This window comes from Pongo pygmaeus, chromosome 1 (assembly GCF_028885625.2).
Source record: "Pongo pygmaeus isolate AG05252 chromosome 1, NHGRI_mPonPyg2-v2.0_pri, whole genome shotgun sequence".
Classification (NCBI taxonomy): domain Eukaryota; kingdom Metazoa; phylum Chordata; class Mammalia; order Primates; family Hominidae; genus Pongo; species Pongo pygmaeus.
The window spans coordinates 89,300,761-89,444,939 of record NC_072373.2 but is presented as its reverse complement, the minus strand read 5'-3'; the positions used below and the strand labels follow the sequence as shown (position 1 = coordinate 89,444,939).

The window sequence follows — 144,179 nt, the reverse complement described above, 5'->3', positions numbered from 1 at the left end:
AAAAAAACAAATAAATGACTCCAATGTATAGAGTTGAAGCCTAATGGAAGCAAGTCCCATGGCCTCCTATCCTACGCTCACCCCTTAAACCTCCTCCTGAGCTCCCAAGAAATACACTGAGGCACTGCCACAGCCTCCAAAGGTGGCGCAGCGGGGGCACAGTCTGTGAAATCCTGACTTAGGAGCCTTGGCTCCTAATCCTGGCCTTTCATTGGTTTGGGAAACATCACCATAACCTTCTGAATATCAGCCTTCTCATCTGTGAAATGGGATTGGACTAAGTAATCCCTAAGACTCCTCCCAGCTCTGAGATGCTCTGGTCCATGGTTTTCATGAGGAGAGTGCCACAACACACTGGTACATTTGGATAGAGGCACCAAGTGTTCAGAGAAGTGCTTGGGGATGGGATTGGCAAGCAGGAGGCGGGCTTCTCCACTCTCCCCTCCCCCAAAGTCTTCCTGCTTTATCACCATCCCTTGGGTCTGGCTGCACTGATAATGTACCTTCCTGATAATCAGGCTCCTTCCCTCCACTCAACTTTTGAGACTCTAGGGGACAGGACAGGGGAGGAGGTAACAACCAAGAGGAAAGGAAGGTGGCAAAGGGCGGGACCTGTTATCCCTTCCTGTTACAGAGGGAATCTCACAGCTGACTCCCCCTGATGCAAAGACAGCTGAGTCTTGGCTGGGGCAAAAGACAAAGGGTCTCCTGCCCCAGCTCCCTCCACCTTCAAAGGCAGGCGGGGGATGTGGTGGGAATGCTCATGGCCGTCTTAACTTTCTGGCTTACTTTGCTGAGAAGCCATCCAAAGGTGTTTTGGGATATCTCTGTTTCTCATTTTTAGCTATCTGTGCAGAAATAAAACGAAAAGATAGGAAGCCTCCTCAAGTCCTGACTCTCATGCTCTCATTTCTCGAACCTTGTCACCCACCTCCCATCTTCTTGTTAGGCTACTCTGTACTTCTCAAAATGCTTTCAAATCTGTATTCACACTTCATCTTCCCCAAATGCCTGGAAACTAAATGTTGTTATTTATTTCCCGTATGAGGGTTCAGAAACCAAAACTCGAAGTGGTAAGTGGTGAAGCAGTAGTGGAAACAACACAGACCACTGAGGCAGAGGAACTAACTCCTCTTCCCTCTTCCAACATTTCTTCACTGGGGCTTTAGGAAAGTCATCCCACTTCTCAAAACTCCAGTATCCTAATTTATAAAGCGGGGCTGAAGCTCTATCTCATGGGGCTGTTCTAAGGATCAGGAGAGAGGATGCCCACTGATCTGGCTTACAAACCATGGAGTGACACCAGGTGTTTGCTGCTGGAGTTATGACTACGGAGGCACCAGAATGGACCCAGGGTCCTGACTCCCAGTTAGGCCAGAGCCCTTTCTCCCTCTGCCGCATGCTGGAGGAGGAGAAGCCACCTCTACCCCTCTCTGGGCAGGACTTTGGTGACCCCATCATTGGGAGATTTGGCCTCTAATCCTGTGGACCAATCATTGGCTAATCCACAGCAAAATGATATATCCAGCGACCACCCAGGGAGGATATTTCTTTCTGGAGAATGTAAACTGTCAATGAAGTGAAATTGGTGGTAAATTTTCAGGGGATGTATGTGAGGAAGAGTTGGAGGCTTCCTCAGGGAAGAGCTTTGAACTAGAATTTACAGGGTCTGAATAAGATTTGCATGAACAGAGAGGAGGATAAAGCACAAACAAGAGTGTGAGGTAGAAAGTGAGCTGAGGATCAGGGAAGGGAGGAGGCCAGGATGCTTGTGTGGTGGCCACATGTGGGTGGCAGTCCCAGCTGCATATCTTTCCACAGAAATACATTGTCATCCTGGCCTTATACAATCAACCGATGTCATGTGACACCCCGAACTAATTACTGTACATGAGAAGGGCTACCACCTGAACTGGGTAGCCCAAACCATTTGGCTTGTATGGAATGAGGAAGGGGTAAAACGGATGTAAAAGAGGCAGGTTACAACCTTCACTGCACTGACTCAGGTAGAAGGTTGGCACCTGAGGAGAGTGGATGAATATCACGGGACCCAATCCTCTCGAGTCTTGTGGGTAGAGGTTGGTAGCCACTCTGTCTCCAGGGTCTTGCTCTGTCATCCAGGGTGGAGTGCAGTGGCATGATCATGGCTCGCTGCAGCCTCCACCTTCTGGGTTCAAGGAATCCTCCCACCTCAGCCTCTCAAGTATCTGGGACCACAGGTGAATGCCACCATGCCCAACTAATTTTTTCATTTTTTGTAAAGACAAGGTCTGGCTATGTTGTCCAGCCTGGTCTCAAACTCCTGACCTCAAGTGATCCTCCTGCTTCAGCCTCCCAAAGTGCTGGGATTACAGGCATAAGCCACCAATTCCAGCATCTTCCCTTTTCATAACATATGTAGTTATTTATTTAATGACTATCTACCAACTCCGTAAGTGCCAGAATTATGACTGTCTTGCTCCCCAGTTATACCCTCGGCTCCTAAACAATGGGAACTAAATAAATTCTTGTTAAAAGAAGGAATGACTGAATCTGACAAGTGTGACCTGCTTAGATATGGTAAAATTCTATAGGGTCACACACTGCAGGTGCAAAACCATCACAGAAAGAAGAGCTTCAATTCAGCCTTGGACAACTGAAAAAAGAAGTGTCTTGTTTCTGGATCCCTTTTCGTAGTCAACTGAGAAGTAGAAGCAAAACTGGTTAGTATTCTCCAAACCTGCCCCTGTCCTCTGAACCCACATTCCGAGAATGGCATGGAGCTACTGTTTTCTTTCATTACCCCTTGTCTCACCCTGAAGATACATTTCAGATAGAACATTATACTCCATCTATAGGCTCATGTTGGTAATTTGCCCTGTGTCACTCTCAAATTTTATTCTAAAAAAAAACAATGAATTTGGTGACATTTTCTTATATCCCACACAAGTCATGTCCCTTGGCACTTACCCTGAGAATACAGCACTATGTGTGTGGAAGGGTGAAAAGAGTAATTGCACACATGCTAGCAACTAAAGCCACATCCTTGTAGTTTTGCCACTTCCTCACCTTAAATATAGCTTCAAAATGAAATGTGAAAATGAAATTATTTGAAGGTTGCCCTAAGTGTAGAAACTGTGCTCATTTGGGGACAAATGATACCCAATCTTTATTTGACTTCATAATATTCACCCCTTTCGTCTCTGCTGTTGAAGTAAAAGAACAAATGCATTAACTGATCAAAATTTCAGAATAAAATTGACTTTGTCTGTAACATTTCCTGGCACTATTTGAACTTGACACTCCTAAAGATGAACAAAGAGAGCAGTCAAAAAACCATCCCAGCCTTAATATTAAGGAAGCGGACAGAATAGTTTTTTTAAAAAATCAGATCACTTAATGGGATGATTTAATAAAAGCTTGAGTAATCCAAAGTATATATGTACCAACTGATACATTATAGGGGGAAAAATGTTTGAAAAGAGAAATCAGCTCCTAAAAGACACATACCCAAGAAGAGGAATCAGTACTTCGGAGATAAATTTAGCAAAACGTTGGCAGAGACTTCAGATCTGTAAGCAAGGGAGTGGGTCACCATTTGGTAGCATCAGATTTCCTCACCCTGGGGCACTGGTAGGGCAGTTTATGCTTGAGGGAAGGTCACCAAAGGACAAGAAGAGAAATTATGGTTCAATGGCACCCAAGGGCTTTGAAATTGACACTAGAGTCCCTTAGGGGGATGGAGAAGGGGAGTGAGGGAGAAGGCTGGAGCTGGTACAAACGCCAGGGGGCCTTCAAATTGAGCCATAGTGAAAAGAGTCCAGGTCCCAGAGCTGGAGAGACATGGGTTAAATCCTCAAATCGTCACCTGCTAGCTTTGTGCCCTTGGATAAGTTACTTAGCTGTTGTTATTTGTTGTTGTTGTTGTTGTTTGAATCTCAATTTTCTCATGAAGTCAGGAGTTAGCAAATTTTTTCTGAAAAGGGGCAGAGAATAAATATTTTAGGCTTTACAGACAATAAATCATGGTCACAATTATTTAACTCAGCCTTTGTGGTGAAAAAGGATCCATAGACAATATGTAAATGAAAGAGCTTGGCTGTGTTCCAGTACAATTGTATTTACAAAAACAGGCAGTGGACCAGATTTAGCCTATGGGTTATAGGTTGCTGATCCTTGTGTAAAAGGGTCAAAATGCCTAATTTGCAGGATTGCTTTGAGTGTTAGGCATACTCTTTACAATAAACGTTTGGCGCAGAATAAACATTTAATACATGACAACTCTTATAATTTGGAAATCCTTGCCAAGATATTTGATTTTAACAGGGACCAAAGAAATAAATCTCTAATGAAGCTATTTTTGATATCTGGATATGTCTGTATAGGAATTTGTCTTTTTACTAGAAAAGGCATGAGTTACATCAGTACTGGCATAGAAGAAAAGATTGTGTCTAAGAGAGCAGGCTGTGAAATGAAACAGGGCCTGGAGGCTTGGTCAGTCTCACAGGGCCAATTACACACAAGAGACACTGTACATAAGGCTCACAATAGTTTTAATTTTAACTTCTTTTAAAATCAGAAGAGAAATGAATATAGCAATAACAATAACAATGAATATATAATGAATCCAGCCTGGATCACATTCATTTTATACCAACACAGTCATGAAATATGATTTTTAATATTTCTTATGGAAGAAAGACCAACAAGGTCAAAAGTACACAGGAACCACAAAAGTCACCATATAGCCTTGCAGTAGCATCATTAGAACTGTCAGGATCCTATAGCTTGGCTGTTTTGTTGGCTTTGCTTCTTTCATTTGTGCTTTTCATGACTGAATTAATAAAAATTCCATTTAAAAATTTCACCCTGACACTTTATGTTAAGAGGCAGAAGGGGAAATAACTTTGGGTTTTGTACTTTTAAGGAGAACACCTTTGTTGACAGCTGATGTGAGACCTCAGTTCTTGTCTACTTAGTTTAGAAGAATTTATATGAGAGACACACAGCAAAGGAAATACCGCATAGGGTAATTGATTGCAAAAGAATCAGAATATTTTGACAGTTAAGTGCAGAAAAGACAGTACATTCTGAGAGAAGGAAAATTCAGGGTGGGCTGCCCGTAAGGATGAGACAGCAAAGACTGGCACTGGGGAGACTCCTTTTATGGGAGTCTTACATGATTATTCATAAGAGGGTGGGAAGAGGTGTTACTAGTAACCATGTTCTTGGTGGTCCTCCGGGTGGACGTGCACAGTAGCTATATATGCTTCTTCATAAATCTAGTGTCTCATTAGCATCTTAAATCTCCACCCATGGGTGTGTTTTTTACTATTATAATGAACAAAGGGTCAGTTTGAGAACAAGTAAAATCAAAATCTGCATGGTCTCTACAAGCGGAAAGTCCTCACTGAAGATAGCTTTGCTTAAATGAGCTCAATTACAATGTGAATGCTGAGGCTTATTGTATTGACTGTAGGGTCATCAGAGTTACTGCCTCCTGAGAACACTATTGCTTCCTTGTCTACCTAACCTGCCCCACCTTTAAGGATTTAGTCTTAGTTTTTGTATTTCTATCAGCCTTGAATAAGTTCTTTTCATTTCTACTATTTAGTTTTCTCATCTATAAAATATGCCCTTCAAGGACTCGACCCTGTGGGTTTTGGTGTGTACTCTGCCTCTTACTAGGTGGCTTGAGTAAGTCACTTACCCCCACTGCGCCTCACATTCCTGATCTGTAAGATAGGGATACAAAGAATGTTTCTTCGAAAAGTTGTTTTAAGAGTTAAACAAGGCTGGGTGTGGTGGCTCATGCCTGCAATCCAGCACTTTGGGAGGCAGAGGCGGGCAGATCACTTGAGGTCAGGAGTTCAAGACCAGCCTGGCCAACATGGTGAAACCCCGCCTCTACTAAAAATACAAAGATTAGCTGGGTAAGATGGCGCACACCTGGAGTCCCAGCTACTCAGGAGGCTGAAGCAAGACAATCACTCTGAGGCAAGACAATCACTTGAACCCAGGAGGTGGAGGTTATGGTGAGCCGAGATCATGCCACTGCACTCCCACCTGGGCAACAGAGTGAGACTCTGTCTCAAAAAAAAAAGTGTTAATCAAGATTATAATTTATGCTTCTAAACTGCTAGTCCCAAACTAAATTCTCTCACTGCTCTGTGCTATTCCCAGAGTCTGTCTCTCAAGTTTAATAGGTAAGAATAAGATGACTTACTCCCCACACCTGTTTACTGGTAGTGCTCAGCTGGCCACTTCTGGAAGTTTCTTCAGCAGACATTCTTAACTGTTTTTCACCTACAACCACATAACCAGTGATGACTTTTTATAAGTCATACTCTCTGGGAGTGAACTAAGATTGTTGTGAAACATAAATTTCTAATATCAATGCTTCCATGTGAGCACTTACGTAACAGGGTAACATGTGAGGGACCTCCATATGAGGTTCCAAAGGCTTTTCCAGGAGCTCGTTGTGTTGGACTGAGTGGGTTTCTCAGATCTCTCCAGGGCCCAAAGGGGGTGAGTAATTGGTGACAAGGACAGGGAATCAGGCTTATTTTATGGTTCTCTGTGTTTATAGGGTCAGCAGTTTCTGGACCCGTGAAAGAGCTGGTCGGTTCCGTTGGTGGGGCCGTGACTTTCCCCCTGAAGCCCAAAGTAAAGCAGGTTGACTCTATTGTCTGGACCTTCAACACAACCTCTCTTGTCACCATACAGCCAGAAGGGGGCACTATCATAGTGACCCAAAATCGTAATAAGGAGAGAGTAGACTTCCCAGATGGAGGCTACTCCCTGAAGCTCAGCAAACTGAAGAAGAATGACTCAGGGATCTACAATGTGGGGATATACAGCTCATCACTCCAGCATCCCTCCACTCAGAAGTATGTGCTGCGTGTCTACGGTGAGCAGAATCAGTTCCAATGGTGGATGGCTGCCTTGGTGAGGTGGTGAGCTCCTTGACATGAGAGATGTTTAAGCAGAGGCTGGATAAACACTTGGCAAGAATGTGGGAGAGGGGACTTCTGCATGAATGAAGTCGATGTAGCTGACCCCTGAGGTCCCTGCCTTCTCAGAGGTGCTATAAGAAGCAGCGTGGTGCAGTGGATGGCGATATGTGCAGTGGCCATCGCATAGATCAAGGTCAAATGCTGGCTTCTTTATTTAGTCACATGACCTTGGCCGAGTTATTTAATTTCTTCAAGTCTTAGTTTCCATATCTGTAGTTGGGAGGAAAGCAATGCCTACCTTAGGAAGATTTTTGGGCAAAATATCGATCACATCTCCTTCTCTACAGATTACAACCAATTGATAAATAGATGCAAGAAGGAGGGGATTAAAATATCAGCATTATTTCTGGTAAATCTAGACAGGAGAAATGCTTCCTTTTAATTCTAGACCTTGGCACTCATCCAGGGAAGTTAAAATTATGAAACAATGACTCAAACATCTACAAGAAGAATAGCTGCCTCACTCACTGAGCCACAGTATCAGGAACCTTAGGGGATGGGCCTCCAGACTTGCTTGTAGGAGGTAGGCACTGCACCTGATCCAGGTGTGTCTTCCATATAGACATGGTTGAAGGGAACAGGAGATATGTATTCTGCAGGCTAACTAGTCAGGGGAGGAAGAAAAAGGGCAAAACACATTTTAACTGCAATCTTTAATGTCTCAAACCCATGAGTAGAGAAAGGTAAATGATGAATGTCAGACTCTTACCATCTCACCAACGAAACAATTGCTCATTCTCTGAGGCAGGGGAGTGAGCACAAGGTAGAGAAGGGGGCCAGAAGGGCTACTCCAATACAATTTTCTCCTAGAGAGTAAAGGGAAACCTGAGGACAGAGACTAGGGAACCTCTAGAACAGATAGTATTAGCGGACATCTAACATTCATTTAGCACAGTGCTTGCCATGTGGCTATGCTTAGTAAATGACAGTTATATTCTTATTGCATTATTATTTCTATTGTTTCTATTGTTGTTATTGTTATTATTATTATATAGCTATGGTAAAGCAGACCTAGGTAATTCTCTTTTCCAGATAAGAATGAGGATTCTGCTCTGAATTACTGCTTTATCTCCAGTCTGGAGCTCCCAGGGAGATTCAGGTCCAAGGTATCCAAGGATAATTCAGAGAATGGAGAGCTATAGGCAGAGTTTCCACCTCTGGTTTTCCTTCCTCTCACAGAGCACCTGTCAAAGCCTAAAGTCACCATGGGTCTGCAGAGCAATAAGAATGGCACTTGTGTGACCAATCTGACATGCTGCATGGAACATGGGGAAGAGGATGTGATTTATACCTGGAAGGCCCTGGGGCAAGCAGCCAATGAGTCCCATAATGGGTCCATCCTCCCCATCTCCTGGAGATGGGGAGAAAGTGATATGACCTTCATCTGCGTTGCCAGGAACCCTGTCAGCAGCAACTTCTCAAGCCCCATCCTTGCCAGGAAGCTCTGTGAAGGTGACTGCCTCTCCCCTCTCCACAGGAGCCTCTGCCCAGGACCTACACCTTCTTCAGCTCCTAGCCCCCATGGGAACAGACACTGTATGGAAACTGGAGGCCACTGGGTGGTCACCAGGCTGGGAGGAAGATGGCAGGTGCTCCAAGACCTGGGTCATTTTCCTGAGCTGACTTTTCTCCCTTCCCTGTGCCTCCACCCATTCTCTGAAGGTGCTGCTGATGACCCAGATTCCTCCATGATCCTCCTGTGTCTCCTGCTGGTGCCCCTCCTGCTCAGTCTCTTTGTACTGGGGCTATTTCTTTGGTTTCTGAAGAGAGAGAAGCAAGAAGGTAGAGCGTGTACTATTTTTGTCCTCACCCACATTCATGCTTTTCTCCTTCATTGATTCAACAAGCACATATAGAGCTGTGTGCCAGACTTGGCATGAGGTGTTGAGGATGCAGAGATGAAGAAGCCACAGTCTCTGCCCTCAAGAAGCACACAGTCAGCCTGCGCTCCTTAGTTCTGGAGAACAGAAAGTGCTGGAGGTCTTTCCTGAGGACACAGTTCTCCCCTTTCCAGGGCTCACTTCTCTCCTTTTCCCAGAGGGACATCCTGATGTGGCTCTTCTGTTGATACAGGCCCCACACTGCTGACTCTGCTCCCCTGACCTGGGAGGTGATGACCTCCAACTCTGTGGTCCCCACAGACCAGCATCCTCTAGTCAATCCTTCCTATCCCTGTCAGAGCCCACAAACCACTCACATCCTTTCCACAGGATCAACCCAAGACCTTGCTTTACTGCCCACTAGACACATGGCTCCTGGGGAAGCCTTTCCCTGTCCCTCTCCAGTTGCACCCCATCCTGTGTTCCTAAACCCTGCTGATTGGTCTTCTGGGCTCCCACTGCCCATGTGGGTGATGGGGAGGGACCTAACATCAGTTGGGTATGACTTGCAGACTTTGAAATCTCCCTTCCCTCCTGGAAGCCCCTCTGAAAGTGTCTTTGACTTTCTCTACTTCCCACTTTGACCACTTTGATGGAGAGATCAGGGAGTGAAATGATGGGGGTGGCCAATTTATCCTGATTTGTTTAGATTTTCCCAGTTTTAACACGGAAAGTCCTCTATTCTGAAAACCCTTCCATTACAAGGAAACTCAGATGGTTGGTCACCCTAAGTGGGTCATCCAGGAGAAATGGTGGGCCAGTGGAAGTGGTGAGTGTTTGGAGAGGTGGCTTTGATTCTCTTGCAACTTGCTTTTAGAGTCCATTGAAGAGAAGAAGAGAGCAGACATTTGTCGGGAAACTCCTAACATATGCCCCCATTCTGGAGAGAACACAGAGTACGACACAATCCCTCACACTAATGTGAGTCCCTTCTCATCTTTCCTGAGGACTGATCCTGTCTCTGAGGCTCTCCTTGTGAGGTTTTTCCAAGGGTTTGGACAACATGGGAATGAAGAGGGGAGTGAGGATATATAGCCTTAAAACTCCATGCACCTGTGCCTCCTCCAAGTCTTCATGGATTCTCTTCTGTGCAGAAGAAGCTGGTGGTCTCTGGAGCACCTGGTTCTGACTCACAGTGCTCAGGCTGTGGTCTATGAAATCACCTGCTCCCCTCCACAGTTCATAACGGCCACACAAAAGGCCAGATTCCTTTTGCATAAGGCAGTGGGTAGAAGAGCGTGACTTTGACAGGATGTTTGAATCATGATATCAGAAGACTTCTCTAGAGATGTCTCTCTCTCTCTCTCTCTCTATATATATATATATAATATTTTTGAAATTCGTTTAAACACAATACAGTTTAAAAATAATGTAATGGCTTCCTGAAAAAAGTTATCAAAATTTATTATAATAGCGGTCACCAACAAGAGAATTTCCTACCGCCCTTCCCTGTTCCAGAACCCTCCTTTCCTCTCGCATCTCCTCCCATCTCTGCTTTCCCCTCTCTGGATTCTGAATGTCTCTCTGGCCTTGTCTATGTGATTCAGGAGGTGGATGATGATTTCTTTTGTTTGTTGTTTGTTTTTAATAGAGAACGATCCTAAAGGAAGATCCAGCAAATACGGTTTATTCCACTGTGGAAATACCAAAAAAGGTAAGAAGCTTTAGAGCTTAACTTCATCTTAATGGTTCCATTTATTTTCCTGCTTCATGTTTAGGTCAAAATTTCTTGGACCCAGGGATCTCATACTCTCTAGAATTAAAAAGTATCCTAGTAGTTCCCCATTCCCTTTGCTTAGGGTTATATGAGAACATGGGGGATGGAAGAGAATTGTGTTTTAGGAGTGGAATTGGGTAATCTGGAACAAATGGAGTAGGACAGAGGTTCTAGATAGGAATAATAGAGAAAATCAAAAGGCTTCTGACTGAAGTTGCACACAAGGAAAAAGACCATGGCTTAGGTTGTGCATGGAATGAAGAGAGGAATAGCTGAGAGAAGAATCCAGCTTGCTCCTGAGACACCAGGAAACTGTAGGAGGGATCTCTACTTTTCTCCCACGGTCCAGCTATGTTACATCTGGTTTGCACCCTCCCCTCAGTTAAACTACTAATGCAGTACCTTTAACGCTTATTCCTTCACAGGGTATGGTTGGCAGCAGTAATGGTATCTTTCTGTCTCCTTTTTCTTCCTCTCCCAAACAGATCCGAAAAGACAAGAATCATTAAAACAGTTTGCTTAGTAATAGAAAAGGTTGGTTTAGTGAATTATTACAACTGAACAAGGAAAGTTCAATTCACTAAGCATTCAGCAAGATAAATATGGGTTAAACTTAAAGAATAGTTTCTCTAAGCTAGGGGTGATTAAGATTAAACAGTGGGAGCCAGCATGCCAGCTGATTTGGGTTGGGTAAACTTAGAAATAAAGTTTCCTGGATGTCAGGGTCTCCATGGAAGATCCAGAGCCCTGCTCACCTCCCTCACTCTGCTTTCTTTTTGTCTGTCTTCAGATGGAAAATCCCCACTCACTGCTCACAATGCCAGACACACCAAGGCTATTTGCCTATGAGAATGTTATCTAGACAGCAGTGCACTCCCCTAAGTCTCTGCTCAAAAAAAAAACAATTCTCGGCCCAAAGAAAACAATCAAAAGAATTCACTGATTTGACTGGAAACATCAAGGAAGAATGAAGAACGTTGACTTTTTTCCAGGATAAACTATCTTTGATGCTTCTTTAGATTTAAGAGTTCATAATTCCATCCACTGCTGAGAAGTCTCCTCAAACCCAGAAGGTTTAACTACCTCATCCCAAAAATGGGATTGTGAATGTCAGCAAACCACAAGAAAAGTGCTTAGAAGTGTTCCTATAAAAATGTAAATGCAAGGTCACACATATTAATGACAGCCTGTTGTATTAATGATGGCTCCCGGTCAGTGTCTGGAGTTTCATTCCATCCCAGGGCTTGGATGTCAGGATTATACCAAGAGTCTTGTTACCAGGAGGGCAAGAAGACCAAAACAGACAGACAAGTCCAGCAGAAGCAGATGCACCTGACAAAAATGGATGTATTAATTGGCTCCATAAACTATGTGCCCAGCACTATGCTGAGCTTACACTAATTGGTCAGACATGCTCTCTGCCCTCATGAAATTGGCTCCAAATGAATGAACTACTTTCATGAGCAGTTGTAGCAGGCCTGACCACAGATTCCCAGAGGGCCAGGTGTAGATCCACAGGACTTGAAGGTCAAAGTTCACAAAGATGAAGAATCAGGGTAGCTGACCATGTTTGGCAGATACTATAATGGAGACACAGAAGTGTGCATGGCCCAAGGACAAGGACCTCCAGCCAGGCTTCGTTTATGCACTTGTGCTGCAAAAGAAAAGTCTAGGTTTTAAGGCTGTGCCAGAACCCATCCCAATAAAGAGACCGAGTCTGAAGTCACATTGTAAATCTAGAGTAGGAGACTTGGAGTCAGGCGGTGAGACTGGTGGGGCACAGGGGGCGGTGGGTACTTGTAAACCTTTAAAGATGGTTAATTCATTCAATAGATATTTATTAAGAACCTATGTGGCCCAGCGCGGTGGCTCACACCTGTAATCCCAGCACTTTGGGAGGCCAAGGTGGGTGGGTCATCTGAGGTCAGGAGTTCAAGACCAGCCTGGCCAACATGGAGAAACCCCATCTCTACTAAAAATACAAAAATTTGCTGAGCGTGGTGGCATGCACCTGTAATCCCAGCTACTCAGGAGGCCAAGGCAGGAGAATCGCTTGAACCTGGGAGGTGGAGGTTGCAGTGAGCTGAGATGGCGCCACTGCACTCCGGCCTAGGCAACAAGAGCAAAACTCCATCACAAAAAACAAACAAACAAACAAACACCTGTGCTAGGTCAGTCTGGCACGTAAGATGAACATCCCTGCCAACACAGAGCTCACCATCTCTTATACTTAAGTGAAAAACATGGGGAAGGGGAAAGGGGGATGGCTGCTTTTGATATGTTCCCTGACACATATCTTGAATGGAGACCTCCCTACCAAGTGTTGAAAGTGTTGAAAAACTTAATAACAAATGCTTGTTGGGCAAGAATGGGATTGAGGATTATCTTCTCTCAGAAAGGCATTGTGAAGGAATTGAGCCAGATCTCTCTCCCTACTGCAAAACCCTATTGTAGTAAAAAAGTCTTCTTTACTATCTTAATAAAACAGATATTGTGAGATTCACATACAAAAAGATGCATTATTTTGCTATTTGCAATAGTGAAATTCTGGAAACTGCCTAAGAACCTGACCACCACAGGTGAAGGTCTGTTCATACATAGACATTAAGAATTACAGGTTAGGCCGGGAGCAGTGGCTCATGCCTGTAATCCCAGCACTTTGGGAGGCCGAGGCAGGTGGATTACTTGAGGTCAGGAGTTCAAGAACAGCCTGGCCAACATGATGAAACCCCATCTCTACCAAAAATACAAAAAATATTAGCCGGGCATGGTTGTGAGCCCCTGTAATCCCAGCTTCTTGGGAGGCAGAGGCAGGAGAATCGCTTGAACCCAGGACGGGGAGGTTGCAGTGAGCCAAGATCGCACCACTGCACTCCAGCCTAGGCGACAGAGCAAGACTCCATCTCAAAAAAAGAATTATGGGTTATACTCAACATCATGAAATATACCTGTGTAACCTACACATGTAGCTTCTGAATCGAAAACAAAATTAAAAATAACAAATTTTTAGCATGTGCCTGTGGTCCCAGCTACTTGGGAGGCTGAGGCAGGATGGTCTCTTGAACCCGGGTGGTGGAGGTTGCAGTGAGCCGAGATCGCACCACTGCACTCCAGCCTGGGTGACAGAGTGAGATTCTGTCTCAAAAAAAAAAAAAAAATTGTTTAAAAAAAACTATGGGTTGTCCGGGAGTGGTGGCTTATGTCTATAATCCCAGCACTTTGGGAGGCTGAAGTAGGAGGATCACTTGACCTCAGGAGTTCAAGACCACACTAGGCAACTTAGCAAAGCCCCATCTCTACAAAAAATACAAAAATTAGCCAGGCATGGTGGTGCATGCCTGTAGTCCCAGCTACTCAGGAAGAAACTGAAGAGGGAGGGTCGCTTGAGCCTGGTAGGTTGAGGCTGCAGTGAGCTATAATCGTGCTACTGCACTCCAGCCTGGGCAACAGAGTGAGATTCTGACTCACAAAACGACAACAACAACAACAACTATGGGTTTTCAAGTTAGAAAATGTTATGAGATCACAAATGTAAAAAGTAGAATGCAAATTTAATGTGCTATATGATTACAGCTGTGTTTTAGAAAAAATCTCTACAGGGAAAAATTTGGAAGAAAAAACATCAAAATAGTAACACCAGTAGTTTAGGGAGGGTGAAAGCTTTGGTGGCTTTGTTTTTTCCTATTTTCATTCATTTTCTGAATATTCCTCAATGAGAAAGTATGTATTGCATAATAGAGTAGAGGAAGTTTTAAATAGATGCTCAGTGAGAAAAACGAGGCGCTACGTGGGGTTGAAGGGAAAGTCTGAGACCCTCATGGTGAAGGTGTGGGGGAGGATGGAAAGACCTCCTCGAGTGAGAATGGGTGGGGAGAAAGGAGGAAACCCTTCACATAATGACAGAGGAAAAGATGACTTTCCCTCAGAGAGGGCTGCTGGAGGCTGAGGGGAGCTTCACAGTGTGTGAAGACAGAGGCGTGGAGAGGGGGATGCTGGGACTGAGGATGCATCTGTTCTGCCTTCCCCTCTCTCCTCAGAGCCCATTCAGATGATAAATAATTAGGGTTAATCACACTTTGGGGTTTTTTAAACCAGTGACTGAAACAGGACCTAGGGAGACCAATAGATCTGGAGTCTGGACACTCAAAAAATTTTGTCCCAAAGCTGGTTGCAGAAAGAAGCTTCCCCTCATGAGCTCAACCAGTAGGCAAAGGAAACCACCAGCTCTTTAGGGTGAGAAGTCACATCACCTCACAGCCCCATTACATGCAGCCTCCAGAACCGTGTGGTTTGCAACTTGTGAGGTGCAAATAAGAAATTCGTAAACATTGAAACCTTGGTGGAAAGTAAAGAAGGTATCTGCACCATTTCAGTAAGGCTTTCACTCATTCATTTGATCATGTATGCATTCATTCATTTATTCATTCAGCAGTACTTATTGAACACCACTAAGTGCTGGACATTATGCTGAACTCAGGGAATACAGCAGTGGGCCACAACAGAGGTCTCTGCCCTCAGGGTGCTTACATTCTAGTGACAGAGGCCAACACTCAAATATCCTTTAAATAACATGGTTGCAGTGATGACTGCTATGAAAGAGAGGTGTGTGGAGCCAAGAATGGCAAATTTTCCTGTGGTCAGAGACAGTATCTCCAAAGTGATGAAGACTGAGCTGAGATCTGAAGATGAGTAGAAGCTACTTACAAGAAGTGAGAAGGGAAAATAAAACCCTTCTAGCCAGAGGTGCAAAGGCCTTGTGGTGAGAGGACCTAAAAGAACGAAAGTCAGTGTGGCCAGCAGAGAGAGTTGCACTTTTAAAATTTCATTAGTTGCAGTATGGGAAACAGAATGTAGGGGGTCAAGGCTGGATGTAGGCAAACTGAGTCAGAAGGCTTTTACAGTTATCCAGGAGAGAGGTGATGGTAGGTTGGACAAGCACGGTACGATGCAGAGAGAGGGAAGGATGCTCTCAAGAGGTATCTAAGGGATAAGAAGGTTCCTGCTTTCAGTACTGTCTTGGGAATGTGTGCTGATCTGGAAAAGGAGGTGGGAAGATGGGCCTTTGCTTTTGATAGCCTCTTGGGACTAGGACAAAGTTTGGAGTCTGGGGCTACCAAGGTTAGAGAACTGGTAAATTACTCGTATTTTTGACCTGGGACCCCAAAAGACTTACCCTAGGAGACTTATCCTTCTTGTAAACAAGAAGTACACCAGTTTTAATTCTTCTATGGGGCCAAGAAAATCTCAAAACTGGCATTAGATTAAAGAGATCCAAGCTTACAAGTGCCCCCAAGTACCTTACAGAAGCAAACAAAGACCATCACTAAAAGAAAATAACATTCTTAGGCCTCACAATTTTCCTACAAATAATTTTTCATAAGCAATGTTCATCATATGTTCAGAGATATCCAGGCTCATGAGGAGGATCCAGGCCCATGGGGATCATCCTCCTCCGTGAGGAGACCCACAAGCAAGACCCTCCTGGTGGGGACAGCCTATCACAGACTGCAGCCCAGGATGCAGCCCGGCCCACTTCCTTCTCATTTCATCCCAAGAAGATGGAAGGAGGAACTTCAAACCTCCTCAGTTCATGTACTTGTAGACAGACTTTAAAGATGTTTGGAGTTCTATCTGACTATAGTCCTAAGCATACTCTTTATTGCAATCTGTCAAGAACATAGCCAGCAACAGAGAAGAGTTGATAAACCATAAAATGATCATTTATAATATTTAATATTTAGTACAGTCACAATATGCCAATCATTGTTCTAAACAATATATATGTATATGTGTGCATATATATACATATGTACATTTATTTAATCTTCATAACAAACATAACCATTTTATAGATGAGGTAGTTGAGACCAAGATTGTCTTTTGTCTAGTTGGGTTTTGTGGGTTGTTTTGTTTTGTTTTGTTCGGCTCATATGTATTACTGCTCTAGGCAGTATTAATTGATTAATTTATTTAAAATTTGTTATTTTAAAATAAATGCTGGTACTGCTTGTCTTTACTAATTATAAAAGTTATTTTTTCTTTCAATTAAAACATTATGCATCTACAATGTGCTCCCCATACTTCTAGGAGCTCACAATCAAGTGGGAGACAGGGATATCAACAGACATTACAAGTTGGCATATATAAGACATATAGGGGGTTGTATTACTCACAGTTCTCCAGAGAAATAGAACCAATAGGATATTTGTAAATATATATAAAAGGAGACTTATTATAGGAATTGGCTCATGCATTAGGAAGGCCAAGAGGTCTCATGATCTTCTGTCTGCGGCTGGAGAACAAAGAAAGCCTGAGGAGTAATTCAGTTTATGACTTGGAAGCCCTGAGAATTGGGGAGCCAAAGGTGTAACTCTCAGTATGACCCAGAAAGCCAGAGAACTGAGACTACCAATGCCCAAGGGCAGAAGAAAATGCATGTCTCAGCTCAAGCAGAGAGACCAAATTTGCTCTTTCTCTGTTTTTTTTTTTTTGGGGGGGGGTTTGTTTGTTTCTTTGTTTTACATTTTTGTTTTGTTTTGTTTGACATGGAGTTGTATGTTGCCCAGGCTGGCCTCAAACTCCTGAGCTCAGGTGATCCTCCTGCCTCAGCCTCCCAAGTGGCTGGGATTACAAGTGTGCACCACTGCATCTGGCCTTCCTCTGCCTTTTTTGTTCTATTCAGGCCCTCAACTGATTGGGTGGTGCTCACCCACATTGGTAAGGGTGATCTTTACTCAGTCTACTGATTCAAAAATAAATCTCTTCTGGAAACATCATCACAGACACACCCAGAAATAATATTTTACCAATTATCTGAGCATCCCTTAACCCAGTCAAGTTGACACATGAAATTCATCATCATGAGTCCACCCCTTGTCAATTTGGCACCCATACCAATCTCCTAAAACTCATACTTAATCTCCAAATAAAGAGAATAACAAGGCCATAATTCAATCTAGCATGATACAACAATCTTGCATACAACTGAAAACACACTAGCCTCTTCCCCAGAAGAAGAGGTAAAGTCTTTGAGTAATATTTGCTCTTCTCCTGATAGCTGTAACTTAAATATTATGATGTAAAATTAACAATACTTAAATACTGATATAAATTTAATACATCTTGTGTTACATGATAAGAAAAGATGACAGGAAAGAAAGCAAATATATTTGCCTAACATACATACACATAATTGTATTCATAACAAAATAAGGAGGAAATATCCATGACAATTACAGTCCTTATTTCTGTAACTGGTCATATGGTTGTAGCTGAAATTTACAATTACCTTTTTCTACTACGCATTCTGTATTTCCTTTAACTTCAGCAAGCACCTCAACTGGTTTTTGTTCTTTACCTGGTAGGGTGACCCATACCTTCATTCCTGAAGGGCCTGGGCCATTAGCAGTTCTGCCTGCATTGGATTGTCATAGTTTTCCTTTGAAGTTAATCACAGGGCATGATAATACTAAGAGATGCCCCTAAGGGAGCTCTTTGTATTCCAGACCCTTACCTGCTATTATGAAATACTAGACTAATTTCTCCCTTGGCAGTCAGGATCAGTATCCCAGCCAACACCAAAGTTCCCTTCTTTGCCTGTTGATTCAGAGGCATGAGGAGGCCAAAGTGCTCGGGTGGCAGCCTTGACTTCCAGTTCAATGGAATAACTGTTGTGTCTCCTAGTGGAAGCATTCCTCCCTCTGTAGCTAAGACATTGAGGCCAGCAAAACACAAAGTTGCAAGAACAGGAAGCAAAATTTTTGCTAGTGGGTCACTAGGGGGTAATAGTGGGTGGTGCCACTCCTGTTGCCATCTCTTTGATTCCACAACCCATGAATACTGGCTATTGGAAGAAAGAGCACTATATGTTGAACACTGATTCCAAGCATACACACAACCTTCTGGAGAAACTTGCCCTAGTCCTGCAAGGTATGTGATGGTCTAAAAGTTGGTATCCCAACGAAATTCATATTTGGGACCTATTGCCCAATATGATAGTATTAAGTGGTAGAACCTTTAGGAAGTGATTAGGTCACCAGGGATCTAGCCTCATGAATGGGATTAGTGCCTGTAGGAAAGAGGCTTGAGAAGGCCTGAGAAGGCCAGTTGGTCCCTTTCACCATGTGAGAACACAGCAACAAGGGGCCATCTATGAAGCAGAGAGCCCTCATCAGACACTGAATCTACTGGTATATTGATCTTGGACTTTCCAGCCTCCAAAACTGTGAGCAATAAATTTCTGTTGTTAATAAATTACTCAGTCTAAGACATTATGTTATAGCATCAAGAACAAACTAAACCAGTATTGCCACCTAGCTCATGCTGTAACTGAGTCTTCCAAAGCCCGTTCCACTGTTCTATTAGGCCAACTGCTTCAGAACGATGATGAGCATGGCAAGACCAGAGAATTCTAAGCACATGGGCCCATTGCTGCAATCTTTTGCTGTGTAATGAGTTCTTTGATCAGCAGCAATACTGTGTGGAATATTATAATGGTGGATAAGACATTCTGTAAGTTCACAGATGGTAGTTTTGGCAGAAGCATTGCACATAAGGAAGGCAAATCCATATCTAGATTAAGTGTCTATTACAGTACGGACAAAACACTGCCCCATGATGGAAGTGGTCCAATGTATTCAACCTGCCACAAGGTAACTGACTTATCACCTTGGAGCATGGTACCATATTGGGGACCTAGTGTTGGTCTCTGCTACTGACAGAGAACATAGCCAGTGGCCATTGCCAGGTAAGCCTTGGTAAGTGGGAGCTCATGTTGCTGAGCTCATGAAAAACCCCATCCCTGCCACCATGGCCACTTTTTTTATGAGCTCGTCGGGGTGGCTGGAGAAAGAGGCTGACTGGTATCCATAAAATGGGTCATCCTATCCACTTGATTATTGTAATCATCCGCTGCTGAGGTCACCCTTTGGTAAGTACTCACATTAGACACAAATATCTTCACTCCTTTTGCACATTCAGAGAGATCTATCTAGATACCTACTCCCCAAATTTCTTTGTCACCAACTTTCCAGTCATGACCCTTCCAAGTTCCTGCCCACTTAGCCAAAGTGTTGGCTACTGTTCATGAATCAGTATATAATTATATATCTGGCCATATCTTCTTCCAAGCAAAGTACACAACCAGGTGCACTGTTCAAGTCTGGCACACTTGGGAGGATCTTCCTTCACCACTGTCCTTCAGGGATATCCCAGAAAAAGGCTGCAGTGCTACAGCTGTCCACTTTCAGACGGTGCTTGCATGTCATACAGGACCATCTGTATTCCAGGCCTGAATCTTCTCCAATCTTCTCTCCTCTGTAAATTAAGCATATGGAACTACCCATGAGACCATAGATTCAGACTGGGAGAGAGAAAGTAGTGTAGCAGGAATGGGGACCATGGGTATTTAGGCCACTTCTTTATGTAATTTACTTGTACCTTCAGGGCCTGCTTGGCCTCATTATGTATATAACTCTTCCATGTGATGATGGACTATTGCTTTGTATGCCAAAATTTATGGCTTAGGGGATCAGATAATACCCAGTTTAAGATGGGCAGCTCAGGATCATATGGTAATTTGGTCAAACATTCAGTTGCTACTAAGGGCCAGTAATAGGCCAAGTGCTCTTTCTCAAAAGGAGAGTAAGTATCTGCAGCTGACTCCAGGGCATTGCTCCAAAATCCTAAAGGCCTGTGCTGTGATTCACCTATAGAGGCCTGACAAAGGCTCCAAACAATACCCATGTCTGCTGCTGACACTTCAAGCACCATTGGATCTGCTGGAGCATGTGGCCCAAGTGGTAAAACAGCTTACACAGCAGCCTAGACCCGTTACAGAGCCTTCTCTTGTTCTGGGCCCCACCCAAAACTGGAAGCTTTTTCGATCACTAGGTAAATGGGCCAGAATGAGGATTATGTTGTCTCAAAAATCCAAAGTGGATCACTCAGCATTGTGCCTCTTTCTTGGTTCCAGGAGGGTCCAGATGTAACAAGTTATCTTTCACCTTAGAAAGGATAGCTCTGTCTGCCCCATATTGCTGAACCCCTAGAAATTTCACCGAGGTAGAAGACCCCTGAATTTTAGTCAGATTTATCTCCCACCCTCTGACATGCAGAGGTCTTACCAATAGGTCTAGACTAGATGTCACTTCTCACTCACTAGGTCAAATCAGCATAATGTCATGAATGTAACTGACAAATGTCATATCCTGTGGAAGGGAAAGGTGATCAAGATTCCCTTGAATTTGATTATAACACAGGGCCACAGTGTTGATATTCCCCCAAGGTAGGATAGTGAAGGTATACTGCTAGCCTTGTTAGCTAAAAGCATACTGTTTCTGGTGGGTCTTATGGATAAGAATGAAGAAAAAGGCATTTGCCTTAAGAAAATAAAAAAAAGGTATTTGTCAATTTAAAAACAAAAGCTACATGCTAGATACCAAGGAGTATGTTAATTACTCAAACAATAAAACCACATCTGGTATGGCAGCTGCAACTGGAGTGACCACCTAGTTAAACCTATGATAATGCACTGTCATTCTTCAAGATTCATCTGTTTTTTGCACAGGCCAAATAGGAGAGCAACGAGGATGTAGTGGGAATCACCATCCCTGCATATTCCAAGTCCTCAGTGATGGCACCTATCTCTGCAATCCCCAGGGATGTGGTACTGCTTTTGATTTACTATTTTCCTGGGTACACGCATTTCTAATGGCTTCCACTTTGTCTTTCCCACCGTAACAGCCCTCACTCCGTAGGTCAGGGAACCAATGTGGGGACTCTGCAAGCTGCTCACTGTGTGTATTCTACTTATGCATTCAGGAACTAGGAAAATAACAACAGAATAGGCTCAGGGACCCACTGGACCCACTGGGAAATGGATCTGAGCTAAAACACACTTGATCTCCATAAGCCCCTACTCTGATCGAAGGGCCACAGTGATGTTTTGGTCTTCTGAAATCAGTGTCGGTTCAGGGCCAGTGTCCAATAGTTCTCAAAAGATCTGACTATTTCCTTTTCCCCCATGCACTGTTACCATAGTTAAAGGCTGTAGGTCCTTTTGGAGAAGGCTGGGAGAAAGATTAACAATATGAATATTCTGTTGTGTACCAGGGTCCTTCCTCCAGAGAACTCGGTCTCCCCCTTATTCAACAGGTTTTGCATCTGTAAACTGGCTCAAGTCTGGGAATTGATTCAGGGACTGTGACTGTTTTTATGAATTGAGTTAAACTTTTGTTCACTTGATCTAAATTTTTTTTTCTTATACAAATCAAGTAAGAATTTAGTAGGCTTCCTACTGTTTTTCTTCTAGGAACACCATAATTACCTCATTAGTGCCACAGGTCTGCACAAGTCAGACTATTCTGATTGCTGCTTTGACTCTGCTGTCTATTATGGTAACTACTCCCACTTTGCCTTTGGCGGTTCAATACCACACTTGGCTCCTGCCACCTAAGGTCCAATTATTCCTATTGTGTTTAGGTTTTCCAATTGAGTGGCTGTGGTTCCCACTGTAAGATCTAATCAAAGTGAAGAGTGATCGTGGAGCTCTCCAAGGATGCTGGGGCTCCCCTCATAAATTTATTTATCATAATTTGTAAAAGTTATGTCTTCTGGATACTTCCAGTGTGGGTGAGTAAGTCTTAAATAATATATTCACTCTAACATTCGAATCTCTCAAGGTCTCTGATCCTTTTCTCTACACTAAACAAGGGAGGTCAGGCATTTCCATTTCTTACGATGGGTAAATTTTTGGTCCATGATTTCAATCTACCAGACAACCTCTTGGGCCCTTTCAAACATCATGAGCTGCAACGCTAAATGTGGAATCTCTGCTTAGTCAGCATATTAACTGATAAATAAAGTGAGACCCAAATTTATGTTCCTTCTACCATTACCCCGCACCCTTATTATCCATTCCCACAGGTTTCCCAGATTTTTACTTATGTAAGTTAGAAAACTCATGTAGTTCTTTTGGAGTATAGTGCACCTCCTCATGGGTCCCACTTTGTACCTCATCTTTAGGGGCCTCCTGGGACTTGAGTTTAGTTATAGGTCTCAAAGCAAAGAGGGGTGGGGAGAGTGGGTCCTGAATCAGCAGTGTTTTGCATGGCAATTGCCTTAGGGGAAGGCATTACTCTTTTCTTTGGCAATGCAGCACCTCAGAAGGAGGTGGAAAGGCCAAGACCACTGTAGGTGGAGAGGCTACTTTCACTGGGGATGAAGGAGGACTTTTCCACTGGCAAAGAAAGTTCATAAGCATATAGGGACTGAATATCCCCAGCTCTATCATGGTATTCCCAATGTCTCTTTCTCAACTTACAGGACATCATTCTTTCCCAATGAATGCCATCACTTTAACAGTAGACACCCTGCAAATTTGGGAGTTCAACTTGTATTGTAATTCAGCCAATCACAGGATGAGGTTCTCCATTTGGTTTTCAGCCTTTCAGCTACAGGAGATAAGTCTCTTCTTCAGGGCACACTACAAGCTTTTAGGTCATTTATACCATGCTCCAGTTGGGATATATATATATATATATATATATATATATATATATATATATATACACACACATATATATATGGAGTCTCACTCTGTCACCCAGGCTGGAGTGCAGTGGCACCATCTCGGCTCACTTCAACCTCCACCTCCCAGGTTCAAGCAATTCTCTTGTCTCAGCCTCCCAAGTAGCTGGGACTACAGGTGCCTGCCACCACACCCAGCTAATTTTTGTATTTTTAGTAGAGACGGGCTTTCACCATGTTGGCCAGGCTGGTCTCGAACTCCTAACCTCAGGTGATCCATCCACCTCGGCCTCCCAAAGAGCAGGGATTACAGGGATGAGCCACCGGGCCCAGCCTCCAGTGGGGAATTTAAATCCCCAAGCTCATCCCTTTCTTTCACCACTTTGTCCATTGATATTAGGAGAAACCAACCAATGTCATTATATTCTCTCATTTTCTAAAAATGTTTGAAAGTATCATGTACAGAGTAAATGAGCTCCTTCCTTCATATAAGTGATTAGATATAAGTTGATTAGAAGTATTCAGTGCAGATTTTTTCCTATCTGTATATAAATAGTGTATGTCACAGACTATCACTGCTTTCCTTACTACTAGAAATAGAGTCATTAGTATCTTTAACTCTAATCAGATTAGAGAGCCAATTCCAGAGACTCCAGAGCCAATTCAGAAAAACCATTCTTAAAATTGTTTCCTGTAGAACCACTGTCAGTACCAAACTCTATATTAGTCAGGGTTCTCCAGAGAAACAGAACCCATAGGATGGAGATATATACATGTATAAAGATTTATTATAGTCATTGCCTCATACAGTTATGGAAGTCAAGGAAGTCCAATGATCTGCTGTCTACAAGCCAGAGAACCAGGAAAGCCAGTCGTATAATTCCGTTTAAGCCTGAAGACCTTAGAATTAGGAGGCAAATGGTGTAAGCCTCAGTCTGAGTCCAAAAGTCCAAGAACCAGAAGTGTCAATGTCTGAGGGGAAGAGAAGATGGATGTCTCAGCTCAAGCAAAGAAACTAATTTCCTTCCATCCTTCACCTTTCTGTTTTTATTTTATTTTTTTAATTTTTATTTTAGGTTCAGGGGTATATATGCAGGTGTTTTATATAGGTAAACTCGTGTCATGGGGGTAGATTGTCAGGTAGATTATTTCATCTCCAGGATACTAAGCCTACTATTCAATCATTATTTTTTTCTGCTCCTCTCCCTCCTCCCACCCTCCACCCTCAAGTAGGCCCCAGTGTCTGTTGTTCCCTTCTTTGTGTCCATGAGTTATCACTTAGCTTCCACTTATAAGTGAGAACATGCGGTATTTGGTTTTCTGTTCCTGTGTTAGTTTGCTAAGGATAATGGCCTCCAGCACCATCCATGTTCCCACAGAAAACATAATCCCATTCTTTTTTATAGCTGCATAGTATTCCATGGTACGTATATATTTTTAATTGACAAATAATAATTGTACATATTCGTGGAGTATGTAGTGATGTTTAGAGCCATATAATTTGTAGTGATAACATAAGGGTAATTAACATACTTGTCATCTCAAACATTTATCATTTCTTTGTGTTGGGAACATTCAATATCCTCCTTCTAGTTATCTAAAACTGTACATTATTGTTAACTATAGTCATCCTAGAGTGATATAGAACACTATAACTTATTCCTCTTATTCCTCCTATTTAGCTATAATTTTGTAATCTTTAACAAGTCCTTCCTTATCCCTCTCTCTGCCTTTTTGTTCTATTCAGGTCCTCGATAGATGTGTGATGCCTGCCCACATTGGTGAGGGCAATCTTCTTTACTCCGTCTACTGACTCCAATGCTGATGTCCTCTGAAAACACCCAGCAACAATGTTTTATCTGGTATCTGAGCATCCCTTAGCCCAGTCAAGTTGACACATAAAATTTACCATGACAAGGACCAAGAGTTGTTTTCCCTCTGCCAAGGTAGATCCTGTATAAGCCTGGGACAGCCCCATGGGATAGCTTCCGGAAGGGACAATCCTGGAGCTGAGTTAGTCTGGGAAGAAAGCAAACAAGATGAGGACAGGGAGAGATGAAGGTGAGGCCCAGAGGCTAATCCTAAGATCTCAACTTCAAAGATGGGCAGACAGCAAGGCAAGTGGTTGAGTAGTTGAGGCAGTTAAGAGGAGACAGTGGTGTGGATCCTGGCTCCACTTTAGGGCTGAGGCTACCTAAAGTTTTTGCTTTTGCTCTTCCATGCATACCACCTCCATCCCAAACAAGGCAGAATAAAAAAACAGGGGTGAGCTGGCTTAGAGCACCAGGAAAATGAAAGGAAAGGATGTGTAATTAAAAAGGGGAAAAAGAAGAAAAAACCCATGCTACCCACAGTGGTTAGTCACTAATCTGCATTACTTTCACCACCCTGAAAACTTGGAGAGGAGAGAGAAAGAGATACAGAGAGGGGAGGAGAGAGAGAGAGAGAGAAAGAAAGAAATAAAGAGAGAGAGAAAGAGAAAGCAACTCTGGACATCATGTATCTTCTCTTAGACCTATGACCATGAGCAAAATGCTTAGCTTCTTGGAACCTCAGTTTTCTCTTCTATAAAATGTGAAAGATACTTTCTACCTCATAGGATTGTAGTGAGATTAAAGGTAAAGATAATCATACACATAAAGTGTTCAGCAGAGTATAACATCACAGTCCTTCGACAGAAGTTACCTCATCATAAAGAGACTACTGGCTAATTATATAGATTCCATTCAGAACTGAGCCTCTAGAACTTTAAGTATAAAGAGTAACTGAAGACCTGAGAATAGCAGTTAATCATATCATTATAAATTTGAGGCATATAATAAGAGGCAGCTGACCAGTGCTCACAGGTCAAGCAAAGTAGCAAACACTCCCCTCTGTGTCATTCACTCATTCACGCCATCCTAACAGAAGGCTTGTCAGCTATAAGGCTCCGAGCTGTTCCTCCCCTCACTCCTCCAGTGCTCTTTCTAGCTCCTCCTCTTTGCTGTGTTCTCCATGTTCCCTCCCAGTCACTTGCATGCTGGGACCTGTGCATCTCCCCAGGAGCAGAAGCAAGACCTGCTGAGTCAGGCTGCTAAACGGACTTTCTGGTTCTGGAGGTGCTGCAGGCCCAACTGTCCTGTGGGTACAACTCTGCCTGTCTCCTCCTGGTCAGTCAGGGACCCAGCACAATCCCTCTGATTGCCTGGCCCTGTGGAGAGCCTGTTCCCTGCTCCCATCTCACTTGGCCCCAGTGAATTTCATTCATTTCCTGCTTTGCCTGGTCCCTGGATCTATCTGATGCCTACTGGTCAAGCCCTGGTCTGACTTCCTACCCAGCCTCATACCCTCCAATCCGGACAGCCTCCTCGCCACTATGACGACCGTAGGGTCTGGAAGGCCCCATGGGAATGTAAGCTTCATAAACGTAGGGAATTTTTGTCTGTTTCCTTCACTTTTCTCTTCCCAGACCTAAATCAGTCCCAAACGTCTATTTAAAACTTACTCAGAGAATTTTGGAGCTGGAAGAGATTCTAAGGATCATGTAGTCTAACTCCCTCATCTCAGAGAGAGAAAATAAAAGCAAGGTCACAATGCAGGCTGGTGGTAACAGGATCCTCCACGCCACACAGCAAGCCCTGGGTTAGCTCACTGCTGCCTCCTGTTGGCCCAGCTGGCAAACCATGCACATATTCAGCCGTTTTACTGGTCTGTTTCTTGTTTTGTTGTCTGTTTTTCAATAAAATATAGAACCTTATGAAAATACCTGCACATTAAGCTTCATGAACACTGAGGAAAACACACAGTATTTCCTCTTCTTTTTTTTTTTTTTTTTGAGATGGAGTCTCACTCTGTTGCCCAGGCAGGAGTGCAGTGGTGCAATCTTGGCTCACTGCAACCTCCATCTCCTAGGTTCAAGCAATTCTCCTCCCTTAGCCTCCTGAGTAGCTGAGGAGCTGGGATTACAGGTGTGCACCACTACACCCAGCTAAATTTTGTATTTTTAATAGAAATGCGATTTCACCATGTTGGCCAGGCTGGTCTCAAACCTCTGATCTCAGGTGATCCCCCTGCCTCGGCCTCCCAAAGTGCTGGGATAACAGGCATGAGCCACTGCACCCGGCCTTACACACAGTATTTCTGTAGAGTAAAACTGTTGAATGGAATCTGCTTCTTAAAGTCTTCTAAGGGAAGAATATTGAGGTAACATAATCTGAATGAGAGTCTAAAAAGAATACAAGGAAAAGAATAGCTTAGAAGGCAAAATATAAGGCTGTATGAATAGAAAGGAAATAGATACCCCTGAATTTTGTGTCCATTTTTGAACTTCCTTATTGCTTCGAAATTTAAAATAAACATCAGCAGGGATGTGAACTCTCGCTAGCCAAACCCAGAACTGTGGGAAAGGCAAACAGCAATGGATAGGTTGCTTCTCTCACAGAGACTTTCATTCATTCATTCTGTTTTTGTTTTTGTTTTACATTCACTTACTCTGTAACACAAAGTAGCAAACATAAGAGGCCATGTTTGCTCATTCAGCTGCCAGCAGAATTTCACAAAGCCCCTGACTCAGTGACTGAGGACAGCCCTTCCGAAGGATGCCCTGAAGATGATAAGAAGGGTGGACCCAGGTTACCACATCTCTTACCTAAATCACTGCATTTTTAGAAAAGATAAATTCAATGATCCTGGCCTTTGTGTTTTTGCTGTACATAAAATAATGGTGGCTGACAGGATTAATCTTTATGCCTCTGTAATCTATAACTAGATGTACCCTTGCACCCAAACTTTGGTGAAATTTTGCTCTTACATAACTTTTGAGCACAGGCAGAATGTCTGTCACCTTGTGTGTAAGCTGTAGGCTGAAACACTGCTTTGGAGCAGTCTAACAGAAACTCTCTCAAAGACTCTTCTGGGTTGCCAACCTCAGTAAGAGTAAATAAAACTAACTTTAATTCTTTAAAAACTTGGCTTTTCTTTAGTTGACAAGTGTCTCAGCAAGTATTTAGTGAGCACCAACTATGTGCTATGGCCAAGAAGCAGGGATGGATAAAGCATGACCCCTAACTTCAAAGAGCTCAGAACTGATGGAAAAACAAATGGGTCAAGAAGCAGCTTGACACAGATTGAGCCAGATGGAGAAAGGTCAATGAGTCCCCTCAGGGAGAAAGAAAAGCAAGGTCACAACACAGAGACATGTGTAGTGACCGTGGGGCTTTAATGGCTGTACTTTGGGGTGTGGAGAGAGTGGGTAAAACTACAGAGATGCCAGATTGTAGCAATCTGTTTACTTTTCGGATAAGAAAAATGAAGTGGGCTTTTCCAACAATTTGTTTTTGCATAGTCTGAACTGTCAACTTACTCTTTCATAGGGTGGTAATCAATCTGCTCCTGAGGGTCATTAGTCATTTCCTCTTCTTTCTACCTGTTCTCACCTCCTCCTGTCACACAGCAAGGGCATCTGGCAGCACCAAGGCAGGAAGCCTTCAGATACATACAGTTCATACTTCACACCTAAAACAATTTCCAGTAGACACCCACTTCCCTGGCTCTTTGTGGGTAAGTGGCAGGATTTGAGCTCCTCTCTTCTAGTGCAATCTCAGAGCTTTCAGTATCTTGGGACCTTTTCCAGCAGGCATTAGCTTCTCATTTTGCTACCCCGAGGTTAGGGGCCAGGAGATGAAGCATTCCACTCCTACAAAATGCTGGTGACTTGAAGAGCTCAAAAACAGGTATTGTACTAATTCTTCCTTCTCCTTCACATTCAGATGGCAGGCTGCCACCCAAGAGTTAAGGGGTTCTGGTTCTCTTCAGACGCAAAGAGTGAATAGTGGTCTGTGGCAGAGGTTTGTATTTATACGTCTATGCCTTTAACAATGGTGCATTTGCTCTCAGGATCATGCTACCTGGAGTCCCTGAATGACAGTTGTCTGGAACAACAAGCAAGATCACTGACAGCCCCAGAACTGCTTCCCTAGCTATGAAATTTTGTTATATCTGTAAATAAGCATAAATATTAACTAGTCAGTAATGTTGAATTTTGTCGAATGTATAATTGGAGCTAGATTTGGAGAAAAGACATTCAACTCTAATTTTGTTTCAACTAAAATTTGACTGATTAGTCTCTGCCTCTTTGTTTAAACCATTCACTCTTCCTGTAGAACCCCGTGGCCCATTGAAATCCTCCCATTTCCACCCAGTCAAGTTCCTAGACCTTTGAGTTCTCTTTTTTGCTATTGTTCTTCATCTCTTGGTGCATGTGCTTTCTAATATTTTAATTTTTTTCAAAATACTACATATATAGTTATAAAATTCAACTAATAGCATAAGACATAATAAATTTAAAAAAAAAAAAAAACAGCAGACTTCTGCCACACTACACCCAGAACTGCTGTTCTGGCAAATGCTGTGCTGGCAACCACTGTCAATTATTTGTTTTTTTTCATGATACTTCCTTGATATTTAGAAATGATATATTTGTTCTGCCCTTTCTTGATTTTAGACATTAGTTATTGACTTCCTGCTATGGAGACAGGTATTTGGCTCTCTTATCCACTCTCCTCCACACTGTTTAGCTACTCAGCAACACACAGGCCTTTCTGCCCATCCCGCCAGAGTATGTTGTAACATAGCTTTTTGCTAAACTGTATTTAACATTTATGACAATAAGTATTCGCATTTGAGCCATGTAGAGTACAATGATTCAATTTCCTTCCTAACAATTCTTTGTTTTTCCTATAGTTGATAATGTCTTTCACTGGGTGCTCTGGTCCTGCTGCCTCTATTAATCCCCAGTACAACAGAGTTGAGAGGTGGGAACTTTAAGAGCCCTCATGAATAGGTTAATGCCATTATCTTGGGAGTGGGTTAGTTATTGTGGGAGTGAGTTCCTTATCAAAGGATGGGTTCAGCCCCCTCCCCTCTCTCTCTCTCTGTCACATACACACACACACACACACACACACACACACACACACTCACTTTCTGATCATGTTATGCCTTCCACCATGTTATGATGCAGCAAAAAGGTCCTCACCAGATGCAGCCCCTTGATCTTGGACTTCCCAGTCTCCAGAACCAGGAGACAAATAAAATTCTACTGTTTATAAATTACTCAATCTGTGGGATTCTGGCACAGCAGCACAAGATAGACCTAGACATGTCCCTTTCTGGAACTGTGTTATCCAGGGGTTGGAGTTCCTGGGCTGATTCTTTAATGGCCTTATTTTTCTCTTTTATTTTCATCTGTTTGTCTTTAGTTCTACTTTCTGAGAGAGTTTCTCCATTTGATTTTCCAACACTTCCATTGAATTTTAGACATTTCTGCTTTTTATTTATGTATTTATTGTTACTAGGGCTCTTTCTTACTCTCTGACTTTTCAGTTTTTCTTATTCTGGCACCCTGTTTCTGTTTTTAAGTGAAAATCTTTTTATATGTCTCTAAGAATATTAAGTTTGAGGGATTTTATTTAATTTTCTCCTGCTCCCTGTATTATATCTTTTCTTCCAAGTTTCTTTGTTTCCCTTGATTCATTTGATTTGGAGATTGTCTTTCATGTTAGAGGCTTTCCCCAAATATCTTGTGATCCTGTCTGCCCACTTGTATTTCCAAATAAGTCATTAACTACTTGATTGGAAGCTTTGTGTGTAATGGGTGATATTTGTCAATCCTCTCTGTGAATGAACTAGGAAATGAGCTAATCAACTGAGAGTAAGAAAAAAGAAAGAGAAGCTCAAAGTTTCCCACCTAAATTTTGCTTTTGGTTGTTATTTATATATGGTTCAAATTCTAGATTAACCTATCTAGCACTGCAGAGCAGCTTGCTGTCAAAACAAAACATAAATGATTTTTTTTATTTTAACTTTTTCTTTTGCTAACTGTTGAGCATTCTAGGAAACTTTTAGGATAAAGATTTAATTTCCTTCTTCTTTCCATCAAAAGCAGAAAGAGAAAACAGACAATGGTGTAGGCCCTAGATCCTTGTAAAACCTCCTAATAGTCTTCAAATCTTAAGAAAAAATATTCTTAACTCCAATTCATTCTTTCATTCATTCAATAAATGTTGAAGTATCTATCATAAGCCAAACACTATTACCCTTTGGGTTTTTAGTTGTGAAAAAAATATATAGAAATAGTTCTTATCTTCATAGAGCTGAATACCTTGTGAGAGAAATAAACAATAAATAAGTAAACCAACAAATAAGTGTGCCAGGCATGGTGGTCTATGCCTGTAATCTCCTCACTTTGGGAGGCCAAGGTGAGAGGATCACTTGAGGCCAGGAGTTTGAAACCAGCCTGGGCAACAGAGTTAGATCCTGTCTCTATGCAAAATAAAAAGAAGAAAAGAAAATATTTGATGGCTTAAATGGAATTCCCCATTTAGAGATTACCTGGTGGTTTCCGACTGGTTAAGTTATTCTGAGTTGGTTTTCTGATTGCTTGTGTAGAATCCCAGATTGCTAGGGCCATCTCAGCCTAATAGCCTCCAGATAATTTTTTTAAACATACACTGATTATGAATGAGAGGAAAGATCTACTTAAGTATAGTGGCCAAAGGCTGCTCCAAGGAGATGACATTCAAGCTGAAGCTGGGCTGAATCTAGTTATTTAAACATTAACAAAAACTTAATAGTATATATGTGTGACAATAACAATGTTTTTATGTTCCATTCCATTTTTCTTAAATAAATAAACTCCTTTTTCTTTCTGAACACTTAAAAACACACTTCGACAAAACATAAACAGATTATTTTAAACAGAAGACATGTAGCAGTTTCCTGATAATTTTGAATTCAGTTTGCAAATGAAATGGGGTTTATGCCTTAATCAGTGTCAGTGTCCTTCTCTCACACCAGGAAATGCTGGCCTCAGGCAGCACTCCACATGCAAACTTCTTTAACTCTGTGTCTCACAGGACGGCCGCCATCTCATACTTCTCTTCTTCGCTTCTCCACATGTCCAGGTGAAATCTATTCAATCCCCAAAACTCCCAGAATCGAAAAAGGAAGAAATTCTTTCCTCAGGGAGTGGGGTAGAAAGGAGGCTGAATGAACAATGACCACAAGTTAGCAATTGGGAGAAAAGGAAGAGAGGAAGACAGAGAAACAGGGAAAATGATTTTGAAGGAAGACAAGTCAGAGGCATGGGTGGGCTGGAGGCCCCTTCAGGAAGCCGAATATGGGGGTGGAGCTGAAATGTCCATCAGGCCCCGTAGAGAGAGAGGGAGACTGTGAACGTCTATAGCCAATTATCATGTCTCCACGTGTCCCATAACATCCAGCGCAGATGCTTTTTAAATACTTGTCAGACCCACATTTTTTGATACCTATTACTTGTTGTGTATTAGAGATGCAGAGAACAGTAAGAATGTGTTTTTCTCACAGTTCAGTGGAGAGCACAGACACAACAAGCCCATAATAGAACACATTCAATGTTGTCTTTGTACAACAAAATACAGAACTCTCCCAAAGTCATTTCCCAGGACTGACTGGAAGACAAAATGGCCAAAAAGCTAGTCAGGTGCAGGTTGTGATGATTGTAACAGTGATTTACATGAGGGGTAGAAATTTATCTGGACCTCTTCTTCATTGTATCTACAACGGTTAAAACAGCACAGGGTTCATAAAAGATGCTCAGTAAATACCTGTGGCTTGAATGAATGAATAATTGTTAAAATACTTATACCTTAGATAGTGGTCAGACATCATAAGGCTATTTTTTAGTTTTTAAAATATTTAATATTTTTGATTGACAAATTACTGCAGCATGCATTTATGGTGAACAATGTGATTTTTGATCATGTATACAATGTGGCATGATTAAATCAAATTAATTAACATATCTTCACTTACTTACCATTTTTTACGGTGAGACATTTGAAATGTACTCCCTCAGCTACTTTGAACTATATAATACCTTATTATTGACCATGGTCACCTTCTGTGCAATAGATCTCAAAACCTATTCCTCCTGTCTGTCTGAAACTATTACCCTTTAATCAACACTTCCACATTCCCTCTCATGTCATAAGGTTTTAAGCTGAAAAGTAACACAAGCATTTCTTAACTTAGACCTCTGGCAGTGCAATCTGGAAGATGATTGGGAAGGAAAAGATTAAGGAAGGAAGGAGTGGTTAGGAGTCTGTGGAGTGGTCCAGGCAAGGAATAAAGGGAAAGGGTGAGCAATGGCAGGATGTGGTGGGGAAGAGGAGGGGCCCTAAATGACACAGGCATTTCTGCCTTGGGCAACAGAAAGAAAACAAGGGGAGTGGAGAAAAGCCTGAGGCACCAGTCCTGAGAAGGATCCTGATCCAAGGGAAGATGTCCCAGGAGAGAGCAGCCCAGGTGACAAAGGAGAGCAGGTTAATGTGTCAAGTGCTGGGAGAAGCCAAGGATAACAGAATTTAAAAGTGGCCAATGAATTTATCCATCAGGATGTAGTTGGAGGGGCAAACCAGCGGCAAGCGGGTGGAGAATGAATGATTGAAGATCTGGAGTCAGGAAAGACAACTGTTTCAGAAGGCAACTGAGAAGAGGAGAGACAGGATATGTTTGGACAAAGACAGTTTCCAGCCATGACCTATGACTAAGCCAAATGGGACCAGGGACGCCATGAGAGGCCTCCCCTTGCCTGCCAGAAGAGCACAGCCTCAAGTGTCTCTCAGAGCACCTCTAGGCAAGGGGAGGTGGTAAGGCCACTCTGAGAACACAGGCAAGGGGTTTCGAAGCTCTCCTCAGTGGGCTGTACAGGGTTGAGTGTGGGTGAGGCAGCACTTTTCCTCAGGGAGTCCCAGGAATGAGCTGAATGCCTTGCTGAGTCTGCAGCAGGTCAGGCACAGAGGACCGAGGCTAACAGAGAAAAGGTGGACCAAAGCGGGCCCTGGGATGGCGGCTCCAGAGCCCTCGTCTCCTGCCACCCCAGAGACACTTCCTGCTGCCAACTAATCTGGCTCCTCCCTTTCTTCAATTGCTCCTGGATCCAAGAGGAAAAGAGGCAGGGATGCTAAGAAACTAGACCAAGGCTTGCCATAAAGAAGAGAGTCAGAGAAGGAAAGATATTACCTGAGCAAAGGGGTCTGGTAAGGACAGAGCTGGAGCTCTGGCTGATGGGGTTCCTGGCAGTGCAGTGGTAGCTCTCACTTTCCCCAGATATCCAGGGGACACTGAGAGTGGTCCCCCCATGGGACACAACTGCCCTATGACTAGGAGGCTCCCAGCTGTTCTGCACATTCTCTCCAGCCTGTTCCAGGGAGCAGGCCAGGGTGATGAAGCAGGTCCCATCCTTCATGATCTGGGAGCTGGCAAAGACGTTCAGCTCCTACAGCCTCTCTGAACCAAGAAGGGAAAGCTTGAGCTATGAGAAGGCTCCGGTCTGGCCAAACAGGGTAGAGGAAAGCTCAATTTCAAATGTGGGGCCCTCCAGCCCTCCTTACCATAGACAAGCAGGGTGAAATCCCTGGTGATAATGATTGAGGAAGTATGCAGTTACCCAGGCTTATAGGCTTATAGTCCTGCAGCCTCAGGGGGCTGATCTGAAGAGAGTAGCTGTGGTGGGGAATGCTCAGTCATCCACTGTAGGGTCCCTGAGTCTCAGGAACCAGAACTGGTTTGCCTGTTCATCCTCGTTGTAAAACAGCAACACGCTCTCAAGAGCTCCATGTAACACTTTCTACCTCTTGCTCTGCTGGGACCTCCAGGGGCCGAGTGGCCAACTCCCCAAGGATATCTTCCCCACTGTATCTTCTCCCAGTGTTCCTGACCCTGTAGACAAAGAAGAGAACCCACAACATCAGTATCAGTGTCTCCCCATCCAGTCAGGAAAGCCACAGGCTCCATCCAGCTCCTCCTGTGTAAGTCCCTCCAGCCTCCCCACCAGCTCCAGTGGGTCTTCTCCTCCCGCTGCCATGACCACACAGACCAACACCCCCCTACCCCAGACTCCCACCCTCCCAACGGTGTTAGCCCCCTTGCCCCAGGGTCTGAAGGGAACCAGGACGTCTTCTTCCACCCTCTCTGTCAACCCCAGAGCTGCTCAGGCCCCTGGGCAGACTGAGGAGCCAGGTACCTATGCAGAAGTGAAGCACTGAGATAGGGTGGGAGCTGCTGTTACTGAATGGGTTCTTGACCACGCAGGTAAAAGTTACAGCACTGTCCCCAAGCTTCAAGGAGACGCTGAGGACAGACACTCCACAGGACACAACAACAGTCTGGGGTCCCGGGGTGTCCAGCTGTAAGTCACACTGCCTCCTCTGCTCTCTGCCACACATGTCAATGACATATGAGAGTGACAATGCAGCATCCATCCTCACTAATCCTGGAGCTCAGTGTGACATGAGGCCAGGTCAGCTGCTCTGTGTGTGCAAAAGGGAATAAACTGAGGACTGGGAAACTGCTCTGGGCCTCCACTTCACAGGACAGAAAATGCACGGCATTGGTGCCCAAACCTTGCATCACCTTGAATACACAGAAGGAACAGCAGAGGCAGGATCTGCCCACATCTGTTCCAGAACTTTGTGCTATGTAAGGCCATGTCACTTAACATCTCAGTTGATTTCCAGAACAACTCCGTGAACTAGACAGGGAAGATGTTATATCAACTCCATTTCACAGGCTCAGAATGCTTAGATAACCTGCCCAAAGTCTTGTCTAGTTAAGTGGTAAAGCCAAGACCCAAATCCAGTGAATTTGACCCCAAAACTGAGGTTCCCAACCCTACCCTGAATAGATAAAGGAATGCGAGCACAGAGCTGTGTTGTAATTACATATTTTCCCCGTAGGGGGCTCTGCAGCATACATTGAGTTTCCAGGTGTTGATCAAGAGTCCCAGAGGAGGTGGCTGTGTGCCTTTGAGGTTTCTCCCACTCCCTTGCAGTCCCTTGGACCTGCTCGCCGTCTCCTCTTGCCCCAGGGCCATGACCCAGATATTCTTAAGTGCTTCAGGTGTCCACATCGCCATTATTTGTCCACCAGCCTCCCAGGCCAGACCCAGAAGGATTTGGGGGAGGCGAGAAGAGCAGCTGCAGACACCAGGCCTGAAACAGACTCAACAAAGTCCTATTGCATAGAACAAGGCTACTCTGATACTCAGCCTCAGCCCTGTGGCCCACACGACTGCAGCCCCAGGGGCAGCTCAACTGTGCAAAGTAGGACCACACAGGCCCAGCCTGTCTCCCAGGAGAAGGCAGCCTAGACATTCCCACAGGTGGGTACCTTGCTGCTGGCTCTCCCCAGTGTGTCTCCTATAGATCAGACCCTGGGATGCAAGCCAATTGACTTCTATTGGCCCTTTTCCCATCCAATAAATGTGGTGACATACCAGAAACCCAGAGAATGAAGGCACAGGGTACAGCATCAGAATACCTGAGTTCGATTCCCAAATCTGCCACTTTCTAGCTCCATGTCATCGGTGTCTTGTTTTCCCTTTCTAAGATTCCGTTTCCTTCCTAGAAATGAAAACCCCTGACCTGCATACTGGCAGGGCTGTTGTGAGGCTGCAGTGACGGGAAACACCCTGTGAAGGATGGAGCCTGACCATTAGCACCGCCTTGCCATTGGGATGTCAGCCCAGAGAGAGAAGGGCTCTCTGGAAGACCCCACCCCTGACAGGTTGGCACAACCCTATCCTCTACCCAGAATCCACCTGACACCATACCACACTAAGTTAGTGCTATCAGAATGACTATCAGCGAGGCCAAAGGGCCTCTCCCACCAGCTTTGGGCCCACCCTACCCCAGTGAGCAACCGAACCCCAAGTCCCAGCAACCCACTTCCATTGTGCCCTGGTCCTGTTGTGAGAAGCAGGCCATAGCCAGCCCAGGCCTGATTTATGGCAGACACGCCTTCTCCCCAGCCGTGTGGACCTGACCAGAGAGCAGCCCCATCAACTCCACTAAAAGAGTGCCTTCATCTAATAGGAAGATTTCCTATCACAGAATCCAAGAAAAATGTCTGCGAAGGTTCTCTGCTGGCCTTCCCATGTCCATCCTCACTCATCACCTGTCCCCCTCGCTCACTGCAGGGGAACGGGTCTGCCATAGCACCCGGAGACCTTGCACATCTCTCTCAGGCAAAGGTTTCAACCTCTGCTAAACTGGGTCTTGGCAAAACGCCTTGTGATCCACCCAGAACACAAGAGTTCAGGTGGCCTGTGAGGCACAGCCTTGAAGCCATCTCCCCTGGGAGGCTGTCATGAGACTATTTCCCCTTGTCCCTGGGATTCTGATGCAGTATGGGACTTCCTGTCCTCAGAACACAGTTGCGGTCTCTAAGTCCTCTTTGCTGCAGGTAGAATTGGCCCCTCGGCATCTGGGTGTTCCACGGCTCCCACTGCAGCCATCTGGCCCCTTTTGTTTCAGTGTCATCTTTTCTGGTGTGGGACAAGTGCCCAGGGATCTGGAACCCTTGGCTACTCTTCCATTCATTATATGAATGATCAACTGTCTGAATCTCAAAGTGGCTCAGCGTAGCATCTTTCATAGGCCTTTCTCGGTGCTGTGTGTGCTTGATACCCACCCCATTGCTTCCTTTGTAGTTTCTCCTGCTAAAATTTTTTAAATTTCTTTAAGGAATTTGATAAGAGCATCCCTCTGCATCTGCATAGGCCTTTCCAAAGCACTTTCATATGTTTTCACTCTCACAAGAAGATATTGTTCCCATTTTAGTAATGAGGAAGCTCCAGGCCACAAGAGGAGGTTGTGGAAAAACTCAGTTCTCAGGGCCTGAAATCCCAATCTCTGACCACTACTGTCCCAAGAACTCTGCTTCAGGTGGTCTAGGGTAGGTCCTGAGGCTTGACATTTTTCAGGAGATTCTCTCAGGCAACTCTAACTTACATATCTTTAAAAACAAAAACAAAACAGTGTGCATAAATTAGTCTTGCAAATTGCGAATGTTACTAAAGCTGTAGAAATGACTGAGAGGCTGACACTGCCTCACCCACTGCTGCCATCTCTAAGACACCCACTGTAGACTTGCAGATGATACTCCCAGGTGAGGGTGCTGCGGGAAATCCTCAGGATAACATGGGCTCAGTAGGGCCCTGCATCCTCCCAGCTCAGGTTGCTGATCTGCATGCAGGGATAAACCTGGACTCATGACACTCAAGCGACCCGAGGACCAGGTTTCCGCTTGGTAAAAGATGTCTGGGCCCCCAGCTTCTCCCATGGTTACTGTGGCGATCTCCATGGGGACCGAACGCGATATCCAGGAGATGGTAGCCACCTGCTGTCCAGAGCGGCTGCAGGGGCAGAATGACACACCCTCCTAGGTCCCAGTGACACTAGGGGTGCTGTGGTCCCTCTGGAAGTCCCTGGTCCTGCAGACACAGAACAAAAGCTTCAGGGGGTAGCCTGACTATGCCAGAAGGTCACAACAGGCCTGAGAGGGGATTATTATCCCCATTTTATAGATGGGAAAACAGTGACAAAGAATTTAGGTGACTTGCTCGAGACCACATCCCCAGAAGGCTTTGTCCAGCCACTTCTGAAACAGATGTCACATCCTCTGAGGCCTAGCCAGGATTCCTGGGAACACATCTTTCTAGAGCAGGAGAACTTGTGGTGTGCTGGCCAAGCCAGTTTAAGGTTGCTCAGGGGGCAGCTGTTGGGATCCCAGCCTATATTTAAGAGAAGAGTGTAAGCACTGGGGAGCCAGTCAGACTGCCCGAGTTCAAACTTGCTCTACCAGGTACTAGCTGTGTGATCTTGGGCAGGTGCTAAAACTCTCTGAATCTCAGTTTCTTACCTGTGAAAAACAGGAAAGGCCATCTTCTAGGATTTTGTGAGGGTTAAATGAAATAATGCAAGTAAATACTATTCACTATTAGTAGTTACTGTAAGTATTGTGAATTATTATAATTCACTTCAATCCACTATTAGTATTATTAAAGACACTTTACATCACTGGAATAAATTAGTGAATGCACCTTGTTTGCATCCTCACCAAAACCAGTCAGAACTCTTGTAGAGCAATTTTGAAAACCACTCCTCAGTAGCATGACCTATCTCTGTCAGAGTATTTCTGCAGCACAGACATGCAGTCCCAGGAGGCAGAAATGCTGAAGCTGACCAAGATCTACTACACACTTTTCTCTCTATACAGCTGTGTATAGACAGAAAAGGCAGCATGGGGTCTAGGGTCTGATTTGAAATTGGAATCTGGAAGCACTGGCTACATAACTTCTTCTTAGGCTGGACGATGAGGCTCCTTGCCAAGCTGAACTGAGGGGTCCTGTGACAATAGCTGTGGTCACGAGGAGTGGAAGGGTGTTTGCTGTCTTGTGAGGGTGTGTGCACCAAGCTAGGGGACATGCAGTGTCCTGATGCACTCTCCAGACTCCACTGGCTGGCCCAATGTTATGTTCTTCCATGGAACTAACTATTCTGGCACTGCCTGGAGTGGGCAGCAGGAAGCATCCCACACAGGGTGTTGCTGACACCAGATAGATATTCCTCTCCCCAAATACAGCCCAGGCCTGAAACCTAAGCTGGAGGTATTCCACCTGGAACAAGCAGCTTTGCCCCCGGCTTGCACCCTCTAGTGTGGTAACTCGCTAGCCCGGTTTCCATTCTGCTTCCTTGTTACAGCCTTATCTGAGCTCCGTACTTCTGGTCTAGCCATGCCTTCCCCTTAGTTTCCTTTGGCCTGTGCTTTTGTTGAATTGTTTTGTTTCAAGCATTTACTTCATTCTGCTTCATACAAATAGCTGTGCTGTGTGTCTTTCCCTAGAGCTCATGAGCAACCCACGGAGAGAAGTTGGGAGGGAATTAATATCTGAGCAACAAGGTAAAGTAAGGCCAGCGGTTTAGCCTCATAGTTAGATGTAGTTGGGGGAATCCAGTGAATCCTGTTTCTGGATTCAAGGGAGGAGGGGAAAGAGACAGAGAAGGATCAAATGCAGGGCACAAATCCCAAAAGCCAGACACTTTGCCAAGCATATTATGCACATTACTTTCCTTAACCCTCCCAACAAACTTGTAAGGTAGGTATTCTTTTATCTCCACTTTATAGATGGAAGACCATGAGACTCAAAGAGCTTAAGGAACTTACCCAAAGTCACCAGCTAGGAACAGCAGAGTACAGGCTAAAACCCAGGTGTGTCTGTCTCCAGAATCAAGGCTCTGTTTACTACACCAGCTGCCGGCAGCAGGCCTTCCCATGCCAAATTCTTTCCTGTGTCACACTGGCACCCACTTTTCCCTAGCCACACACAGCATAGGACCTGGCACGCAAGAGGACTTAACTGATGTTTCTAGAACTGAACTGAGGAACTGTGAACATTTTTAAGGTCACTCTTGTCTTACTCATTCTCTTGCCATGGGCCCAAGAGATGCCCCTGTGCTCAGTGACTACCAAGGGCCTGGCCCAGATGCTGTGGAGGGAGGAAAACACCGATATGCACGCTCCACATTGCAAGAGGAAAAGCGCAGGTGTGAGAAACATTGCAGTAATCCAGCTTCTTGGTTTCAGTTCTGTCTTTGGTCAGGGACACTGTGGTTCTCTGAGACACTCTTTGTTGCTCCTACATTTCTACAGTTGGGCTGTGCTGACTTTCAGTTTCGCAGATCACTGGAAGATGCCACGTAATCTCTCTGAGCCTCAGTCTATCATCTATAAAATGGGTGAAATGCTACCTGCCTTATCCATATCACAAGACTGTTATAGGGATCACTTTTTTTTTTTTTTTTGAGATGGAATTTTGCTCTTGTTGCCCAGGCTGGAGTGCAATGGCACGATCTCAGCTCACCGCAACGTCCACCTCCTGGGTTCAAGCAATTCTCCTGCCTCAGCCTCCTGAGTAGCTGGGATTACAGGCATGCACCACCATGTCTGGCTAATTTTGTATTTTTTAGTAGTGATGGGGTTTCTCCATGTTGATCAGGCTGGTCTCAAACTCCCAACCTCAGGTGATCCACCTGCCTCGGCCTCCCAAAGTGCTGGGATTACATGTGTGAGCCACGTTTTTAAAGATTTAAGTTAAAGTTCTTGATGAACTATCAAGGTTTAAACACATCTAGGGGATTCATCAGTTTGTTAAAGGAGAGCCCTAAAGGCTGGGGTGAAAACAACCCTGAACGCAGGTGACTCTAAGAACAGAACGTGCTGGTTTTCCCCTGATGGAGAATAAAAGTGAAAGCTTGAAACTCTGGAGACTAAGAGCAGAACCTGTCCCCTCATCATGAATATCTCAAGATCTGTGTTCCCCTAGCCTCCAAGTCCCAGGCCCATCCCCCTGCCATCTCTCAGGTCCTTAGAGGTGAGCAGTGAGAATCCACAGGGACAGGAATTACCACTGTGTGCCAGGCTTGAGCTCCCCCACTGAAACCACTTATGGGACATGAAAGGCCCAACTCAGGGTGAAGGGTGACTCCCAGCAGCTGGCAGGAGAGGGAGGAAGGGGAAAGAGATGCAAGAGGACCAGATACAAAACACAAATCCCAAGGCACTACATCCCCACAGGTCTTTAAAAACCTGGACATCTCTGGAAACATGACTGAAATGGCATGATGCAGACTACATGCGTCTTGGAACTGACTGTGGCTCATCCTCCATCTCATGCCTCCACAATTCAGCCTCTCTGGAAATGCTCAGACTCCTTGTGATACATTAGTCAAAGAGATGTGAGGGTCACAAGGACACCGTCTAGAGCTGCGTGACCTGAGTTTATAGCACATGCGCACAGAGTCACGCACCCACGCGCATGTGCGCACACATACACACACACACACACACAAAGCCTGGCTCCCATAGAGGTAGCACCTCAATGAAAATTGCACATGCCTAGAGTAAACCAGTGTACGTAGCAAATAGACGAGGCTGGGAGGCAGTGGAAGGGGGAACTTACCTATGAAAAGACCAAGGAGGAGCAAGAACCGTGGTAGAGAATGGGCCATAAAGTGCACCTGCAGAACTACTTGTCACATGGCAGCAGATGACGGACTATGCATGCGTAAATGTCAGCCTACTACCAGTTCCTGTTTTTAGTGTCACCACTTTAATCACATGTAGTTTATGTGTCACAAGATATGAAGATGAGGGGACGCAAAAGAAAGACGGGTGAGAAGCGCCTGAACGAGCTATTTAGAAGCCAACGCCGGTGACATCACGGCCTTGCTTTAAACCCCTCAGGGGTGTACCACCCCCACAAGGCTAAAGTCCGGGGTCAAAGTCCTTGTGGACAAGGCCCTTCATGATTGGCTTGTGTCTTGCCAACCTACCTGGTCGCGCTCTGTCACCAAGTCTCACAGCTTGGACTCCAGTCACCACAGACTGCTTCTAAAGCAGTCCCCTTAGGATTTCTTGTTTTTGTAAATGCAGCTCTACTCCCTCAGGCAATCTTACTGATTGGATTGCCCTAGTCTCTGTCATCTACCTCACCTACCTCACCCTAACACCCTCCTATTGCCCATCTCCAGTCATCACCACCTTGGGAAAGGCCTCCCTGAAGCCCCAGGCTAGGATGATGCTAGGACATCCATTCCCTCTTGCCGTTGGACATCAGGCCTGTGGTTATGGGTCAGGACACTTGTACTACAAGCCTCCCAGTTCTCAGGTCTTCTGATGCAGGCTGGGACCTACACCACCAGCTTCCCTGGTACTCCAGCTTGCAGTCACCACATCATGAGACTTCTCAGCCTGCATAATCATGTGAGCCAATTCCTATTAAAAGAGAAAAAAGGAAACAATATATATATATATTCAAGGTGTGGTTTCTCTGAAGATCCCTAGCTAATACAACTGCCTGTGGCATTTGACACTTGAAATACTCTCTCCTCCTGGATGCCAGGATACCATCCCCCCCCACCCCCCCCACCGTTCTCCTCGCTCCTTCATTCAATGTGTATTTGTTGAGTTCCTGCTAGGTGCCGCAAAGGCTCTGTGCTAAGGACTGGGGATACAGAGATGAAAGGAAGTGTCTGCAACCATGTTGCTTACAGTCTAGTGGGAAAGAAAATTTATGTCAATAAAAAATAAAGTAATGCAGGTGGTTTTACTTTCTGGTTGGGTACAGTGTGTTGGGCATGAGGCTTTCTGGTTTGAATCCTGCCTCTGCTGCTTGCTAGTTGTGTGACCTTGGCAAACTACCTGCCAATCAATAAGAGTTAGGAGTTCTCCATTATAATTTATTTCCTTGAAGATGGTTTTTGCACATAAAAATTTATTCATAGGCCATATTGCTTTTAAGAACTCATATTCAATTTATTAAATAAATAAATTTAAAACCTAAGTCAGCCTTAAGTTCAGTTCAGCTTACAAATCTTACTGTTCTGCTTACAAATTAGGCAAATTTTAACTACCCTTCTTGAGGACTATTAATAAGATTTAACTCATGGCCAGGCATGGTGGCTCACACCTGGAATCCTAGCACTTTGGGAGGCCGAGGCAGCAGATCACTTCGAGCTCGGGAGTTCAAGACCAGCCTGAGCAACATGGTGAAACCCCATCTCTACAAGAAATACAAAAATGAGCCGGGCATGGTGGCTCATGACTGTGGTCCCAGCTACTCAGGAGGCTGAGGCTGGAGGATCGCTTGAGCAGGGAAGTAAAGGTTGTAGTGAGCTGAGATCGTACCACTGCACTTCAGCCTTGGTCACAGAGCAACATCCTGTCTCAAAAATAAAATAATAATAATAATAATAATTTGACTCATTTTACAAATTTATAAGTTGATTCCCTTATTATTCTAACTAATAAATGTAATATATTTAGTTTTGTTTTAAAGTATTTTAATCAGCAAATAAACCTTCCCAAATACTTAAAGGCTTGTAAACCTAATACATTAAACTTCTAAGTATGGCAATTCTTAAGTTGTCTTAAATTATTCAATTCTTCATGTAAATTAAGATTTCCAACTAAAATCACAAATGCACAAATGTAAATCAATTACATATTTCAAATGAGAAACACAAATATCTCAGTTCATTCTGGCTGCTATAACAAAAATATCTTAAACTGGGCAATTTATAAGTAGTGGAAATTTATTTCTTATGGTTCTGGAAGCTGAGAAGTCCAAGATCAAGGTGCCAGCACACTCTCGGTCTGGTTAGGGCTTACTCTCTGCTTCCAGGGTGGGGCTTTGTTGCTGCATCTTCCAGAGGAGATGAACACTGTCTTCACATGGCAGAAGAGTAGAAGGGCAAGAAAGGGCCAGATAACTCTCTGAAGTCTCTTTTATAAGGGTGTTAATCCATATATGAAAGCAGAGTGCTCATGACTTAATCATTTCCCAAAAGGCCCCACCTCTCAATACTATCGCTTTGGGGTTTAAGTTCCAATATATAGGACAGGCACAGTGGCTCATACCTCTAATCCCAGCACTTTGGGAGGCCGAGGCAGGTGGATCACCTGCGGTTGGGAGTTCGAGACCAGCCTGGCCAACATAGTGAAACCCTGTCTCTACTAAAAATACAAAATTAGTCAGGTGTGGTGGCACGTGCCTGTAGTCCCAGCTACTCGGGAGGCTGAGGCAGGAGAATCACTTGAACCCAAGAGGCAAAGGTTGCAGTAAGCTGAGATTGCACCACTACACTCCAACCTGGGTGACAGAGTGAGACTCCGTCTCATTAAAAAAAAAAAAAAGTTTCCAACATATGAATTTTAGAGGGACAAATACATTCAAACCACGGCAACAAAGTTTACTACAATTTTAATGAACTAAATTTCCTCAAATAATACATATACTTAAAAAATATTAACTGATTACCTTGAACATGTCTATTTTGTATTCCTTATTTTCCCGGGATTGAAAGATTCGTAACCACAAAAGAAACGATTATGTCATCCCATTTACAGCCGTTTCCTGGGGTACCTTCTCAACTAGCTAAAGTTGCTTAATGACCAGAAATACCACTGACATGTTAACTAATGGTATTACCAGCACCCCTTTTTTTTTTTGAGATGGAGTTTCGCTCTTGTTGCCCAGGCTGCAGTGCAATGGCACAAACTCGGCTCACCGCAACCTCTGCCTCCCGGGTTCAAGCGATTCTCCTTCCTCAGCCTCCCCAGTAGCTGGGATTACAGGCGCGTGCCACCACGCCTGGCTAATTTTGTTTTGTTTTTGTTTTTGTTTTTTAGTGGAGATGGGGTTTCACCATGTTAGCCAGGATGGTCTTAATCTCCTGACCTCGTGATCTGCCCACCTCCACCTCCCAATAATTTTGTATTTTTAATAGAGACAGTGTTTCTCCATATTGGTCAGGCTGGTCCTGAGCTCCTGACCTCATGTGATCCGCCCACCTCGGCCTCCCAAAGTGCTGGGATTACAGGCGTGAGCCACTGCGCCCAGCCGGCAGCACCGCTTTTTGCTTGCTTTGTTGCTACCCTCTAAAAGGCTGGTCTCATAGCCTATATCCCTAGTTTCCACTTGAACACTGTGACATTCCCTAATTCTTCCCTCTACTGTGGCTGCAGCAGTTGATTTGATGTTGAATTTCTTTAGCTCCTAAGATATATTTGTCTTTTCATCTAAGTGTAAAAAGCTTTGAGCTTGTCAAAATTCTAGTCTTTCATATTCTTCCAATCTGTAGTAGCATATATATACTGCAAGTCAATACAACATTAAAAATAAAGTCCAAAAAATGCAATTGTGTAAAATTCAGGGTCGTCTTACTTGCACAATGAATGAAGTGTTGGTTGGGGGCTGGTGGTGAAGCAACACAGCTGAGTATGTGGCTGTGGCTGCCAGACCCAAATCTCAACCCAGGCTGGAGTCTGATGCTACCTGGAGGCAATGCCCAATTGACAGGGGTGATTCTGGGCTTGTAGCTGGCTGGACTCCCAGGACAGTAGCAGGGATTTCAAAAATTTTCCAGTCAATCACACCCATTTGCTGGGCTGGTTGAAGGATACTGAGAAGGACAACACTGGAGACGCCGGGGCCAACATCACTGGATGTTGCTCCCTGATGCCCAATGCTAGTGCCTTTGCCTCCCTATCCTGATGAGAATATTAGCCCTCCCCATGTGAGGACAGGGCACACTTAACAAATGCATCGTACCAAAATTTATATTAATTTAGGTTTTACTATACTTAAATGATAATACTTAAATTGGATTTTGTGTATCATAAGACTGTGTCCTCCTATGGTCACAACTTCAAAGGAGGTCATTTCAGTGATGTTACTTTCCTAAATCTCAGTTTCCTCATCTCTAAAATGGGGATAATTGGAGTATCACCCAAATAGGGTCTATTTTAGGATTAAAGGAGAAAACATATGTAAAGTTCTAAACACAGAGTCTCACTCATAGTAATTACCCAATAAATGTTAGTAATTATTTTTATTATTACCAGTCTCTCTGAATTCCCTTCTGCCTTTACCCTCGCCTCCCATGCAGACTGTTCCTGCTCTCATGCTCTGTACCCAGACTTCTTCAATAGCTTCCGCACCTGTCTTCTCATCCCCAGGCTCATCCCTTCCACCCATTCTCCCTCCACTCTGCAGCTCCAGGAAGCTTCCTACTCCTACTGGATTCTTGTTGCCTTCAGCTTGGTAACAGGATGCTTTATCTGGGCTCTGGTAACCTCTCCTGACTGTATGTCCTGCAATCCCCTCTAGACAGCCCATATTCTAGTCACAGGACCAAGGCTAGAGTGAAACAAGACATGCTCCTAGTGCACAAAATTTAAAGATTTTCAAGATTCTGTCACTTTCAATATTGTGCAACATCAGATCATGACCAGCCTCTAAAGATGCTTTCCATGGACAGAAGCCTGTTATCTTAATGGTTCCTCTCTCTCTCCCTTCTTCCTTTGAACCCAGACTTCCTGGGTTCAAGTCCTTACTAACTATAAAACTTACAGTAAGCTATTTAACCCCTCTCCACCTCAGTTTTCTCATTTATAGAATGGGGATGATAAAAGATATCTCGTAAAACTATTGTAAGATCAAATGAGTGAATATGTTAAAGTGTTAGAAGATGGACTAGCACTCTGTAAGCTTTCATCGAATATTAGCTAAAACTACACACTCTGCCAGCCTCAAGTTTTCTTGCCAAGTCCCCTTAATGTTACAGCCTAAGTAAACAAATGACCTGAAGCCCGAAACACAAACTACAACATGGCCAGCTATTACACTACTGACAAGAAGAAGGAGGAGAAAAAGACAGTTTCCCAAGTCAGGATATAGGGAATCATGCCATTCTCCAGCCTACCTTTTCAACTCAATCACCTCTACACTGTCACATATGATGTCCACCCCCATTGCAGTCTCCCTGATGCCTTTGTCCATATTAAAAGTCCTTCATTGCATGTGACAGAAAGCTAGCACAAACTGCCTTGAGCAAAATAGAAAATGTATTGGGTCACTGTATTAGTTATCTGTTGCTGTGTAACAAATTTCCCCAAACTTCACAGCTAAAAACAATAAGCATTTTTGATGAAAAATAAAAAGTTAAAAAAAATTTTAAAAACAAAACATTTATTATCTCACAGTTTCTCTTGATAAGGAATCTGGGCATGGCTTAGCTGGGTGCCACTGGCTTAAGGTACTCACACGGCTAACATCACGGTGTCAGCCAGGGCTGCAGTCATTTCAAGGCCCTCCTGGGGAGGATCCACTTCCAGTCTCACTCATGTGATTCTTGGCTGGCCTCAGTCCTCATGGACTGTTGGCCAGAGGAATCAGCTCCTCGCTGGTTGTTGGCTGGGGGCCTCCCTCTGTTCTTAGTTTTGGAACCCTCTCCCTAAAGTATCTCACAAAATAATACCTGGCTCCCCTCAGTGTAAGGTAGGGAGACAGAGATAGTGGGAAAGAGAGAGAGGGAGAGAGGGCAAGAGAAAGAGAGAGAGCATATGCACACACATGCTAACCCCAAGATGGAAGTCACAGCTTTTTTGTAACCTAATCTCAGAAGTGACCCATCCCACATCTCTGCCACATTCTGTTTACTTGAAGCAAGTCACTAAATCCAGGCCACACTCAAGAAGAGGTGATTACACAGAGGCATGAATGCCAGGAGGTACAGATCTTTAGCAGTCACCTTTAGGAGCCAAATTTAGAACCCAAGTCCCTTGGTGTCAAAGCAAGTGACGCTCCACATCAGTCACAAATGAGGCCCTGAATAGACTTGGGAAGTCTACCTGCCTGCGCAGATGGGAGGAGTCTGTGGTGTTTTGTATAAACAATGCTCCCTCTGAGACACACACACATACACATACACATGCACACACACACGCACATACACATGCAGAAGCTGTGACACGTGCGGAAGCTGTGGTAAGTGCATCCTCCTTCAGTCTCAGTTCTGAAAATAGATCATCATGGTGGCACCAAAGAGTCACACAGATGACTGGGCTCCTGGGCCTTTCTCCAGTAAGCCACAGAGGAGTCAGCTGCAAACATTCTCTTCTGTTCTACAGACCTCTCTCCTCTTCCTGCTCATGGGTAAGTCCACTTTATGGCCACCACTTCTTGCTACTGGGGTTCTTCTGAGGCCGGTTGCATTCCCTGCCTGGGAGATTCTTCTTTTTGTTTTTTGTTTTTTGTTTTTAACAGAGTCTTGCTCTGTTGCCAGGCTGGAGTGAAGTGGCACAATCTCGGCTCACTGCAACCTCCACCTCCCGGGTTCAAGCGATTCTCCTACCTCAGCCTCTTGAGTAGCTGGGATTACAGGTGCATGCCACCACACCCAGCTAAGCTTTGTATTTTTAGTAGGGGCAGGGTTTCACTATGTTGGCCAGGGTGGTCTCGATCTCTTGACCTCATGATCTGCCCGCCTCAGCCACCTGAAGTGCTGGGATTACAGGCGTGAGCCCAGTTCTTGTTGGTAAAATCGGGAAACTCCTCTCCTTGCCAGAAATTACTTTGCATGTGTGCATATTCGTGTACTATGAAGGGGGTAACATTCTAGCCCCGGTCTCAAATAGCTCTGGGCTCAAACTACATTTCTCTCACCCTCACACTTTCCTAAGAAATGCCAAGTACATAATGAGTTTGTTCCCTGTATAGTGTGGATAAAACCCACAGAGGGATCCAGGAAAATCCCCTGATGAGAAGCCACCTAGCAATTTCCTAGGGATAGAGAGAACTTCTGGAGCTTCTTTCTACATATCCTGCCTTGGTTATCATATACGCTGGCTTTATTACTGAGGCTTCACTGGGGACCTGGAGGTGGTTAGGTGACCCTGGGCAAGGCGGCGTCTATCTGGATATCCTTTTCTCCTCAACCTTTTTCCTCCCTATCAAGACCCAACTCCTGGGAAACATCTCTCCGCTGCATGGCCCGGAACCCCACTGTTCAGCAGATAGAGCCAATCCAGTACCCCAGAGAGGATCTCAGTCACCTGGGACTATGGCAGCTACTGTCCTTCTGTGGTGCTGCTTTCTCCAGGGCTTCAGGGATGATGGTGCAGGTAGCACTAGAGATCTGAGAGCAGTGGGGGTTGGCTGTTGGTGCCTGAAGGGAGCTCTAGAAACACTCCTAGATGCAGATATGGGTGAACGAGGAGCCTAGACCTCAGGGCTGAGGTCCAGTCTGACCTCTCTTCACTTTCAATTTTATCTTGGCTCATCAAAACACACAGAAAGCAGCAAGGCTGTTTATGTTTACGTCCAACCTTTGGAGTGTTCCTTGATTGTGTTGAGCAAACCTGAAATAAGCTACATTCAAGGTCATCCAAGCCTCAAATGATTAATGCAGTGAATTTCAAACAGTTCAGAGCAAAGAGGCATCTCCTTCGGTCTGGCTCCACTGATTAGGATGACCTCAAATCTCACTCTTTTGGTCTGAAAGGATGATGCTTTTGTATCTCCAAAGAGTCATTTCAGGAACTTAAAAAAGCAGTTGAGTGAAAAGACCCCTCTCACTTTAGTATCAGGAACATCTGAAATTAAATCATTGCTCCATCATTTATTAGTGGTGTGGGCCTCTATTTCTTAAGTGTAAAATATAGTTAGTAGGATGCATCATGCAACACTCTTACAGATTGTAGATGATCTATACACACACACACACACACACACGTATAGTGGCACATAGTTGGCAGAAGCTATGATTGTTATTATTATAATTACTGTTCTGTGCATTCTTTGGAAACTATTAAGAGACAGGTGAGTCAAATTCAGTTATTGCAATCTTTGAATGCTCTTTTATTATGTGTCCTACGGTGCAATTCAAAATAAAATGACTGGTACTGGGGACCTGTCATTGTACTGGGAGCTGCATTGCACTGTCTTCTGCAACAAGATTTGCCCTGTGAGGCCCACATCCTGGCCCCTCCACTGACAGTCTGTGAGGCTTTGTTTATGGTTTTTGTCTGATGTAAGAAAATTTGAAGTCAAAACAAGTCATATGCACCCAGTCAAGACCCAGCAGCTCCTGGGCTTCCAGGATACAGATGGACAGTACTCCTGGCCTCCCTACTCCAGGGGCATCATGGACATAGGATCTGGACTCTGTGACGGATCAACCCTGTAATCTCAGGGAAGTGGCTTAAATTCTCTAAATTTCAGCTCCTCTTCTGTAAAAAGGGGCTAATTATAGTATAGTTATGAGAATTAAATGAGATAATTTACATAAAGTACCTAATTCACACATAGCCATCGTAAGCAGTGTCTTCCAGATGGGAAGAGCTCTCTTTTAGAAGACCTCAAACCAACCTCACATCAACTCATCCTGAATCTGTCTAAAGAATCCACCTGACCCGACCTTCTCATGTCCAGGATCCCTAGCCCTGCATGCTCCATAGCTGCCTCTCCACAAGGTGCAAGTCCTTGGCTGATGGAGGTCTAAGCAGAGAACCCCCATGACCCGCACCAAGCAGCCTCTCTCCTTCCAGTGTCTGCATATTCTGTAACCTCTGGGTTTTCAGAGCTTGCTTCAGCTTTCTTCCACCCCTCCAGGCTATGCTTATGCTCCTTTTTTGTCTCTAACATTTTCTACTTATTTTCCCACCCAGAATTCCTGGTGGAGTCTGGGTCCCAAACCCATCTGATTTGGTCTAGAATTTCCAAAGTGCTCTCCAGAGCCTCGGAAGCCCTGGAATGTGGGAATCCAAGCTAGGGTCACCCAGAAGACACCCATAGGGTCCCTACAAGAAAATTAACTGCTTTGGCCAAATACCAGCTTCCTAGATGCCTTGGTAACAATGTTTATCAGGAATATGATCTTGCCTAAGATGAGGAAATCAGGAACTGTACTGGTACCACCAGCTATTCCCACCCCCAAACCTGGCCAAACCAAAGTCAATCTGAGATCCCATGGACAATGAGGGGAAAAGTAGGGTGAGGTAGAGGTAGGAGAAGCTCCTTTAGTTCCCGACACTGCTGTGAGAGTTCTCAAACATTCAGAAAAGTTGGAGCATTTACCCTGAACATTCATATGCCTACTACCTAGATTCTAACACAAACGTTTTACTTTGCTTGCTTTATCACTCACCTGCCCATCTAACCATCCCTCTACCCACCCATATTTTTAAAAATATGCTCCTTTATACTTCATTGGCTCTTCACAATTTGCAGCAACCTGCTTTCATTTCATTTTTATCATATCTCTTGAAGAAAATGGTGCAGGTATGAACATTTCAACCTTTTAGATAAGTAAACTGATTCACTGAAAAATTCAGAAATGTACCCAAAGTCACAAGGCTAATTCCCCTACTGGAACAGAAACCCAGAAGATCTGTTTCACAGATTGTTGTGGCTACTTTTAAGGGAGACAGTGTTTGGAGAATGGAGGAATTAATGACTTTGCTAGGCAATGGACCTAGAAGAAGGAGGACGAGAATCTCATTTCATTTCTCAGCATCTGACATTTATGCCCCATGTATATTCACAGGGTAAAAGAAAGAAGGCTAGCTCAAGGAGTCTAGCTGCTCCTCCAAGTCCCTCTTCTATCTCTGCAGGACTAAGAGCCTCTGGAAAGGACTCGGCCCCAACAGTGGTGTCAGGGATCCTAGGGGGTTCTGTGACTTTCCCCCTAAATATCTCAGTAGACACAGAGATTGAGCACGTCATCTGGATTGGTCCCAAAAATGCTCTTGCTTTCGCACGTCCCAAAGAAAATGTAACCGTTATGGTCAAAAGCTACCTGGGCCGACTAGACATCACTAAGTGGAATTACTCCCTGTGCATCAGAAATCTGACTCTGAATGATGCAGGATCCTACAAAGCCCAGATAAACCAAAGGAATTTTGAAGTCACCACTGAGGAGGAATTCACCCTGTTCGTCTATGGTGAGTTCCAGAGAGCTTCTGTGTTTTGATCTTTTCTTTTTTTTATTTGTGCAAATTTATGGGGTATGTGTGAAATTTTGTCATATGTATATAGTGCATACTGATCAAGTCAGGGTTTTCAGTGTGTCTGCTGCCTGAGTACAATATATTCCTGTTAAGTATAGTCACCCTACTCTGCTATCAAAAATTGAATTGATTCTTTCTATCTTACTGTATGTTTGTACCCCTTAACCCACTTCTCTTCATCATCCCCCCACAACCCACTCCCCACACTCACCCTTCTCAGTCTCTGCTATCTTTCCACGATCTACCTCCACATGATCAAAATTTTTAGTACCCACATATAAGTAAGGTATGTGTCTTTTTGTGCCTAGCTTATTTCACTTAAGATAATGACTTCCAGTTTCAGCCACATTGCTGCAAAAGACATGATTTCATTCTTTTTTATGGATTTTTAAATTGTTTAAATATATTTAGAGGGTACAAAGTGCAGGTTTATTGCATGCACATATTGCATGCTGGGGAAGTCTGGGCTTTCAGTGCACCCATCACCCGAAGAGTGACCATTGTACTCAATAGACAATTTTTCAACCCTCACTCCTCTCCCACCCTCCTACCTCTTGTAGGCTCCACTATCCATTATTCCTACTCTGTATGTCCATGTGTACCCATTGCTTCCACTTATAGGTGAGAACGTGTGGTATTTTACTTTCTGTTTCTGAGTTATTTCAGCTAGGATAATGGCCTCCAGTTTCATCCATGGTGCTGCAAAAGACATGACTTCATTCTTTTATGGCTGATTAGTATTCCATGATGTGTATACATATATGTATGTATGTGCATACTGCATTTTCTTTATCCATTCTTCCGCTAAGAGACACAGATTAATTCTATATCTTTGCTATTGAGAATAGTGCTGCAATAAACATACAAATGCAGGTATTCCTTGGATATATCAATTTCTTTTCTTTTCCTTTGGGTAGATATCCAGTAGTGGTATTACTGGATCAAATGCTAATTAAATGTTTAGTTTTTTGAGAAATCTTCATATTGTTTTGCATAGTGGCTGTACTAGTTTCCATCCCCACCAAGAGTGTCTAAGAGTTCCCCTTTTCTCCACATCCTGCCAACACGTGGTTAGTGTTTAAATAACAGCCATTCTGACTGGAGTGAGATAATATCTCATTGTGATTTTCATTTGTATTTCTCAGATAATTGGTGATATTGAGCATTTTTTAATATATCTGTTGGTCATGTGTATGTCTTCTTTTGAGAAATGTCTATTTATATCCTTTGCCCACTTTTTAATGGAATTATTTTTTTTTCTGTTGAGTTATTTGAGTTCCTTGTATATTCTGGATATTAGTTCCCTGTCAGATGAATAGTTTACAAATATATCTGCCATTCAACTGGTTGTCTCTTCACTCTGTAGATTATTTCTTTTGCTGTGCAAAAGCTTGTTAGTTTAAATCCCTTTTGTCTATTTTTGTTTTTGTTGCCTGTGCTTTTGAGGTCTTAGTCATAAATTATTTGTCCAGATCAATGTCCAGGAGAGTTTTCCCTAGGTTTTCTTCTAGTATTTTTATAGTTTCAGGTCTTACATTCAAGTCTTTAACTGATTTTGAGGAGGTGTTTTCATATGATGAGAAATAGGGGTTCAACTTCATTCTTCTGCATGTGACTATTCAATTTTCCCAGCACCATTTATTGAAAAGTTGTCCGTCCACGTCATCGAGGGTGACCACCGCATGCTCCCAGAGGGCAGCGGCCTGGAGTTCATCATCAGCACCCTGGCTGAACCAGGTGTGAGCGTGCGGGAGGGCTAGGCCCGCACCCCCACCTGCCACTGGAGACCGTTCCTCCATCCCCACCTCACCGCCGCGCAGTGGGGCTGGAAGGGTCCTGCCGGTGGGACCCTGCCCGGCCCAGTGCCACTGCCCCCCGAGGCTGCTAGACGTGGGCGTCAGGCGTGTCCCACCCACCCGCCGCCTCCCATGGCAAGTCAGGAACACCGGAGCCGCCAACTTGGAGACTCCTGGTCTGTGAAGAGCCGGCGATGCCCGCAGGAACCGGGCTGGGCCTTGTGTGCCAGTGGGGTTTGTGCTTGGTCTTTCTCCTCTTGGATTTGCTTATTTATTGCATTGCTGGTAGAGACCCCCAGGCCTGTCCACCCTGCAAAGACTCCTCGGGCAGCATGCGGGTCCCGCACACTGCACCCATTTCCCCGATGTCCCCTGCGGGCGCGGGCGGCCACCCGGGCGTGCTGGCTGCGGCCCCCTCTCAGCCAGGCTTGGCTCAGCCCACTGCGTGGGAGGTCACCGGCCACTCCCCGAGAAGCCGGGATCCCCGGGATGCAGGCCCACAGTGCGGGGCTGCACCCGTGATGCGGAGCTGGCCTCCAACCCTGCGGGCCGCACAGGGCACCAACTCAGTGTTTGTTAGTGTTTGTTTTTCCAAGAAATTGTTCAAATTGCTGCTCAGATTTTTAGATTTACTGTAGCTGCCAGTGTACACGTCTGGACCCCATTTCATTTTTACACCAATTTGGTAAAAATGCTGCTCTCCTCAGCCTCCCCACAATTAAACTGCAAGTGGTCTCTAAAAAAATAAAAATTAAAAAATAAATAAATAAATAAATAAATAAATAAATAAAAAGTGTCTTTTCTCCCCAGTGTAAGTTTTTGTTGGATTTGTCAAAGGTCAATTGGCTATAAATCTGTGGCTTTATTTCTGTGTTCTCTGTTCCATTGGTCTATGTGTCTATTTTTATAATACCATGCTCTTTTGGTTACTATAGCCATATACTGTGTACTGAAGTCGAGTAATGTGATGCCTCTAGTTTTGTTCTTTTTGCTTAGCATTGCTGTGACTATTCATGGTCTTTTGTGGTTCCATATATATTTTAGGATTTTTTTTTCTGGCCAGGCACAGTGGTTCATGCCTGTAATCCCAACACTTTGGGAGGCTGAGGCAGGCAGATCTCTTGAGGTCAGGAGTTTGAGACCAGCCTGGCTAGCATGGTGAAACCCTGTCTCTACTAAAAATACAAAAATTAGCCAGGGGTGGTGATGGGCGCCTGTAATCCCAGCTACTCAGGAGTCTGAGGCGGGAGAATCACTTTAATCTGGGAGGCAGGGGTTGCAGTGAGCCAAGATCATGCCACTGAAAGCCAGCCTGCGTGAGAGAGTGAAAACTGTGTCTAAAAAAAAATTTTTTTAAAAAAGATTGTTTTTCTAATCTGAGAAGAATAAGGTTGGTAGTTTGATAGGGATTCCCTTGAATCTGTAGCTTCTATGGGCAATATGGTCATTTTAACAATATTGATTCTTCTGGTCCATGAGCATGGGATATTTCTCCATTTGTTTGTGTCATCTATGATTTTTTTCATCAGTGTTTTGTAGTTTGGCTTGTAGAGATCTTTCACCTCCTTGGTTATACTTATTCCTAGGGTTTTTTAATAGCTATTGTAAATGGGATTGACTTCTTTATTTCCTTCTTGATTAAATAATTATTGGTGTATAGAAATGCTACTGATTTTTGTACATTGATTTCTATCCTGCAACTTTACTGAATTCATTTATCAAATCTAAGAGTTTTTTGGTGGAGTCTTTAGGTTTCTCTAGTTATAAGATCACATCATCAGGCTGAGCGTGGTGGCTCACACCTGTAATCCTAGCACTTTGGGAGGCCAAGGCAGGTGGATTGCTTGAGCTTGGAAGTTCAAGACCAGCCTGAACAACATAGCAAAACCCCATCTCTACAAAAAATACAAAAATTAGCTGGGCGTGGTGGCATGTGCTTGTAGTATCAGCTACTCTGGAGGCTGAGGTGGGAGGATTGCTTGAATCCCAGGAGGTTGAGGCTGCAGTGAGTCATGACTATACCACTGCACTACAGCCTGGGTGAAAAAATGAGACCCTGTCTCAAAAAAAAAAATTATATCATCAGCAAAGAGGAACAATTTGTCTTTCTCTTTTACACTTTGAATGTTTTTTCTTTCTTTATTTTGCCTAATTTCTCTGAGTAGAGCTTTCAGTACTATGTTGAATAAAAGTAGTGAAAGTGGGTATCCTTATCTTGTTCCAGTTCTCAGAAGAAAGGTTTTCAACTTTTCTCCATTTGGTACAATGTTAATTGTGGAATTGTCATACATGGGCTTTATTATTTTGAGATATATTCCTTCTATTCCTAGTTTGTTGAGAAATTTTTTCAGGAAAGGATTTGGACTGTATCAAGTGCTCTTTCTATAACCATTGAGATGATCATATGGTTTTTATCCTTCAGTCTATTGATGTGGTGTATCACATTTATTGATTTACATATGTTAAACCATCCTTGCATCCGTGGGATAAATCCCACTTGATCATGTATTTTCTTTTTGATATGATGTTGGATTCTGTTTGCTAGTATTTTGTTGAGGATTGTTGCATCTATGTTCATCAGGAATATTGGCCTGTAGTTTTCTTTTTGTTGTTGTGTCCTTGTCTGATTTTGGTATTAGCATGATGCTGGCCTCACAGAATGAGTTAAGGAAAATTCCCCCTGCCTTGATTTTTAAGAATAGTTTCAGGAGGATTGATATTAGTTATTATTTGTATATTTGGTAGAATTTGGCTGTGAATCCATCAGTCTTGGGCTTTTCTCTGTTGGGAAACTTTTTTATTACAGATTAATTTCACTACTTGTCATTGGTGTCTGTTCAGATTTTCTATTTTTTACTGATTCAGTCTTGGTAGGTTGTATGTTTCTAGGAATTTATCCATTTTCTCTAGGCTTTTCAGTTTGCCAGAGTATAGTTGTTCATAATAGTCTCTGACGGTCTTTTGTATTGTGGTATTTTGTATTTCTGTAATGTCAGTTGTAATGTCTCCACTTTTTCTGATTTTGTTTATTTGGGTCTTCTCTCTTATTTTCTTAATTAGCCTAGCTAGCAAGTTATTAATTTTGTCTGTCTTTTCAAAGAGCTAACTTTTTGTTCCATTGATTCTTTGCATTTTTTTAGTCCCTACTTCATTGAGTTTTGCTCTGATATTTATTATTTCTTTTCTTCTGCTAATTTTGGGTTTAGTTTGTTCTTGCTTTTCTAGTTCCTGAAGTGCATTGTTACATTATTAATTTGTGATCTTTATACTTTTTTCACGTAGGCATTTATTTCTATAAATTTCTCTCAGCACTGCTTTTGCTGTACTCCATAGCTTTTGGTATGTTGTGCTTTCTTTTTCATTTGTTTCAAGAACTTTTTTTAAATTTCCATCTTAATTTCTTTGTTGACCCAATGGTCAGGAGCATGTTGTTTAATTTCCATGTATTTGTGTCATTTCCAAAGTTCCTGTTAATATTGATTTCTAGTTTTATTCCGTTGGAATTGAAAATATATTTGATATGATTTCAATTTTTTAAAATTTGTTGAGACTTGTATTGTGGCCTAACAAATAGTTTATCCTGGAGAATGTTTCGTCTATTAATGAAAAGAATGTATATTCTGCAATTGTTGGATAGAATGTTCTGTAAATATCTGTTAGGACCATTTGGTCTAAACTCCAATTTAAATCCAATGTTTCTTTGTTGATTTTCCATCTAGAAGCTCTGCCTAATGCTGAGAGTGGAGTGCTGAAGTCCTCCACTATTATTCTGTTGCAGTCTCTCTCTCTCTCTCACACACACACACACACACACACACACACTCTTACTCTCACTCTGTCTCTGGTAATATTTGCTTTATGAATCTGGGTGCTCCAGTGTTGGGTGCATATACATTTAGAGTTGTTATATCTTCTTGCTGGATTGATCCCTTCATCATTATATAATGGCATTGTTTGTCTTTTTTTTTTTTTTTAACTGTTTTTGACTTAAAGTCTGTTTATCTGATATAAATATAGCTAGCTATTCCTGCTTCCTTTTGGTTTCCATTTGCATGGAATTGTTTTTCCATTTCTTTACTTGTAGTCTATATATCTTTACTGTTAAGGTGAATTTTGTGTAATTAACATATAGATGGATCATGTTTTTAAATCCATTCCACCATTCTACATCTTTTAAATGGATAATTTAATCCATTTACATTCAGAGTTACTATTGATATGTGAAGCTTTTTCCTGTATACTGTTAATTGTTTTCTGGTTGTCTCATATATTCTTTGTTTCTTTCTCTCTTGTTTGTCATTGTGGTTTGGTAGGTATCTGTAGTGACATCATTCAAGTCCTTTCTCTTCACCCTTTGTGTGATTGCTTTACAAATGAGTTTTATACTTCTGTGTGTTTCCATCATGGTAAATGTCATCTTTTGCTTCCGGGTTTAGGACTCCCTTGAGCATTTCTTGTAGGACCCCATCTAGTGGTAACAAATTCTCTCAGCATTTGCTTGTCTGGGAAAGGCTATTTCTCCTTTTTTATGAAGAATAATTTTCCCAGATATAGTATTTTTGGTTGACACTTTGAATATATTATTCCATTCTCTTCTGGCCTGCAAAGTTTCTGCTGAGAAATCCACCATTAGCCTGCTGGGCTTTCGTTTATAGGTGGCTAGATGTTTTTCTCTTACTGTTTTTATGATTTACTCTTTGACTTCAGGCAGTTTGACTGTGATGTGTCATGGAGATCTTTTTGCATTGTATTTTCCTGGGAATCACTGAGCCTCCTGTATCTGGATGTCTAAGACTCTTGCTAGACTTGGGGAGTTTTCTGCTATTGTTTCATTAAATACATTTTCTAATCAGCTCTTTGTCTCTTTGCCCTCAGGGATAAAATAATTTGAATATTTTATCACTTTATGTTGTCCCAAATGTAACAAAGGTTTAGCTCATTCTTTTTTATTCTTTTTATTTATTTACTTTTTGTTTGGCTGAATTATTTCAAAAGACCTGTCTTCAAGTTGTGAGATTGTTTCTTCAGCCTAATCTAGTTTATTGTTGAAGCTTTCAAGTATATTGTGTATTTCCTTCAGTGAATTCTTCAATTCCAGAATTCTATTGATTCTGTTTTTTAGATATCTATCTCTTTGGTTAATTTGTCATTCATATCCAGAATTGTTTTTCTGATTTCTTTGTATTTTTTTTCAGAATTCTCTTGTATCTCACTGAGCTTCTTCTTAATTTTAATTTACTTTCATGGGGAGGTATTTTTCCTGAAAATGTGTCTATTGTGTTGTTGGGGTAGGGCACTCTGGCTTTGATTCTGGGTGCATGCAGTAGTATAGTCTCTGTATGATTTATTTGGCTGTAAATAACATTCGCGGTATCTGTGATTTCCTCAGTACGTCAGGGTGTGTTTATTAACAGAGGCTGTGGTGAAGTTGCGCTGAGGATTGAAATGTCAAATGGGCCAGTCATCAGGCCACAGTGGTGGCAGCATACTATCTTTGTGCCTCAAGGCAGTGTATGCTGTCACTTGTGTTTATGCTTATCAGCAGGCCGATTTTTAGGTCTCCAGGTGGCTTGCTCAGATACCGATAATGGCAGCAGTGGGCTGAAGGGTGTTGAGCATGTTCTCAGGCCCCTGGGCAGTCAGTGTGGCATGGGCAATGACAGTAGTGGGATGATTCTCTGGGTCCCAAGCAGTGTGCATTGATGTTGATGGTGGCTGCAATGGCCTGGGCAGACCAGTCTCCAGGACCACAGGTGGCACTTGCAGGTAGGTGATAGTGGCTGGGAGTTAGGCCCACCCTAGGCGCCTGTGGAAAAATGCTCAGGTGCCCAAGGCAGTGGATTGGGTTGGGCAATCCCCAAGATGCTGGCCTATGTGTTCTCTTTCCAAGGGGGAAGGGGGAAGCCAGGCAGAGTGGGCTTGTGCTCAGGCCCCTCAATGGTGAAAGCAGACACCAGCTATGGTATGTGGAAGCAGGGCCATCCTCAGGCCCCAGGCAGAGTGCTCAGGTGAGGACAGTAGTCGCCACAGTGAGGCCCTGCCACTGGAGAAGGTGAGGCCACGTTCAGTGGCCACAGCCTTGGATGGCAGATGGGGAATATGCATCCCTCTCAGCCTCAGTCCTAGGAGGGCTTCCCCCAAACCAGCACTAGCTGCAGGAGCTTTTGCCCAGCTTGCAACCAAGTTGCAGCAGCAACTCACATCCCACTACTTTACCCAGTCTCAGTCACAGCAGCATTCACTTCCTAGTACCAGAAACTGCAGCCCACACCTCTCTTGCTACTTAGCTCTACCTGCAGAGTGCTCCCAGTCCATACTCTAGTCTCAGCAGCAACAGTTTTAGTTTCCCTAACACCTCAGACCCAGCACTGTTGGGCCCCAGGACAGCATGCATTCTGCCAAAGGCTAAGTTTGAAAATGGTCCCTTACTATAACTGCAGAGGTCTCAGAAAGAATATGGAACCCAGTAGGAGCTCCCTCCCTGGAGCAGTTCTACCCCACAGTCTCCCAGCAGCTCCCTATGGTAGTTTCAGGGATTGGGAGGGTCAAAGGGGTCTCATGTGGGCCAGGATTGCATGATTCTGCAGTGGGATGTGGGCCACTGGAAGTCTCTCGCTCACCTCTATTGGGAAATCACTCCCAGCTCCCAGCAGATCTCAGCCAGGGAGGCTGCCTCTGTTCCTTCTCCTTCCCTGCTTTTAGTGTTTCCTGTCATATCTCTGTTGAATTCCAGCATTCTCCCTTGGAAAATGTATTTGAAATAGGACTGTTTGTATACTACTTTTGTTCTTCTAAGTAGAGGAGGTAGGCATTAAATGCTTCTAGTCAGCCATTTCGAAGCCCCTTCTCTTGATCTTTTATTTTTAAAAACAGACATTCTTTTTCTCCAGGAATTTCTCTCTCTAAGATAAATATGACTACTATATTGATCGTTTTTCACCTAATTCCATATACACAGATGTCAAGATTAGAAGACACACTCGTAAATTCGTTACATGTTATATAATCACCATACTTCATGTAACTGGTCTCCTACTTGTAGAAATGTTTCTGCTTATAGAAATATTGTTTCCGCTTATAGAAATATTGTTTCCAATATTTTCTCTTATAAACAAGGCTGCAATGAATATTCTTGTGCACCTATCTTTTCATGCTTATGTGACTAGGTTATATTCTGATGGATAAATCTAGAATATATACATGGGGTCAAATTACTGAATCTAATGGTATATGCATTTTTTTTTTGAGACATCATCCCACTACATCACCTAGGCTTGTCTCCAATTCCTGGGCTCAAGTGATCCTCCTGCCTCAGTCTCCCAAGTAGCTGGGACTACAGGTACTTGCCACCATGCCCAGCTTTTAAATCCTGAATTTATTATTATTATTATTACTACTACTATTACCAGTATTTCATAGAGACATAGTCTCATTTTGTTGTCCAGGCTAGTCTCAAACTCCTGGACTCAAGCTATCTGCTTCCCTCAACCTCCCAAGTAGCTGGGACTACAGGCATGTGCCACCATGCCTGGCTTTAAAATCCTAAATTTTTATTTATTATTATTTTATTTTGTAGAGACTGGTTCTCACTGTGTTTCCCAGGCTGATTCCAAACTCCTGGCCTCAAACAATCCTTCCACCTCAGCCTCCAAAGAAGCTGCTATTACAGGCACCACTGCACCTAGCTTAGTATATACATTTTTAATGTTGCTAGATATTGCTGAATTTCCCTCCATGTTATCAAGTAACCCTCCCACCAGCAATGTTTGAGAGAACATTTCCTTATATGCTCAATAACAAAGTATTGTCAAACATTTCTTTGTTGATAAATTGAATAGTTACAATAGTATTTCATGGCTTAAATTTATATTTTTCTTATGAATGAGATGAGCATCTCTTCATGTTTTATGTTTTATGTTTGTTTTGATACAGAGTCTTGCTCTGTTGCCCAGGCTGCAGTGCAGTGGTGCGATCTCAGTTCACTGCAACCTCCACCTTCTGAGTCCAAGCAATTCACCTGTCTCAGCCTCCCAGGAAGCTGGGATTACAGGCATGCACCACATGCCTGGATAATTTTTGTATTGTTAGTAGAGACAGGGTTTTGCCATGTTGGCCAGGCTGGTCTTGAACTCCTGGCCTCAAGCAATTCACTCTCCTCAGCCTCCCAAAGTGCTGGGATTATAGGCGTGAGCCACTGTGTCTAGCCATCTTTTCATGTATTGAATAGCCATTTGTATTCTTTTCTGTACCTCTCTATTAATATTCTTTACTCATCTGTATTAGTGTGATAGGGATGCCATAACAGAATACCCCAGAATAGATGGCTTACACAACAGAAATGTATTTCTCACAATTCTGGAGACTAGAAATCCAAGTTCAAGGTGTTGGCAGGTTCGGTTTTTCCTGGGACCTCTCTCTTCGGCTTGTAGTTGGCCACCTTTTCATTGTGTCTCCACAGTCATTCCTTTGTCTATGTTGTCTATGTCCTAATCTCTTCTTATAAGCACATCAGTCATATTGTATTAGGGTTCACCCTAACAATTCCATTTTAACTTAATTACCTCTTTAGATGCCCTGTCTCCAAATACAATCACATTCTGAGGTACTCGGGATTAGAACTTCTACATATAAATGTTGTGGGAGGACAGAATTCAGCCCTAACATTCCACCCTCTGGCCTCTCAAAATTCATGTCCTTCTCACATGCAAAATACATTCACCCCATTCCCACAATACCAGAAGTTTTAACCCATTCCAGCATCAACTGTAAGTCCAAAATCCATCTAAATATTATTTAAATCAGGTATGGGTGAGACTTGAGATATGATTCACCCTGAGGCAAAATTCTTCTTCAGTTGTGAACCTGCAAAACCAGACAAGTTATCTGCCTCCAAAATTCAATGGTGGAACAGGTATGGAATAGACATTGCCATTCCAAAAGAGAGACATTGGGAAGAAAAAAAAAGTCACAGGTCCCAAACAAGTCCAAAACCTAACAGGGTAAATTCCATTAGATTTTAAGGCTCAAGCATAATCCTCCTTGGCTCAGTGCTCTATCCTCTGGGCCCACTGGAGTAGCAGCCCCACCTCCTTGGCTCTGGGTGGCAGTTCTGCCCCCTGGAACCAAGGAGGAAACCACCTCACCCTACCCAAGACTTGTGCCCTCTAGGCCTATGGTGACAGTGGCAGCTCTGCCTACTTCTGAACTGCCTGTGGGGTCACTCTTCCCTTTTCTTGAAGGATAATACATATTTGCAGCTATACAGCTGTATTGACTTGTTTCATAAAATCCCAGAAGCCTGACACACTCCTTCATTTGTCCCGTCTCTGTCCCTTACAGTCCAGACTGGCAGCATTTCTGCTGAGGTGGTCCAATCTCATAACCTCTTTAGCGAACATTGCCAAGCCACAATCTTTGTGTTCTCTCCAGACACACTTTCTCATTTTTCACAATATGAATAGGCTGAAATTTTTTCAAAGCTTTAAGTTCTGGCTCCATCTTGCTTGACAATTCCTTATTTAACCTCTCTCTCTCTCCTCTCACATTTTATATAAGTAGCAAGGAGAAACCAGGCAGTGCCTTCAACTCTTTGATTAGTAATCTCCACAGCTAAGTACTCAAATTTATCACTTAAACATTCTGCTTTCTACGAAACACTAGAATACAACGTGGCCAAGTTCTTTACCACTTTATAACAAGTATACCCTTTCCTCCAGTTTCCAGTAACATATTTCTAATTTCTGTCTGAGACCTCACCAGCAATACATTTAATATTTATATTTTTACCAACATTCTGCTCATGATGACATATGTATATCTCTAAGGTAATAGCAGCTTTTCCTGCAGTGTTCCTATTTTCTTTCTGAGTGCTCACCCAAATTCTCGTTAACATTCATATTTCTACCCAGAGTTTCTTGAAGACAATCTAGGATTTTTCTAGCACACACATCAAAATTCTTCCAATCTCTACCCATCAGCCCATTCCAAAGCCACTTCACATTTTTAGATTGTTAGATCTTCATCCCACTTCTGGTATCAAAATCTGTATTAGTTTGCTAGGGCTGCCATAACAAAATACTGCAGACTGACTAGCTTAAACAACAGAAATGTATTCCACATTTCTCCAGAACCCAATTCTGGAGGCCAATGAAGGTATCTGCAGGCTTGGTTTCTTCTGAGGCCTCTCTCCTTGGCTCCCAGATGGCCACCTTCTCTCCATGTCTTCACATGGGTGTCCCTCTGTCTGTATTGTCTATGCTCTAATTTCATCTTCTTATAAGGATACCACTCATATCGGACTAGGGCCCACCCTAATGGCCCTATTTTAACTTAATTACTTCTATCTCCAAATATAGCTCTATCTTCAAATACGGTCACATTCTGAGGTGCTAGAGGTTAAGACTTCAACATCTAAACTTTGCAAAGACACAGTTTAACTCATAACACCATCTTTCTATCAGATAGTTTGACCGTTTTCATTGATTTGTAGGGTATTCTGTATCTATTAAGGAAATGGAATTCTGTGCAGTTAATAGATAGAATGAATCAACTCAACATGTGTTGACAAATGACGTACAATAATTTCCAAGATACATTGTTAATTTTTTAAGGTTCAAAACAGTGTGTAAAGTATGCATATATCTGTCTATATCTAGACTACCTCTGGAAAGATCAACAAAAAACCCATAACAGTAATTGCCTCCAGGAATAGTAATTCTTGCGGAGATGAAATAAATGGCTGGAGTCTAGAAAGCTTACTTTTTTCATTATGTACCTTTTGTATTTTCTCATTTTTTTAATGTATTACCTATTCAAAAGAAGAAATATTGGGCCAGGTGCAGTGGCTCATGCCTGTAATCCCAGCAATTTGGGAGGCCAAGGCGAACAGATCACCTGAGGTCAGGAGTTCGAGACCAGCCTGGCCAACACGGTGAAACTCCATCTCTACTAAAAATACAAAAATTAGCCGGGTGTGGTGGTGTGTGCCTGTAATCCCAGCTACTCAGGAGGCTGAGGCAGGAGAATCGCTTGAACCCGGGAGGCAGAGGTTGCAGTGAGTGGTGATCATGCCACTGCACTCCAGCCTGGGTAACAGAGTGAGACTCTGTCTCAAAAAAGAAATATAACTTAATGAAACATTCACACATGTGCACATACATGGTGAACAGTGGAGATGGAACAAAAGGAAAGGAGAAGACAAGGAAGAAGATCTAGAAGCACAATGTATCCTAAATTCAGACCAAAGACACGGGCAACTCAAATTCTAGAGGCAGAGTTCCCCACTCCATAGTGTTTGGGGCTGGGCCATTCACCTATTTATTCATTGAACATTCATGAGTGTTTTTCATAAGGCAGGCTGGGTGTTAGATGTTCAGACACAGGAATCAGCCCTGTCGTCAAGGAGTTCTGATACTGGTCGGGGAGAAAGAGAAGTAATCAGACTATTAGTCATGCTGAGTCATGGTGATAACACCTGTAGAGGATGTTATGGGAGCACAGAGGAGAGGCTGTCAACCCAGCCTGCAGAGAAGATGTTCCTGTGACAGGTAATGCTGGCCTCTCTCTGCTGCCCCCAACTCCCCTATTATCACTCCCTTCTCTCAACGCTTTCCTGCTGGCAAAAGGATCTGAGCATCTTCCCATGCTGTTGTCCCTGCAGAGCAGCTGCAGGAGCCCCAAGTCACCATGAAGTCTGTGAAGGTGTCTGAGAACTTCTCCTGTAACATCACTCTAATGTGCTCCGTGAAGGGGGCAGAGAAAAGTGTTCTGTACAGCTGGACCCCAAGGGACCCCCATGCTTCTGAGTCCAATGGAGCTTCCATTCTTACCATCTCCCGAAAGCCCTGTGACCCAGACCTGCCATACACCTGCACAGCCCAGAACCCCATCAGCCAGAGCAGCTCCCTCCCTGTCCACGTTGGGCAGTTCTGTACAGGTACCTGGCTCCAGTTTGGCCCTTGAGGGAATTCCAGAAACAATATGAGCAGCTGTAGAGTCTAAACCCTAGGATCCTGGTCGGACACACAGCGGGTGGGGAAGCAAGAGGATAGGCCCAAAAACCCCTTATTCTCTACTCTCAGGGGCCTGAGAGAGGCTGGCAGGACTTGGGAAAGCCCAGAACACTGTGATATTCTAAGGTTAGAGCAAGGGAGGAGAAGACAATATGGATACAGGAATCCGGATTGGTCTTTGCTTGGGTGGAGGTGTTTCCGGGTACTCTCAGAAGGGCAGAGAGGGGACATGAGAGTCCAAGTATTCAGTGGGCAGAGGCCAGTGGAACAGGTGGTCATGGGGAAGTAGCAGGCATGCCCCTCAGAGGAGGAGGCCAGGAGGAAGAGGAAGAGGAGGAGGGACTTCAGTCCCCTCAGTCCCCTTTAGGATGCCTGCGGGCCAAGGGAGTAGGACAGTGACTGAAGCTGCAATGTCTCATCTGTGACCCCAGATCCAGGAGCCTCCAGAGGAGAAACAATGGGGGAGACTGTGGTAGGGGTCCTGGGAGAGCCAGTCACCCTGCCACTGGCACTGCCAGCCTGCCAGGACACAGAAAAGGTTGTCTGGTTGTTTAACACATCCATTATCAGCAAAGAGAGGGAAGAAGCAGCAATGGCAGATCCACTCATTAAATCCAGGGATCCTTACAAGAACAGGGTGTGGGTCTCCAGCCAGGACTGCTCCCTGAAGATCGGCCAGCTGAAGATAGAGGATGCCGGCCCCTACCATGCCTACGTGTGCTCGGAGGCCTCCAGAGTCACCAGCATGACACATGTCACCCTGCTCATCTACCGTAAGTCTCTGGGCAGGGAACCCATCACCAGATTCCTTCTCTGAAAGCTTTCTCCTCTGCTGCCTTCTCCACCTGCCGCTTCTCCAAGGGTCTTCCCTCATACTGAAATGCCTCAGACCACTAGGACAGCTGCTCAGTTCACACCAGTTGATTCACAGGAGGAAAACTCATGACTAGCTGCTGGACAAGTCTACCTGCCAAAGTGCCCCTGGCTCTAGGCTGCCAGTTAGGCTTCCACCACCCAACTTTAGGTGCTTGCCCCGGTCCTTCTGCATTGAGTGTCAGAATGGACTAGGAGGCCAGGCGCAGTGGCTCACACCTGTAATCCCAGTACTTTGGGAGGCTGAGGCAGGTGGATCACCTGAGGTCAGGAATTTGAGACCAGCCTGGCCAACACGGTGAAACCCCGTCTCTATTAAAAACACAAAAATTAGCTGGGTGTGGTGGTGGGTACCTGTAATCCCAGCTACTCCGGAGGCTGAGGCAGGAAAATCGCTCGAACCCCAAGGGGTGGAGGTTTCAGTAAGCCGAGATCGTGCCACTTCACTCCAGCCTGAAAGAAAGAGCGAGACTCCATCTAAAAAAAAAAAAAAAAAAAAAAAAAAAAAAAAAAAAAAAAAAAAAAAACAAAGGGACTAGGAACTCACCAACCTGCATTTTTAAATTTTTGAGATGGAGTCATGCTCTGTCACCCAGGCTGGAGTACAGTGGCACGATCTCAGCTCACTGCAACCTCTGACTACCGGGTTCAAGGGATTCTCCTGCCTCAGCCTCTCAAGTAGCTGGGACTACAGGCACACGCCACCATACCCAGCTAATTTTTGTACTTTTAGTAGAGATAGGGTTTTGCCATGTTGGCCAGGCAAGTCTCGAACTCCTGACCTCAGGTGATCCGCTGCCTCAGCCTCCCAAAGTGCTGGGATTACAGGCATGAGCCATGGCACCTGGCCCCAACCTGCATTTTTATAAACTATTATCATTTTGAATAAGGCCAGAGTTGGCTGGGGTGAAATCAGAGAAGACTGAGGAGAAGCCCTTGGTGTCCAAAGGCACTGTGGCCTCCAAGAAGGTGAACCACTCAGTTCCCCTGGGCATGAGGAACAGAATTTGCATTCTACCTCCACAGCGCTGGGCCTCACAGGAGCTTGGCTTGGCAATTTGCATGGTTTAAGTTTACCGGTTCCTTCACTTGTGCCATTCAGACATGGTCAGCATACCCCCTGCCTGAGTTTGTCAGTGTCTAGGTATCTGTGAAGAGTGACCATCATGGTTTTGTTAAAATATGCAGCAAGTCAGCCAAGTCCATGCCTATTGCCCACAGTGCCTCAAATATAAAGGAACCCACAAGGTTAAGTAAAAATAAGAATAAACAGGAAACAAATAGAGTCAGTCTTATTGTTTCTTTTAAAGTTGCTAACATTTATTGAGCATTTACTCTGTGTCAGGTACAGCACTCACCTCTCTGCATCCCTTAACTCACATACGTAAACAAATCAGCCTCAAAGGCAAGCCTTGAAGGGTCTTCACAGCACATGGAAGTGTTGCGCTCATCTGTGTTGATTGGTTTGCTTGCTTTCACAGTTGTAACTAACTGTATAGAATGAGGCTGTATCTTTCTTTCTTCACTTTTCATCATTTCCCTTGTTTCTCACCTGAGCATCAAGAGGCAAAGAGGTGTGTCTGAGATGTCACAAGTAGTGAGGAAAATGCCAGGTATACTCCAAAATTCCTGTGGCTCCTGGAGGCAGTTTGCCGGCAGTATCAACACTCAGCTTCATGAATATATTTTCAATGAATGAAGACAGGTGACTGCTCAGGTGGCAGGCCTGATTCCACATGGAGTCTGCCTCTCTCCTCACAGGGAGGCTGAGGAAGCCCAAAATCACGTGGAGCCTCAGGCACAGTGAGGATGGCATCTGCAGGATCAGCCTGACCTGCTCCGTGGAGGATGGGGGAAACACCGTCACGTACACATGGACCCCGCTGCAGAAGGAAGCTGTTGTGTCCCAAGGGGGATCACACCTCAATGTCTCATGGAGAAGTAGTGAAAATCATCCCAACCTCACATGCACAGCCAGCAACCCTGTCAGCAACAGTTCCCACCAGTTTCTTTCTGAGAGCATCTGTTCAGGTTTCTCTCCATCTCTATTTACTCAGGTCACAAGGCCTTGGGGCTTCCAAGAGTTTGCATCCTGACTGATTATTTATGAAGTGCAGTGACAGGCTGTGGGTGAGAGCCCTTTAGAGTGGCATGCTTCCACAGATATATAAGAGTCACACATGTGATTTTAATGTTCTAATAGCCACATTAGAAAAAGCAAGAAGAAATAGATAAAGTTATTTTAATAATATGTTTTATTTAACTGAATATATCCAAAATATCATTATTTCAATGTGTATTCAATACAAAAAAAATTCATTAGACACTACATTTTATTTTGTACTAAGTCTTTGAGAGCCAGTATGTATTTTATACTTACAGCACGTCTCGATTCCAATGCTAAATTTTCACTGAAAGTCTTTAATGTATATTCAGACTTTGTAAAATTTAGTTGAAAAAATAGATTTATGCACCCAAGTTATTCCAAGCATACTTACCAGTTTTTCAAGAAGGAATTGAGTAGCCATTTTTAAATTTAAACTAAAACTAAATAAAAGAAGCAATTTGATGTCTCAGTAATACTAGCCACACTTCAAGGGCTTATGCATAGCTTGTGGCTACCATATTGAACAGCACAGAGTTAGAGGCTTGTGGAGAAAAGCTGATAGGAAGCTGATATGGAAAGGGATGTGGACCAGAAAGGAACAAAGGCTATGTGAGTGGGAGCTAGAAAAGAAGCCCCAGTGGCCCTTACTAAATGCCAAGCACTATTCTAGGCCTTCAGGCATTTTTGCACAATCTTCACAACAATCCTACAGAGTAGATATTCTCATTTTTCCCCTTTATATGGATAAAGAAACTGAGGCTCAGAAAAGATAAGGGACTTATCCAAGGTCACACCATAAAAGCTGGTTTCGAACCCTGAGCTCTATCTTCTGCTCTTCCGTAGAAGGAAGCAGAAAAAAGGTACGGTCTACCCAGGATCTGACAATGTCGGGTCAGATTGTGTCTGACAGACAGATCTAAAGTCCAGCTTAACAGGAATCTGGAACTCCCCTCATATCATTTACAGAGGGGCAGTGTAACGTGGCGATTAAGGGCGCTGTAGGATCTGCACTCGAACCTCAGGTCAGACACTTGAAACTCTGTGACACTGGGCAAGCCGTAAACCTCTCTACCCAGGGACTGTCTGCCTCAGGTACTGCTATAACCTCTTGCCTAGAGTAATGCTTGCTCGAAAAATGGTTGTAAAATGAATGAAAAGAAAGACTTTCTGCAATGTCATGGATTTTAAGGGGCAGGTAGGATGGCCATCATGTTCTGTCCATTGTTTGCTCCAGTGTGTCTTGTCATTATTTGTATTAACATCACTCATTTCCTCTTCAAAGGACCTGAGAGAAACACGAAACTTTGGATTGGGTTGTTCCTGATGGTTTGCCTTCTGTGCATTGGGATCTTCAGCTGGTGCATTTGGAAGCAAAAAGGACAGTGTGAGTTTCCGAGATCAATGTTGTCCGCCAGCGCTAGGCCATTTCTCTGGGACTTGTGGAGGCTTCTCTGCCCTCACACAATCCCGTGCTACCCCTCCCTGCCAGCATTTTATTTATCCTCAGAGCAATGGGGTAGGGGTGTCAGTTGGGACTCTTTACTTACAAATAATTGAAGCCCAGTTCAAACTAGCTTAGACAAAAAAAAAAAAAAAAAAAAAAAGGCATGTGGGGGCAGGGAGAGTGATTTATTATTTTTTCACTTAAATAATCAATCTGTGGGGAAGGCAGGGATAGAGCTGGCATAATGGAGAAATGTCACCAGAGACTCAAAGGCACCAGAGCTCTCCACCTTTCATCTCTACTGTGTATTTTGAGTCAGCTTAACTCTCCTACTACAGCCAGCTGAGGGGAGGGGTGGGAGCGAGGGGAGGAGTGTACCACAACACAACAGCTGGCAGCTCCAGACCCACACATACTAATAGCTCTGACACCAGACAGGGAAGAAAATGTGCTTCCCTCTAACTCCAATTTAAAGAATGTCAGAAATAGCTCTGATTGGCCCAAGTTAAGGTCATGTGGCTGCTGCTTGGACCAGTTTCTATAGCTAAGAAGATACACTATTATGATTGACAGCTCCTCTGGAATCCCAGTATTGGAGTGGAAATGAAGTAGTTGCCAAAAAGAGCAGAATGGGTAGAACACATGAGGTCCCTGGAATAATTACTGAATTGCGGCAAACTACTCTGATCAGTGGCTATGGCAGAGGAGCTCTCCCTTCTGAGGGATGGCAGGAAGCTCCAGAGCCTCGACTTCTGCAGAAAGTAGCCCTAGACTCTGGCCACCCCTTCCTACGGTCCTGGCTTCTCATCAGGGTTCATCCTCCTTCCTGAAGCCTCTTCCCTCTCTATGTCCCAGAAGTCTCTCCCCTTCTCATTTGACTCTCACAGAATGAAAGACACCTCTCACCTCACAGCCCTCTTGATAAACCTTGTCTAACTTGGTTTCTCAGGTTCAATCCCAGCCTTCTGTTCCAGCCAAGCTGAGGCCCCAGCGGATACACCAGGTAACATCACCCATGACACAGGCTATGGGGTTTCTGGTCCAAATGGAAGTTCTAAAGTCTTGCTGCTCAAAGTGTGGTCTGCTGGCCAGCAATGTGGGCATCACCCAGGAAGCTTGTTAGAAATGCAAAATCTGACCAGGCATCATGGCTCACACCTGTAATCCCAGCACTTTGGGAGGCTGAGGCAGGTAGATCACTAGAGGCCAGGAGTTCAAGACCAGCCTGGCCAACAAAGTGAAACCCTGTTTCTACTAAAAATAGAAAAAATTAGCTGGGCATGGTGGTGCACGCATGTAATCCCAGCTACTCGGGAGGCTGACGCATGAGAATCTATTTAACCTGGGAGGTGGAGGTTGCAGTCAGCCGAGATCATGCCACTGCACTACAGTCTGGGCAAAGGGCAAGACTGTCTCAAAAAAAAAAAAAAAAGAAAGAGAAAAAGGGAGGAAGGAAGGAAGGAAAGAAGGAAGGGAGGGAGGGAGAGAATCTTGGGCATCATCCCAGAATACTGATTCCAAACCTGTATTTTAACAAGATCCATAAGTGATTTATATGCCCACTGAAGTTTGAAAAGGAAGGTAGCATAGAAACAAAAGCCAAGACAGACTCCTTAGAGATGGTCACCAGAGCTAGGAGAGGCAGTCTGTCCCCTAAGGTCTCTAGGGTTAACCGTCACCATTTGAATGTGGCCTACAATGAGGATGGAGTTATTGTCTCCATTCTGAGAACAGAGAAACAAAGGCCAGGTGGAACAGTAAATCTGTGGTAGAAAAAAATTTAAAACTTAATTAAAATTAAACCCCAGGAGACTGTACAACACCTATTACCTAAGAGCATTGTGGGAAATGGAACTGCTCTGACAGGTTTTAGTGTGGGGACCTGAGATGCCTGCCCTTACTCCCCCACTCCCATGCCACAGTGTCCTAAATTTTCACCTTAAACTCTGGAGCTCTGGAGTGCTAAGGAATCCCCAACCCATGCTCACTCTAACAAAATCCTGCTTTTAAAAAAAAAAAAAAAAAAAAACTGTATGTCACTCTTCATGGCGGGGATTCCCCATGGAGATGGAATCAGAGGCAGGACTGGGCAGGAAGCATGTGACGATATGGGCTTTTCTGATGGAAACGCATAACCAAGAGACAGGGGGCAAGGAAGGGAATTATGCTGGACTATGAAGCTCCCCATCGGCTCCCTCCTCACTACTGGCAGGACAGAGCCCTAGTGTCCCCCAGCCTGAACCCTCCTTCCTTGGGCAGAGGGTAAAGAGATGTTGGGGCCGCCACCTCCTCCCTACCTCTTCTCTCTCCCCCAGAACCCTTCTTGAACCTCCAAGGCCTGCTTCTTTAACCTCTCCAAGGTCTCCTCTTCCCTAGATCCACTGCCACTGCCTTAGTTCATGTTGTCACCAATTTGTTGTTTAATTGAATAGTTTTTTTTTTTTAATTCAAAAGTCAGACTGGGCACAGTGGCTCACGCCTGTAATCCCAATACTTTGGGAGGCTGAGGCAGGTCGATCACCTGAGGTCAGGAGTTCAAGACCAGCCTGGCCAACATGGTGAAACCCTGTCTCTACTAAAAATATAAAAATTAGCCAGGCATGGTGGCACACACCTGTAATCCCAGCTACTTTGGAGGCTGAGGCAGGATAATCACCCGGAAGGTGGAGGTTGCAGTGAGCTGAGACTGCACCATTGCACTCCAACCTTGGCAAAAATAGTGAAACTTTGCTCAAAAAAAAAAAAAAAAAAAAAAAGACATATATTCACATGGCATACAGTTAAAAGTAGCTCTCTTTCCAAATTCCAATCTCCAGGTTCTAAGTCTCTCCCCCAAGAGACAACCACTGCTGAGATTTCTACAGACCTGAATCCTTTCAGAAACTTTTAATGCATTTGCAGGTTTCATACTTATTTGTGTGGGGAGGGTGCTCCTTTAACTTCACATATGGGAGCAATCTGTAACACTTTTCTAAACCTTGTTTTTTGATCTTAACAGTACATCCCAGCAATATTAACATTTGTAGATTAAAACTGATTCCCATTTATTCCATTCTACACATTTGTTTAACTAATTTACTTTACCAGTCCTTATTAACAGACATTCTCATTCCTTGTTACTTTTTTCCTAAAATATGCTAATAGTTTCTTTACAGACTATTCCCTCTCATCACTTTGCCAAGCTCAACTCTGACTTCTCTAAAACCCTCAATAGCCCCTAATGGCCTTTGTCTGTTCAAAAGGCAATATAACCAAGTGGTCAAGTGTATGGGTTCTGATAGGATAATCCTGTGCTCAAACCCTAGCTCTCCTCCTTATGAATCCCTAAGCCTCAGTTTCCTTACCTTCCAAAATGAAGGTATCTACCTATTTTCACTCAGTATTGAGCGAAAGACAAAGAGGGGCCAGCCGGGAGAGGGCAGGATTGAGCAGCGGTTAAGAGCATCAGGGACAAGACTACTTATGTTCAAATCCTGGCCCTACCACTTACTCGGGCAAATACTTAATCTTTACGTGCCCGGGTTTCCTCATCTACAAAAAATAAATACGGATAGTTATTGTCTACGCTTCATGGGGTTTTATGCAGACTAAATAAACCTATTCATGAAAAGCATTTAGAACTGTGCCTGCACACAGTAGGCACTTACTATATATGAGGATCAGGTCAAATTGAAGGGGCTATGTTGTCTGAGATATAAACCCTGGGTTTGTCCTCACCTGCCAGGAAAGTTTAGGACACAGACACACACAAGGAGTTTAGGAGCGGAGGTTTAACAAGTAGAAGAAAAGAAAAAGAGAAACAGTTTCCTCCATAGAGAAAGGGGTCTCAGAGGGGTGGGGACCGGTTGCTGGTGAATGCGCTGAGTTCTATAGTCCAGTCTGAGGAGGCGATGTCTGATTTACCTGGGGCTCACAGACTGGTTCCATAAGGTATGACGTTTACGTAGTGCCTGGGGAAGGCTGGTTGCCCCACCCTAATCTTCTTATGCAAATGGATTTTCCAGTTTACCGGCATCATCTTATCTGCTCCTTTCAATACACGTGGCTGGCAGGGAAGGGAAGATGGAGCCGCCATTTTGAAAATGTCTAGTCCTTAGTCCCTTCTGGTGTTCACCCATGCAAGCTCCCAGCTTGCAGGCTGCTTTTTGTTAGAAAATGATTTGGGACTGCTTTTCAATAAAAAGAAAAGCCTGACCAAGGACTCCCATACCGTTACTATCTGCCTAAGTAATTTCTTCTTAACTGCTGTATCAAAATGGGCTACTTCATGTGCCCCACAGGCAGAGTTGACATCCACCCAGTGTGCCATGACAGCGTTCACAGCATATCCACCCAGTGGGCCACACCGGCCCTCACAGCGTGTCCACCATGCCAGTGTTCACAGGTGCCCATGCTGATTGCCTAAGCCCTGACCATTGCAATTGTTAAGTATTTTTAATATCATCCTTTTGGAAAAGGAGACTGCTCTGGGCTTTACCCCTGCCTCTAATCATGCTGCTCCCTCCTTCACCTAGAATACCCTTCCACTTATCGAAATATTAAATCCCTGTTCAAGACCCACCTCAATTCTGCCACTTTCATGAGTTCCTCTCTGTTTCTCTAACCAGAGTCATCTCCTCTCAACTCTGCACTTTCCTCATACGTTCCATAGGATACTTGGCAAAGCTGGCCTTACGTTACTGATTTACACATGCACCTGACTCCCCAGCTAGACGGGGTGCTCCTCCAGGACCAGGTCTAGTTTACCTTTGTGTTTGCCCAGAGTACCTGTAATGATGCTTGGCATGGTTTATCCCACAGGGCCAGAGAGTTGCTAAAGTCTATCACATGTCATATTTAATATTTATAAAATGAATGAATAAATGAATGCTTGAAAGGAAGGAGGAAGGGAGAGTGGAATGGACCTCCTGAGGGAAGACAGGAAAAAACAATCTCCTTTGGTTCTCTAGGCCTCATCTAATGCAGGCATCAGAGCAGGCCAGGGCCTTGCAGCAAAGCAAGAGAGAGGTGGGGTTGGCATACTTTTATCAGCCCTGCACAATGTGTTCCAGAAACCACAACTGGCCACACGCTATACTCTGTGCTCTCCCAAGGGTATGAGAAGCTGGATACTCCCCTCAGGCCTGCCAGGCAACAGCCTACGCCCACCTCAGACAGCAGCTCTGACAGCAACATCACAACTGAGGAGGATGAGGACAGGCCCGAGGTGCACAAGCCCATCAGTGGAAGAGACGAGGTGTATGACCAGGTCACTCAGGAGGGCGCTGGACATCACCCAGCCCCTGAGGGCCAAGCAGACTATGATCCCGTCACTCCATATGTCACAGAAGTTGAGTCTGTGGTTGGAGAGAACACCGTGTATGCACAAGTGGTCAACTTACAGGTGAGCCCTTCTGATCAATACACCTTCCTCTTCCTCCCATGTCTAGCGGCATCTGAGATCCTGGATGACTAGTTCCTCCAAACTGGGGGCTGGGGCCTGAAAACAGGACTGGGGCATACAGGCAGGGACTCCTGGCTGTGTCCATGTTTACCAAACCTTGGGATCCTGTGGAATGAGGGACTTGTCCCTCAGCTCTCATTCTTGGGCCACTAATAAGGAAGGTGTTGGAGAACCACAGGCACCATCCCCACTGCACTAAGGCAGCTCCCACCCTGTGTGTGAGATGGGAAGCCGGGGGGTATCCCCTCTCCTCAAGGGTTGAGGGTAAAACTGAAAAGCTCTCATGTGGTCACTAGGGCTCATCTGCTGTTGGTCTGTTACAGGGAAAGACCCCAGTTTCTCAGAAGGAAGAGAGCTCAGCCACAATCTACTGCTCCATACGGAAACCTCAGATGGTGAGAACAACATTCTCTGTATCCCAAGGCCCACAGAGTTAGGAACTATTCCTTAGACCCTTTGAACTGAAAATCCTAGATTCCCATGGCTAAGGATCTTAAATTCTACCCACTATGCACCCCTCAGATACATTCCATGGTCAACAGAGATGCATAAACAAATATTCCTGACATCTGTGTGACCAAAGGCTGAACATTTCTAATTGATTTAATAATATCTCATGTTGGTTATTTTTAACACTGACCTGAATGACAGCTTATAAACTCAAACAAGGTAGGGTCTTTATAGTTTTCTAAATCTATCTCTAACCCTAATCCTAATCTACCTAAATGGCAACTTCTCAAAACCATTGAAAATTAGCTAACAGTTTAACAACAAGAATTTTTGGAAAATATGCCACCACCTACAGTATGTTAGTTTTATTCTAGTGTTTAAAAAAATCCCGGCCGGGCGCGGTGGCTCACACCTGTAATCCCAGCACTTTGGGAGGCCAAGGCGGGTGGATCACAAAGTCAGGAGATGGAGACCATCCTGGCTAACATGGTGAAACTCCGTCTCTACTAAAAATACAAAAAAATTAGCCAGGCGTGGTGGCAGGCACCTGTAGTCCCAACTACTCGGAGGCTGAGGCAGGAGAATGGCGTGAACCCGGGAGGCAGAGGCATGAACCTGGGAGGCAGAGCTTGCAGTGAGCCAAGATCGTCCCACTGCACTCCAGCCTGGGCAACAGAGCGAGACTCCGTCTCAAAAAAAAAGAAAAAAAAATCCCAGCCTGGGCAACATGGTGAAACCCTGTCTTTATAAAAAGTTCAAAAAAGATTACCCAGGCCTGTGGTGGTACACACCTGTAGTCCCGGCTACTTAGGACACGGAAGTGGGAGGACCACTTGAGCCGGGGAGTTCGAGGCTGCAGTGAGCCAAGATCATGCCACTGAAATCTAGTCTGGGTGACAGAGTGAGACCATGTCTTTAAAAAAAAAAAATCCCTTACAGGTAGAATTTATCATTAAATAATCATAATGATAATAATAACTAACTTGCTTTTATATGTATTGCAAATACAATACCTTGATACACATTCTTCTCTGATCTTTGTAATACTTCTAGAAAAGTGTTGTCATCCACATTTTATAGCCGAAGAAACTGAGATTCAAGGAAGTTAATTTTGCCTAAGGTCACAAAGATAGTAGTTGGAAGTTCCAATATTAAGAACCATGAGGCGTTTTAATATCATCCTGAGTAATCTTAAATAATTCACCTTGATCTGACTGTCCACTCCATTTTCACTTTCCTGAAAACATCGGGTCCATTCATACTTTTGCTTTCAAATCTCCCCCAAATTCCCTCCCTATAAATATTCAAAAAAATATTTTTTAAAAAACTCTTGGCTGGGCGTGGTGGCTCATGCCTGTAATCCCAGCACTTTGGGAGGCCGAGGCAGGTGGATCACCTGAGGTCAGGAGTTCAAGACCAGCCTGGCCAACATGGTGAAACTCCATCTCTACTAAAAATATAAAAATTATCTGAGTGTGGTGGCAGGCACCTGTAATCCCAGCTACTCAGGAGGCTGAGGCAGGAGAATTGCTTGAACCCAGGAGGTGGAGCTTGCAGTGAGCGGAGATCACACCATTGCACTCCAGCCTGGACAACAAGATCGAAACTCCATCTCACCCACCCCACTCCACGCAATCAAAAATCATTCTATAACTTTGACTCTCCAGAACTTAACTGCTAATAGCCTACGGTTGACCAGAAGCCTTACCAAAAACATAAACATTCGATTAACATGTATTTTGCATGTTGTGTGTATTATACACTGTATTCTTACAATAAAGTGAGCTAGAGAAAAGAAATTATTAAGAAAATCATAAGGAAGATAAAACGTTTACTATTCATTAAGTGGAATTGGATCATTGTAAAGGTCTTCATCCTCACCTTCACATTGAGTAGGCTGAGGAGGAAGAGGAAGGGTTGGTCTTGCTCTCTCAAGAGTGGTAGAGGTAAAAGAGGTAGAGGAGGTAAAAGGGGAGGCAAGAGAGGCAGGCACACTCAGTGTGATGTTTATTGAAAAAAAAATCCACATGTAAGTAGCCATGCAGTTCAAACATATGTTGCACTTATGCCTGCTGTTCCATTATTGGAACACTAAGCATGTAGGAGTTATTTATATTCTACTGCTCAAGATCATCACCAAGGTCTGATTTTTCACTCATGCATAAATTCAAAAAATTGCAACCTCCTGCATAAATGGGTTAAGGTTACTTGACTACTTAATAAATTGTATGCACAGTTCCTAAGGGTTTTTCAGACGCTGAACTGGGGGGATATCACTGCACTGTGGTAAAGAGGAAACACTTCATGAAAAAGGAATTTGGGTTGGGCCTTAAAAGATGGATAGAATTTGCTCAGTAAACACTTGTTGGGATGTGTGGTTTGGTTCAACCATTATCCATCTTATCCTGACTTCTAGACAGTAGTCTAATGCTTAGCCAGCTAGAGACTTTGCCTTGGAACCTAAGGCCAAATCTGTGCTGTTCACTGCATTCCCAGAGCTGCTTTCTACTCCGGCCTAGCCCTTTGTGTCTGGGTCAATACCGGTCAAACTTAAAGTCATGAACGTCAGTCCCTGCTCTGAGTTTCAGAATGACCACCACATGTCTGGTCAGTCCTGCAAGGCACCCACACTACCCTGGAGACTGAGACCCCTGAAACCACCTCACCTACAGTGTAAGTGGAAATCATTGCATTTCCTGAGCCAAACTCTTGACAACTATATCCTTTGTCTTCAGAATTGTCAGGACCAGGAATTCTGGTTTTGGATCTCTGAAGGCCATTATTGCCTACTTGTTCCGGAAATTCTCAAACCTACTTTAGTTCTTATTTCTGATATACCTCTCTGTACAACATCTCAAAGGTTTATGCTATCCCCAAGCTGTTGCTGGTACCCAACCTCCCGCTCCTCTGGGTCAGCGCAGAGTTTATCTGCTCTTTAGAGCCTTCCCTGAACACTCTCAGACAGGGCAGCCTAAGAACCCTTGGAACAGCTTGGGGACTAATGGTCTGGACCATTACTTTGGAACTTAACCTCTGCCATCTAAATTATCTTCATATAAATGTTTGTTTTGTTTCTCCAGCTAGGGCAGAGATTGGAATCATTTGACAGTAGCTTCTTGAGGGCAAGCCACTTCATTGTCATTTTTTTATCCCCTGGATTTGCTGCACTAAACTGTCTTGTATTGGCCTTGCAGAGAGTCCAGCCCACAGCCTTTCCTATTAGGAGCCTCCATAAATGCTTGGTATCAGTCTGGTTGATTGTGCCATCCCTGGGCCAGCACATATCACTCTACTTCTGTAGGATGGACCGGTCATAGCCTGGCCTTGCCTTCCTCTTTCATCAGCCTCACTCTTCCAAGGCTTTATTAACCATATTCTTTCGTGGATTTTTGGCTCACAGGTGGTGCCGCCACCACAACAGAATGATCTTCAGATTCCTGAAAGTCCTACCTATGAAAATTTCACCTGAAAGGAAAAGCAGCTGCTGCCTCTCTCCTGGGACCGTGGGGTTGGAAAGTTAGCTGGACCTCGTGGGGCCTGGGCTCGCAGACAGAAGCACCTCAGAATTTCCTTCAGTGCCTCAGAGATGCCTGGGTGTGGCCCCTCCCCCTCCTTCACACCCTCAAGGCCTCCCAAACCCATTAATAGTTCAGACACAGGCTCCTTCTTGGAGCCTATGGGCTTCAGATGTCTTTGCCCCATTTGTCACCTCGCACACTTATAGCGTTTCCTCCTCAAAATTCTACCAAGACTGGTCAAATGTTGCTGAGGGGCCTGGACCAGCTGTCCTTTACACCACCTTCTCAACACTGCTGAAATGAACCCAAGAGAATTGTCACACATGACACAAGATGTACATAATATCATGCTCACTGCAGTGTTATTTAAAATAAAAGGCAGGAAATAACCTAAATGTCCATTCATTCAGTGAGAATCCAGTTACATATATGATTATATACCCATGCAACGGCAAACCCTGCCACTTGGAAAGCAAGCAAGGACTAATAGGTGCTAATATGGAATGGGCTGTAAGATACATTACGGAGTGGAAAAAACAAAGTTCAGGACCATGTGTATTGTATGCTACCAGTTGGATTTACAAAAAAATGTATGTTGGCCAGGCACGGTGGCTCATGCCTGTAACCCCAGCACTTTGGGAGGCCGAGGTGGGCAGATCACTTGAGGTCAGGAGTTCAAGACCAGCCTGGTCAACATAGTGAAACCCCATCTCTAATAAAAATACAAAAAAACAATTAGCTGGGCATGGTGGTGTGTGCCTGTAATCTCGGCTACTTGGGAGGCTGAGGCAGGAGAATCACTTGAACCCAGGAGGCGGAAGTTGCAGTAAGCAGAGATCACGCCACTGCATTCCACCCTTAGCAACAGAGCGAGAGTTTATCTCAAGAAAAAAAAAGAAAAAAGAAAGAGAAAGAAAGGAAGGAAGGAAGGAAAGAAGAAAGAAAGAAGAAAGAAAGAAAGAAAGAAAGAAAGAAAGAAAGAAAGAAAGAAAGAAAGAAAGAAAGAAAGAAAGAAAAAGAAAGAAAAGAAAGAAAGAAAGAAAGAGAGAAAGAAAGAAAGAATGTAAGTCTACATGCTTACATAGGCATGGAAAAGCTATGGAAAGAAATACAAAAAACATTACTGGCTGCCTCTGGGGAGGAACTGGGAATCTCAATTTGGGAAAGAGACATTTTTTACTGCACAATTTTTTGTACTGCTGGATTTTTTTAAAACCATATGTGTGTATTACTCTTTTGTTATTTTGTAAAGGTGCTTAAAATGCCTGTTTCAAATAAGCCTCCCATATTTACCCAAAAGAACTTCCCTCTTTATTGTCCAGTCTGGACACAGAATACCCACAGTATCTCTCTCCAAGACTGTGGCCACAGCCCTCTCCTCTGCCTGTAAGATGCACTATACTTGACTTATATTCATGGTACTCTAGTGTACCTTTCTGTTACCATCACCTTGCAGCCCATCTAGGTCCTTTAATTGTGTGCTGCCTCTGTCATGCTCTCCTGCACATGAGCCTGAACTCAGTATGGCTTCTGTCACCTGCAGTGGGTACTCCCAGGAGTTCAGGCAGTGCTTCATACACAGCAGGAGCTTAATTACTGCTTGTTCATTGACTGGCTTGTTGCATGGATAATTATCTTTGTGAGGCATTGTCATGGAAGCTCAACAATCAGACACGTAACATGATGTTGTACATCTTTCTTTCTAGAATACAGCATCTTCAAAAGCCCTGACCCCATAGGGTCTCTTCTGCTCCTTAAATAAATCTGGCCAGTTCAAGATCTATGCAGGACACATGAAAGGCCAGCAGCAGTCAATGGTCAGAGTCCCTGGTGTTCATCTGGACTGTTTCTGAACCCCGTCATTTCCTGCTGCCTCTACTCACTAAACTCCTTGACTCTGCAGCTCAACTCCCAGTACCTGCCTTGGACCCCCAGGCTCTTTCTGAATATATTTCCCTGGTTTTTAAGCTTCTCACTTGCTTTAAGATGTGGTCTGTTCACACTTCTCTCCAGGAGGAAGCCAGCCTGGCCAGCAGCACAGTCTCAGGGGAAAGCAATCCTGCAGGGTGTGACCAAGTGCGTGTCTTGGCTCTCCTTCACAAGACGGAATAGCCCCTAGTGTCTGGTTCTCTGCTGTCCCAGTGTGAACAAGGCTGAAGGACACTGCCAGCTCACCAGGAAGTGAGACCCTCTACAGCAGTATTCAAACAGACATGTGTTTGTGGATGGCCAACAAGTGCCCTTTGGCTGCTATAGAGAATAAAAATGCAGGGTATGGAGAGGATACATAAATTTAATTCAGGCAAGGAATTCAGACTGCATCTGCATGATATCACAGTTTTATATGAAACTCCTATGTTAGATACAGGGTAGGACAATTGAAGAACCAGGCTTTGTGCAGTATCATCTGTTGGGATCTCTGAGTAAGTCCTCTCCCAGTTCACCCTTGTCGCTTTCCTGGGCTCAGCCAGAGTCGCAGCCCTGCTCCCCACAGCCTTGTTGAAATGTCTGGCCTGATGACTCAGGGAACCCAGCATAGTGTCTAGATTCCAACTGCCTCATTCTCAGCCCTCAGCTGCCTGAGCCCTCCCTTCAATGTGCATCCTGGGGAACACTCATCAGGACTCAGAACTTAAATAGAACATGGTTTCTGAGAGATCTCTTCCTCTGGGAAGCCACTTCTATGAAGAAGCCAAATGGATTTCTAACAATGTGTCTTCATAAATCAAACATCATACCATGGACAAAGCTGGTCTCAACACCCAGTTATCAGGTCAGCATGTGCTCTGGGTGATTTTTCTACTCAGAGATAGGCTTGCTTTGCACCCTCTACTCTCCCTTCAGCCCACTCGCCCTGGTGGCCAACTGGCCACAGGTAAAGTTGTGAGATGTAGGGGGAAAGTTTTTTCTCTGCAATTGAGTAAAGCCCAGGACCTGGCCCCCACCCCCATGCAGAACCTGCCAGCCAGTTCACAGCCAGACAGTCCAGGCTTTCAGAGGAGGGCTGTTTCTTCTTCCCCTGAGCCACCATTATCATTCCTTCCTCTTGCTTTGGAAGACGGGCCTGGGCCGGGGAGAGTCTAGAAATGCAGTCAACCCAGATAGGGGAGAAAAGGAAACAAGTGACAGCTTGAAAATCAGGTGAAGGGAATCTCGATGCTAATAACATCACTTACATAACACTTTCTAGATTACAAATACTTGGAATGTGGCCTTTTGTGAACAACCTAACTCCTCCACCCATTCATGTCTGATCTGTAAATTAGAATATATTATTTAACAGCCTTGCTCTTTTCATGGTTGTTAGACATCATTTTCAAAACAAAAAACAGAACAAGAACAAATTTCCATATCCTCTCCAGACTAGGAACTGTTCTATAGAGACTCCTGTGCCATCATCCACTGTGCCGATTCCCAAAGCAGATGCTTATGTGCAAGAAAGGTGAGAATTGCTGCAGCAACTAGGAATAAACATCAAAGTTCTCCAGCTCTTTGCGGCTCAATCGAGCAGGGTTCTGGGCTTTAGGTTGACTCTTTCCAATCTGCAAAAGAAAAGGAGAAACTTCAGACCCTTCCACTGGGAGGTCCTTATCACAATCTTGTGAGGTATGACTTGCCATCCCCATTTTACAGATTTAAAAAATGAAACTCAGAGTGATAAAACAAATTACTCAGGATCCACGACTAGTGTGAAGTGCAGGAGGGACTTGAATCTAGTTCTTCTGGGTCCAATTCCAGTACTCTCTTAACCACGTATGCTTTTTCATGACCTCACAAGCTACCTGGGTCTACACAGTGCCCTCTATGACCCTAAGATGTCCAGTTGGCTTTAATGTTGGGTGATAGCTGAAGTGCCAGGAATTCCAGCAGGCAGCCACCCACCCCTCCCTTGTGACCAATGGCAGCATCTTTATTGGACCACAGGTGGGGAGGCTCAGGTGTAGTATGAGGCTAATGAGTGGGGGGGAGGTTGGGGGATGCTCTCCATGCCTTAATTTCTCTGAATATAAATGGAAAGTATAATTATACCTATCTTGCAGCATTCTGTGAGGATTAAATAAAATAATCCATGTGAAGACACTGGCAGGCTACCTTATCCATAATAAACCCCCAAGAAATATTGAGTCCCTCCTTTCCAGTCCCTAAATGCTCTGATGGGAATCAGTTCAACCACCAGGTTCAGTGGTCATCTCTGAATAGTGTTGACCCCTGCAGAAGATTAAGCTCACCTATGTCCTGGAATGGCTCCCAAAGACTTGCTAATTTTAGAAAATCATTTAAAGTCCTTTATCTTCCCCTCTCTGACTCCTCCTCCAAACACTCTTGGAAAGGAGAGATGTCCAGTTTGTGGCCCACAGCCTGGGAACTAGCTCGGGGACGGCCCTGATTTAGAACCCAAGCTGCCCAGTAAGTATCATATCTAAACACGCAATATGATCTTGGGTCAGACCCTCACTCTCCTTGGCCTTCAGTGTCTTCATCTCTAAAACAAAGACTTGCATTAGAAGATCTCTTAAATTCCCTACAACTCTGAGACTGTGTGAATGACCTTTTCCTAAGTGTACCCTTTCATGGCTAGATTTCAGGGCTACACCACAGACAGTAAACCCATTGAGGAGTTCCAGAATCTTACCACTTCATAGATAGTGCTATTGAAGGAAGGACTGTGGTTCCTCTTCCTGGATCCAGACTAGAAATTCAGAAGGTAAAGAATGCTTAATTTTGAGATAAGTGCTCTCCCACTCCCAAGTGATGTGAGAGGTCCCAAAAGAGACTCAGGGCCCAGAAAAATTCTGAGGCACTCTCAGCCAGAAAATGAATAGAATCTGTCACCCTAGGAGCAAACAGTGGTGTTTATGGTCTCCAGGGAAGACACAATATATACAGTATTTGCCTATAATGTGATATTTCTGAACCAAAATCAGAATTTACTCTTCCATACCCACATACACCTAAAACCCATACACATATATGTGTGTGTGTGTATATATACACACATATATATACCCACGTATATATACGTGTATATATACACGTATATGTGTATACGTATATATGTATATACGTGTGCATATATACGTGTATATATGTGTATATACGTATATATATGTGTGTATATACGTATATATATACGTGTATATACGTATATATATACGTGTATATACGTATATATATACGTGTATATATGTATATACGTATATATGTATATATGTATATATGTATATACATGTATATATACATATATACACATTCCCAGAGCACACACATATACACGTATATATATACACGTATATATATACGTGTGTATATATACACGACACGTGTATATATATGTGTGTATATGTATACGTGTATATATGTTTATATACACGTGTATATATATACGTGTGTATATATATGTATATACACATTCCCAGAGCACACACACATACACATACACATACACATACACATACACATACACACATATCCCTCAGGCAATCCTAATGCAAATACTGCCCCAAACCATGTATCTCTTCAACGCATGGCATACACACACCCTTACTGTAAACAATCCAGGCATATAAATAATTGCCAACCCAAGGACACTAGAGTTCAGAGGCATGTTAAGTAGCATATAGAGTTTACATACACCAAAGCATGTGAACATGGTGCCTGTGAACATCTATATGGCCTTATATTGTAGCATACAATTAAAAATAAATCTCTCTTATGATGGGATCCAAGTAGGTTGAATGGCTTATTGGAAGGAGGTTGAATGAGAAGTCTGAAAATCTGTCCTAAACCCCTTCAAACCTGTGATCCCTGACCTGCATGGACTTCCACAGTTGTGTGGACTCCCAAATTCCCATACTACCATGTTAAGGCTTTCTGGCTTCATACTGTGGCTCCAGCCTTGGGAACACCACTCTTCCCATCCCCTTCCATACAAGAGAAAAACAATGACCATGTGTACCAGGATACCCAACTCTGTTTCCAAGTATAAAAGAGAGCTATGAGCTCAGCTTGGAGAAGGATTTCAGTGCACAAGGATGGGTTGCCTCAGTCCGGAGGCCTCCACCAGCAGGTGACTGACTGGCCAGGACCTTTCTCTGGTCTCTGAAGGTCAAGATTGTGTCTCTCTAGATCCAGTCTACTCCTCCAGCTCCAGGCAATATGCCCTGCCTTGCAAACCCCTCCAGTATCTCTCACCATAGCCTCAGCTGGCCTACTAAGTACCCCGTAGTCTCTGTGCAAAGTACCTCCTTTCTGTCTCTGATTGTCCTTTACCTCCCACAGAAACTCCCAAAAACTCATCTAATCTACTCTTCTCTTAGTCTAGAAGCTGTTATTTTTCTCCAGACAGAACCAGTAAGGCATTTCTCATTGGCCCATTGACATTTAAATACAGTCATTTAACAGAAGCTACTCAGATACACACAATAAAGAACTTGCCAGGATGTGCACACACACTGTCTGCAAACACATGCAAAATACACATCTACATCAACACCCCACCACCACCACCATGGGAAGAGGCTCACCTTCCTGGAAGGCTGAATTAATGAATATAATGTATATGCAGGTTCTTGTGACGTGGGAGCAGAAGACTAGTGAGAAGAGAAATAAAATCATTTCAGAAGCACAGATCCAGCACAACCCTATGAAGGTTATCTCTTCCATTCCTCCTCCTCAACCCTGCCCAGATGGACGCTTCAAGTGTTAGTGAAAAGAGCCCTGGACTAGCCAGGAGGTCAGACAACCTGAGTGCTTGTCTCGCTCTGTCATTAATGAAAGCTTCTATTTGTTGAGCATTTATCTTATACATGTATTCTCCTCTAACTGTTTTTTGTTTGTTTGTTTGTTTTTGAGACAGAGTTTCGCTCTGTTGCCTGGGCTGGAGTGAAATGTCTCGATCTCGGCTCACTGCAACCTCTGCCTCCTGGGTTCAAGCAATTCTCCTGCCTCAGCCTCCTGAGTAGCTGGGATTACAGGTGCCTGCCATCATGCCCAGCTAATTTTTGTATTTTTAGAGACAGAGTTTCACCATGTGGGCCAGGCTGGTCTCAAACCCCTGACCTCGTGATCCGCCCACCTCGGCCTCCCAAAGTGTTGGGATTACAGGCGTGAGCCACCGCATCTGGCCTCTTCTCTAATTCTTTTAACACTCCTATAAAATAGGAATGATCATAATTTGCCCCATGCCACAAATGAGGCTCCAAAAGGATAAATAGCCCAAGTCAGGCAGTGCGTACACAGTAGAAGCAGAATTCAAACCCAAGACTCTCCAGGGCTCTTTCCTCAACACCTCAATGCCTCCCTTTGGCAACTTGCCCTCCTTTCCTGGACCAGAACCAGGTGTCCTCTAAATCAGGTAATCATTCTCCTTTTAAGATGCTCCAGAGGAGGACTCTCATTCTCACCCAACACCATAGTTTGAGGGGAGCTCTTTCTTGCACTGATAGAAATTCCTCTCATTGGAGTTCAATGTGGCTAAAACTAGAGAACTGGCAGATATCAACCACTCTTATAATCAGATTTTCTTTGCCCCACTACTCAGCCACCAAACTGAAGATGGTGCTCAATTTTTTTTTTCTTTTTTTTTGAAGCCATTTTTATCAGAAAGTCTTTTATTACTGGCCACCAGGAGGCAGTGTTTCCCTTGGGAGCGATGTCCCAGCCTGGGTTATCAATGTCATTTTAGCCATCAATATTAAAGGATGCTTCTCCAGTTTATGAGTGAATTTCTGTAATCCCAGAATATAAGAGGTGGAGTATGAGGAGGTGCAATGGAGACTCAGAAACCCTTTGGCTCAGCTCTGCCACTACCTAGCTATGTAGCCTTGAGATATCAGTTGACCTGAGTCTCAGTTTCCTCATTGTGATATGGAGTGTAGACCACATCTAAAGTATTAGAACTATTTTCATGAGGCTGTTATGTGAATTTAGTAAGAAAATACGACTGGGTGCAGTGGTACACACCTGCAGACCTAGCTACCCAGGAGGCTGAGGTGGGAGGATCACTTGAGGCTGGGAATTCAAGGCTTCAGTAAGCTGTGATTCTACCATTGCACTCAGCCTGGTAGACAGAATGAGATCCCGTCTCATAACAGATATACCAAAAATCTCAAATCACCGCTAAATAACTTACTCATGACACCAAATGCCACCTGTTCCCAAAGAAAACCTATGGAAATAAAAAATAAATAAAGAGACCCTGTCTCTAAACAATAAAATTGTTTTAAAAGAAAAGAAAATGGACATTATTGCTAAGTCATAATAAAATAAAAGAGACCAATGAAGATTCATTCTTTCCTGAAGACGAATATAATAAGGAATAGGGATAAAAAGTGCAAGGGTCCCAAGTATTAGAAGCAGCAGCAGAGCAAGAAAGCAGAAGTTGAGTCCCCTAACCAGGTTTCTGCTCCTATAGACTTTATCTGGGCCAGACCTTCTGCCAGACACGGAAGAAGAAGGAATGTCCACATCAGGCTTCCCAGCTGTGTTAAGATGCTCTAGAATCACACGGATCTTTTCAAATAATGTGTTAATGCAACTGAAGCCAAGCTATCTTCTGGATTCTAGAAGCACCAAGATCTTATTCTGCCATTCAATGGTGTGAGTTTCAGGGGGGCATTAGGAAACCCCAGAGATAAGTATGGAATGAACTAGAGAAACTGGAGAGGTACCTGGGACTGGATCATAGAGTAGATGGTGCTCCCCCCTCCAGGAAAAGTCTGCTCCTGCTCCTGCACAAGAAATGGGGATGGGGTAACATGAGTGACAGTTGGGTCTGTCCAGATTTAGATTGAGTGGGGAAAAACAGCACAAAGAAGAGGGGTTTTCAGGAACCTGGGAGGGAGGTGGCAGGACTGAGGAGAGTCATTGATCCTCCCAGGATGGGAAGAGACAGGAAGAAGGGCAGTTTGGAGTGGAGCCATTAGTATCAGGAGCAAGGAACCACCTAGGTGTGAGGGATTCCAGCAACCCTGCCCAAAGAGAATGCTGTCACTTTCTTTCCTTTAGTAACTTAGAAACCCTTCCTTGCAGAGCTCTGAGTAGGGCTGTTATCTGAGCCTTACCTCAGAGCACTGAAATTCAGAAAGTTTAAACATTTCAAAGACCAAACACAGTTAAGCCCTCTCTAGATCATCTTTGAGGCCACCTTGCCCTTGACCTCAAGTCAGCCCCCTGGGCAGCTACAGTGCTGAGTGCAGCCCTGAACCCAAGGGCCAAAGCAGGGAGCAGAGCTTCCTGCTTCCCTTTTCTTGTTCCTGCCCCTTAGGAAATCGGTGGTGGAGGTATTTCATGCTGCTGGCCACTGAAAACATATTGCCAGTTTGGGTTCTAATGGGAGCCAGTGGAGGCAGCAGGGTTCATTAGGCAAGGTGCAAGCAAAATCCCTGGAAGCAAGAAGAAGCTAAGAGAAGCAGAGAACTGTCAGCTGTTCTCAGAGGCTGGGGAGTCATGGGCATCTGACAATGTCAATAACTTCATTTGTGTTTTAAAATACTGCAGGAGTTTGTTGATTTTCTCTCCTGTCCAGACTCGTGTGAAGTGTTTCTAGAAAGATTAGAGCTGGGTCTCAAAGTGAAACCACATGAAACTTGAGATTTAGGCCTTCAAATTGGAACCCTGAGACAATAGAGAGAGGCCAGAGAGGGCTGAGGCCAGACAGGGAGAAACTCTTGGGTCAGAAGAAGTGGGCTAATAGGCCTGAATCCCAAAGAGGTTTCCTTTGCTCTAAGTTGTTTTTCCTCCTATGGTCTCCTAATCTCAAGTCATCTTCTTTTTGGAAAAATAGATTATTTTTAGCAAGCACCCGGGCATCATTGGCTGTGGGTAGATTCACATGCTCTCAGGAATTTGTACCAGAGTCTGGTAGCAGTGAGAGAAACAAAGTCCCCTTTTATTTTTCACATTCCAATAGCCACTGCTTTATTTTTCACATTCCCATAGCCACTGCTGGGGTAAAAATAAAAAAATAAATAAAAATAAAAAACAGGCATGGGGAGCTGCTCTGCCTCTGAACCCAGAGGCATCTGGGAGAGGATGCTTGCCTGCTCTGCGAGGCTGCACAGGGCCTCACGTATGTGGCCAGTGCGGAAGAGCCCCACCACATGTGCTTCCTGCATGCTGCTGGGTCTCCACAGCAAAGCGCCAGGGGGCGGTGGAAAGGAGGCACTTCCGCCCCACTTCAGCCACCCTGCTCCACTTCCTGCCAGCAGTTTGGTAGGCTCCATCAGAGCTTTTCCCTGGGCCTGTCACCACATCTGCCTTAAGCAAGACACAGCAGAGGGGGCATCTGCAGGCCCTCTGCAATTTCCTCCTCTTCTAATTCTTGGATGACAGGCAGGGTTGGGCACTGCCTGCTGCAGAGAGCAGGCAAGAGGCTCCTGGAGGAGCCCACTCAGGCTGGTGGGCTTTGTGCCAGGCTGGTTACTCTCTCTAGTACCTCAGCCACACTCAGGCCTCTTCTCCCAAAAGGCTGTGAATGCAGCCCATTGAGCCAGCTACAAAACTATTATGCTTTGGCTGGTCACACTTCCCAGCCTGTGTCACCATTAAGGGACTCATGAATGTAAGCCCTGACTCATTAGGAAAAATAATTTGTGGTCAGACAACAAATACCACAGCAGCACTCTGCCTCTGTCATTGATTTCTGTTGTGCTCCATCCCTTCTCAGCCGGTGCAATTCTGCACCAAGATGCCCCTTCAGCCTCCCTTTCATCTTCTCTGCTCCTTTTGTTTCCTCTTTTCCTCCATCGCCAGAACTAGGAAGCAGGTGGAGAAAAGATAGATGGGGAAGGGCTGAGGATCACATCAAAAGGACAGTTGTTCAGTCCTTTTTGTCCCTCTGCTCTGAATAACCATCATTGAAAGAGCATTTTCCAAGCCACTTGAGAGAGACCCCAGCCTCCAGGATGACATACTTGATTTCTCCTGGTTTTCAGATCCTTGACATCTTCATAAATTGTCAAAAATTCCTTGGGACTAGTCTCTGAGGGAGGAAGAAAACAAAGAGCAGAGCTGCAGAAACTTCCAGAAGGGCTTTTGCTTCTAACAGGTCCCACCTCCACCCCAAATGGCCAAACCTTAAAAAAGGTTCTAGAAAGGAGGCAGGTTAATGCTCTTCCCAGGAACCCCAAAGAGCACAGAGGCAGCAACCCAACTGCCCCTCCCACACCTCCTCCCAAACCAGCTGTCTACAGGGAAATCTGTGCATTGGGATCAGAAGGCATGAACTGGGAGAGAGAGCCTAGCAGCCTGCTTGCCCCCTGCCACCACACACACACACACATACCAAAGCTCGTTGAGGAAAAGGAGATGCTGTGCTCCCAGACACATCCCACTGGACGCAGGACAAAGTCACGGGATCCAAGGCCTCAGGCAGGAGCACCACCCCAAGGACCTTCCACTCACCTGACTGCTTCCCCTTCCTCTTTCTCCTCCACACACAGAAGCAGGCAAGGGTGCCAAGGAACAGTGTGCTTAGAATCACGATGATCACCAAAAACGGCCAAAATCTGAATTCTGAGGAACACAGAAGGCTTGAGAACTGAGCTGTCAGTTCGCTGTCTTCTTCCTTCCCACCTGCCTGCTGCAGGAGCTGCCTCAAAACCCACTTTTCTCTGTGGTGTGGCTGATTGCCTTGCGCTCTGTGAACTCGGTCAAGGTTTTCTCTTTGCTCATTTGGTTAACCTCCTCTGAGTGATGCCAAGAGCATAGATATATCAGACAGGCCTGGCTCAAATTCTAACCCTGTGAGCTCTGCACTATTTATTTAACCTCTCTGGGACTCTCAAGTCATCTAATTTTCGGAAGATGCCTCAGAGCCTCTTAGGTTTTCTCACCTGTAAAAGGGGATAACATCATCTACCTATAGGGGTTAATTACATGATCTAATACATTTGCCCTGCAAAGTTTTGAATTCCACAATGTGGATTCAATGAATTGTGGATCCAGAATATTCAGGGAAAAAAAAATGCATCTGTATTGAATATGTAGAGGCTTTTTTCCTTGTCATTATTCCCTAAACAATACAGTATAACAACTATTTAAATAGCATTTACATTGTATCAGGCATTATAACTAATTTAGAGATGACTTAAGTAAGGTATACAGAAGGATGTGCATAGGTTATATGCAAAAACTGCACCTGTTTATGCCAGGGACTTAAACATTCGTGGATCTTGGCATCTGTGGTTGTGAGGTGGGTCCTGGAACCAATTCCTCATGGATACTGAGGGACATGTAGCACAACAAATGTTACATTTATCCATTCCTTTGTTTTTAACTCAAAAAATACTCATTGTACAGGCAAGTTTTCCATCTCACTTTTCCACTGTTCCTTCCTTATGGCTCTTCCTCATTTGAACTTCTACTTAAAAGATTTGTGTCACACATGTAGCCTGATATATAATCCAGCCAACAAGAGGAAGGAAAAGGAATTAAATGTTCCAAAGGCTGACAAGGCTCTTTACAAACATTATCTCATTTACTCTTAACAGCAGTCCTGTGAGGTACTTATTATCATCCCCATTTTACTCAAGGTGGGAAGAAAACTGAGTCTCAGAGAGGTTAATGAATCTGCCAGAGATCACAGGGCTTCTTTTTTTTTTTTTTAAATAGAGATGGGATTATGCCATATTGTCCAGGCTGGTCTCAAACACCTGGACTCAAGTGATCCACCTGCCTAAGCCTCCCAAAGTGCTAGGATTACATGTGTGATGTACCACCACACCTGACCTCTAAGAGATCACAGAGCTTCTGAATGATGAAGCCAGCGTCCTAGTTCAGTGGCGTGATCTCAGCTCACTGCAACCTCTGCCTCCTGGGTTCAAGCGATTCTCCTGCCTCAGCCTCCTGAGTGGCTGAGATTACAGGTGCCCACCAACATGCCCAGCTAATTTTTTGTATTTTTAGTAGAGACAGGGTTTCACCATGTTGGCCAGGCTGGTCTCAAACTGCTGACCTTGTGATCCACCCACCTCAGCCTCCCAAAGTGCTGGGATTACAGGCATGAGCCACTGCACCCAGCCTGCCTCAGTCTTGTTTCTTTTTTGTCCACAAGTACTTATTTTTGTTGCCCCTATTTGGCTATAAGTTCCTTATGAATGAGAGCTGTATGGTTTTTTTTTCCTATAATGCCCATGCTGCTGGCACATGAAGTCCCTGTCTATCTAATAAAAAGTTGTGGAAAGGTGACTCAGGTGACTCTTAGGATGAGCATAAGCAACAGCCCAAGAACTCATCTAGGTATCCCTGGGATCATCCTGATGTTCCTGCTCCAGGATACTGCTGCACAGTGCAGTTACCTCTTGAGCTATGTGGCTTGGAGAAAGTTATCACTCAAGAGGAGAGGACAGTTTCCATCAGTCTCTCCCAGGAAGAAAATAATGTTCAGGAGCCATTTCAGGACTGTCACTCACCAAACAACTATGCCCTCCCTCTGCAGAAGAAAAGCTTGCATCTCCCAGAAGGAAATAGGGATAGCATTTTTTTCTAGAGTAGGATAGGCCTAGCTTTACAGAAACTGTGTGCCTGGAGGCCAGGGCTACCCTGTGAAGGTCTACAAGGCACTGGGAGAGGAGGCCAAGGGATTTTATCCCATACCACATCTGTCTTGCACATGAGCCTGGTTGTGGGGTCCAAACCTTCAGCCCTTGTTATAGCCCAGTGTGTTCCACTTACCCTGATGGGCATTCTGACAGTCCTGAGTGAGATTCAGGGTGTGGCTTTCCCAGCTAACAGGATTGCTGACTTTGCAGGTATATGTGTGCATGCCATCAATGTCAACCTCCTCCTCCAGGTAGGTGAGGTTCCCTGCTGTCTGGATCAGCTTGCTCCCTCTGTACCAAGCGTAGGTCACATTGCCATCCCTGGAGACCAAGCAGGACAGAGCCACTTGGCACCTCCCTCTGTCCAGGATCTTCCCCTGCCCCTGTAGGCGGGGTTTCTCAACTTTATCTGGAAGCAGAGATTCTGATCAGAAAGGCATTGGAAATACAGAAATTAGAGGCCTACAGGAATCAGAGAGGGCAGTATGAGCAGTCCTGGAGACTCACCAAATACAAAAACCTGGAACACGGCTCTCTGAACTTTTCCAGATATACTGGTGACCTCCAGGCAGTAGAGGCCACTGTCCTGCTGCTGAGCTGCCTTGATGAGAAGAGTTAAGTTCTTGATTATAAAACTGAATCTATTGCTGAAGGTATTGGAAGGCGAAGAGCCATTCTCCCACCACAATATCTGACGAAATTCGTTTTGTGAGGGCAGCCACATCTTCCATTGAATGTTGTCAACCTTCGTCTGTATGCTGTTTGGTTGTAGCTGAAGAGGCATTCCTGAGATGCTAAATACTTGGTCAGCTGATCCCCAGCATCCTAGGAAAGAGAACCCAAGCTGAAAGCAGTGGGAAGAGTGTCAGGCCTGAGCAATGTGGGCAGCTGGATGTGACTTTCCTTAGGCCAATAGGGTGGGGATGAGTATGAGGAGCCCAGAGCCTAGGAGCACCTTAAAGTGTATCCCCTCCATCTGCCTCCCCTTGTCCCCAAGCTCTATGTCCCTAGTCTGAAGGATCCCATAGACCAATAGCTAAAATCTTGAGTACTTACTATGTGACAGGCAGGTTTAGTACTTTATACATTTTAACCATTTAAGTTAAAAGGTATAAAATGGTTAAAATGTATAAAACATTTATACATTTATACATTTAATGGTTAAAATGCTTTATACGTTTTAACTATTTAACTTAACAGTGGCCCTTATCTCCATTTTATAGGTGAGGAAACTGAGTTAGAAAGAGCTTAAGTAACTGGCTTAAGTTACACAGTGAGAATGATGAGCCTGAAACCTAGTCAGTTTGGTGTTATGTTTTTGTTTTCTTTTGTTTTGTTTGTTAGAGACAGGGTCTCACTCTGTCACCCAGGCTGGAGTGCAGTGGCACAATCACAGCTCACTGCAGCCTTGAACCCCTGGGCTTGAGGTGATCCTCCCACCTCAACCTCCCTAGTAGCTGGGACTACAGGTGCATGCCACTGCACCCAGCTTATTTGTTTACTCTTTGTAAAAACAGCAGTTTGGCTTCAGAGGATAAATTCTTAACCATGATGTTATAAACACCATATCAAATATGACTCCCTCCAAGCAGTGCTGAGGTAACTACTAATGGCAAGCAGTGACTGTCAGAAATTCTGAATGGTCAGGCCCAGGAAGACTAACCCTCCAAGCTGAACTCATGGCCCCTCAACCATCCTCTCAGAGAGCTGAATACGTAATCCTCTCTCGTGGCACTTGGCTCATTGGATTTTGGTCATTACTTATTGATGTTTGCCAGTTTTTCAGTCATCAGAAAGTCTCCACAAAAATTTCTCCCTAGAAAACAATTTTAAAAATAAAACTACACTTCCCAGGCAGCTCCCAGCACTTCCCTCTCAAGTAATAAAGATGAGACCTAATGAATATGGGGGTGTGACAACCTAGAGCAATTCAGTGCAGACAGTGTACAAAACTGGAAGCTCCTACAGCCATTTTTAGCAAGGAAACTATGTGGCATGGCCCAGCAGGTGCAGGAAATTAAAAAGTCTCTCTGGGTGAGTTGGGGAGGCTCAGGGAGGATTTGGAAGAGAGAATAGGAGATGGGGAGAGTTTTACAAGTGGCTCTGATAAATGGAGGCTATTAAGAAGACAGTAATGGAGACAGAGGGGTTTTTAGATATCCAGTGCATTATGAATGCACTCTCTCCAAGCCACAGCTTCACTCTGGCATTTTCTCAAGAGACTAAGTAAATAATTAAAGGATTTGTAACGCTATTTGTTTGATGAAATATATTTATTTGATCTTGATGCTCCTAAGAGTAAAACACATAGGTTCCCATTTATATTTATATGACTTGTACTGGCTGTGCCCATTAGCAAACCAAAAGCTTCTCAAAAGCAGAGACTGTGCTGTGCATCTCTGTGTCTCCATCTCCCATGGTCCTAGCACTATCTATGAGAACAGGTCAACCTACCAAATATCGCACAAAGACCCTGAGAACAACGGTGAATGGAAAAAATCATTACTAAACCTACAAGAAGGACATATACTGTCCTCATCAATTATTCAGTCCTTACTGAGTCCACTCTAATCCAGCCCCTGAAGAGGCAGGGCTTCTTCATGTATAAGACATGATTCCTGACTCCAGAGACTTTGTGATCTAGAAACAGAACACTTTCATTCTACAGCATCCCCTTAATGGTTGAGATAAAGAATCATCTAAGGAATTCTAATTATGTAATGAAAACCCAGGTTAAGCCATGCTAGCCAATCCTCCCACTAAAAATAACTGGAAGAAAAATGAACAACATGTAAAAGCACATTGTTAAAGTTATCAGAGAGTTTATAAAGCAGTGAAAAATTATGGGGCCAAATCTGGAAGGAGGAAATTCAGAGAGGTGAGACCAACATTTCTGACCGTTGTTCCCTGGAGGCATCTTCTGATTCCATTAATCGCAGTTAAAAGGCCGAGAAGCTGAGCAGAGCTCACAATAAAAATCAAGGAACTAAGAGAACATGGAGTTCAGGTCCCTCCTGTTAGGAAGTGGGTATACCTAAAATCCATCAGTGTTGAGGTTGGTACCACTGAGGGCTATATACTAGGAGTAAGAGTGAACGAGAAATGAACAGCCCTCACAGGAACTGAAGCTCAGTTTTGAATCATCACAACCCTGGATTGAACTAATGATCTGGAATCTCTAGTAGCCCTAACCTGGCTGCCCACTAGAGGCAAATATAAGTTATGACTAGAAGAAAATAACATCAACCAGAGCATTAAATTATTTCTAGAATTTTTCATACAAAATATCCAAAATGAAATGAAGTATAAGAAAAGGAAACATATCCAAAAACCAAAAGAAGAATAGAAACAATAGAAACCAACCAACAGGGCATCTACATAATAGAATTGTCAGTCATAAACTTTAAAGTAATCATGTCTAATATGTTCAAGGAAATAAAACAGAAGTTTAAGAATTTCAGCAGAGAACTAGCGTGATAGAATGCAAAAATAACGATGTCCTTGCAATGTGACTTTGCGGCTCCTTCCATCATCAAGAAATGGGGTTCATTTCCCTGTCTCTTGGAACTGGGCTGGTCTTCATGATGAAACGCAGCAAAAATGATGTTCTGCCAGTTCTAAGCCTAGATCTGAAAAGGCATTGCACATTTCTACTTGTTCTCTTGGAACCTCATCTGGCTGACATGTGAACAAGCCTAAAATAGCCTGCTGGAGAATAAGAGATCACATGATACAGAGATAAACCAACACAGCTAAGGCCATTCTAAATCAGCCACCCCTGGTCTGGTGCGGTGGCTCATGCCCGTAATTCCAGCACTTCAGGAGGCCAAGGCGGGCAGATCACTCAAGGTCGAGAGTTTGAGACCACCCTGGCCAACATGGTAAAACCTCGTCTCTACTAACAATACAAAAATTAGCCAGGCATGGTGGCACACGCTTGTAACCCCAGCTACTTGGGAGTCTGAGGCACAAGAACCGCTTGAACCCGGGAGATGGAGGTTGCAGTGAGCCGAGATATCATGCCACTGCACTCTAGCCTGTGTGACAGAGCAAGACTTAATCTCAAAAAACAATAAAAAAATAAATAAATGAATCAGCCACCCATGGCCACTCTGGCAGCTGACCACACATGCATGGCTGATGCAAGAGGAAACCAAAAGAACCACCTAGCTGAGCCCAGCCCAAATTGCCAACCAGCAGAATCACTAACTAAATAGGTAGTTGTTTTAAGCTACTGGATTTTGGAGTGCGTCATTATGCAGCAATAGTTACCTGAAATTTGATTTTTTTAAAAGAATTAAATGAAAATTACAGAAATAAAATGTAAAATAACTGTAAAACAAACTCAACTGAAGGGTTAAAAAGGCCATTTAGATGCCATTGAAAAGAGAATTAGAAAACTGTTATAAAATATCCAGAGTGAAGTAAAGAAAAGCAAAAGGATAAAAATACACAAGAAGGAGTGTAAGAGATATTTGAGATACAGCAAAAACAAAACAAAACAAAACCCCTAAACTAAGTGTAATTGGAAAGCAAGGGGACGGGAGAGGAAAGAGGAACTAAGCAAAAGAGATAACAGATAAGAATTTCCGAAAACTGACAAAAGCCATCAAGATAGATTTGTAAAATGTGTTACAAACACCAAGCAAAATCAAAACAAACCAACAACTCAGGCACAGTGGCTCACGCCTGTAATCCCAGCACTTTGGGAGGCCCAGGCAGATGAATCACCTGAGGTCAGGAGTCTGAGACCAGCCTGGCCAATATGACAAAACCCCATCTCTGCTAAAAATGCAAAAATTAGCCAGGTATGGTGGTGCACACCTGTAATCCCAGCTACTTGGGAGGCTGAGGCAGGAGAATCACCTGAATCCAGGAGGTGGAGGTTGCAGTGAGCCGAGATCGCGCCATTGCACTCCATCCTGGGCAACAAGAGTGAAACTCTGCCCCCCAAAAAAAGAAAACAAACAAACCAATGAACAAAAGACAACCTCTCAATACATCAAAAAAATTATGGAAACCAAACATAAATAGAAAAATCGTAAAATAGCCAGAGTGGGGGAAAACTAAATTCCCTTCACAAAATAAACAACTTAGCTGACATTTCAGCAAAAATAATAAAAAGCAGAAGATGATGGAATGGTATCTCTTTTTTTTTATTTTTCCATAGGTTATTGGGGTACAGGTGGTGTTTGGTTACAAGAGAAAGTTCATTAGTAGTGATTTGTGAGTTGGTGCACCCATCACCAAAGCAGTATACACTGCACTCTATTTATAGTCTTTTATCCCTCACTCCCCTCCCACTTTTCCCCCCAAGTCACCAAAGTCCACTGTATCATTCTTATGCCTTTGCATCCTCATAGCTTAACGCCCACATATCAGTGAGAACATACGTTATTTGGTTTTCCAAGGAAAGATATATTTAAAGTGCTGAAAGAAAATAACTGCCTATCTAGAATTTCAGTACTTCAAAGATGAAGGCAGACACAGTGGCTCATGCCTGTAATCCCAGCACTTTGGGAGGCTGAAGCAGATGAATCAGTTGAGGTCAGGAGTTCAAGACCAGGCTGGCCAACATGGCAAAACCCCATCTCAACTAAAAACACAAAAATTAGCTGGGCGTGGTGGCACGTGCCCGTAATCCCAGCCACTCAGGAGGCTGAGACACGAGAATCACTTGAACCCAGGAAGTCAAGGCTACAGCGAGCCAAGATGGTACAACTCCCCTCCTGCCTGGGCAACAAAGTGAGACTCTGTCTCAAAAAATAGTAATAATTTTTTAAATGAAGCTGAAATAAAGACATTTTTAGAAAAAATAAAAACTGAAAGAATTTGTCACAAAAAGGCCTGCAGTAAAGGAAATACCAAAGGATGTTCTTTAGATATAAAGAAAATGGAAACTCAGGCACAAGAAGTGAAGAGCAATAGAAACAGATGTAATTTGTGACAATAAAAGTGGGGGAATAGAGCTGTATAGGAGTTTTCTATACTATTGAGGCTGAATTGGTATTAATTCAAACTATATTGTTGAAGGTATTCATTGTAATACCTGTGGTAACCATTGAGAAAATAACAAAATGTACAGAAAAAGAAATGAGAAGGGACTCAAAATGATGCAGCACAAAAATATCAATTAAATACAAAAGAAGGCAGTAACGGAGAAAATGAGGAACAAAAAAGAAATAGGATGTATAAAAAATATACAGAAAGAGAAGGAAATGTCATTATGAAAGAACCAATTAAGTAGGAATAAACAATAATCTTCAATTTCTATGAATATAACAAGTTTAAAATATATAAAATAAAATTTGATAGAACTAAAAGGAGAAGAAAATCCACAGTCGTAGTTGGAGAGTTGTATTATATCTGTCTCTCCAGCTGATACAAGAAGCACACAAAAAAATCAATAAGGCTATAAGAATTTGAAGATCATTAAACCTATATATATATATATTAGTTATATATAAAACAGTTCTCCTAACAATTGCAGAATACATATTCTTTACAAGTGCACATGCAATATTTACCAAAGTATTATCATATGCTATGCATTAAAACAAGTGTCAACAAAGTTCAAAGTATTGAAATCATACCAATTATGCCCTCTAAGCACAGTAGCATTAAATAAAAAATAAATAACAGAAAAATAACCAGAAAATCTCTGAATGTTTAAAACATAAGCAACATATTTCTAAAAACCCAGGAGTCAAAGAATAAATCAAATGAAATTTGGGAAATATTTAGAGCTAAGTGATAATGAGTATCAAATGTGCAATATAGCTAAGGAAGTGTTTAGAGGGAAATTTATAGCTTTAAATTTGTATATTGGAAAAAAAAGAAAGTTTGCAAGTCAATAATGCAAGATTCAATCTCAAGGAACCAAAAAAAAAGAAATGGTAATTCAAATAATGATGATGATGATGATAACCCAGAGAAAGGAGAAAGGAGAAAGTAAATGTAAGAGCTAACCTCAATAAAATAAAAAGCAAATATACAATAGAGAAAATTAGCAAAGCCAAAAGTAAATTCATTAAATAAAAGTGTTAAAATGTATATATCTGGTGCTTTGGAGGTGCCTTCACCACCGAGACTCTCTTGCTATCAACCATAGTCAACCCCACCATGTTCATTAATATAGCAGTTGACCATGAACCCTTGGACCATGTCTCCTTGGAGCTGTTTGCAGATAAAGTTCCAAAGACAGCAGAAAACATTTGTGTTCTGAGCACTAGAGAGAAACGATTTGGTTACAAGAGCTCCTGCTCTCACAGGATTATTGCAGAATTTACACGCCAGGATGTTGACATCACACACCATAATGGCACTGGTGGCAAGTTCATCTATGGGGTGAAATTCAAGTGAGAACTTCATCTTGAAGCATACAGGTCTTGGCATCTTGTCCATGGCAAATGCTGGACCCAACACAAATAGTTCCTAGTTTTTCATCTACATTGCCGAGACTGAATGGATGGATGGCAAGCGTGTGGTATTTGGCAAGTTGAAAGGGGGCATGAATATTGTAGACACCATGGAGCCCTTTGGGTCCAGGAATGGCAAGACCAGCAAAAAGATCATCATTGCTGAGTGTAGACAACTCTAATCTGATGTGAATCAAAAGACCCTCATTCCAGAGAAATTCCTGCCTCAGATTCTAGAGAAAGAAATGCTACACAGAGAGACCAAGAAGAATCTGAACAGACAGGCCTTGCTGGGTTTCTCCACTCAGCCTATTAGTATGGAATCATACCCTTTTTGTCCAGTCACATTTCTACAAGGTTGTCGGTCATGCCTATGAAATGAAGTCTCCATAAAAACCCAAGAGGACTGGGCTTGGAGAGCCTCCAGATAGCTAGAGATTCCTGGCAGGTAGTGTGCCCAGGGAAGGCATGGAAGCTCCGTGTCCCTTCCCCCATACCTTGCCCTATGCCATCTCTTCATCTATATCCTTTGTAATATCTCTTATAATAGACCAGCAAACATAAATGTTTCCCTGGTTTATGTGAGCCACCCCAGCAAATTAATTGAACCCAAGGAGGGGGTTGTGAGAACCCCAAGCGGAAGCTGGTTGGTCAGAAGTTCTGGAGGCCCAGACTTACAACTGGTGTGGTGGAGGGGTGTTGTTGGGGACTGAGCCTCCAGCCTCTGTGGTCTGACACTCTCTCCAGTTAGTGTCTGACACTCTCTCCAGTTAGTGTCTGAACTGAATTGGAGAACACCCAGCTGGTGTCCACTGCAGAATCCATTATTCAGTTTGCTGTGAGGAGAAATCCACCTCCCCGCATTTGGTCACAGAAGTCTTCTATGTTGATGATTGTTGTTATTTTGATGTGGGAGCAGAGGAAAAACATGGTTGGAGAGGTTTGTTCAAAACAACAAACATTCACATTTCTTTTTTTTTGTTTTGTTTTACTTTAAGTTCTGGGATATGTATGCAGAACATGCAGATTTGTTACACAGGTATACATGTGCCATGGTGGTTTGCTGCACCTATCAACCCATCATCTAGGTTTTAAACCCCACATGCATTAGGTATTTGTCCTAACGCTCTCCCTCCCCTTGCCCCTCCCCCACTAACAGGCCCTGGTGTGTGATATTCCCGTCCCTGTGCCCATATGTTCTCATTGTTCAACTCCCACTTTGAGTGAGAACACGCGGTGCTTGGTTCTCTGTTCCTGTGTTAGTTTGCTGAGAACGATGGCTTCCAGCTTCATCCATGTCCCTGCAAACTCAGGAACAAAAAAAGGATTCCATAATTACCTCTTTTAATCAACATTGTACTGGAGGTCATGGCTAGTTCAACAAAACAAGGAAAATAGTCAAAGGGAATAAAAATTAGAAATGAATGTGTGAGGTTGGGTGCGGTGGCTCACGCCTGTAATCCCAGCACTTTGGGAGGCTCACCTGAGGTCAGGAGTTCGAGACCAGCCTGGCCAACACAGCGAAACCCCATCTCTACTAAAAATACAAAAATTAGCCGGGCGGGTGGCAGTCACCTGAAATCCCAGCTACTCAGCTACTCGGGAGGCTGAGGCAGGAGAATCGCTTGAACCCGGGAAGCGGAGGTTGCAGTGAGCCAAGATGGCACCATTGCACTCCAGCCTGGGCAACAAGAGCAAAACTCCATCTCAAAAAAAAGAATGAATATGTGAAACTGTCATTATTCACAAACTATATATCTGTGTATACAGGAAACCGAGAGGAATATATGAAAAATTATTTGAGTGTAGAAGTCAGTTTTGCAAAATTGCTAGATATAAGTTCAATATACAAAAATCATTTTTATTTCTATATATTAGTACAAACAGATAAAAATGAAATTTTGAAAACAATACTATTTGCAGCAGCACAAAAAAGATAAAATATATAGAAATAATTTCAAGAAGAAATATTTAAGACCTATACACCTATTGCAACAAAAGATTTCTGAGAAAAAATTAAAGAGCTAAATAAACAGGAGACTATACCGTGGTTTTTATTGGAAGACTTAATATTGCTAAGATGTCAATTCTTCCTAAATTAATTTATAGATTCAATAGAATTCCAATAAAAATTATTGCAGGTTATTTTTATAGAAATTAACAAGTTGATTCTAAAACTTATATGAAAATGTAAAAGACATAGAATAGCCAAGGCAATCTTGAAGAAGAACAAAGCTAGAAGGTTTTCACTACCTAATATCAAGATGTATTGTAAAACTTCAGAAATTAAGATAGCATTCCAGTATTGCAAGGATTGAAAAGTAGTAGATGGAATATAATAGTCTAGAAATAGACTCTGTGTGTGGGAAAAACACTAACTGTTTTTCCTCTGGTTTCACACCACAACAATCAACACAGAAGACTTCTGTGACCAACATGTGGGGAGTTTCCCACGCGCCAAGCAAGCAATCAGCTCTTCAGTGGACACTAACTGGATGTCCTCTAATTCAGTTCAATTCTGACACTATCTACCTGTAAATATCTACCAGATGCCAATTGCAAGCTCCAGGTTGTTTTACCTGTGCTTCTGACCAACTAGCTATAAACTGGGTTTCCCGTTATTCCCTCCTTGGGTTCAATTAATTTGCTAGATGGCTCACAGAACTCAGGGAAACACTTACATTTACTGGATTATTATAAAGGTTATTACAAAGGGTACATATGAAGAGATGCATAGGACAAGGTGTAGGGGAAGGGATACAGAGTTTCCATGCCTTCCCAGGGCGTGCCACCCTCCAGGAACCTCCACATGTTTAGCTCCTGAACCTTGTTCTTTGGGTTTTTATGGAGGCCTCAATAAGTGGGAATGATTGACCACTGGCCATCGGTGATCAACTTAACCTTCAATCCCTCTCCTTTTCCTGGAGGTTGGGGACGGGCTCAGAGTCCAATATTCCAACCCTGCCTTGGTCTTTCTGGTGACTGGCCCCTATCCCGAAGCTGCCTACAGGCTGCCAGCCATCAGTCACCTCATTAGCCTACAAAAAGACATCACTTTGGAATTTCTAAAAATTTTAGGAGTTGTATGCCAGGAAAGGAGGTTGAAAACCAAATATATATTTCACAATATCACACGAACCAACATGTATTTTATCTTTTCAATAAATGGTGCTGGGTTAAATTGATATCTATAAGGAAAAAAAACCTTGATATCTCCCTCATATCATATACAAAAATTAATTTAAAATAAATCATACATTTAAATATGAAAGCTAAACCTATAAAGCTTCCAGGAAAAAGCACAAGAGAATATCTTCTACATCTTGAGACAGACAAATGTTTCCTTTTTATTTTTACATTTTAATCTATTTTTGTGTTTATTTTGAGACCAGATTATGAGACTGGCTAATTTTTGCATTTTTGGTAGAGATAGAGTTTCACCATGTTGCCAAGGCTTGTCTTGAACTCCTGGGCTCAAGTGATCCACCCGCCTTGGCCTCCCAAAGCGCTGAGATTACAGGCATGAGCCACTGCACCCAGCCAACAAATGTTTCTTTAACAGGACACACACAAAAAAAATAAATCATTAACCATAAAAGAATATTGATAAATTGGACTTCACTAAAACTTAGAACTTCTGTTTGGTGAAAGACAACATTGAGAGAGTGAAAAAGCAAGCCAAAGACTGGGAAAAAATGTTTGCAATACATATATTTGAAAAAGGGCTCATATACAAAGTATATAAAGAATTCCATCAATAATAGACTGATGACAATAATAGACTGGAAATCAATAATACACTGATGACAATAACGACAAAAAAAGCAACAGACTTGGGCAGGCACTTTAGGAAAGAGAATATCCAATAGCCAATAGACATGCAAAAGGGTGCCCAACACCATTAGTTATCAAAGAATAATGAGATTTCACATTCCCACCAAAATAGCTAACATTTAAAGGTCTGAAGGCTGGGCGAAGCAGCTCAAGCCTGTAATCCCAGCACTTTGGGAGGCCGAGGCGGGTGGATCACTTGAGGCCAGGAGTTCGAGGCCAGCCTGGCCAACATGGTGAAACCCCATCTCTACCAAAAATGCAAAAATTAGCAGAGCATGGTGGTGGGCGTCTGTATTCCCAGCTTCTTGGGAGGCTGAGGCAGGAGAATTGCTTGAACCCAGGAGGCAGAGGTTGCAGTGAGCCAAGATCAGGCCACTGTACTCCAGCCTGGGTGACAGACTGAGACTTGGTCTCAAAAATAAATATAAATAAATAAATGTGAAAATTCCAAGGGTTGACAGAGATGGGAGCAACTGAGATTCTCATTTATTGCTAGTGAGAGTGTAAATTGGTACCAGCACTTTGGAAAACTATTTTACGGTGTCTTCTAAAACTAAACTTACATATACCCTTTGATCCAGAAGAATTTGTACACAAGAAAAATCTGGGCCAGGCATGGTGGCTCATGTCTGTAATCCCAGCACTTTGGGAGGTCGAGGCAGGCAGATTACCTGAGGTCAGGAGTTTGAGACCAGCCTGGCCAACATGGTGAAACCCCATCTCAAAAAAAAAAAAAATTAGCTGGGCATGGCTGTGCACACCTGTAATCCCAGCTACTTGGAAGGCTGAGGCAGGAGAATCACTTAAATCTGAGAGGCGGAGGTTGCAGTGACCCAAGATCATGCCATTGCACTCCAGCCTGGGCAACAAGAGTGAAACTCCATCTCAAAAAAAAAGAAAATATGGTGTTTATATCCACTAAAAATATGTACAAGAGTGTTAATAATGGCTTTAGTCATAATAATTCAAAATGAGAAAAAACCCAAATGTCTATCACGATTAGATGAGCAAATAAATCATGTTATAGTCTTATAAGGAATATTACACAGCAATGAAAAAGAAAAGCTACTTTTCCTGGCAATAATGTGGATGGATCTCACCACAATGATGAGTATTAATGAACCCAGAGTCCAAAAAGTACATAGTGAATTATTTCATTGATATAAAGTTTAAAATTCAGAAAAACTAATATATGGTGAGGGAGGTTAGAATGTGATTACCCTTGCAGGAGGGGGGTTATCAACTTGAAGGGCCAAAAAGGAATGACTGGGTGCTAGAAATATGTTACATCTTGATGTGGGTAGTTTTGATATGTACTTACACATATAAAAGTTCATCAAGCTGTTGATTTAAATTTTGTGCACACAACTGTGAGTTGTATCTCAATAAAAAAGCAGAAAAGGAGTAATGACTACCTCTCACTCAACTGTTCTGACCATTAACTAAGATGTACTTTGATAAAAGCAAAGTATGACTTGCCCATTGTGGAAACATTACCATAGCAAGTGAATTTGTAGATTTCCTCACTCATCTCAGCTAAACCCAACTCTTAGCTAAATATCAGAAAAGCCTGGGAGGCAGGGGTTGCAGTGAGCCATGACTGCAACACTGCACCCCAGCCTGGGTGACAGAGCAAGACCCTGCCTTAAAAAAAAAAAAAAAAAAGTGAAAAAGGAAGATAGACCTAAAACAGCCAACTGAAATGCAATATGGAATGTGCTATGGAGGTGTGCCCAGGGTGTGAGGCAAGCATAAAGAAAGCATGTTTTCCTCTGCCCTGCCGAGTTAGGAGTGGCTGCCCAGAGGAGGTGGGTGGGAGTAGCTGCCCAGAGGAGGTGGGTGGGAGCTTCCATTGAAAGAAAAAGCCAAGGCCTGCCTGGTGTATGCAGAAAGGAACAGGGAAGGTGGGTATTATGGACACAGCAGTAGCATGGTTAAGGGAACACAAAACACACGTGTGGCTTATGGGTCTGGTAAAGATGGAGCAGGTTTGGAGAATGGGGTGATGGAACATGAGTTTAATTTTCAGGTGTTTTGTGGTGGTTTTATTTTATTTTTACCTTTTATAAAATTGTGAGAGGTAGCACAAGTATTAAAAGGTACTTAAATATAAATGTACTCTATAATGAATAATAATGTAAACTCCCATATAATCCACCAGTAGATCAGAATGTAGAGCGCTATGTAGAAGAAGGTTGTTCTCTGCTATTATAAAACTGAATAGGAATCACACAGGAAAATGGTTAAGTTATTGTCTAGACTTCTTTGTTTGTTTGTTTGTTTATTTTAAGACGGCGTCTCGCTCTGTCACCCAGACTGGAGTACAGTGGCACGACCTCGGCTCACTGCAATCTCTGCCTCCCAGGTTCAAATGATTCTCCTGTCTCAGCCTCATGAGTAACTGGGACTACAGGTGCCTGCCACTACCCCCAGCTATTTTTTTTTTTTTTTTTTTTGTATTTTTAGTAGAGACAGGGTTTCACCATATTGGCCAGGTTGGTCTTGAACTCCTGACCTCAAGTAATCCACCCGTCTCAGCCTCCCAAAGTTCTGGTGTGAGCCACCACTCCCAGCCATAGACTTCTAAATACTTAAAGAACGAAGTGTGTGATCTACAGTCCTCATGCTATACTGCCTTTGGAGTCTTTTTATAAATTATGCCGTTATATTTTATTTTTATGTAATATTATATTAGTTTATACATTTAAGACTGGTTTGTCTGCAAATAAAAAGGAGCTAGAGAGAACACCAGGTGTTGTTTTGATTTGTTGGTTTGATTTTTCAACTGGAAGGAAACTGTACTAAAGGTAGGAAGCCCACAGAAAAGGAGCAGCTGAAGAAAGATGAGGGATGTCTTCATAGACAGCAGGTCCCAGGTGGCTTCTGAAAGAAGCTCTGGTGCCCTGAGCACACAGGGGGGTATTGGTCAAGGACAGGGCAAGAACACTCTTGCCCTCAGCAGAGGCAAATGTGGCCATTTACAGGAGTAGATGAAGTACACTGACACTGGAGAATTGTTGGCAAGGTTGGTGGAATCCCTAACTTGTGCTTCTGTTTTCTTAAAGAAGGAGGTTGTTGGTTTGTGGAGGCTGAGATAGTGGAACAGGGCCTTGAAGAGATGATGAAGGTGTGGAATTCTCCCACCTTTTGGGGAACAGGAGAAGCTGTGGGCCAGAAATGAGGATTCCCAGGACACTGAGAGTCCAGTTGGGGTTGGAGATTACGAATCTGTAATGTTGCTGAATTTCCTCCTGCAGCCCCTAACAGTCCAGTGTGGGAAGGAGGAAGATGGTTGGAATGAGTTTCCATGGACGGCCTGGAAGGGGTGGGTGCCAGGCAGGGGTGCAGAGCAGATACGGTGAAAAGGCAAGTAGACAAGTCACTATGTCCAGGGTATTGTGACTGATACAAAAAGACCTCAGTTTCTGTCCCAGAGGGGTACACACACCAGATAGGGGAGACGAAATGCTACTGTGAAAACATAACTTCAACACAAGTTCTCACACATTTAGTGAGGCATAGAGGAGGACCCAACAAGTGAAAATTGTTTAGAGGAAAGAGGCCATAGTCCAAGAAGGCCCCCGGGCCCCTGCCACTGCTGTTGCTACTGCTCAGCAGCTTTGGGGGCCACTTTCCGGTGGTTAACAACGGATGAGGTGAACTGGTAACTCTGAAAGGGAGGGCAGAGGGCAGAGGGCAGATGATTAACTCCACTGCAGCCTCAGGAAGAACAGAGGATGGTCAAGGAGACAAGTACCGAGGATGGTGAAGGAGACAATCTGATCCAGCAGTGAGTCCTGCTCAGCCCTGAGCCCATGTGCAGAGCTCTGAGTTAGCTCAGCTTCCTCCAACCTGGACCTGCCAGTCGGAGGAAGGTGTGGGGCCTGAGCACCTGGGAGAAGGAGCACGGGAGGATCTCAGAGCAAGTGGAATTTCCACCAGCCAACAAATAGATGTTAAGGTTTTCTCAGCTAGGGCTTGTGCTACCAGGCTTGCAGTGAAGGCATCAAAAGATGTGCCTGCTGGGGACTGAGTGAACAGAGGCCAGTGAGATTCCAAAAGTACTGGGGCAATCCAGCTCTAGTCAGGGCAAAATCATAAGATAGATAAAGTATCCTACAGGGCCCACATCCCATTTCTTTCTTCCTCTCTATTTAGCTTCATACTGACCATATTAACTCTCCTCCTCAGGCAATGCAACCCCCTTACCTCTGTCAAAACTCACCTAGCCCAAGTCCCACTCTTTGCATCAGTTAACCAAATAATCTCATATGCCATACTCTTTCTCCATGATAACAAGTGCATCTGCCTTTCCTGTTTCCCATCCAAACCCCATGCATCCCCGGCTTTTCTGAGCTGTTTCCTCTGCTTCAATTGTCTTTCTACTTTGTACCTACCTCTTAAACTCTTAATTATTCTTCAAGGCCAGTTCCCCAGTGTTCCTACCTAGAAGGAATCATCTTCTTAGCTCTTTTTTTATTCTAAATGTATCTTGCCTGTTAATGACACATAGCATTTCCATCTTCCCTTATAGTTGTAATTATACATACCTATTTTCCTCTGTCTGAAAGATTCTTAAGGGTAGAATAGACATCTGTTTTATCTTTGTTTCCCCCACAAAACCTTGCATAGTTCTTGGATCATAATAAGGGCTGGGGAAAGAGTTTATGAATAAGACCTCAAAAGCACAGGCAATAGAAGCAAAATAAACAAATGGTATTATAGCAAACTAAAAAAAAAATCATGTACAGTAAAGGAAACAATTCACAGAGTGAAAAGGCAACCTATAGAATAGGAAAAAAAAATTGCAAACTATGAATCCTACAGGCAACTAATATGCAGAATAGACAAGAAATTCAAACATCACAACAGCAAAATGAACAACCCAAGCAAGGGCTTCATGAATCCGTTTAAATTAATTAATTCAACAATGCATCTCACATAACTCCTAAAAATGACTCTATTGTCAGAATTTCATGCAGGATACCAGAGAAATCACAGAGCTGTAATTCCCTTGCCTTTGGCCTCTTGCCAAGCTCCACATTCCCACAATTTCATTTTCCATCTGCAGACCTTCAGAACCAAAAGCCAGTGGCCCCAAAGCAGCATGGAACTCTCATGCACTATTTGGTTCAATCACTTTGGAAAACAGTTTGACAGCATCTGCTAGAGTTACGTACACATACTCCATGGTTCTGTCCCTAGAGATATACCCAACAGACATGCATGCACAAAAGGCTCATCGCAGCATTATTATCGTAGCAAAAACAAAATTGAAAACAACCCAAAGGTTCATCAATAATAGAAAAAGTGAATAAACTATGATATAGTCATGTAATAAAATACTATACAACCATGAAAATGATCTGCTACAAATAATAACATACATAAATCTCATAAGATGTTGAGCAAAAGTAGTCAGACACAAGATTGCATACCGTTTGATTCCATATATACGGACAAAACTAATCTGTGATGTTAGAAGTCAGAATTGTGGCTATATTTATGGAATACAGAGGAAGTAATGAATGGGAGAGAACATGTGGTAGACACAAGAGTGTGTTCATTTAACAATAACTCATTGAGATGTACATTTATAATTTTGTGTGCTTTTCTGTATGCTGCACTTCAATAAGAGAGGTTTGTCTGTGAAGACAATGGTCTGGCTGGGCGCAGTGGCCCACATCTGTAATCCCAGTACTTTGGGAGGCCAAGGCAAGAGGATTGCTTGAGCCCAGGAATTCAAGACCAGCCCAGGCAGCATGGCAAAACCCCGTCTCTACACAAAAATTAAAAATAAGCCAAGTGTGGTGATACATGCCTGTAGTCCCAGCTACTAAGGAGGCTGAGGCAGAAGGATTGCTTGAGCCCAGGAGGTCAAGGCTACCGTGAGCTGTGATCACATCACTGCACTCCAGCCTGGGTGATAGAGCAAGACCCAGTCTCACAAAAAAATAAAAATAAATAAATAAAAATTAAAAATTAAAAAAAAAACAAGACATGCCCTGGCTCTCCTTGAAGTGATTTCAGTGGATTTCTTTCTGGATGGTGCTGCAGCCCAGGGTACATTGAATTCCAATCTCTTTTCTGTGTCCAGCCACTTTGCCATTCACCCTTTGTTGGAGGGGAGGTGCAATGAGGAAGAGAAGAGCAATAAACGACTCCAGCCCTTCTACAGCTTGCCTGGATCCCAGCCAAAGCAGTCACAGACACCACTCTCTGAGAAGTGACAGTTTCAACACAATCTACGCAAACAGCTGGCAACCCTTGGAGCTAATCTATAAGGTGTCACCTGCGCCCTTTTATTGTCCAGCAGATCCCAACTCAGGCTCTAAAGCATCTGGGGATTCATAGCCTCCAGCCTGTGTGTCCTTTGGGGTTTCCTCAGAATGGACAACTGAAACCTGAATTTTGGGTCCAAAATGAACTTTAGGGCCCAGGCCTATTCCTTGGGCAATGATTTGAAGATCCCTCCTTCCCAATATGTCTAACCCAAAAAACATCCCAGGCTGCCCATAAGATGCCTGAAAATAATTCACTTATTCACTCAACAAACATGTTTTGAACACCTACTGCATTGGCACTGCACCAGGCACTAATCACAACTGTAGTAACAGTGACTCAGGCAATCTAGTGTAAGCTCTCTGAACAAATGGTCCCTGGACTTACTTGCCACTGAATCCTCAATAGCCCTGGTTCAGAGCTACTCAAAATATATCCAGAGAAAGAATGGGAACAGAGAGGGGGCTGCTATTGTGAAAATAAGTGTCTACCGAGGGTTGACTTGTGCCAGGTACTGCTCTAGATGTTGAAGAGACAACGGTGAGCAAAACAGACAAAAGCCCTGGCCTCAAGGATCTTACAGTCTAGGAGGCTGAAGAGAAGACTGGGAGACAGAAAATGAAAAACATAAGTAAACAGGATGGAACATAAATGGAGGTGAGGATTATGGAGAAAAATTAAGTGGAGAGAGAACTAAGAGGTTGCAGAATGGCAGGCTGACATTTTCAGTGGGGAAGGCATCACTGAAAAGGAGGTATTTGAGCAAAACTCTGAGGGGTTGAGGGAAGAGGCCATGTAGCCAGCGAAGGAGCAGCATCCCAGGCAGAGAAAACTGTGGATACAAGAGAGAGCAAGCTCCAGGACCAGCAGGCAGCACGGCTGAAATGCTGTGAGCAAGAGGAGAGACAAAGAGGAGCGGGTCTTGGAAGCCAGGTCACGCACCACTGTAAAATGCATGGCTTTTATTCTGCATGAAAGAAGAAGCCTTTGGAAGAATTTTGCAATGCTCAAGAGTTATGTGCACATCTTACATAAATAGTACTCCTGTTAAATTATTCAGTAAACAAAGTGGTTTTTTAAATTTCACTGTCATCATATGACTCCTGATGGTATGAGCTGAGAAAGACACAGTATCACTTTTGTGGTATTCCTGTCAAAAATGCATATAATATCTGCTGTCAATGGGCACAGAAAAAAAAATTTTTAAAGAAAAAATAATTTTAAAAATGCATATGATGGCTAGGCATGATGGCTCACACCTGTAGTCCCAGCACTTTGGGAGACTGAGGCAGGTGGATCGCCTGAGCCCAGGAGTTCAAGACCACCCTGGGCAACATGGGGAAACCCTGTATCTACAAAAAAAAAAAAAAAAAAAATTAGCCAGGCATGGTGGCACAGACCTCTAGTTCCAGCTACTAGGGAGGCTGAGGTGGGAGGATGGCTTGAGCCTGCGAGGTCGAGGCTACAGTGAGCTGTGAGCATGCCACTGCACTCCAGTCTGGGTGACAGAACCAGATCCTCTCTTGAAAAATAATAATAGGCCGGGCACAGTGGCTCACACCTGGAATCCCAGCACTTTTGAGAGGCGGAGTTGGGCAGATCACTTGAGGTCAGGAGTTTAAGACCAGCCTGGCCAACATGGTGAAACCCTGTCTCCACTAAAAATTCAAAAATTAGCCAGGCTTGGTGGCATGCATCTGTAGTCCCAGCTACTTGGGAGGCTGAGGCAGGACAATCACTTGAACCCGGGGGGGCGGAAGTTGCAGGGAGCCGAGATTGGACCACTGTACTCCAGCCCGGGCCACAGAGCGAGACTCCATCTCTAAAAAATAATAATAATGATGATATAAAATAAATAAAAATGCATATGATAACCTGAATCATATGAGGGAACATCAGACAAACCCAGATTAAGGAACCCTCTACAAAACAACTGGCTTATCCTCTTCAAGAATGCAATATCAGGAAAGATGAAGAAAGGCTAAAGTATGGTCATAGACTGAACATGAGAAACATAACAACTGAATATAATACATGATCTTGATTGCATCTTGGGTCAGCAAAAAAATAAAATAAAGCATATTCTTGGGACAATTGGTAATATGTGAATATGGACAGCATATTTGATGGTATTAATGTTAAATTTACTAAATTTGGCAATTGTGCTGTAGTAACATGAGAATGTCTTTGTTCATAGGATATAAGTGCTAAAATATTTAGGAGTAAGGGGACATAATGTCACAACTTGTTCTCAAGTGGTTCAGCAAAAATTATTATACATTTATACACACATATACATACAGCTAGAGAAAGAGAAATAAAGTAAATATGATAAAATGTTAACCAGTGAATCTAGATGAAAGAAATTCAAGAATCCTTTGAAATATTCTTGCAGCTTCCCTGGAACTTCGCAATTATTTCAAACTAAAAACTTTAAAAATTAAATAAATAGAGCAGCTTCAGTCAACTTACACCAGGCCAGCCCCACAGACACAGGATGGAGGAGGAAGAAGTTCAGGAAGACCCAAGTCCATCCCTCCCTGTGCCTAACGAGTCACTCACCAGCTTCACCCTGCAAGGGCCAGCATAGCCAAGCCCAGCTATGGCGCTGAAGCCCTGGGAATGGGGGTGGAGGGAGCATCGCCCTCTGTCACGCAGGCTTATGACTTCAGGGTCATAACCTCAGCTTCTCTGTTACTCTCATCCCCACAGCCAGGCACCAGTCCCATCAGTTCTTCTTCAGCTGTCTGAGCTGCTTTCAAGGATCCTTAGACCAGGTTCCAACCTAGCTCTCCTGCCCAGAATCCTGGGCCACTAGGCCCCCCAACCCACCCACAAGAGCCGCAGGCTCCACACCTCCCTCCTTGCTCCCTGTTCCTCATCATGCTCTGCCCTAGGCTGCCTGCATCCTTACAAATGTTGAGTCCAGCTGAGCCTTGACTGTGTCTTCCTAAAGGACACAAGAATGCTCAGGGACTAGGTAACTGAAATGAGTACTTGGGCATGGGACTTTATCACATATGGGGCTTTTACCTGGCCCTGAACCCACACAACACTATGCCTCAGTTTCCCCTCTTTGTGCCCAGAGTGTACCCTCCTCTAACTCCACGCTCTCCACCCTCGTGAAGCCCCTACAGAGTCACTGATCTAAAATGCAGAACCCTGGCTGGGCACGGCGGTTCACACCTGTAATCCCAGCACTTTGGTTGGGGGAGACCAAGGTGGGCAGATCACCTGAGGTCAGGAGTTCAAGACCAGCCTGGCCAACATGGTGAAACCTGGTCTCTACTAAACATACAAAAATTAGCCAAGCACAGCAGTGCACGTCTGTAATTTCAGCTACTCGGGAGGCTGAGGCACGAGAATCGCTTGAACCCGGGAGGCAGAGGTTGCAGTGAGCCGAGATCATGCCACTGCACTCCAGCCTGGGTGACAGAAGGAGACTCTGTCTCAAAAAATAAATAAATAAATAAATAAATATTAAAAATGAAATAAATTAATTAATTAAATTAAATGCAGGATCCAGGTTTCAGAGCATCCTGGACCCCAGAACTGGAGAAAGAGGGGGAGCAGCCCTCAGCTGGGATCCCCAGGAGTAAATGTTAGATGGCTCCGTGCCCGGCTGACAGCTTCAGGTTTGCTGTGGAGCTTCCTCATATTGTCTCCTTCTTCTGCCCCAACCCAACATGTCCCTAATAATTTCCAGGCTCCTGTGGCGTCTGGGTGGCTGAAGAAGCCGGGAAGATGAAGGACCATGCCTTCCAGCCTCTTCCTGGCTGCTGGCCTCGCCCTCCCCTCCTCGGGCTCAGCTTTCCTGCCTCAGGGGTCCATCCGCCTGTCTCTGAGCTCCAGAACCACCCACTTCGTTGGGACTGCTTCTCTTCTCTCACGCCACAACTGGAGGATGCAATTTTCTTCATCTTTACAGGCAGCTGGAAGGAGGCTTCTCTCTCCACTACATGGAAGGGTAAATTGAAGCCAGTGGGAAGGAATCTCCTCACCCAAGACTTCCTGGATTGCTGGTGGCAGGGCCAGATGCCCCTCTCACAGACCTCCCAGTGCACTGCCAGCCTGTCCTGTCTGATTTAGACTGTCAGAGCTGTCAGGAACTGCTCGGAGTCAAGTTCCAGATGACTGTGTATGTGGCACAAGCAGAGGCTCTGGCTGTGATCTCCCTGAGGGGCACAGCTCCTAGTCCATCATGTGACTCCCCCACCCCACGCCAGGTAGGACCTCCTTACCTTTGCCCTGATACCCCTTGAGGAACAGGAGGAGTATGAGGGTGACCACTTGCCCCAACATTTCCACAGGACAGAGGGGCCAGGCCAGCCCCTCCACCCCACCAGACGCTCTGCTGTGCACAGGCTCAGCAGTCCCCAGTCAGCAAGAGGACGATGGGGAGCAGAACTGCCTTGCAACCTGTCCAGCCACAGTTTCCTCAATTAGAGGCTGTTAACGCCTGCTGTGAGCTGACAAGGCTGCTGAGAAAGCCCCAGCGCCTGGAGCTGGTCTGACAGTTCCCACGAGCCAAACTGGTGAAGCTTACCTCAAGTAGGAGGGTGCTTGAAGTTCACAGTGACTCACAAAGCCAGTTTCAAAATAGCATCCCTTTCTCTGCTTCAGCCCAAGAAATGTTCCAATTCTCTGAATCCTATGTGGAGAGACCGCCACGGGGGCCAAACAGCCAGTATCCCCGGCTGTTCCATTCCAACAGACATTGTGGAGGTGAAGTAGAGAGGGGCTGGAGAAGGAGTGGGCTGAGAAGTAGGGCCCTGGATAAGCACTAACAGTGTTGAAGGAAAGGTGGAGTAGCTGAGAGAACATAGGAAGAGACCTAAGGGCTGGAGGCACTAGAAAAATCTAACAAGCCTGGGGATTCCATGCAGATTGACACCAAAGTTTAAGCACATGTAAATTAAATTGGTTTCATAAGAATTTGTTTCGCACGGGCCACGGTGGCTGAGGCCTGTAATCCCAACAGTTTGGGAGGCTGAGGCAGGCAGATCACTTGAAGTCAGGAGATCGAGACTAGCCTGGCCAATATGGTGAGTCCCCATCTCCACTAAAAATAGAGAAATTAGCCAGGCTGGGTGGCGTGCACCTGTAATCCAAGCTACTTGGGAGGCTGAGGCAGGAGAATCACTTGAGCCCAGGAGGTGGAGGTTGCAGTAAGCCAAGATCACGCCACTGCACTCCAGCCTAGGTGACAGAGCAACACTCTGTCTCAAAAAAAAAAAAAAAAAAAAAAAGAATTTCTTTTGCTCCACATTTCTGATCTGTATGTCTAGATTCCCTCCCTTCCTCTTTTTCTACTTTTCCATAGTAGTCCTCTCTTCCGTCTTTTGCCTTCTCCCAGAAGTGACATGGGCCTATTTTTGCTGCCTTCCCAACCATGCTTGGATGTCACCCTCCAGGAAGGCCAGGCAGCTCTGGATCTGCTCAGGCCCCCATGGAGGGGTGGGGACAGCGGCATCCCCCCTCCCCTGGAACACTGTGCTTCAAGGCCAGGCCCCAGGGTTCATGCCTCTTTCTTTCTTCCTTCTGCTTTCCCCTTAACAAATACTTTCGGTTCCCTTCAAGTCCGCTCTTATTCTCTTTTTCCATCCTTTGGTCCATTTCCAGTCACCCTGTCTGAACTGGGCAGGCAGCAGCAGACCGACAGCTTCAGCTGCCAAAAGAGGCAGCAGCGGGGCTCTGGACACAGCGCTGGATTTAGAGTCAAAGACTTGGACTTCGAGCTCCCATTCAGCAACTTACAACCTATGTGATTCCGGCCTTGTTGCTGTCTGAGCCTGCAGAGTCAACAATACATCCTCCCCTCCTTCACAAGGTAGTTTTCAGGATCAAATTAAAAACGATACTCCAGAATATGCACACAAAAAACACTGGACACAGATGAGGTTTTTGTGGTTTTGTTTTCATTTTTTTAAGCTCTGAATAGCTTTTTCCAGCTGGTCTAATGGTTATCATCTCTTCTCTCCTTTGTCTCCTCCCAAGGGGCAGCCCTCAACCCTGGGGAATTTCTTCAGAGTTGATCTGGCCATGTCCTTAACCTTGAGAAGTGGTGCACAAGACATGATATAACAAAGAAGGGTAAACTTCCTCACATGACAGGTGGAAAACAAGATCCAGCTGTTGGAACCCACTAATGAATGTGAATTAGGAATCAGCCTCTCCAATCCTGACGCCAACACCAGCTCCATCCTTCCCACCAGGCATGTGGATGACCTATCATCCCCTGGAAACTGAACTCGGAGCAGCTGTACCACTTAGTGTGTGTCTGTCTTGTGGTCCCTGACAAACTTTATCACACAATATCTGCTACTTGTAGGCTGATCCGCAGTGGCTCATGCCTATAATCCCAGCACTTTCGGAGGCCGAGGCAGGCGGATCACTTGAGGTCAGGAGTTTGATATCAGCCTGGCCAACATGGTGAAACCTCATCTGTATTAAAAATACAAAAATTAGCTGAGTGTGGTGGCATGTGCCTGTAATCCCAGCTACTCGGGAGGCTGAGGCAGGAGAATCCTTTGAACCCGGGAGGCAGAGGTTGCAGTGAGCCGAGATCGTGCCTCTGCACTCCAGCCTGGGAGACAGAGCAAGACTCTGTCGCAAAAAAAAAAAAAAAAAAAAAAAAAAAAAAAAAAAAAAAAAGGTGCTGGGCACAGTGGCTCACGCCTGTAATCCCAGCACTTTGGAAGGCCAAGGTGGGTGGATTATGTGAGGTTAGGAGTTTGAGACCAGCCTGGCTAACATGGTGAAACCCCGTTTCTACTAAAAATACAAAAAATGAGCCAGGTGTGGTGTTGCACGCCTGTAATCCCAGCTACTCAGGAGGCTGAGACAGGAGAATCATTTGAACCCAGGAGGAGGAGGTTGCAGTGAGCTGAAATCACGCCATTGCATTCCAGCTTGGGCAACAAGAGCAAAAACAAACAAACAACAATAACAAAAAAAAACAACCTGCCATTTGTTCTACACACTGACCTCCCCAGCCCTGAGCTCTTCAACACAAAGTCTATGCTCTCCTTAGCTTAGTGTTTCCAAGCCTCACCCAGTGCCTGGTTCTTCAGAGTTGATTAGTAGATTGTCAAGTGCTGAAGGAATGAATGAATTCCCTAAGGAAGACATTTCTATTTCCCCTGAGATAGACTGGTTAGCTAAGTCACCATGGACCCTGCCCTCGTGGAGTTTTTATCTTGCCCTGCCGAATTTTTGTGCAGAGAGCCCTTCTGTGCAACTCAGCCACTTTAGCACGAGGACCCAAGACCTACAGAATCAATATAAACCAGAGACTCCCTTAGCTACATTTCCCGTACATATTCCCTAGGTCTTTATAAGTCTGGGACAGGGGACTCAGGCAGGGGCATTTAAAGGTTAGCGGACATCTGGGAATCAAAGGTTCATAAACCCCTGCCCAAACTATGCTTTCATCAAGTTTCGGTGAGTCAAGGTCCTTCCAGTAAATCCCAGTTCTGATGCCAACTACAAATTTCATGGGTCCCCAAGACCACCCATTTCTGAGACAAATTGCAAGTTTGAGGTCCCCAAGACCACCTTCAGTTTTGATAATTAACAAGAATGGCTCACAAAACTCACTGAAAGCTGTTTTACAAATGTTTTACTCAAGCCTTCACAAAGAACCCAACTGATCTTATAGGTATAGTCAACCAATCTTGCAAGAATTCAATAAATAACTTCTGTAATATTAGAGTTTATTAAAGCAAAAAATACAGATGAAAATGAGCCAAGGGAAGAGGTACCTAAGGCAAGGTCCAGGAGAGTCCCAAACAAAGGAATCACTCACAGCACTTCCAGTTCTCCTCTCCCAGTGGAGCTGTGCAGACAGGGCCTACTTCTCCCAGAAACTATGTGTGACAATACACACAGAGAGAGTATTGTTAAGCAGGGAAGCTCTTCCAAGTCTTGGTGTCCAGAATTTTTATTGGGGCTTGGACACATAGACATGGCTGACCACCCATGTGGCTGACCATAGTCTCTGGCCCCTCCAGAAATTGAGTTGATGCTATGTGGCCAGAGCTCCCACCATAAATCACATTATTAGCATTGACAATGCTAATAAGGTCCCCAGTAATGAAGATACTCTTATCAAGCAGGACATTTCAAAGCTTAGAGATTACCTCCCAGGAGCCAAGGGCAAAGGTTGAGCCTCTCTTTGGACAAGGTTAATCCTTTACTGCACCACTGGAAAGAAGTTGTTAAAGTTGTCAAAGATGAACCGTTCACAAAGAGCCCAACTGATCTTATAGATATAGTCAACCAATCTTGCAAGAATTCAATAAATAACTTCTGTAACACCAGACACTAAATGAGAACTCATTGCCTTTATTTCTAACCATCTGAATATTGTCTGTGTTCCTGTTTGAATGAAACCATAACGACACTTTTAATAAGCACAACCTCTTTTTCTGTCTCTTTTTCTCAGAAGGGCTAGAAAATCGCTTTACCTTCTATGTACATTTATCTTCTGTGGGCTTTCACTTGTTGGAAGAGAAGTAGCCAGTTATTGTTTATTTATTGGCTGTGATAACTTTCAGGTTCAGGTTAAAGGTAAGAGATGCAATAGTCTCATAAAGAAGATGGAAGATAGAGCCTCTCAAAACAATTTATGGGATATCAGATAACGCAGAGAACCCACATCCACAGGAGCAAGGGCTAAAGAGTGCAATCCATGTCTTAACTCATCTCAGAATTTCAACATAACAAGAAATTTGCCATTCCCAGATTCAGTGTGAGAAACAGCTCTGACGATGCAGAAAACCGTAGGCTATCTCTCTGACACTAGCAATGTGGTGTAGGAAATGGAATCAATCTCTACTTCCCTGTGTTGGAACAAAATGTTTCTACACGAAAAAGGAACAAAAATGTTTTCCCAAGTTGCAAGAGAAATGCACCATAGAATAGCCCCTTATTTAAAGATAATTAAATATATAAATTTGTCTTATACATTTGTATCTTTTATTACATTGTATAAATCAATCTGATTTAGTATGAAATTATATTCTGAGATTTTTATGTTTGACATATTAGTAGAACAAGTGTTTTGCAATTAAAAAAAAAAAAACATAATGACTTCTAAGTGCCCTGCCATCTAGTTTGTGAATTTTATCTAGTTTGTGAATTACAAATACAGAAAATCAAAATTGGGGTTATAATGATAAAGTCATTTGTGCAAGCCAATGTTCTCTTTTAATTTTTTTGTGCTACGTTGACACCTAAAAAGAAATGAATGTGATCAAAGTTTAATGGTGTAATCAGATAAACTTATGATATGGTTTGGCTGTGTCCCCACCAAAATCTCAACTTGAATTGTATCTCCCAGAATTCCCACGTGCTGTGGGAGGGACCCAGGGGGAGGTAATTGAATCATAGGGGAGGGTCTTTCCTGTGCTATTCTCGTGATAGTGAATAAGTCTCACGAGATCTGACAGGTTTATCAGGGTTTCCGCTTTGCTCCTTCCTCATTTTCTCTTGCTGCCACCATGTAAGAAGTACCTTTCACCTCCCACCATGATTGTGAGGCCTCCCCAGCCAGGTGGAACTGTAAGTCCAATTAAACTTCTTTTTCTTCCTAGTCTTGGGTCTGCCTTTATCAGCAGTGTGAAAACAGACCAATACACCTTACAACCAAGTTGTTATTTTAATGGTTTGAATATCCATAATTGACCATGAAATTGTTTTGACATGACAAAACTTTACTGTGGAATATTTTATTCTACATCACATTGCTGTTTTATTCTATTTCACGTTGCTGTTTATCCCTCATGTAGAATTCTCATGAGTGCTGACAGTTTCCCTGATTCTATGTGTCACTGAATCTACCACACAGGTTGCATGGGCCCACACATTCACATATGAGATTATAGAAGATGAAGAACCTAAAACTGGCTTCCTATTCCTCTAAGAGTTCCTCTTCTTCTTCCCCTATCTGTGCCCTAACCGACCTCCCTACATGATTTTCATGTGAAGCTCTCTGGGTTTTTCTGGCATACCCTCTCCTGCTAAGAAGTTGCCTCTGGCCAGGCGCGATGACTCACACCTGTAATCTCAACATTTTGGGGGGCTGAGTTCAAGAATTTAATGGGCAAAAATAAAGAAGTCTGGTAACACCAAGTATTTGAGGGCATATGGATCAATTGGATCAATTATATACAGCTGATGGGAGTGTAAATTGGTACAATTCTGTGGAAATAAATTGGTATTATCTTATAAAGTAAAATATTTATAAACTCTAATGATCCAGCAATATGACATCTAGTTATATACCTACATATAAGAGAAAGTTTAGCACATATATACCTGGAGACACATATGACAATGTGCATAGCAGCATTGTTTTTTATTGGAAAAAAAACTGGAAACAAAACAAATGGCAATGGGAGAGTGGAAAAACAAGATGTGATCTATTCATACAATGTAAATTCAATAGCATTGAAAATGAATGTGGGACAGCACAGGAGAACAGTAGTTACATAATGTCATAGAAAAAAATAAGCACCAGAAGACAATATACAATATGATAGTATTTTTATATAGTTTAAAAACAAAAAATTAAACATATTATTTGGGCATGTGCATGATGTGTGTGCATGATTGTTAAAAAGTAGTTTAAGCAATAGGACCTTAACCACAAATTGAGATAATGGCAACGACTAAGGAAGAAGGGAGGGGTGGAGTGACATAGAGGAACACAGAGGTAGGTGTAGATTATTAATAATATTCTAGTTGTTGGGTTGTGTCATGATAAGCGTCCATTGCATTGTGAAAGAAAGGAAGGTGAGAGAGAGGTGGACGGGGGTAGAAGGAGAGTGAGAGAGGGAGCTGACCTAGCTGCCATGCATCTCTGGCTGCTTGTTACAACCACAAAGAAAGACCACTAATACCACCTCATCATGAAACCTTTCAGGTAATCATTAGTGTTGTTCACTCTGATACAATTCTCCTCTTTTGGGGCAGGGTGGGGACATGGAAGGCTGCACTTCTCTTTGAAGTTAAACAGGACCATGTGTCTTGCTCTGGCCAAGCAATGCAAGCAGAAAGTGTCACTGTCAGGCTGAAGCCTTTAGGAGAAGTAAGACACCAGTCAACACACTCCTTTCTCCAGCTTCAGTAAATACCTAAAACACGTAGCATTGGCTTGGTAATAGGCTTACTGGTGATGAAGAAATTAATATTGAAGGTTGGAAAGATGGCACTCCATGTTATGTAAGAAGTGAAAATGTTAAGAGTATTGCCTGTGGTCACTCAAGAAGTGTGTTATATACCTAGTGCCCTTGAGCTCTAAGGGAAGACATCAGGGAAACAGAATGTAACGTTGTGTGCCAGCTACCTTTGGTAATATATTATAAAAGAGAGGCCCAAAGGAAAATCAGATGGTCTGTTTTGCAAGCAGCAATGAAAGAACTAACTGACTCCGTGTCTTCAACAGGTAAATGGTAAAGAAAGCTTTCATTGATAAATGAACTTCAATAAAGACACACACAAATACATACACGTGGCTGGGTGTGGAGGCTCACCCCTGTAATCCCAGCACTTTGGGAGGCTGAATCAGGTGGATTGCTTGAGTCCAAGAGTTCAAGACAAGCCTGGGCAATGTAGTGAGACCACAACTCTACAAAAAAAAAAAAATTAATTAGCCAGGTATGGTGGCATGCCTGTGGTCTCAGCTACTTGAGAGGCTGAGGTAGGAGGATCTCTTGAGCCAGGGAAGTCAATGCTTCAGTGAGCTGTGCTCATGCCACTGCACGCCAGCCTGGGCAACAGAGTGAGATTCTGTCTCAAAAAAAGAAAAAAATTACACACACAGACACACACACACACACGCACGCACACACACTATAAAAATCTTTCTCTCCATCCACCTCAGTCAAGAGCAAGTATTAAGTGCATTCATACTCTTGTACAACCATCACCATCATCCATCTGCAGAACTCTTCATCTTGTAAAACTGAAACTCTGTATCTATTAAACAATAATGGCCCATACCCCTTCCCCACAGCCCCAGGAAACAATCATTCCATTTTTCTGTCTCTATAAATTTGACTATAGGTACTCATAAAGTGAAATCATGCAATATTTGTTTTTTTCTGACTGGCTTATTTCACTTAGCATAATGCTCTCAAGATTCATCCATGTTGTAGCTTCAGTCAGAATTTTATTCCTTCTTAAGGTTGAATAATATCCCTGTCTATATCTATCTATATATATATAGATATGTGTACATATATTTGTATATATATATGTATATATGTACATATATGTATATATGTATATATGTATATATGTACATATATGTATATATATGTACATATATGTATATACATGTACATACATATGTGTATATATACCACTTTTTGCTTCATCTGTCAATGGGCACTTGGGTTGCTTCTGCATTTTAGCTATTGTGAATAATGCTGCTATGAACATGGGTGAACAAATATCTCTTCAAGACCCTGCTTTCAATTCTTTTGGGTATACACCCAGAAGTGAAATTGCTAAATCATATGGTAATTCTACGTTTAATCTTTTTTTTTTTTTTTTGAGACAGAGTCTCGCTCTGTCCCCTAGGCTGGAGTGCAATGGCACAATCTCAGCTCACTGCAACCTCCGCCTCCTGGGTTCAAGTGATTCTCCTGCCTCGGCCTCCTGAGTAGCTGGAATTACAGGCATGCACCACCACACCCAGCTAATTTTCATATTTTTAGCAGAGACAGGGTTTCACTATGTTGGCCAGGCTGGACTCAAACTCCCGACCTCAGGAGATCCTCCCGCCTCAGCCTCCCAAAGTGCTGGGATCATAGACATGAAGCACTGTGCCCGGCCTATGTTTAATCTTTTGAGGAACCTAATACTGTTTTCCACAGATGCTATACCATTTTACATTCTGATATGGTTTGGATCTGTGTCCCTGCCCAAATCTCATGTCCCTTTGTAATCCCCAGTGTTGGATGTGGGGTCTGGTGGGAGGTGATTGGATCATGGGGATGAATTTCTCCCTTTGGTGCTGTTCTCATGATGGAGTTCTCACAAGATCTGGTTGTTTTAAAGTGTGTGCCACCTCCCCCCGCCTTCCTCCTGTGCCCACCATGTAAGATGTGCCTGCTGCTCCTTCGCCTTCCACCATGATTGTAAGTTTTTTGAGGCCTCCCAGAAGCTGAGCAGAAGCCGCTATGCTTCCTGTAAAGCCTGTGGAAACATGAGCCAATTAAACCTCTTTTCCTTATAAATTACCCAGTTTTAGATATTTCTTTATAGCAATGTGAGAACAGATTAAAACACATTCCCACTGTCAGTGCATAAGAGTTTCCATTTCTTCACATCCTCACTAACACTTGTCATTTTCTGTTTTGTTTTGTTTTGTTTTGTTTATAGTAGCCATCCTAATGGGTGTAAGGTGGTATCTCATTGGGATTTTGGTTTGCATTTCTCTAATGATTAGGGATGCTGAGCATTTTTTCATATGCATATTAGGCATTTGTATATCTTGTTTGGAGAAAGGTCTATTCAAGTCCTTTGCCCATTTTTGAATTGGGTTGTTTGGTATTTTGTTGTTGAATTTTGGGAGTTATCTACATAGTCTGGATATTAATTCTTTATAAGATATATGATTTGAAAATATTTTCTCCCATTCTGTGGGTTTTTACTTTGTTGATAGTGTCTTTAGGTGCACAACATTTTTAAATTTTCATAAAGCACAATTTGTTGATTTTTTTCTTTTGTTTCCTATGCTTTGTTGTCATAGTCAAGAAACTATTGCCAAATCCAGTGCTGTGATGCTTCTGTCCTATTTTGATCTAAGAGTTTCATAGTTTAGGTCTTAACATTTAAGTCATGGGTCTACTTGGAGTTAATTTTTTTTTTTTTTTTTTTTTTTTTTTTGAGATGGAGTCTCACTCTGTCACCCAGGCTGGAGTGCAGTGGTGCAATCTCGGCTCACTGCAACCTCTGCCTCCTGGGTTCAAGTGATTCTCCTGCCTCAGCCTCCTGAGTAGCTGGGATTACAGGCATGCGCCACCACACCTGGCTAATTTTTGTGTTTTTAGTAGAGACAGGGTTTCACCATGTTGGTCAGGCTGCTCTCAAACTCCTGATCTCATAATCCATCCGCCTCGGCCTCCCAAACGGCTGGGATTACAGGTGTGAGCCACCACGCCCAGCCTCAATTTTTATTCTTTTACATGTGGATATTCAGTCTTCTCAGTATCATTTGTTGAAAACACTGCCCTTTCCCCATTGAATGGTCTTGGCAACCTTGCCAAAAATCATTTGGCCATAAATGCTAGGGTTTCTTTCTGGGCTCTCTATTCTATTGCATTAGTTTGTATGTCTGATCTTACGCCAGTAGCACACTGCTTTGAATACTGTAACTTTGTAGCAAGTCTTGAAATCTGGATATGTGAGTCTTCAAGCTTAGTTCTTTTTCATGGTGGTTTTGGCTATTTGGAGTCTCTTGAGATTCCATATGAATTTTAAAATGGGTTTTTCTATTTCTGTAAATAAAATCATTGGGATTTTGATAGATATTGCACTGAATCTATAAATCACTTTGGGTAGTATTGACATCTTAACAATATTAAGTCTTTCAATCCATAAACATGAGATGTCTTTCCATTTATTTAAGTCTCGTTTAATGTCTTTCAGAAATGTTTTGCAAGGAGTCTTTCACCTCCTTGACTAAGTTAATTCCTAAGTGTGTTATTCTTTTTGGTGCTATTGTAACTGGAATTTATAATTTTACTTTTCATATTGTTCATTGTTGCTGTATAGAAATGCAAATGATTTTGTTTGTTGACTCTGTATTTTGCTACATTGGTGAATTTATTTATTAGTTCTAACAATATTCTGTGGAATCTTTAGGGTTTTTTTACATACAAAATCATATCATCCATTAACAGAGATAATTTTACTTATTCTTTTCAATTCAGATGACTTTTATTTGTTTTTCTTGACTTATTCCTCTGGCTAGAACTTCCAGTACTATGTTGAATAGAAGTAGCCAAAGTGGGCATTTTTGCCTTGATCCTGACATAAAAGAAAAGCTTTCACCATTAAGTATGATGTTTGCTGTGGGTTTTTCATATATGTCTTTTATTTTATTGCATTGTAGTTGTTTTCTTCTCTTCCTAGTTTGTTGAGTGTTTTATCATGAAAGAGTGCTGAGTTCTGTCAAATGCTTTTTCTGCATCCAATGAGATGATCATATAGCTATTTTCCTTTATTCTGTTAATGTGATGTGTTACATTGATCAAGTCTCATATATTGAAACATTCTTGCTTTTCAGAAATAAATCCCACTTGGTCATGGTGTAAAATCATTTTAATATGTGGCAGGGTGCTGAGCGTGATGGCTCATGCCTTTAATCCACCACTTTGGGAAGCCAAGGCAGGCAGATTGCTCCAGCTCAGGAGTTCAAGACCAGCCTGGCCAACATGGTGAAACCCTGTCTCTACTAAAAATACAAAAAAAAAAAAAATAGTGATATGTATATATATACATATGTATATATGTATATACGTATATATATTTGGTTTGCTAGTATTTTGTCAAAGGTTTTTGCATCAATGTTCACAAGGGATACTGATCTGTGGTTTTCTTTTCTTGTAGTGCCTTTACCTGGCTGTTATCAGGGTAAAGCTGGACTCACAGAATTAGGGAGTTTAGCCTTCTCCTCAGTTTTTTGGAAAAGTTTGAGAAGAATTGATGTTAGTTCTTCTTTAAATGTTTCTTCACTGGTAGAATTCACCAGTGAACAATCAGGTCCAGAGCTTTTCTTTATCAAGAGATTTTTTATTACTGATTCAATCACCTTATTAGGTATACATTTATTCAGATTTTCTATTTCTTCATGATTTAGTCTTGATAGGTTTTATGTTCCTAGGAATTTGTCCATTTTATCCAGGTTATATAATTTGTTGGTGTAAAATTGTTCATAAGCCTGGCATGGTAGTTCACGCCTGTAATCCCACCACTTTGGGAGGCCGAGGTGGGTGGATCACCTGAGGCCAGGAGCTCGAGACCAACCTGGCCAACATGGCAAAACCCAGTCTCTACTAAAAATACAAGAACGAGCCAGGTGTGGTCGCATATGCCTGTAATCCCAGCTATTCAGAAGGCTGAGGCACAAGAATCGCTTGAACCTGAGAGGCAGAGGTTGCAGTGAGCTGAGATCGCACTACTGCACTCCTGGGCAACAAGACAAGACCCTGTCTCAAAAAATAATAACAATAACTAACACATATCAAGCAGTAACTATAAGCCAGGCACTCTTTTAAAGGCTGTATGTTATTTCATTTAATTTTTATGAAAACCACATGTCAGGACTTTACTACTCTTATCTGTAATTTACAGATAAGGAAACTAAGATTCTGATAGATGAAAATTTTTTCAAGGGTCAGATTCATTTAGACCTTTAACAACTTCACTCTCTGGATGTGGGGCACAATGAAAACAATGACAGCTGAAAACTTTCCCAGCTCAGAGATCTCTGTGGTCATGCCAAGGTGGCAGGGAGAATTAGGGAAAGCCACCTTCTCTGAGAGGTCTTCCCTGACATTCCTTTCTGGATTGGGGATTGCTCTCCTGTGTTTCCACAGCTCCCCAGGAAGCTCTCATGGGAGACTTTATCACCTTGCACCTGAAGGGCCCCTGGGCTCCACCACCTGCAGCTTTAGAATTGGGTTCATCTGTCTTCTCTATCACTTCTCTATCACCGTATCCCCAGCACTTAGCCCAGGAACTAGTACACACTCAACGAATATTGTTGGAATTAATTCATAAAGGAATCTATAAAAGAGAAAAACCATTCACCTCTCTCTCCCACCACTGTCTGTGCACTCCCAGCCAACAGTGTCTGGCACACAAAAGGTGACTCACATACAAGGGAACTCCAACCAGAGATAAAAACATACTCAGGTTTGTCTCCTCTAGTTGGAAGAAGGACATCTGAGAGTGAAGAGGGACAGAGATATCTGTGTTTCAGGATAGAGAATGGGGACAAGGGGTAAGACAGAAGGCAGGAAAGAACAGATGACAGAAGACAAGTTATTAAAAAGGTACAAAGAACTAAAGAAAGAAAGCCTCTAGAGAGAATACTAACAATTTCTAACCCAGGTCTAAATAGATCTAGTTTAAACAACAAAGAAAACCCTCCCAGACAATTTTTTTTTTTTTTTTTTTTTTTGAGACGGAGTCTTACTGTCACCCAGGCTGGAGTGCAGTGGTGCAATCTCAGCTCACTGCAACCTTCGCCTGCCAGGGTCAAGCGATTCTCCTGCCTCAGCCTCCCGAGTGGCTGGGATTACAGGCACATGCCCCCATGCACAGCTAATTTTTGTATTTTTAGTAGAGATGGGGTTTCACCATGTTGGCCAGGATGGTCTTGATCTCCTGACCTTATGATCTGCCCACCTCGGCCTCCTAAAGTACTGGGATTACAGGCATGAGTCACTGCACCCCGCCCCTCCCAAACATTTTCTAAGCAAACTTCTTCCCCCTCCTCTTTCCCTTCTTCTTCCCCTTCCTCTTTCCCTTCTTCTTCCCCTTCCTCTTTCCCTTCTTCCCCTTCCTCTTCTAATTCCTCCAAGGCCTAAGAACTTTAAACTTCATTTTCTAGCCAGTGAGAAGTAATTGACACTTAGAGTGGCGAAGAATTGGAAGGGCTTGTCATAATCCAATTTGCATTGTAGAGGAAACACAATATTATGCCTAATATTTAGTCACGGGTAAGAACTGATGCCAACCCCATCCCATCTGTACCAATAACCCACTGGGGATGATTTGGCCACATGTCTCCTTCTGAATGAGCAACTGCAGATGGGAGCCCAGGAATGGTTAAGCCACTACGCAAGGATAGTCACCATCATCATAACATGCCAGCCCATTCTTCCCTGAGGAGAGCGCCCAGTCACTAAGGTTAGAACATACTAGATATAGATATTGGGTATATCTCCTTCTTCTTTGGGGCACCCCCCCAAAAAAATGGACTCTTTTCTCCTTTCGGGTCTTCAGGTTGAGGATACAAATTGATCAGTCCATGTGGGTGAGTTAGGAAGGGTTAGGATAAAATGCTTCCTTTCCCCTTGCCCTGTATGCCTCTGGCTATTTTAAGGGCTATCTGAAAGGAAAGTAGAGATGGCATGTTTTCTCTATCAGGATTCCCAAGTCCTAACAGTCCAAGCACACATGCAGTTGAAGTACAATCAGCCAGAGCAATACACATGCTTTGGAAATTTCCTATAGTGCTTCACCCCTACACGAAAGGAATTCACAGAAACACCAAGACTTGAGTCAATATGACTTATTATTTTCTCTTCTGCCATTAACATTCTAGCTACTGGGTAAGTTGTTCTCCATCCTTGGGATCTCATGGTTGGGAGGAGAGTTCTGGGTTCCCTCCCACAAAGCTCTCAACGATAGAATAGAAGCACAGCTGCCTCAGTTATCTCACGGCTGCTGCTGTAACCAACATGAGTTCCATATCCACTCCAATCAAAACCAGAAAAATCTCCACACTGCCAGGGACCAGACTCTGGAAAGCATCCTCCTCCACCAATGCAGTGCTGGGAAACAAAGAGAGGAAGAGGTGGTAATGGGAGATCTGCCAGTGAGGCCAATGCCATCTTAACAGCTGAATCGAGTGATTTCTTTGGTCCTCATCAGACTCTCCATTGACAGTGTTGATCTATCCTACCCATAAAACCTCTCTTCCTTGGCTCACACCTGTAATCCCATCAGTTTGGGAGGCCGAAGAGGGTGGATCACTTGAAGCCAGGGGTTCGAGACCAGCCTGGCCAACATGGTGAAACCACATCTCTACAAAAAATACAAAAATTAGCCAGGTGTGGTGGCAGGCACCTGTATTCCCACTGCTCAGGAGGCTGAGGCAGGAGAATTGCTTGAACCTGGAAGGTGGAGATTGCAGTGAGCTTAGATCATGCCATTGTACTGCAGCCTGGGCAACAGAGTAAGACCCTGTCTCAAAAGAAAAAAAACAAAACTCTCTTCCTTTACCTTTAGTGACATTATTCTCTTGACTTTCTTTCAACTTTTCTGAATATTCATGCTCAGAGCCCCTGCCTGTTCTCTTCTTTCATAAATCCTCTAAGCGCTGCTCCCTAGTGGAGGACCCATCTCCCTCTCCCTTATAAAGTGCATGACCACTGTGGCCTCAATTACTAAAAATTCACTGATGGCCCCAAAATCTCCATCTCCTGTTGAGATGCTTCTTGTGCTGAAGACCTCAAAGTCCAGCTTGGATCTCTACACAAGAATCTCAAGCTCCAAATGACAAAAATAGAGTTAATTATATCCCTCATTGACCCAGAACCTATTCATCATCCAGACACTCTGACTTCATAAATGACACTCACTCACCCAAATTGAGAACCATGTTATTCTAGACTTCCCTGCCCACCCTCTGTATTACCTGGTGACATGTTTTGGACCTGGGTCCCCAAAAAATCTCATGTCAAATTGCAATCCCCAGTGTTGGGGGTGGGGCCTTGTGGGAGCTGATTGCATCATGGGGGTGGTTTCACATGAATGATTTTAGAACCAGCCCCTTGATGCTGTCCTCATGATAGTGAGTGACTTCTCATGAGATCTGGACATTTAAAAGTGTGTAGCACCAGCCGGCCATGGAGGTTCATGCCTGTAATCCTAGCATTATGGGAGGCTGAGGCAGGCAGATCACTTGAGGTCAGGAGTTCGAGACCAGCCTGACCAAAATGGAGAAACCCCATATCTACTAAAACTACAAAATTAGGCCAGTGTGGTGGCACATGCCTGTAAACCCAGCTACTTGGGAGGCTGAGGCAGGAGAATCACTTAAACCTGGGAGGCAGAGGTTGCGGCGAGCCTAGATCGTGCCACTGCACTTCAGCGTGGGCAACAAGAGCAAAACTCTGTTTCAAAAAAAAAAAAAAGTGTGTAACGCCTCCCCTGCCTTTGCTCCTGCTCCTGCCATGGGAGACACCTCACTCCTTTTTTGCCTTCTGCCATGATTGGAAGCTTCCTGAGGCTTTCCCAGAAGCAGAAGCCGCTATACTTACGGTACAGCCTACAGAACCATGAGCCAATTAAACCTCGTTTCTTTATAAATTATCCAGTTTCAGATATTTTTTTCTTTTTTTTTTTTTTTTTTTTGAGACAGGGTCTCACTCTGTCACCCAGGTTGCTGTGCAGTGGTGTGATCTTGGCTCACTGCAACCTCCACCTCCCAGGCTTAAGCAGATCCTCCCACCTCAGCCTCCCAAGTAGCTGAGACCACAGGCATGCGCCACCACACTCAGCTAATTTTTGTATTTTTTGTAGAGACAAGTTTTGCCATGTTTCCCAGGCTGGTCTCAAACTCCTGAACTCAAGAGATCCACCTGCCTTGCCTCCCAAAATACTGGGATTACAGGCGGGAGCCACTGTTCCTGGCCAGTATTTCTTTATAGCAGTGACAGAATGGATTAATACAACTGGTATTCCATTTATAATCTTTGGAATTTATCAATCCCACCATTCGGGATTCCTGAGCCTTAACATTTCAACCACACGAGGGATGGCCTGAGTGAGGTTTCTAGAAGGTGATGTCCGAACTGTCCCAGCAGCTCCCCAGTGCAGTGTATATCTAGGCAAACCATGGCTAAGGTTGGGGAGGCCCAGGTTTTCTCTGAAATATAAACCTCAGATGAGGGAAAACAACACCTGTGTTTCTCAAGGAATCTCAGCTCTAAAGACTTCTACTGAATGTTTCAGCACACAAGAATCACCCCAGCTCCAAGCGATTGAGTGTTTTCTCACAAAGGCTGAGCACCCAGTAATGGTTCTTTTGAAGCCTCACCCCTTGATTTTGGTCCTCAAAGGGACAGGATGTGTATCCCTGGACAAAGGGTCCCACAGCACTGGCCCCTGAAGCCCAGCAATGAGCAAGAGAAGGTCACACTCCCACACACATACACACACACCCCAGTCATACCACACTCAACACACACACACATACCAACACACACTGACAAACTCGACCTTACTCACAGGTCCCTGTGGTCCCCACAGAGACTCACGTGCTCAGTGTTACATCCGGTGACCCTCATTCCAGCACACAAGGCGTTGGCTGCTCTCTCGTTATTAAATACCCTGAACTGAACAAATCCCGCAGTGAATTCCCCTGAAAACAAGAGGCAGAAAACAGCATTCAAGGAAGATGCTAGAAATTGCTTTCGTTAGACCAGCCCAGAGGCTCTCGATGCCAAAGCTCAGGCTACAGCCCAACACTCCAGCTGTACTGGTGGAGCCCAGCACTCCTGTGGTCAACGGCTGGTGCATCCTGGCCTCAAACTTAGCTAAGAGGGACCTTTTCCCAACCCCAGCGACCAAGAGCTGGTCCTCAGAGAGGGCTCCTCATCTGCCAGAGGCTTGTGAAGAGAAATTCAACTCTGCAGGAAGATCACCACTAAACATCTCAAAGGGCTGAGTTGCAGAAATTAACAGATGTATTCACTCTGTTCCTGTTTACATTTTTCTTTTCTCCTTTATTTTAAAATCTCAACTCCCAAATGTAAATAATAACAGCTTTGAGTTCTATAATATATGCTTAGCCTCTGCGAAGCATACTATGCTACCAACTTTGGCTTCACACAAAATAAACTCACAATAGAAAAAAAAAGTCTCACCATTTTTTTGGTTGTTCTGTGCACATGGACCTGGCCTGGTCCTAATAAGCTCCTGCAGGGCTGAGAGTGGGTTGTTAGGAGTAAAGACTCTGGAGTCTGGGCCTGGCCTGGCGCGGTGGCTCACACCTGTAATCCCAACACTTTGGGAGCCGAAGGGGGCGGATCGCCTGAGGTCAGGAGTTGGAGACCAGCCTGGCCAACATGGTGAAATCACATCTCTACTAAAAATACAAAAATCAGCTGGGCATGGTGGTGGGCACCTGTAATCCCAGCTACTTGGTAGGCTGAGACAGGAGAATCATTTGAACCTGGGAGGCACAGGTTGCAGTGAGCTGAGACTGCGCCATTGCACTCCAGCCTGGGCAACAAGAGTGAAACTCCGTCTCAAAAAAAAAAAGTCTGGAGCCAAATTTCCTCACCCCAATTGCTGATTCTTCCACATATGCCTTGTGATCTTCGCAAGTTTCTAAACCTCTCAGTGCTTCAGTTTCCTAAAATGAAGTTAATAAAGTTCAGATCTCAAAGGCAGCCACGCAAATCAAGTGGGGCAATATAGGGAACATTACAGAAGAAAACCAGGCTTCAGTCGGATGCGTAACTGTTACCTAGCATAGTTGAATGTATTCCCTTTCCTACTAGGAGTTCAGAGGATCATTAAAGACTCACGCTGGCCATAGGGTGAGTAATAAGATGCTGTTTTCTGGGCATCTCCAAAATCATAGACCACAGGGATCGCCAGGCCGTTGTCAGTCCAACACTTTCCTTCTCCATATTTCACTGGATATTTCTACAAAGAACACAGAAAAAGTCATGGAGTAAAGACAATAGCTTTGTCATTACCAGCATCTCCTGGGATGCTGCCATTCATAGAGGGGAAACAGTGCTTTCTCAGTAACTGAGATTACTTCAAAACCAGTCAAAATAAGAATCTTTCCCTGGCACTGCTGCCAGTTAGGCAGGAGCTGTGCTTCTGCGGCAGCCTAGACCACTTCATTATCTCTCTCTCCTTCTCCCTGACGCATCCACACTCTTCCTGCCCCAGCTGTCCTCTCCAATAGGTCTTTTCTCTTGCCTGGCTTAGAATTCCCAAGAGAAGCAACAGAAGCCATCAGCAAATCTGGGTTAGAAGAACATGGGAGACAGGTCCATTAAAAAATGACTCCTGCCCAACCTCTAACACCTGCTTCTCTGTACATCCATGAAAACCAGTCCCAGCCAGCAGCCCTCTGTACCTGGTAGATGCCAAACAGATTATGTCCCAGTGTCTGGAGGAAGCCAGTGTCCGTGCGGTACCTCAGCAGGGAGCTGTTTCTCTAGTGCTGCATGGGGGACTTATTGGGCACGTGCCAGATGCCCAGGTCCTTGGCCTGGGTGTCGTAGTAGCCGGGGTTCTGGAAAGCAACAGACACTGAGCCTGACTGGGCCAGGAGGTCCCAGGAGGCAGAAGGTCCACACATGCAGCCTCAGCTGGACTGAGAGCTCTGGACTCCAGGTGAGCAGATGGCCAACAATACTCAGACACCCCACTCCCAGCCGATGAACCCACCACACCCAGGGCAGGAGACAGAAGGTCCACATATGCAGCCTCAGCTGGACTGAGAGCTCTGGACTCCAGGTGAGCAGATGGCCAACAATACTCAGACACCCCACTCCCAGCCGATGAACCCACCACACCCAGGGCCCTAACAGCCTTGTTAGGAGGAAGCTGTGATTCAAAGTGTAAGTTGGCGGGGCGTGGTTTCTCATGCCTATAATCCCAGCACTTTGGGAGACCAAGGCGGGCAGATCACTTGAGGTCAGGAGTTCAAGACGAGCCTGGCCAACATGGTGAAACCCCGTCTCTACTAAAAGTACAAAAATTAGCCGAGTATGGTAGTGGGCGCTTGCAATCCCAGCTACTTTTGAGGCAGAGGATCACGTGAACCCAGGAGGCAGTGGCTGCTATGAGCCAAGATCACACCACTGCACTCCAACCTGGGCAACAGAGTGAGACTTCATCTCAAGAAAAAAAAAAAAAGATGTAAGTATTTCTCTCTTCTTCTCCATCCCATCCCACATCCCTACCTTCCAGCCATCCCTCCTGCAGGATTGTGGCCAGCCACACTCCACTCCTCACCCTCACCCGAGTGGTTAAGAAGTGGCACCAACCTTGTAGTCATCGCTCGTGGCCGCCTCTGCAGATCCAAAGGTGTTGTAGTTGGCCCAGTTGCCGTCCCCCTCTGGGTAGTCTGCTTTGCTGCCCTGCTGACTGGACCAGCGATCGCCCACTGTGAACTTCCCACGCACGTCATTCTCGTGCACGCTGGCCACCAGGGTCCAGCCGCCACCCCCAGAGATCATGTCACAGAAGGTCTGGTAGATAACACCATTCTCAGTACAGAGAAAATACAGGCCATCTGTAGAGAGAACCAGCCCAGAGCCTCCCTGTCTGAGAGCTGAGGGTTCATCTCAGCCCCATGACAAGAAAGGCCCTAGGAACCAGAAATATGGCCTAAAGGCTCCTGTCCTGAGTCACATCACTAAGTGCTCCCAGGGGTACTGGGGCCTCCCTGAGTTCAGAAGATCATGCTCCTATAACTGAGGCAGAACATAGAATTGTATAAAATCCCAGTGACATTTTTCATAAAGTTAAACATGGAATTATTGTATGACCCAGCAATTCCACTGCAGGTCTATCCCCAAAAGAATTGAAAACAGGGCCTCAAGCTGATGCCTTTAAACCAGAGTTTATTGCAGCATTTGTCACAAGAGCCAAATAGAAGAAACAATTCAAATATTCACCAACAGGTGAATGAATAAACAAAAATGGTGTGTGTGCATATATGTATCTACAGTGGATAAAAGGGAATGAAATACCCATGCTACAACATGGACAAACCCTCAAAACACTGTGCTAAGTGAAATAAGCCAGACACCAAAGGACAAATACCATATGACTCCAATTACATGAGGTAACTATACTAGGCAAATTCATAGAGACAGAAAGTTGAATGCAGCTACCAGAGACAAAGGGAAGGGAGTTATTGCTTAATAACTCTATGTTATTTTTTGTTTTGTTTCGTTTTGTTTTTGTTTTTGTTTTTGAGATGGAGTCTCACTCTGTTGCCCAGGCTGGAGTGAAGTGGCACTATCTTGGCCCACTGCAACCCCTACCTCCTGAGTTCAAGCGATCCTCCCACCTCAGCCTCCCAAGTAGCTGGAATTACAAACGTGCACTCCACACCCAATTGATTTTTGTATTTTAGTAGAGACAGGGCCTCACCATGTTGGCCAAGCTGGTTTCAAACTCCTGGCCTCAACTGATCCACCCGTCTCAGCCTCCTAAAGTGCTGGGATTACAGGCCTGAGCCATTGCACCCGGGCCCTCCATGTTATTAAGTACAGAGTTTCTGTTTGGGGCACTGAAAAAGTTCTGCATATGGATAGCTGTGATGGTTGCACAACCTTGAAGGTAATTAATGCCACTGAATTGCACACTTAATATTGCTTAAAATGGCAAATCTTATGTAAATTATAATATACATACACTTTACCATAATTTTTTAACTAAAAGACAAAAAGACTCCCAGAAGACACAATCCTGATACCCTGACTGAGCTCTGTTTGAATGTTTCATCACTCACCAAATACACTAGGACATTCGTCTTTGATTTCCTTGCAGCTCCGGGCAGAGATGGAGACGAAGAACAGGTCCATTCCTTGGAGTAAGTTTTAACCTCATCTAGAGAATACGCAGAGTTTTACTCTCTTTCCTGGTCTGAGAAAAAACCTACCCTCTCCTATCGCCAGTCCCACACTCATTCCACCACTATAGCAGAACCCTGCTGCCCAGGTGGTAAGGCCTGAGACAGCCAGTGTCATATCCACTCAGCCCATCAGTGTCACATCCACTCAGCCCATCAGCATCATATCCATTCAGCCCATCCGACCCGACAGCCAGCACAGGCTTAAAGCATGCCTCCCGCCACAAGACCTGTCCTTGTGCTGGGTCCTGCCCTAAGCACTGAGTAATCAAAGACATTAAACTTCCCCAGCAAGAGCTTGGCTCTAGAGGGAATTGCTGACAATTCAACAGAAAATTGTATTGAGAATAAATGGTAGAAGAAAGACAAACTCAAGAGAACAAAAGAAAGACTCTGAGGTAAGAATGGAGAATGGAAAGGCCAGACAGCGAACAGGGCAGTTGCCTGGCAGAAGGAGGCAAGAGGGGTTGTCTCATGTCTTAGTCACAGAAGACCTTCCACTCCGGGTGACATCTTAGCTTATTCTGAGAGAATAAACATGATTTATCAGTAGGAAGAGAATCCAAGGCAGGGAAAACAGCCTATCCAAAGGCCTAGAGAAAAAAAAAAAATACAGCGTAGTCCAGCTGTAGAACTACAAGCTGCTTAATATGGTTGAAACATGGAGTTTGAAGTAGGGAGTGATGAGACTAATCTCTACTCCAAAAAGTCTGCAAACTGTTCGAACAGTCTAGGGGAAAGCTTTGAGGTCAGAGGTGACTGACCTCAGTTTCCTCATACCTAAAACACAGTTAATAAACAGTGCTTTTGCCAAGATGAAGTAAGAAGATATTTTGAAACAGCCTTTTCTTTAAAAAAAAAAAAAATTAAAACAGTGAAGAAAAATACAAATTTTAAAATGTCATTGTTATTCTTGTTGTAGAGAGGAAGACTGTGGAGAGAACATTCTCCAGGCACAAAGCAGACCATGTAGTTCCCGTGGAAATCCCACAGCCAAGGCCACAGGAGTGGGCAGTGGCTGGGGCAGTTCTTACCACAGCCCCCTCAGGGCCACACAAAAGCACAGAGCCTGGACCCAGGACATGCCTCAAGCAATACCCTCACTGCAACAGGCCAGATCCCGCCAGAGACCAGAAATCAGCACTCAGTCTACATGCAAGCCAGCCTCTGTGCATCTCAAAGACATGCTCTGTGTCCTGGGAGAGACCAGGATCCCGGAAGCCATCCAGCTGAAAGAACTGCTCTCCCTAGCAGCGTGACTCACCTGTACTCCACCCTCTGGTGGCCGCAATGAGAAACAGTAGGAAGCTGACTTGGTTCACTGCAATCTAAAGCAAGCAAGCAAGATGAAGGTCACCATCTTGGCCATCATTTTTCTCTACATCCCTGCCCCACCCCTGTGCAGTCCTAGAAAGACTCCAAAACCCCTTGCCTTTTGTTTAAACTTCACATATCTCTGAGACCAAAAACAGACCTAAGCTGAAAACAGGGTTCCCCCAACTCACAGACCTTGTCTGAGTCTCAGCTGCACTTTCCTTGGGTACAGAGAGCTCCTTCACTCCCTCCCTCCACTGCACCCTGGAGCTGAACAGAGTGCAGCTTTCTCCAAAAACGCTCCTGATGTGGAATGAGGCGCTAAAAGCTTTATGGAGGAAGCCCAGTGGGGCCAACCCGGGTTTCCAGCCTCACCCTCCCCTGGCACAATGCCCAGTGTAGGGGAGGCTTCTGTTTGTCTCAGGGAGGTTATTTATACAGTGGAATTAACAGGCTCTAAAGAAAAAACCAATCCTAAGAATCACCTGCTTAGCGTTGTTCCCGGATCTGGGGGTTTCATGGACCTGTATCAAGTAGGAAGTAGACGAAGAGACTAACAAGAGTTGGTGTTGGTTTTGGGTTTCTGTGCCTTTTTTTCTTGCAAAATAAAAACTTTCTCTAAATTAAGCATCTGTTGGCTTGGCACGCTGGCTCAAATCCCAATACTTTGGGAGGCCAAGGCAGGAAGATCACTTCGAACGCAGGCATTTGAGACCAGCCTGGGCAACATAGGGCAACCTCTTCTCTACTAAAAATACAAATAAAAATAAAAAAATTAGCATGGCATGGTGGCACTTGCCTGTAGTCTCAGCTGGCACTGAGGCAAGGCGGGATGATTGCTTGAGCCCCGGAGATAGAGGATTCAGTGAATTATGATCATACCACTGTACTCCAGCTTAGGTAACAGGGCAAGACTGTATCTCTAAATAAATAAATAAATAAAATTAAATCGAACATTGGCCATAATTATCAATTCACAGAAATAGAAAAAGAAAATTTTAACAAGATGGGAAAGTGATCATTTCTGAATAAATTGGTAAAAAGGAATGGAGGGGAAAGAGATACAAAACATACAAAAAACGAATAAAAAATTTTTTAAAAATATATAAATCTTTAGTTTGAATAATTTAGTTTCACACAAAGACTCACTACTTTGTCTTTAATTTTGTCATTTTGCCACAAACGAGGGAAAATTTACTACAGACTTCATTTGAAACTGAATCAATACAAAACCTCTCTGATGCTTCGAACCTCCTGTCTTATTCCTGCTCCTATGTCATGAAGTTCTCAAATGCTACCCTGCAGCTATAATAGAATTACTCAGTTCTTCCCCAGTGATATCATATACCTAATACATAATGTCATTATAGCATTAATAATACTGCAACCTTTTCTTACAAAGATTGTGAATATCTTTTTTGTTAAGCTAATATTTCCTATTTGTTGGTTCAAAGTACCGATTTGCACAAAATACTTACATATTGATAGAAGAAAATAAAATAGCACCCAAGAAGAAAACCTGCAAAAAAAGTCATACTTTTGTAAATTTAAAATCTATTAGAAGCTATTTGCTCTGTGTATGTGGAAAATAATTAATTAAACAAAAGTAAATCTATTAGAAACTAAATTAACTCATCAGTATAAGTAACAAAATGAACATACTCAGCTTTCATATTTACAAACAACAACCTCTTAGAAATAGAGGTCTCAGCCAGGCGCTGTGGCTTACGCCTGTAATCCCAACACTTTGGTGGGACGAGGGTGGCCAATCACTTGAGGTCAGGAGTTCAAGACCAGCCTGATCAACACAGTGAAACCCTGTCTCTACTAAGAATATAAAATTAGCCGGGCACAGTGGCAGGCGCCTGTAATCCCAGCTACTTGGGAGGCTGGGCAGGAGAACCACTTGAACCTGGGAGGCAGAGGTTGCAGTGAGCTGAGATCACACCATTGCACTCCAGCCTGGGCAACAAGAGTGAAATTCCATCTCAAAAAAAAAAAAAAAAATAGAGGTCTGTAAGTTTACAGTTCACAATAGTAAATACATGTATGTAAAGTTAACACCAAGGGCCCAAGATCTAGAGAAAAAAATTAAACATCCCCTCAGTTGTTCATTACTGTGTGTAACTAACCACCTGAAAACTTAATGGCTTAATAAAACAGTAACATATTTGCAAAAATAAAAAAAAGAAAATTTATACTTATACTACTTTCTTTAGTTGATTCTAAGACACTTTTTTTTGTATTTTCACATCTTTAATATCATTATGCATCTCATCCTTAATGGTACATGATGCCATCTAATAGACTGGGAAAACAGTACATCCATTTTAGGGACATTACCCCTTCTAACCATCATCATCCAATCAGTGATTGCGTCCCATTGAGTCTACCCCTACTTTCTCTTGAATCTGTTCCCCATACAACTTCCTCCAAACCCCACTGCCCTGGACATTCATTTAGTTTAGTCTGGTTCCTTTTAGCTGTAACTAATAGAAACCCCATCTCAAAGTGGCTTTTCTAAAAAGCAAATCTATTACCTCATGAAATAGAAAATCGAGAGAGAGGGCAAGATCCAGGCTTGCTTGACAGCAGCTTCTCTTTATTTTATTTTATTTATTTATTTATGTTGAGACAGGGTCTCACTCTGTTGCCCAGGCTGGATGGAGTGCAGTGGCACAATCTCAGCTTACTGCAGCCTCAACCTCCCAGGCTCAGGTGATCCTCCCACCTCAGCCTCCCAAGTACCTGGGACTACAGGCACACACCACCACACCCTGCTAACTTTTGTATTTTTGGTAGAGACGAGTTCTCACCATGTTGGCCAGGCTAGTCTCCAACTCCTAGGCACAAGCAATCCTCCTGCCTCAGCCTCCCAAAGTGCTGAGAGTATAGGTACATATGTGACAGTATGGATGTGCATGAAGATAGAAGAGTGTGGAAGAAAGCCCCTCCCCACCAACTCAGTCCAGCCCCACATCTGCATCTCCAAGTGACTTGGAGAAGCTTTGTTGTAAAATTACACATACAGAAAAAGATACAAGACATTAAATATGCAGTTTAATAAATTACAAAAAGGCAAATACCTATGTAATTATCATCCTAGCTAAGAAATGAAACTTTAGCAGCACCCAGAAGCTTCCCATATGCTGCTTCCAGATAACAGACCTCCCCCTTCCCAAAAGGTAATCACTGGCCTAATTTTGATGGAAATCAGCACTTCCTTGTGCCCATACCACATTGTTCCAAATATTTTAGATTGATAAAATGTCTTGATATCCAGCAGAGCAAGGCTTCTCACTTTGCCCTTCTTTTTTGGTTATTCTTGGTCGTTTGCCTCTACACATACACACGCACACACACACACACACACACACACATACATGCACACAACCTTTAGGATTTTATTGGAATTACACTGAACTATAGATCATTTAGAAATAATTTATGTCTTTAAAATATTGAGTGTGGCCTGTTTCTTCATTTATTTGTGTTTTTATTGCTTTTTCATATCTTATAGCTTCCTTATAGGGATTTTGTGTATGATTTGTTATTTGTTCCTTAGTACTTGACTTTTTTTTTCTTTTTTTAGACAGGGTCTCAACTCAACAGGGCCACAGCCAACTAATTGTTTTATTTTTTGCAGAGATGGGATCTCACTATGTTGCCCTAGCTGGTCTCAAACTCCTTGGCTCAAGCAATCCTCACACCCTTGGCCTTCCAAAGTGCTGGGATTACAGGCATGAGCCACCACGCTGGCAGTGTTTGACTTTTTGATGCTATTATAAATGCTGTATTTTTGAAATTTTGTTTTCTAATTGTCTGATGCTTATATGTAGAAATAAAACTGATTTCACAAATATATATACGTATATATACGTATATATATATATACGTATATATATATACATATATATACGTATATATATATACGTATATATATATCAATGACAGCACAGGAAAGACATAGTCTCAAAATAAATACAAATTTTCAGCTTGAATAAATTTAGTTTTATGAAAAATAATATTTTTTCTTACTTTTCTCATTTTGCTACAAACCAATGAAAACACTCTTGTGGTGGGGGGGTCATTGTAGAGTAGAACTGGCCCCCAGACTATATTTTGGAATCACTGATCCAGGACAAACTTCCTCTGATGCTTCAATACCTGCTTTGCCATTTCTCTCCCAGTGTCATTCCTCAATTTCCTGAGCATAAATGTCACTCATGCCTCTTCTCCCACAATAATGGAATGGATCACTTCCTCCTTGGTGTTGCCACATCCCTTATGCCCATTATTATCTTAACACAATAACATAACCTTTTCACTGTTTACACGTTTCTCACAGCAGTTCTTAAGAAAAGGTTTATGAGGCACCATATTTGTTAAGCTAATACTTTATTTACTTGTGGAGAGAAAATATTGAACTATATATTTTCAGATATATTAACAAAAGGAAATAGACTGTATCTAGGTCCAAGACAAATATTCGATTTTTTTTTTTTTTTTTTGAGACATGGTCTTGCTCTGTCACCCAGGCTGGAGTGCTGTGGTACAATCATGGCTAATTGCAGCCTTGACCTCCCGGGCTCAAGCGATATTCCCACCTCTGCCTCCTGAGTAGCTGAGACTACAGGCACATGCCATCACACCCGGATAATTTTCTAAGTTTTTGTAGAGATGGGGTGTCACTATGTTGCCCAGGTTGGTCTCTAACTCCTGGGCTCAAGTGATCCTCCCACCTCATTCTCCCAAAGTGCTGGGATTGTAAATGTGAACCACTGTGCCCAGTCCAAATTAAATTTATGCTTCCTATAAAACTATGTCTAACACTTTAATAGCTCTGATATTCAGTGCATCCTTCATTCAATGGCATATCATAGTTTGTATTTCATCTCGAGTGGTACATAAAACAATGGTGCACTTTATTAATGACACCTTAGATTTGGTGAAAAAATGCTAGCTCTGACATTAGCATAGAGTTGGTACTCTGGAATGAGAACTTCCTGCAAGCCCACAGACTTGAGCTCCAATCCAAGATCATGTACTAGACATGTGACGTTGGGCAAACCACTTCATCCCTCTGGACTTCAGTTTTCATGCAGTAAAATATGAATAACAAGGCCGGGTGCGGTGGCTCATGCCTGTAATCCCAGCACTTTGAGAAGCAAAGGCAGGCAAGTCACTTGAGGTCAGGAGTTCGAGACCAGCCTGGCCAACATGGTGAAACCCCATTTCTACCAAATAATATAAAAAGTAGGTGGCCGTGGTGGTGCACACCTGTAATGCCAGCTACTCAGGAGGCTGAGGCAGGAGAATTGCTTGAACCCAGGAAGTGGAGTTTACAGTGAGCTGAGATCTTGCCACTGCGATCCAGCCTGGACAATGCAGCAAGATTCCATCTCAAAAAATAAAAATAAAAATGTGAGTAACGAGCTCTACCTCACAGGACTGTTGTGAGAAGTGAACTGACAAGAGCAAAATGAGAATGTACATGAATATGTGAAAGGTGTGATTATCATTAAGAAAGATTATCTCAAAAACCTGGATTTCTCTTTACTACCACTGCCATCAGCAGCTCACCTCAGCTGGGAAGCCCCAAACTCAATCAACAGGTGTGTGTAGCACCCATATTTCATTCTTTATGGATTTTTTACTTTCCTATTTGGCCTGTGCAAAAGCCCCCTTGTTTTACATAAGCCCTTCTGCTACATACTAAGGTATACTTACACACCGCATTGCTTATGAGAGGATTCAGAAGATATTTATTGAAAGACAGAATGATAAAATGTTTACAACTCCAAGAATAGACCTCAAGTGGATCTATAATCAGGGTCTGCTAGAGATTAAATGATTAAATGAAAGTGTCTGGTATTCTAGGAGACTGCTACAACCAAATTTAAAAAACAAAATCCCAACACGCTTTCATGTTAAAAGCCCTCAACAAACTAGGCATTGAAGGAACATACCTCAAAATAATAACAGCCATATATGACAAACCCACAGCAAACATCATATGGAATGGGCAAAAGCTGGAAGCATTCCCCTTGACAACCAGAACAAGACAAGGATGCCCACTCCCACCACTCCTATTCAACATAGTGCTGGAAGTCATAGCCAGAGCAATCAGGCAAGGCAAAGAAATAAAAGGCATCCAAATAGGAAAAGAGGAAGTCAAACTGTCTCTGCAAATGATATAATTCTATACCTAGAAAACCCCACAGTCTCTGCCCAAAATCTCCTAGATCTCATAAGCAACTCCAGCAAGGTTTCAAGATTCAAAATAAATGTACAAAAATCAGTAACGTTTCTATACACCAACAACGTCCAAGCTAAGTGCCAAATCAAGAATGCAATCCCATTCACAATAAACACAAAAAGAATAAAATACCTAAGA

At 43.6% G+C, this 144,179-nt stretch overlaps 3 protein-coding genes, 1 long non-coding RNA gene and 1 pseudogene across 17 annotated transcripts in view; 2 read left to right on the top strand and 3 right to left on the bottom strand.

The window, feature by feature from the left end:
- The window catches only part of SLAMF7 (SLAM family member 7), an 18,887-nt gene extending 2,350 nt beyond the window's left edge, over nt 1–16,537 (top strand). Inside the window, exons 2-7 of one of the 6 annotated variants that reach the window (XM_054449497.1) lie at nt 6,569–6,889; nt 8,175–8,447; nt 8,658–8,777; nt 9,693–9,796; nt 10,467–10,529; nt 11,383–13,105. In XM_054449497.1, coding sequence (XP_054305472.1) covers nt 6,569–6,889; nt 8,175–8,447; nt 8,658–8,777; nt 9,693–9,796; nt 10,467–10,529; nt 11,383–11,454 — 953 coding nt within the window. In that variant the 3' untranslated portion in view covers nt 11,455–13,105. Of the gene's footprint in view, nt 1–6,568; nt 6,890–8,174; nt 8,778–9,692; nt 9,797–10,466; nt 10,530–11,382; nt 13,106–15,994 lie in introns of those variants that run through there. The other 5 variants (XM_054449487.2, XM_054449481.2, XM_054449508.1 and 2 more) reach the window with 5 other exon arrangements.
- A 14,383-nt stretch (nt 16,538–30,920) lies between these two features.
- Nucleotides 30,921–42,008, bottom strand: LOC134740038 (uncharacterized). 2 transcript variants are annotated; one of them, XR_010127278.1, is made up of 4 exons: nt 41,941–42,008; nt 34,532–34,859; nt 34,161–34,427; nt 30,921–32,143 (listed from the first exon to the last, which is right to left on the bottom strand). It is a non-coding gene; the product is annotated as an uncharacterized LOC134740038 (long non-coding RNA). The 2 variants fall into 2 exon arrangements; XR_010127277.1 differs by having other exon boundaries at nt 30,921–34,427.
- Nucleotides 42,009–48,330: 6,322 nt separating this feature from the next.
- On the top strand, nt 48,331–82,254 carry LY9 (lymphocyte antigen 9). 8 transcript variants are annotated; one of them, XM_054447937.2, is made up of 10 exons: nt 48,334–48,477; nt 51,936–52,265; nt 65,787–66,062; nt 66,570–66,911; nt 68,773–69,042; nt 70,401–70,502; nt 71,512–71,565; nt 75,614–75,945; nt 76,329–76,400; nt 79,856–82,250. In XM_054447937.2, the coding sequence occupies exons 1-10, from the start codon at nt 48,354–48,356 to the stop codon at nt 79,922–79,924; spliced, it is 1,971 nt and encodes a 656-aa protein (XP_054303912.1). In that variant the 5' UTR covers nt 48,334–48,353; the 3' UTR covers nt 79,925–82,250. The 8 variants fall into 8 exon arrangements, with proteins under 8 accessions (XP_054303940.1, XP_054303912.1, XP_063505828.1 ...); XM_054447955.2 differs by having other exon boundaries at nt 48,335–48,477; nt 75,656–75,945; nt 79,856–82,249; XM_054447930.1 differs by having other exon boundaries at nt 48,340–48,477; nt 51,869–52,265; nt 79,856–82,252.
- CD244 (CD244 molecule) lies at nt 82,249–115,560 on the bottom strand. The gene is made up of 9 exons (XM_054447974.1): nt 115,290–115,560; nt 94,022–94,339; nt 93,648–93,923; nt 91,377–91,487; nt 90,887–90,954; nt 88,643–88,702; nt 86,498–86,563; nt 84,607–84,663; nt 82,249–83,515 (listed from the first exon to the last, which is right to left on the bottom strand). Exons 1-9 carry the CDS (start codon nt 115,348–115,350, stop codon nt 83,435–83,437), a joined length of 1,098 nt encoding a protein of 365 aa, XP_054303949.1. The 5' UTR covers nt 115,351–115,560; the 3' UTR covers nt 82,249–83,434.
- A 13,815-nt stretch (nt 115,561–129,375) lies between these two features.
- Nucleotides 129,376–142,162, bottom strand: LOC129039232 (intelectin-1-like; annotated as a pseudogene).
- Between the last annotated feature and the right edge of the window lie 2,017 nt (nt 142,163–144,179).

What these genes read in the sequence shown, in the direction of transcription:
- LY9 (XM_054447930.1), top strand. Translation starts at nt 48,379, where the DNA reads ATGACTGGGCTCCTGGGCCTTTCTCCAGTAAGCCACAGAGGAGTCAGC. An exon ending in CGTTGGGCAGTTCTGTACAG is followed by an intron (nt 66,063 to 66,569) that starts GTACCTGGCTCC and finishes CTGTGACCCCAG; the next exon opens with ATCCAGGAGCCTCCAGAGGA. An exon ending in CACAAGTGGTCAACTTACAG is followed by an intron (nt 75,946 to 76,328) that starts GTGAGCCCTTCT and finishes GGTCTGTTACAG; the next exon opens with GGAAAGACCCCAGTTTCTCA.
- CD244 (XM_054447974.1), bottom strand. Translation starts at nt 115,350, where the DNA reads ATGTTGGGGCAAGTGGTCACCCTCATACTCCTCCTGTTCCTCAAGGGG. An exon ending in GAGGAAGGGGAAGCAGTCAG is followed by an intron (nt 90,955 to 91,376) that starts GTGAGTGGAAGG and finishes TTCCTCCCTCAG; the next exon opens with AGACTAGTCCCAAGGAATTT. An exon ending in TGAAAACCAGGAGAAATCAA is followed by an intron (nt 88,703 to 90,886) that starts GTATGTCATCCT and finishes TTTCTTGTGCAG; the next exon opens with GAGCAGGAGCAGACTTTTCC.